The following is a 121,896-nucleotide window of genomic DNA, read 5'->3' on the forward strand; positions in this document are numbered from 1 at the left end:
GATTAGTTTAGAGCAAACCAAGCTAAGCTGGGCCGATTGGAGCCTTCTCAGAACACAAAGCACTCAGGGCGACTCTCGATGTCAGCTCAGGTCATGATCTCGCAGTTCATGAGTTCGAGTCCCCACCTCGGAATCTGCACCGACAGCGTGGAGCCCGCTTGCGATTCTCTCTCTCCTCTCTCTGGCCCTCGTCCACACACTCTCTCTCTCTTTCAAAATAAATAAGTAAACATTAAACAAGAAGAACACAAAGCACTAACACACACTCTTGCCTGTGCCTGGGGGCGGGGGGAGGGGACAGGAAGGGAACAGCCGGCTGAAGACTCTCAGGGCTGGGTGGCCACCTGCACAACCCGCTGGGATTCTGAGGAGACATAATGAGGGGCCTGTCGGCAGGACAGAGGAGCCTGCAGGAGCCATTCCCGCCCCTGGGCCTGCAGGGTGAGAAGTGGTCAGAGCAGGGGACCGGTGCATACCTCCACGAGGAGGTGAGGCCCTCCCACCCTGCCAGGGCTCCTACCATCTCCTCGACGTCAGGGCACACGGAGCCCCAGAGTCACAGCTCACGGGGATCAGCCCTCCGTGGAGCACAGAACAGGGTGGGAATGGATTACAGGGCTGGGGCCTGTGCAGAAAATCTGGAAACAGGCCTTCCCTGGGGCTCCCAGCTCTCCACCCAGGCCTTGATGAAAACAGAGACGATATTGAGGGGTGAGCTACAGGCAGACGAGCCACACAGCCTGCTCAGAGGTGGGCGTAAAGGTTGTTCTGGGCACGGAGAGGATGTTCTGCCAGGGTCCCACCTCAGCCCACCCCTCTGGCCAGCTCTCTGACCTAGCCTTGTAGAGTCAGAGCTAACCCTTTCGGTACCCTCAGCGGTTAATTCTACGTGTTAACCGGACTGAGCCACAGAGTGCCCAGACACCTGGCCAAATAGTATTCTGGATGCTTTTCAATGAGATTAACGTTTGAACTGGTGAGCCCAGTAGAGCTGATTGACCTCCCTAATGTGGGTGGGCCTCGTGCAATCAGGTGAAGGCCTGAACAGAGCCAAAAGGATAACTTTCCCCTAAGTAAGAGAGAATTCTTCCTGCCTGATGGCCTCCGGACTGGGGCATCAGTTTCCTGTCCCCGCCCACCCCCAACCCTGGCCTTCAGACTCAAACTGAAATATTGGCTCTTCCTGGAGGTCGAGCCTGCTAATCTTCAGACTGAAACTACACCGTGGGCTCTCCCGGGGCTCCAGCTTACAAATTCACCTTGCAGATCTTAAAACTTGTCAGCCTCCACGACAGCGTGAACCAATTCCTTATAATATACCTCTTTACATATTGCATGTGTATATTCTCTGTAAATCAGTCATACCCATGCATCCCACCCCTGTTTCCCCGGAGCGAACCCTCAGACAGTGCTCCTGGGTAATCAGGATGGGAACAGGGCTTGATAAGGTTGGTGCAAAGTTTCCCGCTCCAAACAACCAAAGGAAGGTGTCAGGGCCAACCATGAGGCCGTGTAAGAGGGCGAGTTTCCAATCCTGGAAGTCAGGGATCCAGCGGGAGGCAAGGATGAGGCGAGGTCTGGGGTCCATGTCTACGGGCCCCGCTTGCCCATGTCCATTCTTCTTCACTCTGGCTCCGTGTCATGTGGTTTGAGCTAGGCCGACCCAGCCTGCCCTCCTAGTGAGCACCCATACCTGCCCGGCCAGACAAAATGCCCATTCTGCCCGACCTGTGGCTGGTTCACAGCAATGAAAGTTGGGAATCAGTCCTGGGATAGTGGCTGGAACCACCTTGAAAATTTACTTACTTATTTATTTATTTATTTATTTATTTTAATTTTTTTTAATGTTTATTTATTTTTGAGACAGAGAGAGACAGAGCATGAACGGGGGAGGGGCAGAGAGAGAGGGAGACACAGAATCAGAAGCAGGCTGCAGGCTCCAGGCTCTGAGCTGTCGGCACAGAGCCCGACGCGGGGCTCGAACTCACGGACCATGAGATCGTGACCTGAGCCGAAGTCGGACGCCCAACCGACTGAGCCACCCAGGCGCCCCTGAAAATTTAAAACCCTTCTCAGCTCTGGGTTCCCGAACAGCGAAGGTGTGAGTCGAGGGCTGTAGTAGCCGCTTTGAGAATTAAGAACAGGAAAGACGCGCTGAGGGGTGAAGCAGAGCAGATCCCTGGTGTCGCTGGTCACATCCCTGGATCCGGCTCTTCCCGAAGGCAGATGCTGGATATCTCATTTATGCAAGTCACCAAAATCCTCACAAATAACGGAGTTCAGAGCTCGGGAAGCGAAGCGGGAACAGGAATGAAGCAAAGGGTAGAGGTGAGGGGCACAGAGGAGGCGGTCAGTCCTGAGAGACGATCTGAATGGGTAAGGACTTGGGGAGAAGGGTGGAACCCGGACGGTTCCCCCACCCCCACCCCCCGAGTCTCAGGATGCGCGGCATCCAACTTCCCAGAGACAGCGTGCAGGGCACACACCTCGCCACTCTTCCCAAAAGCCTCCTCTCCAAGCCTGCCCTTCTGGAAGCTCAGCTTGCGCCTATCAATAGCGCCTGGGAGCCAGCCTCCAACCCCAGACGCGGCACTAAAGCCACTACGCTCGTTAGTCAAATGCCAGCGGTGCTCGTTATCCTCAGTAAACTCTGCACAAGAGATGCGTCTCTTAATTCCTCCTGCGCTGTCCCCTCGCCCAGCCCCCACGTCACTTCCTCCAGCTTTGTCCCCTCAACTTCCCAGATGTCTCCCAGACTCCCGCGCTTCTCCGGGTCCCCGCCTGCCTCCCGGGAGCCCAAGCCTCTGCCATCTGCCCCGGGACCATGTCAAGGACCTAACCCGCCTCCAGCTTCCACTCCGGCCCCTGGTATCTTTCGGCGCCCCAGCTCCAGGGCGAGCTTTCTGAAACAAAAGTCGAAACACGGTATTTGCTTGTTACACCCCACCCCCACCCCCAGTGCTCCCCGGGGAACATTCGGCATCTTGAATTTGCCTTGACAGTCCCAGCATGACCTAGTCCCTGCTGATGCTCCAGAGCAACCTGGAGTAACTCACCTTCCCCTCCCCACCACGCCCCGGCACCCCGCACCCCGCTGTTTTATTTTCCGTAGTGTGGCTTTTTGTTCAGTGCACTTTTTATTCCAGCACAGCGTATGCATGGAAAAAGGCAAAAGCTCTGTGTGGAGTTTCACAAACTGACCCGTCCTTGAAACCAGCAGCCAGATTTAAGAGTGAGGGGGAGAGGGGGGCGGGGAGACAGAACAGTATCCGTACCCCAAACCCTTCACATCCTCTTCCAGCCCTACCCCTCCAGAGTGAACGCTCTCCCACCTTCTGGCCGCAGATTACGTCGCCTGCTTCTGGAAGCTGATATAAAGGGACTCGCGCGGTATAGGCCTATTTGGCTCAACATTATGCCCAGGAGACTCACCGTGTTGTGCGGGGCGGTACTTTATTTTTTTCACTGCCACAGAGCATTCCGGTGAGGCCCCAGTTTCTCCATTCTACGGCTGACAGACACGAGAGGATGTTTTCCAGTTTGGGTTATTGTGAACAAAGCCGCTGTGGACACCCACGCGTACGTGTCTGCTTTTGACAGACGTACGCGTTCATTTCTCCCGAGCCCTGGTCCTGGCACTGGGCTGGGGCTATTTGGCCTGGAAAGGAAGCCCTCCATTTGGACCTCTGAACTAGGGTTCCAGGCAGGGGATCCTGAAGCTTGAGGAGGGACAGGGATCCTCAGCTTCCCAGAGAGGAGGAGGGTTTAGCCAGCGCAGACAGAAGCCCCAGGAGCTTGACGGTGAGCTCAGGAGAGATCTTAAGCCAGAGGCGTCGGCTGAGCCCCTCCCTGATTTCTGACCCACGGGGACTCTGAAATAACTGTTGAGTTAAATTTCCTAATCAGAGGATAATTTTTTGCGCAGCAAGAGAGACCTGACTAGTAACCCTAGTACCCTGAGCTACCCCTTCCTACGTGCACATGTGTTGTGCACGCTTTCACTGTGTGTAGGCATCTCCGTGCCCAGGCAGGGCTTTTATGCAGCATCAGGTGTGTATTTTGCCACAACGAGGCTACATAACAAATCGTTCCAAGAGTCTCAAGTCCAGCCCAGTTCAAGGGGGTGAGGAAATACACCTCACCTTTTTTTTTTTAAGTTATTTATTTATTTTGAGAGAGAAAGAATAGGGGAGGGGCAGACAGCGAGAGGGAGGGAGAGAATCCCAAGCAGGTTCCACACCGTCAGCGCAGAGCCTGAAGCAGGGCTCGAACTCACAAACCGTGAGATCATGACCCCGGGCCGAAGTCAGACGCTTAACCGACTGAGCCACCCGGGCGCCCCTACATTTCGCCTTCTATTGCAAAGTCACGTCCTAAGGGCATGCGTTCAAGCAGAAGCGAAGGAGTCAGAACATTTTTGTAATCTATCCCAGCCGCCACTCTGTGACGTGTGCAAAGCTATTCAACCTCTAGGTCTGCATGCATCTCAGGGGTCTGTGACTCCAGGGGGGGCACCCTGACTTCAGGATCGGTTCTCTGGTTTTCGTAACGACGTCTGCAATGTGTTCACACACAGACAAGCGCCCAGCCCTCGTCTGCGAGGACACGCCCTGCTTGAAAACAGAAGGTAGTCGTGTACACACAGAGGCACACAGGTTTGATTACGATGTAGCCCACGTGTATGCACGTGGATGGACACACACAGGTGGGCTGCCCTTGCTTCGTCTACAGCGCGCAACCCCGCAGGCTACCCCGCGAATGCACGCGAGCAGCCACACCCAGTTTCGAAAGCACGGATGCGGTGTGCACACACATGTGGACGTACACAGGCTTCGTGGCTATCGGGGGTCTGCTGGCTCGGCACGCACCATGCACACCTTCCTGCACGGGTTCACGTGCACACACGTTCCGGGTGGGGGACTCCCCACCGGTGCGCGTGAACGCACAAACAGACCCACACGGGAACTGAACTGTTGAATTGGTCTCCACTGGGCTGTTTTCTGCTCCCAGAAAGATAAATATCCTCCTCTCAAAGATGAGCTGCCGACCCCACAAATCACTGCTCCTCGGCTCCTGTGCCCTCCCACCCCCCGACCCTCCCCCATTACTCATCCAAAGGCAAAATGCAGAGAGTAATAATAATTAGACAAGGACAAATCACTGGGCTGAGTTGGGGATGGCTCCACTCAATAAAGGACCGTTTCCCTGGCAACCAGGACAGGTGCTGGGAGGTGGGGAGTGGGGGGGGGCGGCCTAGGAGGCCCACAAGGGGTGGGTGTGGGGAGCTGCGGGCCAGAGCTCAGTCCCTGCACATATCCAGCAGAACTTTGGAGAACCCTGACTCTAGGGGACGAGGCGTGTCAAACCCCAATCCCAGGCACGCTCATAAATTTTTCTTTTGAAGCCACACATGCAGCGAAAAAGAGATTGATGAAGGTCTGTCACGTCTTATATTCCACATTAAATGGTGCAAATCTTATCATTTTTTCCAAAAGCTTATCTTTTGCTTCCAAGGAGTTAAAATTTTTAAGAAAAGTATTTTAACCGACGAGTACATGGGCTAGACGCTTGTTTTTAAAAACGGAAAGTATATGAAAGAATATGAAATATAACGCGTCTCTCCTGTAAGCCCAGCTCTACTCCCCTGGGGTAGCACGGGTACTCTAGAACTTTCTGTGGGCACATACAAATCTAGATACACCCTACAGCGTACTAACAGACCTCACACAGCACTTATGACGTGCCACACAGTGTTCTAAGCACTTTGTGTCCATGAACTCACTTAATACTCCCAATAACCCTATAAGGTAGATACTATTATATCCCCACTTTTCCCATAAGAAAGTTGAGGCACAGAGTCCAGTGAGTAGCACAACCAGGATCAGAACCCGGGAAGTCTGGCCCAGAATCCAAACTTTCATCTACGATACCCTACTGCCCCGTGTAATCCCTAAGACACCAACCTCCATCCTGTTTTCTGCATTTCTGTATGCAATCCTTGCAGTGATAGAACTGACCACACTCAGGGAGTACAAACCTGACATGTGACAATGGGCTGTGGCCCCCACAAAGAGCCACAGCACAAAAACAGACATATGGTACATCCATGGCATTGACGTGTCCCAGGGGCAAGGAGGGAGTAACGGGGTGGGGGTGGGGGGATGTCCCAAAAGTCTCCTTGCTGGGAGGGGGTGGACTTATTTCCCAGGGTTGCTATAACAACAGCATAAACAGGGTGGCTTGGAACAACCGAAGTGCCTTCTCTCTCAGTTCTGGAGGCCAGGAGTCTCGAATCGAGGTGTCGGCAGGGCCGTGCTCCCTCTGAGGGCTCTAGGGAAGGCTCCCTCCTTGCCTCTCCTGGCGCTCCTTGGCTGGTGGCCAGACCCCTCCGGCCCCTGGTCCATCATCACGAGGCCTCCTTGCCTTTGTCCCTGTAGCCTTATAAGGACACCAGTCGTCGTGCTGGTGGGAATTCAGCCACTCTGCAAAGCCGTGTGCAGGTTCCTCAAAAAATGAAAAACAGAATTACCCTACGACCCAGCAATTGCACTACTAGGTATTTATCCAAAGGATATAGGTATGCTGTTTTGAAGGGGCACATGCACCCCCATGTTTATAGCAGCACTATCAACAATAGCCAAAGTATGGAAAGAGCCCAAATGTCCATCGATGGATGAATGGATAAAGAAGATGTGGCATACATATACAATGGAGTGTTACTCAGCCATCAAAAAGAATGAAATGTTGCCCTTTGCAACAACACGGATGGAACTAGAGGGTATTATGCTAAGTGAAATGGGGCAGGCGGAGAAAGACAGATACCATATGGTTTCACTCATGTGGAATTGAAGAAACAAAACAGATGAACAGGGGGCAGGGAAGGAAAAATAAGACAAAAACTGAGAGGGGAAACAAACCATAAAAGAACAAACTGAGAGGGCTGCCGGAGGGGAGGTGGTGGGGGGATGGGCTAAGTGGGTGAGGGGGCATTAAGGAGGACACTGTTGGGATGAGCACTGGGTATTACGGGTGCGTAACGAACCACTAAATTCCGCTCCTGAAACCATTACACGTTAACTAACTTGGGTTTAAATACGATTCAGAATAATAAATAAATAAAGGAATCAACCTGCCAATCAATCAATCACTCAATAGGACACCAGTCACCCAGTCACTGGACAAGGACCGACTCGAATCCAACGTGCCTGGGCATGGACCGAATGTTTGCGCCACCCAACAATTCGCACACGGAAGCCCCACCTTCAACGTGATGGTGGCAGGCAGCGAGGCCTCTGGGGACTATTTGGGTCTGGATTAGGTCACCATGGGGTTAGTGTCCCGTACCAGACGAGGAAGCCTGAGCAATCTCTCCCTGTCTCTCCACAAGGAAAGGCCGTGTGCACACAGCAAGAAGCCTGCCGTCTACAACCCAGAAGTGGTTCCTCACCACGGACCACATCTGCCAGCGCCTTGAGCTTGGGCTCTTAACCTCCATTACTGTGAGAAATGGATGTTTAAGCCCCACGTCTGTGGTATTTTGTGACAGCGGCCCGAGCTGACTCAGACAGCTCCCATCTTAACTGGGTTGCATCTGCCAAAGACCCTATTTCCAAATAAGGTCACACTTATTTCCAATAAGGTGGGCTTGGACAGATCTGGGGGAGCAGAGGGACACAAATCAACCTACAACCGGGCAGTGAGGAAACTAGCTGAGAAGCGAGGCTCTGTGCCCACAGCTCCTGGGGCGGGGGTGGGGGGCCCGTTTCCTCTCCTGTCTCCCGGGGGGGGCATCAGCCCCAGGCGTGACAGCTCCCTGTTGTCTCTGGTGCCTGGCACCTCAACAGCCTTTATGGCCCCTTTAATCCGGCCCACGCACCTCTGGTCTCTTCATTAACTTCTCTGAAATCAAACCCTGCCGCTCTTCTAAGCTCTGGATGTACACTCGTTCCTGCCAGGGCCTTGACTCACTCAATTCAGTTTCAGAAACCAGCCGTGTGGCGCATAGGGAACCCTCAGAGACTGCAGGCGGGGCTGGAAGGTGTGCGACCACGTTGGAAAACGGTGTGGCTTTGCCTCGTCAAGTGGAAGGTACGTTCGACAGTGTGATCCGGGAGTCCTTTCCGCCCTGGAAATTTGCCCCAGAGAAGTGTGGTCTGGGTACCTCAGGAGGTACCTGTAATAACAAGGTTCCTCGTAGAATTGTTTGCGATAGCCCCGAACTGGAAATAACCCTATCAAGCAGGCCTATCAAATGTAAAATGGTTCAAATAGACCCATTGTATTGTTACGATCATAATACGGTATGGCCAGACAATGGAAGACTATTCAGCACAGAAAACGAACCTTGACTGTGCATCAAAACCATGGATGAGTCCCCCCAAAACATGGTGGGAATGCAAACCGGGGCAGCCACTGCGGCAAACAGTACGGAGATGCCTCAGAAAGTTAAAAATAGGACCGCGCTACGATCCAGCAATGGCACTACTAGGTATTTACCCAAAGAATACAAAAATACTAATTCAGAGGGGCACATGGGGGACGCCTGGGTGTCTCAGTCGGTTGAGCCTCTACCTTTGATCTCAGCTCAGGTCTTGATCTCAGGGTTGTGATTCATGCCCTGAGCTGGGCTCTGCACTGATCGTGAAGCCTACTTTAAAAATGGAGGTGGGGGGGCACATGCACCCCTATGTTTATTGCAGCATTATCTCCAATGGCCAAGATACGGAAGTAGCCCAAATATCCATCGATAATAAATGGATAAGGAAGATGTGGTACACACACACACGCGCGCACACACACACACACACACACACACACAGTGGAATAATACTCAGCCATAAAAGAAAATGAAATCTTGCCATTTGCAGCAGCGTGGATGGAGCTAGAGAGTATTATGCTAAAAAATGTCAGAGAAAGACAAATATCATATAATTTAACTCATATGTGGAATTTAAGAAACAAAAAACAAACAAGGAAAGGGGGGAAGAAAAAGAGAGAGAGAGAAAGGCAAACCAAGAAACAGACTCTTAACTATAGAGAACAACCTGGAAGGGGGGGTGGGTGGGGAAACACGTGATGGGGATTAAGGAGTGCCCCTGTCGTGACGAGAACCAGGTGACGTGCAGAAGTGCTGAATCGCTAGATTGTGCACCTGAAACTAATGTTACACAATATTTTAACCAACGGGAATTTAAATTAAACTTTGAAAATATATAATAATCAAAATAAAATCATTCCCCCAAAAAGATTTTTTTTTCAAAAAGCAATGATGAGGGGTGCCTGGGTGGCTCAGTGGGTTAAGCGTCTGACCTCAGCTCAGGTCATGAGCTCAAGGTTCATGGGTTCGAGCCCTGCATCGGGCTCTCTACTGTCGGCACAATATCTTTTCCTCTCTCTGCCCCTCCCCCACTGGCGCTCTCTCTCTCTCTCTCTCTCTCTCTCTCTCTCTCTCTCTCTCTCTAAAATAAATAAACATTTAGATAAAAAAGCAATGATGATTACTATAACATTAGGCATAACAGTTACCTCCTGGAGGAACTGACTCAAGAGAAGAACACGGGGGTGTTAGCAAGGCTCGATTTCTTAATTCTGGGTGTTGGGTCCCCGGCTGTTTGCTTTAAGCTGGACATTTACACTTTATGCACTTTTCTGTATATTAGCTATTTCTCGCAAGTTGTTAAATGTTAAAAAAAAAAAAAAAGACAAGAGATCACCATGCACAGCAGAGATGGAGAATAGAAGCCTCCCAGCTTAGTGAAAGAGGAAAACGCCTCTTTATTGCAGGCAAAATAAAACATTTATCTGGTAAAGAGAGAGGAAAGAGAGAGCGGCGGGGAGATAACAACCCCTTTACCTCAAACATCCAGCAAGTTCATCCCGTCCCATACACAGAGGTGTTTCTGCACGAGCCCGACTCTTCTGTCCCACTATGCCGCGGACATCTTCCACTCGGACACCTGCTCAGAGCCGGGCTCATTCCTCTCCGAGTGTGGCTCCACCATGATTCAGTCCCCACACCCCCCGATGGATACGCAAGCTGTCCCCCAGGGTCCCACTGTCACAGACCAGGCTGCAACCGCCTCCTCGCCCACAACCCTGTACACCTCAGCAAGGGGTTTCCACAGCCTCAGTTTCCCCAAGTGGAGCATCTCTCTGGGCAATGTCAGAAAGCTGTTGTCCAGCATTCATCAAGATGGGATTTTCCTGCCCTGTTTCTTTGTTTGTTTGTTTGTTTTACTTATTTTTACTGTGAAATATGTATCAGGTCACAGGAATCTACCCCCGAAACCAAGAGCACACTGTGTATACACCGTATGTTAGCTGATTTGACAATAAATTATATTTAAAAAAAGGAAAGAAATATGTATCAGGTAACATGTACCATGCGGACCGTTTCTAAGTTACAGGTCAGTCGTGTTAAGTACATTGGCATCGCCGTGTCACTATCACCAATATCCATCCCCAAAAGTGTTTTTTGTCCCCCAAACAGCATTCTGTACCCATTAAGCAGGAACTCCCCATTCCCCTCCCCCAGCCCCAACCCCTAGTCCACCTTCTGTCTCTGTGATTGTGCCTCTTCTGGATGTCGCCAAACAGTGGAATACACAGGACAAACGTCACGTCATCCCTGTTGCTTTTTGCCCCCGGAGGCTCTCCCCATTCAGGCACCAGCCTGCCATCAGGGGCGAGTGCAGCAGAAGAGAACAGAGCAGGAAATTCTGGCTTTGGGGTTTAGGACGTAATATTTGGAAGCATCCTGAAGGAGCTTTGCTTCCTGCAAAGAAAGAATTGAAACCAAGAAAACTTAGAGGAGTAGGGAAGGTGGGGAGTAAGAAGCTGATCCTGACGGCCTCCAGGGAAAGGTCTCACGGGGCACCTGCTCAGGGTTAGTGCTAAGTACAGGACGGGGAAGGAGCAGTAGTGCCTTGGATGAGACTGGCATCTGAAGGTGGCAGTGACCTGGACCCACTTCCTGTCTATAGTCCTCGTCATGTCAGCCGCGATGGCCGAGGGGGATACACAGCCTCAGTCTGCAACATTTCACTGTCTCTGTGCTTCTGAGAACATCAGAGAAGTGAACTGAGACCCTACAGGGAGTCTCAGCGTCCTGTGGCAGTGAGCAAATGTCACCAACCAATCCAGGGCTGGTCCGCAGACACCCCCATGGATGCCATCTTGGGGGTGAGGGCTCACCACCCAGCGAGGACCTACTACATAAGCACCCACCACCCCCAAAGACAGTGAGCCGTCAGGAAGAAGGGGGTAAGAGAAACCCCATAGGCAGTGAGTTTATCTCGAATTAACTAGATTTCATCATCTGCCAGATGGTGAAAGGGTACGTGCATTCGGAAGGGAGGGGGCGGTACTGAGACAGAAACCAAATTCAACCACGAAATAATCTAAACACTGGCTTTTCTTGGCCAGCTGAGTTTTGAAGGCTGAGAACCCCACACCACCGCTCACAGTTTGTATCTCAATGGCATTTTCAAACCATTCTCCGTAAGAGCTGCGCCGAACACATGAAAGTGTACTGTTTCCCTTCACCCGTGCCAACATCCACTGCCAATCCAAAAGGCACGCTTAAAAACAAAATTAAGTTCACTCCTTTCTGACGGAACAATCAGTCATTAACATGCGCCGGTCCGTGATGTTACCAAATCTGTCCACACCAGCTCCTGGCACACAACGGGAGGAGAATACCAAACCAGTGTTAATGAACTTGGAAACGATTTCTTGGCTGGGAAAATACTGGGGCTTGTTGAGAGATGGTGTTCCTCGAGGGCTTGTGAACATCGCGTCCAAGGCAGCATCCACATGGAGACAAGCTTATCAGAAGACAGCCGGGAGGGAGCATTGTGGGATGGTCTACGCGGCTCACCGAGGACAGAGCCCTGCAGACGCTCCAGGGCCCGGGAGATGCCCCTGCCCGCCCAGCAGCCAAGCTCAGCATTTTCCCCTGCCACAGACCCATTTCTCTCCCAGCCACCGTCACCATCTCCCAGGCCTCTGGGCACCAACCTGGGCATCCAGTCTCGGTCCTCTGTCATCCATCAGACTTTTACCTCTTTCTTTGCACTGGTGCATAGGTTCTTAAGGCTGGAGGAGGCCTCAAAGTTGTCAAGTTCAACTACATAACAGATGCCTTAACTCTCCCATGGCCCCATCAGTGATGGAGAGCTCCTTCCTTCCCAACAGCATCCATTCCATCCTGAATACCCTGCCTGTAGAAAGTCCTCGCCATTGGGAGCTGGGTACCTGTGATTTCCATGCTCCTGCAGGAACACACAGAGTGAACGCAACCCCCTTTCACACGCCAAGACTCATCTTCTCCAGAAGGGCATCTTACCAGCCCCCCCTCCCACCCCACTATGTCAGTTTCCTAGTGCTGGCATAACAAATTCCCCAAAACGTGATGGCTTAGAACTACAGAAAAGCATTCTCTCTCAGCTCTGGAGGCGAGTCCAAAATCAAGATGTCAGCAGGACTGGTTCCTTCTGGAGGGTCTGAGGGAGAATTGGTTCCATACCTCTGTCCAAGCTTCTAGCAGCTGCCGGGAATCTTCAGCATTCGTTGGCTTCTGGAGGCAGCACTACAATCTGTGGCACTGTTTTCACGTCCCCTTCTTCTCTGTGTTTCTTCTCCTCTGTTTTCCCCTTCTTCTAAAGACACTGGTCATGGGATTTCGGGCACATGCAGATAATCCAGAATGATCTTACTTTGAGATCCTACATCTCCAAAGACCCTTCTTCCGTTCAGGCTGCCATTAACACAATACTACAGACCGAGTAGCTTATACACAACAGAAATTTGTTTGCCACAGTTTGGGAGACTGAAAGTCCGAGATCGGGGTGCTAAGCAAAGCCATGTGAGGGCCCTCTCCTCGAGTTCATAGCCAGCATCTTTTTGCTGGGTCCTCACGCGGTAGGAGGGGCTGGGGAGGTCTGTGCAGGCTCTTTTATAAGGGCACTGACCTTGTTCTAGAGGGCTACACCTGAATCACCTCCCAAGGGCCCCACCTCCTCATGCGATCACCTTTGGGGGTTAGGACTTCAACATGAATAGGGGGGCAGATATAAACATTTAGACCAGAGCAGATCACATTCCCAGGTTCCAGGCACACATATCTTTGGGGGCTCCATTACTCAGGCCAATACACCCTCTTAGCTCTTCATTCTGCAGACAAAACAGCCTGTCTCCCTGACATTCTTCAGACGGCAGAAGGTCAAGCCTGTTCTATTCCCTTTGGAATAAGATGAGGTGAAACCTGTAGGTACATATGTGTATATGCATACATGTTTTTCACAAAATTGTCACTATCGCTTTCTCTCTGAATTCATAATCTGTATCTATAGTTATATTTGGAAATCATGATCCAGTCAAAACCTACAAAAACAAAAACAAACCAACAAACACAGACAAATGTCAGAAAACCAGACAAACAGGCAGAACACGGTTTTCTTTCTTTACCTCTCCATTTCTGTATACCCTGGCCTTAAGGAAGCCAAAACCTGAGACTCTGAACTAAGTCTGTTTTACCATTTTAGAATTCCGTGAGATTTGCCTTTGGAAAATGTGGTCACACGTAGTTCATTTGTAGCCCTTCCCATTCCCCAAACCTTGACAAGTGAGGACGGATGAAAAGATCATATATGTGATATATAGCACACGATATATAGGACACAATGCATGACACATACTGCTCTGTGTAATTCATATTATATATATATATATATATATACATTTTAGCAAATATATATAGCTATATATATAAATATGTATTTTTAGCTAATAAAATATATTTATATTTTTATATATATTTTTATTTTTATATTGTATTTTTATATATTTATATTATATATATTATATATTTTTATTTATATTTTATATATATTTTTAGCTAATAAATATATATACATATATATATATATATGTATATATATTTAGCTAGTGATCCATGCAGTGAAAATAAATAAGAAATCACAAAGCAGGGGAAGGGGGTTGAGAATGAACGGTGTTATTTTAGGTAAGGCGGGCAGGGGAGACGTCTCTGAGAAGATCACATCACACAGAGATCTGAAGGAGTCCGTGACCACGGGGGACCTGGGGCAGGGCATGCCACACTGAGGGAACAGCAAATACAAAGGGCCAAATGAGCATGTGCAGAGCAATTACTCAAGACGGTCTTTTTTTTTTTTTTTAATTTTTTTTCAACGTTTTTTATTTATTTTTGGGACAGAGAGAGACAGAGCATGAACGGGGGAGGGGCAGAGAGAGAGGGAGACACAGAATCGGAAACAGACTCCAGGCTCTGAGCCATCAGTCCAGAGCCTGACGCGGGGCTCGAACTCACGGACTGTGAGATCGTGACCTGGCTGAAGTCGGACGCTTAACCGACTGAGCCACCCAGGTGCCCCTCAAGACGGTCTTTTAAATGCAGATCCCTGGTCCCCGCCACAGAAATTCTGGCTTAGTAAGTCTGGGAGGGACCCAGTTACCCCCATTTTCATCAATACGGGTGGTCCAAGGACCATATTTTGAGAAACATGGTTTTACATTTCTCCCCTGGTTGAGATCCTCAATCATTCTCAGTGAATCTGTCCTATGCTTTTATAAAACCCCAACAGCTTCAGCGTTTCAGACCTACACACTCTAGTTAAAGTCAGCGACCAGAGCACAGAGGATCCGCCCAACACCTTCCTACGCACCCACGCGGCCTTCGTCAATACCGACAGAACGTGGGGCCCACCGGGGGCTCTTGGGTGAGGGGGCGGAGGATGGGAGAGGCTGTAATTGCTGGTGGGGGGAAGGATCTGAAAGGTGTGCAGGTCAGATGCTCAGCCCCTCACACCAGGGCACTGCTCCCCAAATTCAGGGCAAGGTACAATGATGGGAAATGTCCCCTCCTCCATCCAGATGTAGGCTCGGTCTACCTACCGGGTCCCCCAGCACCCACACTGCACCCCTCAAGGACTCTGAAATAATGACCAGGGCTGCAGGTCCCTTAATGGCCACATGACTTAAGCAAGCGATTACTCCTCTGAGCTCCAAAGAACCCATTCAAAATGGAAATAAAAGTAATACCCGCCCCCGAGGGCTGGTAGGAGATGAGACACGGAAAGCTCTTGGCACAATCTCCGGTCCACAAGAGCATGCCGTAAAACGTAACCCATAATGTGAATAACTCCATCATTTAACCCAAATAAATTCGGTGTGCCCATAAGCCCAGGCTCTGTATGGCGGCACATTTAACAAGTCACACAGTCGAACGCTCAGAAAGTTGCTAAGGACCCGTCTACTCTTTCTCTGCCCGGATCCCTCAGAGGGAGACGAGGATGCCAAAGTCATCACCCATCACACCACTTCTTAACATGTCGTTTGCACGTCCTTTTCTTCTTCTTCGACTTTCTCCCCCATCCCAGCGACCCTGGCACCTCTCCCCCCTCCCCAGGTTCTTCTCTCTCAACTCCTGGCCAAAACACTCCTTAACTCCCATGTCACATCCACAGTCTCTACGGTACATCTAAGCTGTTTCGATACTGCTTTCCCATCTCTACTTGTCCCTCCAGTCGCCCGGTAATGACCATGACTGTCATTACAAACGTGGGTGGCTCGGGTGTTACGCATCTGACTTCGGCTCAGGTCATGATCTCCCAGTTCGCTCTCTCTCTCTCTCTCCACCGCCCCCCCCCGCCCTTTCTCTCCCTCCCTTTCTCTGCCCCTCCTTCACTAGCACCCTCCCCCTCCCTCTCTCAAAACACAAACAAACCTGGCACCTTGGAGGAAGTGGTGATATTGGTGAAAGAAAGAAGAAAGAGTTTAAGCCACAAGCACACGTGCTCATCGGTCAAATGCAAACGGAGTGTGTGCTGTATGTAGCACGTGCACCTGCGTGTGCACTTGCAAGGCACCCTTGTGCGGACCGTGCGGGCATGTGTGAGCGTGTCGTGAGAGCACGGTAGGTGCTTACCACACGCTGGCTGCAGCACGTGCACCTGCGCGCACACACAAGCTGCGTGGAAACGGTGCGCGTTGCAGTGGCCGCACACGCCCGTGCACACAGGCCACGCGGGCTCCCGGGGTCTGCGGTCCGGGCCCTGCCTCAAGCCGCAAAACGCTGGCCCCACAGCAGCCCGGCCACGCCGCACCTCCCCCCCACCCTGCCCCCAGCCAGTCCTCCCTCCCACTGGCCTCAAGAAACAAAGACAGTTTAGCAAGAACTCCCCAGCTAAGCGGTTTTTTTAAGACCTTCAGCCAGCAGTCGCCTGGCTGAGCTGAACGTCTCACTTTATTAGTGAGTTTGGCCTTGGGTGTCTGGCTGTTTGATCAATCCTGCCGGGGGTCAGTGATATTTCCTCCAGGCCCCCCACCCCCGCCCCCGCCTCTCCACGCACCTGATGAACAGCGGTGCCCCTGGACCGCTGATCACCTATTGATTTTTCCAGCCCGAGGCTGCATCCGCGGCCAGCTGCCGTCTCCAGCCCTGTCACCGAGACCACTTGGTGACTAACTGATCCCTCCGGGCCCCTCCCACCCCCCCCCCCTCAACTACAGACCCAGCTCCCCTTGCTGCTGGCTCATCCTGCCTGTCTCCATTTGTCTGTGTCCAGCCCCTGCCCCGACTCTCGGGGCTGAGCGGTAGGGCCACAGACACCAAAGTCAAGGTCTTTCCCTTCTCCGGGCGGCCTGGCTTTGAACCCCAGCTGTGTGACCTTGCGTCAACCCCCTGTGCCTCAGTTCCATCATTTGTGTGACATATTAGAACCTACCCCCTGAGTACATAAGGCAGCAGTTTCCAAAGTATGATCTGGGGACCTCTGTGGTTCCCTGAGACCCTTCCAGCGTGTCCATTACCGTGAAACCTATGCTCATAATACGAAGATGCTATCTGTTTTTTTTCTGCTCCCAATTAAAGATTTCTTTTAACTCTCAGCGGAGGGTTCCAGAGACCACATGGCATGTGATGTCTCAGAAACCTGAATGCAGACACAGCTATGAAAGCCCAGCTGTTTTCTGTGAAGCTTGACCCGATAGAGATTTGCAAAACGGTAAAACACCACCACCACGCTGCCTTCTCCCTCAGTTTTTTGTGTTAGGAAATGTAGTTACTTCTCATAAAGTATTCACATTAACACGTAATGCGTTTATTATTGTTGTCTTAAACAAATAGGCAAATGTGGTTATAACTTCTCAGTGTTAACTCCGTAGTGACACATTCGACCCCTACTAGCCAGAGTTCTTAGAGCTCCCCGGTAATTTTTAAGAGTATGAGGAGCTCTTGAGACTAAAATGTTTGAGCGTTGCTGATAGAAGAGGCTAACCACACCGTGCCTGGTCACTGAAAGGACTCAGTAAATTCGTATTAGACGGAACCATCGGTGGGCGATTTCCCCACTTGGGCAGAGGGTTCTGGGGTGGGGGGAGTTGCCAGGGCCCCTGACTGGGGATTTAGACCCTGCAGCCAAACGGGGTGGGGGCCGTTCCCTCTACTGGCTTCTAGAGCCCTCCTCGCCCGGCACTCACTGGCAGCCTGGGCGTTCAGTGCCATTGCCAAGGGAAGCGAGCACCTGGCCGCCCTCCCCCCGCTCCCCCCCCCCCCACTGGCCACTCCTCGCGCCGCATTCACCCTCGGAGTCACCCAGAGGGACGCTCTTGCTACAAACAGCACATCTTACTTTATTATTATGCAATAATAAAAGGTACCTCTTGCTTAGCGGCTTAGGAAAGTCTTTTAATTCCTGCAACAGTCCTACGCCGTTGTTCTAAAACGTACCTGGGACTTTGTCGGCCTCAGGCGGGATAAGATGACGAAGACAAGGGCCTTGAAAGAAGAACCTGTGGCAGTCCCCGAGGGGGGGGGGCGGCAGAGGACACCCGGCAGGGCCCTGGGGGGGGGGGGGGAAGAGCAGATCCACAGGCGGCGGGCACCGGGGGAGAGCCCGGCCCAGAGGCGCGGTTGTAGTTTTCACAGGAGGCACGGGCAAGGCAAGGTAAGCAGGTCAGGATTGGTTAGTCTGAAGAATTTTGCAGGGGCCAGGCTAAAGCGTGATTGACACAGATACGGCGTCCTATGACTCTCATTTTCATTTTAAAGATTTGGAAATCGAGGCAGGAGTGTTAAGAAGCCTGCCCGAGGCCCACAGCTGGTAGGTTGGTGACACAGGACTTGAACCCAAGCCTCGCGGCTACAAAAACCAGGCACTTAACCCTGTTGCCACCCTACCTTCTGCTGGGGACTTTCCCCCCACATAGGGGGCTGCTCGCTGGCTGGTGTCCAATAGCCCAGGGCCTGGACTGGGGTGAGGCCAAGCCATGGCCGTGACCTCGACCACATGGCCTTGGCACAGAAGGACACAGCTCTGGGATCAGGCTTTAGCTCTGAGAACCATGACCTTGGCCTTTGCTTCCTAGTAGGTGCTAGCCCTCCTGTTCCTGCACAGGAAAGATGGTTGCAATGGACAGAAATCCAGATACAGGGGGGCCTTGGATGGTTCGGACATCCCCCCGGACCTTCAGATTTACTCTGGCACATCTGTTCCTCTTGCCAGGTCCTCAGGTCCGCAAGGACCCTGGCGGTAGAGCAGGGGTCTATGAGGATGGCCACTTCCTGGGGGCCGGCTTTACACCCCTCCCCTGCCTGCCCTGACTCCACTCTGAAGGTGCCTGGCCAGCCAAGTGAGTAATCAGAACTCCATAAAGCTTAGCTGGTATAATTTGATTTCTGTTGTTGATCATTGTTACCATAAACCAGACCCGTAAACTGGGAAGATGCATGCCTTCCTCCGGGAGGCTGTCGCGATTGAAGGATCTGGTGGGTCATGTCCAGCCCTAAGCAGGGTGGGCAGAGCAAGGGACTGTCCTGGGCGGTGTCCTCCATTCCCAGGCGCTCACACCGGGACCAGGGCAGCGGGGAGCGTGCCGGGTGGCCGGGTGGCGAGCGCGCGCCGGGTAGGGACACGGATCTGGGGGGCTCTGGGCACCAGCGCGCACGCAGGACCCAGGGCCAGGTCGGTTTGTCCTGGCGGCGCAAACGCAGGGCGCCAGCGCCCCCTGCCGGCTGCTGCGCGCAGCACCGCCTCTACCTGCATTGTGGGCGCGCGGGACGCTGCGCTCTGGCATCTTCCGCCAGGACTCGGCTCCCCTGGGAGCCAAGGCAAGCCCCTGGAGTGCGCCCCCGACGAGCTGCCTCCTCCTCAGTGTTCCTGACACCTCGTCCTCGTCGGGGTCCCTGCCTTTCCTCGGGTCCATTTCCAATCCCGCCATTACTCCGCTATGTGCCTGACACTGTATCATTCCCGGTCGCAGTGTGCCCATTCCTGTGCTTAAGACCCTGCAGGCCTTGTCGCACAAAGCATGGCTTCCCCATTAGAATAAACAGGGGTCCAGCAGGTCCCTGGAAGTATTTTCGGCACTTTGCAGTCTTTGAGACATTCGTACACCGTCTTCCTGGTGTCGGCCTCACCGAAATTCCTTTCTTGTTTCACCTCCACTCATTTCTCGGCCTTTGGACTTTGTCAGCGGCGAGGGGCTGAACCTAGTCTGTTTGGGACCCCCACCCCGCCCAGAGCCAGTGCCCTTGCACCCCTGCGCCCTGGCTACAGTACTCACAGGGGGATGTGGGTAATGCAGGAAATAACAAGGAGCTCAGGCCACAGGGGAAGAGGTCTTCACTGCCCCTGCCCCCTCCACAGTTGCTCTGCCGGGTGCCAGAAGCAAGGGACCAAAAGCACCATCCCCTGTCCCGCAGCCCATTGTCGGGAACGGCCCGCCCAGTCTTGAGTCACTACCACCATATGGCCAGCAGAGGGCGGTGCAGCCCCATTCTGCGGCTTCCAAAGCTGAGCAGAGGCGCAAGACGGTTTTTTCCAGATGGAACTCAAGGCCACACTGAGGACCTTCCATGCTCCTGGCTAAGGAAGTGCAGCCTAAACGTGGGATCCTAGTCTCTCAGTGTGAGCTTCAGGGAAGCACGGGCTTGGCCGTGTTCGGGGCTGCATCTCCCGGAGCCTGGGACGCAGATGATCAATCCGTATTTGAATGTAGGGGTGTGCCTGCGTGTGTGCAGTTCTCCCATTGCAAAGTTTGTCTGGGTGTGTCAGATGTGAGTGTGTCTTATCATGTAGGGTCTGGGGGGGGGGGGGAGGATTCCACTAGCCACCGCTCACCTGGAATGTCCTGAAGCCCCTCATGCCTTTGTTCACTCTCCCAGGGAAGGCCCGGTGTCCCCAAAGCCAGGGAGGCCCCAGTCCAGGCCTCTGTAGATGCCTCCAGACATATCCTTCTCCCCCACTCATGCCTGGCCACCCCTGCCCACCTGGGGGCCTCATCCCTTCATCCCAGTCTTCCTGAGGTGTCCCCTTACCTCTCGTTTATTTATTCTTAAATGTATTTATTTTGAGAGAGAGAGAGAGAAATAGCACACAAGCAGGGGAGGGGCAGAGAGAAGGAGAGAGAGAATCCTAAGCAGACTCCGTATTGTCAGCACAACGCCCGATGTGGGGTTCGAACTCATGAACTGTGACATCACGGCCCGAGCTGAGATCAAGAGTTGGATGCTCAACCAACTGCGCCACCCCATGTACCTCTTATATAAATAAAATGATCCTCTTTGGGGGGGGGGGGCAGGACCTGAGATCGTGGGAGGCTGTGATAGGTGTGGCAGGATGGGGCAGGGATCCAGTGAGACTGAAAGAGCAGAGGCCCCATCATCCAGTGGCCCCCAGCCCAGAACTACTTCGGCACCAGTGCGCATGTGAGCGAGTGAATGTTGTAAGTTACTGTTATCAATTTACAGGTAAGGAAACTGAGCTCAAGACAGAAACCCCATCCTGCCAAGGGCCCCGTAGTTATCTTTTTGTGGGACTGAGGCTTAAACCCGGGTCTTCTCCAGACACGAATGATTCCATTGATATGAAATTCTAGAAAAGGCAAAAGTAATTAATAGTGGGGCCCCCTGGGTGCCTCAGTCCGTTAAACGTCTGACTCTTGATTTCAGCTCAGGTCATGATCTCACAGTTGGTGGTATGGAGTCTGGAGGGTTCTGTGCTGACAGTGAGGAAACTGCTCGGGATTTCTCTCTTCCTCCCTCTCTCTCTGCCCCTCCCCTGTTCTCTCTCAAAATAAATTAAAAAAAAAAAAAAAAGTAATTCATAGTGATAGAATGCAGAATAGCAATGCCTTAAGCTGGGGGCTGGGGAAGGGAGCTGACGACAGAAGATTGTGGGTCACGAGGAGGGTTTTGGGATGGAAATGTTCTGCACTTGATGGAGGTGGTCATTTGTGGTGTGTATATTTGCCAAAACTCGTTGAACTATCCAATTAAAATGAGTGCGTTCATCAAACGTAAATTATACCTTAATAAGGATTTCTGGCCTTTGCTCTTTAAATCCGGGTCTCCTGACTCAGGTTTCAGTGCTCTCGCCCCCATCGCTCGGGAGGCGTCCAGTGGTGCTCACTGGTGTGTGTCCTTGTGGCCAGCATGAGTTATCCCCACCCCCCCCAACCTGCACAAGAGGCAGGAGAGCCCTCAGGAGAGGTCACCAGGAAGCAGAGCCTTTAACCCCAATTCTGGCTGCAGTGATGCGCTAATCAATTGGCAAAAACCAAATTTAAAATTTTATCCCATCTGAACCCACTCAGAACTGGGCCAGGCATCGTCACAGTCCAGGAGAGCTGACCTTGATTTATAAATCCCGGAACGGGAAACCTTTCCATTCCCCGTTCCCCTAGAAGCTGGGTTTCCATGACCCCACTCACCGCTGGGACAGGCAACTGTTCCAGAATCTGCCCTCCTTCTGAGTCTGCAGCCCAGGCCAGGATGATTTCTAACACCCTTTCGCCAAGCAATAAAAAGTTTAGAGTAAGACTTAAATTTAGTAAGTTCCCCGGTGGCCTCTTCCAGTTTGCATGTTGCCTCTCTAACCTGGCCCAGATTTCTCTTCCAAGGCAATTCTTGGAAAACCAGACGCCAGCGATAATTGAACTGGTCCTAAATGACGAGCAAGCCGATGGCAAGGGGAGAGGAGCCACACCTCCGGGCAGCAAACACGGCTGAAGTTTACACACGGCTTGGATGATAAAGGATCGTCAAGGGATCTTCAGAGCCATGGCATATCCTGTTCTTGTCAGCCTCATCATGATCGAGGCCAGCTCTAAGAGCAAGGAGGGACAAGAGCTGCAGTGGAGGGACAAGAGGCCCCGGGGGTTGAAGGCATAAATTCCATCTTAAGGATGCTGACCAGCAGGAAGGCCTCACAATGATGTCATGCATTCTACGGGTTCCTGTCTCAGACATACGGATGCCCTTTGCCCAGATAAATCACACAAGCTGCCATCCACGGCCACAGTCTGTCCGTGCATAAGTCTGGGCAGGGCTTTTCCAGAGAATTCATTCCCCGCTACTGAAAGGGACCACGGGGCCGCATGCTTCTCACCCCTCGGTGGCCATACAAGGCCTGTGGCTGTTGCTGGTTTTTGGATTGCCAGTGAGCTCCGCGTGCGGGGGGGGGGGGTGGGGGAGGGGGGGTAGGGTTAGTATTAGCTACACAGGCATCATGAGAGCAGATGTCTGAGCAGAAACACGCTGTGACGAGGAATGTAAGCATTAAGACCTTCCATGGTGTTCATCAGAACATCGCATCCGGGACAGAAGTGGCTCCTGAAGGGATGTGAGCCGGCAGGCCAGCCCCAGGCTCACCGAGATCAACCTCACGTAACCCCCGCCTGTCTGGGCCACAGGTAAACCTGTCTAAAACCCTGAATAGGGAAAGCATATATGCCCTAAGAGCCAAGTCTCTTGAACATCTGAGGCTCCTTCTTCCGTCCTGTCCTGTGTGTCAATTTCCTCTCACCCCCATCCTTCTCTCGCCTCCAACAGGCAACCCTTACAATGCACATCTGTATGTTCTGCAAATGCTGTATTGTATCTTTTGCACATTATTTTTAGCGTCTGTAAATGATACTGTCGTGTCTATTTCTTACTTTCTCGCTCAGCTATTCTTGAGGCACGTGTTGTATGCTGTCTGTGCCTTGAGACTGCTCTGTAGTACTCTGTAGTCGGTGTCATCCAGACTTTTCCCTGAACGTCCTCCTGCCGATGGACGTGACTCATCCCCTCCCAACTACTACGGTCCCTCCTACCACACTCCCATTGGGTTAAGCAGCCTCCCACGTGCCTCCTTATGCGCCCAGGTGATCATTTGGTTGGGAACGTTTACCCAGACGTGGAATTTCTGGACTGTGGGGCACGGTGCCCTCTAGCACGGCCACACCAACATCCCACTGGGGTCCCCACATCTCTGCCAACGCTTGGCATTACCCACCTTTGCACTTTTTACTAACCCAACAGGTGCAAAGAGCTAATAGTTGCTTTGGTTTAGATGACTGAAACATCTCTCCATAGGCGGGGTAGACTTTAGGGTCTGTTTTTCTCAACTGTTCATTCCCCTTGCCCATGCTATTTTTCTGTTTTTTCTATTGTCTTTTGATGGTTGATTTGTAGGAGTTCCTTGTCTATTCTTGGCAGTGAATCCTTTGCCCATTTCAACCACTGCAAACCTCTTCGCTCAGCTCCCACACCTACCAGTTAGGCCTGTCGCCAACCATGAAAACAAACGAAGCTGACTAAGGTATAGCAGAAGGCGGATAATGGAGGGGAAATGAAATGGAAAGTAAATTGTACAGGGGAGTTTAAAAAATAGTGATATTAAGGGGCGCTTGGGTGGCTCAGTTGGTTGAGCGTCCGACTCTTGGTTTCAGCTCAGGTCATGATCGTGAGTTTCCGCCCGTGAGTTTGAGCCCAGCGTGAGGCTCTGTGCTGAGCATGGCACCTGCTTGGAATTCTCCCTCTCTCTCTCTGCTGCTCCCCTGCTCGTGCTCCATCTCTCTCTCTCTCAAAACAAACATTAAAAATAACTAGTAACAGGGGCGCCTGGGTGGCTCCGTCGGTTAAGGGGTCTCAGGTCATGATCTCGCAGTCCGTGGGCTCCAGCCCCATTTAAATATTTAAATGAATGTTTAAAAAAAATAACTGGTAATATTAAAATGAAAATAATGTTAGGAAATATTTACAGAACAAAAACAAAAACCTAACTAAATGAGATTTCTTTTTGTACCTAAAAGTACAAAATAAAAGTTAGAAACAAATAAATAAAGTATAAAAACAAGATCAAGAAGTTAGGGACGCCTGCGTGGCTCAGTTGGTTGAGAATCTGACTTCAGCTCATGCTGTCTCTCAAAAATAAACATTAAAAACTTTTTTAAAAAGTTAGAATATAGGCTAAGGTAAAAATACTTTTTTTCTTTTTTTTTTTTTTTTAATTTTTTTTTTCAACGTTTTTTTTTTTATTTATTTTTGGGACAGAGAGAAACATAGCATGAACGGGGGAGGGGCAGAGAGAGAGAGAGACACAGCATCGGAAACAGGCTCCAGGCTCCGAGCCATCAGCCCAGAGCCTGACTCGGGGCTCAAACTCACGGACCGCGAGATCGTGACCTGGCTGAAGTTGGACGCTTAACCGACTGCGCCACCCAGGCGCCCCTCTTCTTCTTTTTTTTTAAATGTTTATTCATTTTTTGAGAGACACAGACAGAGTGCGAGCGGGGAAGGGGCAAAGAGGGAGACACAGAATCCAAAGGAGGCTCCAGGCTCTGAGCTGTCAGCACAGAGCCCGACATGGGGCTCGAGTTCACAAACCGCGAGATCATGACCTGAGCCGAAGTCGGACGCTTAACCGACTGAGCCACCCAGGCGCCCCAAGGTAAAAATACTTCTTAAAAAAAGTAGACAAATGAAGCAAATCCCACACATCCATATTCACTTTCAAGTTTCATGGTAAAAAGGGAAACAATGCAGAAGTCAGAGAGGTAAAGACTAAAGGGACAAAGCATCTGCCCCAGTGGAAGTCCAGCAACAGGTGCTAAGAGTAAACACGGTAACAACAGAACAGAACCGAAAGCAAGCAGGACGGAAAGAAAAGGCTAAAATAAACCAGTTGAGGGCAGACAGGTAAGCCCTTATCAGCCAATCCTGCCCTCAGGGCTCCTGGGGTCCAGGGGTGAGGGCAGGAGGCAGGGAGCCTGGGCTCCTTTTGGATCATGTAAGTGTTTGTCCCCTGAGTCCGGGGCCAGCGAAGAGCCCAGCCTGGACCTCCGGATTCAGGGCCACGGTTAACAGACAAGTCTTGGGCACCACCACACTGGCTCCCTAGCGAACCTCCCGGCCTCCTTGGCTGGCTCACTGCCTTCAGCAGAACCCAGGCAGAGGCTGAGGCCGCGTATGCCCCAGGGCCGGGGGCAGGTGCCACAGTGGGATCTCTGCTGTGAGCGGGGAGACGGCCTGTTGGAACAAGCTCAATACCACCCAAGAGCACAAGGTAGCACCTCCGTGATCCGCCAGAGACAGTGGAACGTCATCTTGGCTTGCCAGAGGGAGCAATGACCTTGAGGACCGTCTTTAGGAGCCCTGCCACGCAGGCTCCAGCTACTTATCCGAAGTGGCCAGCGGTGTGGAAAATGATTTGATTGGCTATTTCCAGTTTCGATGACAGAAGGATTAAACTGAAATGCAGAGTTCCACCATCCTGTTTCAGCACGAGTTAGAAGCCTGAGGAAGATTCCAGGTGAGTCATGAGAGTGGAAAATATCTGGTCTTATCTAAAGATGAGGTAAGGGATGTGGGGGCCGAGTCCCGCTAATTCGAATCCTTCCAATTACATCAAGACAAGGGAACCTCCCAGCGGCTCCCAAGGTTCACCGGGGAGTCAGCTGCTCGCCAGGAAGGTCGCTCTCCCAGGGCTGCGCTGCCCAGTGCTGATGTCACCAGCGGGCCCCAAATCTGCTTGGCCCACAGTCCAAGGGGTCCCTGCCTTGCGGATTTCATCAACCAGTTTTCGCGTTTGTTTCGAATTCGTTTTGAACGGGGAGACTGATGTAAGGCTGTTGGGATTTTACTTTTCCAAGGAACAGACTTTCAAACACCATGTAACTGTCGCCATCAGTTTCTAAAAGAAGGAACGTGTAGCACCAAAAATGAAAAACAAAAAAAAAGACTAAAAGGTCTCTTACAGACTCACTGCAGCTTTTCAGAATGCTCATTACTCCATGCCCCTCATTCTGGAAGGGCAGCTGGTAAAAGTGTGGGGCCGGCACCACGTGACCCCCCGAAGGACCAGCCAGCCCATCGGCACTGGGGCCCGCAAAGCGCAGCTGAGAACAGGGCAGAAGGCCCGAGGGGGCCCCGACTGAATGGCAGCACCCGGGCCACCGAGAGCAAGCAGCGCCGGTCACAGGCTGCCCCGACGTCGGACAGCAGTAGACGAGCGCGGAGCTGGGGCCCTGCATCCGCCAAGTTCACAGTCGAAGTGAAACGTTCAGCTGGGACAGCACAGACAGGGCGGGACATGAGCACGATCTACGTTCACAAGGAAAGGGTCTTGTCGTGGGGAAGCCTCTTCTGGGTGCTGCCCTGGCCTCTAAGTGCCACCTTGGCCTCTGCGGTCCCTCCCACGGGGTAGCTCTCGCTCGCCCATCAGCCCAGTCGCTTGTCAACAGCACACAGCCCGCGTGCCCAGGCTGTGCTGATGGACTGGGTGAGCAGCGCTGGGCCAGGGCCCCTGTGACGGCACCCTCAGGGAGACCGGCGACAGGAAAAGAGCCACCAGCAAAGAAAACTCCATCTCGGGGGTACAGGACACCACCGCCTCTATGATGCTTCCAGCACAAACTCCCCTCCACCCTCTCACCTGAGCACCTGCCTTCAAAGGAAGACACTCAGTGCCGTAGAAACGTCACTAAAAACACCTGAAAACCTCTGATGAGCCCCAGGGAACTGGCTGTCGTGAAACTACACGGGGACAGTCTTGGGGTGCCGGGCAATGCGGCCACGATGGCCACAGTCCCCACTTTCTCCTCCAGGCCAAGACGTGGCTGACAGGCTACATTCTTGTTCATACACAGGAAGGGGGCCTTCAGCCAGGTCGGGCCTTTGTGGCTGTGCCCCGGACAATGACGATCCCTCTCCGCCTGTAACAGCCGCCCTCCTGAGGGCTGCCCTGAGAGGCGGAGGTACAGGGGCAGATGTGTCCGGAGCCAGTGACACCCAGGGAGAGGTGGCCAGTGATGCCGTGCTCCAACCAGTCTGTGCACTGCCCCACCCCCAACACCTATTCACTCTCCCATTCTGGATCCCCAGCCTCACCCCAGAAGGTTCGGATCTGGTGCCTTTTCTTCCTCCCACCTCACACAGTGGTTTATTGCGACCAGCCCTGGTCCTAAATTCAGACCTTACTGACCTTTCTACAGAATGATCCCAATCAGAAACTGGCAAAAATTAGCACCTCTTTCGCACTTTATTTAAACAACACCTCATGGTTTGCTCTAATGAGCTCCTGAGGGCACATGGCTGCATCGACCTCGTTTTATGAGGCTTCCCGTGTCCATGGGGCCTCAAAGGCTACTGTGCACCAACCAGATCATCAGGTTTCTTAGCGAATGTCAGCCCCTCTCTCAGAATTCACTGGACCATGTTAAAATACAGACCACGAGTACCATGGGCGGGAGGGAACATGTTTACTTCAGGTAGAAAGGTTTACTGTTATTAACAAGTTATCACTATTATTTACATGTTTACAAAATGGAAATAAAAATGACATACATATTTGGTGCCAAAAGTGGCACATCCAAACTAAGATCGGTACAAAAATAAATTTTCAAGCTACATGTTTTTAAAATAAAGGTCATTGAAACAGTAAGGGGAAAAACACCTGCATCGGCATGTGCTGAAACGCAAACGTCATCACGGCAAAGAAGCCCCGGGGCAGCACCGAGACCAGGGCCTGCTGGAGGGACTGCCCCGGTGTTCTCACAGAACCCAAGCAAACAAAAACCAAATATACAAGTTGTATTCCTGAGCTACAGAAGCTTAGAGCCTCTAAACGGTTGTGAATTTCTGCGACAGAGGGTTCCCGACGGGGTTTGAGCTGACGAGCTCACCGGTGCTCAGCTGATGGCATCAGGACGTGGTGTCGTACGCAGACAGAAAGCTAAGCCCACTTGTGAGAGAGAGAAATCTTCTCTGCTAACAAAGGACAGTGTGCACGAGTCCCGCCTGCCGATCACCAAGCCTTGCGCATCTCCTGCCGCATAAAGACAGGGACACGGCACAGAGGGAGAACAGAAGCTGCTCACCTGGGGAGCCCCTGTGCCTTCCAGACACGCGCCTCAGTGACTCCAGCAGAAACTGCAGTGCGGTCTCCTCCCTTCATAGACGCATGCTTGTCACACCTGGCAGCGGACTTCGTTGGTCAGCACAGCCGTGGCCCCGCCAGGGAAAGCGAAGCCAGCCCAGCAACCCTCATCCACCCTGCACAGCACTTCTGCCTGTGGTGGCTAGCTTTCCTCCTGGTTCCCCAGGAAGCTGGGCCAGAACTCTGTGCCTGCTGGAAATGACATGCTGGGTCAGTGAGGGTGCTGAGTGAGCAGAGAGCACGGCCCTCCCACCCCCACTCGGCCTGGGTGTGGCACAGCGGGATGCCTGCTCATGCACAGACTCCCCCGGGATCCCAGCAAGGAACGCGAACGTGGAGGGCAGCGGGAAGGAAGGGGCTAACGGACGGGCTGCGGCCCACTGCAGGACAGCGGAAGATTCCATGTGAGCCGGGGCCTGCTCACTACCCAGGGCTGGGGGACCACAGTGTGGAGGAGAGGGCACCGAGGACCCTGCGGCTGAGCTCTGCTCACTGGTCCTGGACCTTGGCCCTTTTGGCTTTGAGGGACAGGTGCTGCAAGAGAAAAGAAACACCAGAGTTAGGGGTGCTCAGAGACCGGACTTCACAACGCCCACATACACAACCAAAGCCACCCTCTGGCTCACACCTTCTCAGCAGACGCCATGCCCCTCGGGCAACAATCTGGAGGGAAAAAGCCCAAGTGACAGACAAAGGCGATGGACCGGCTTTGGGAAGGCACAGCAGCCCGTGGACCAGCCCGCCACGGCCGAGACTGCTCACCGAGGGCTCTGCGGGAAGGTGTCGATGGAACACGCTCTCCCTCTGCCCCAGCCCCTGGGACAGCACTGCAGCCACACCTTCCGTGCTCAGGGGACTGGGCTCAGGCTGCAGGTCACTTCACGTTTCCAGGAATTTCTTGCAAATGGTCAAGGAAAGGTATCCTCCCCTCAGGAACAAGGAGATCCATCATTTCACCAAGCATCTCCGCGTGCAAGTGCATGTGCTCGGGGCACTGACCCCCGTGCACCCCCTTGCAAGTGTGCGTGCAGGGAAGGCACACAGGAAAAGGACACCTTTTTTTCCTTTCAGAAACGTTGCTCCCCCCACCAGTACAACGTACGATGTACGACATCATCATGGGCATCGGATGATAGATTTAGGGTTTCCATCAGACTTGATGTTCTAAGGTAAAGTCAGAAGTGCCGGAAACTGTGAAATATGTGTTTAAGGCAGAGTATGTAAACATACGCTTTTGATAAAGGACCTCTGTTTACCATCTGAGGTATCCCTGGTACCCCCTCGACAGTCACAAACAAGCAGCCAAGGGACCTTCACACAAGCAACTCCCAATCGGACTGCCAGTCCCCAGCACGCTCACGCCCAGCACCCGACGGCCGCACACCCACGTGGGCGGAGGCAGCCACGCCACTGCTGAAGGGGAGTTGCAGGCCCTGGAAGAGCGCGGGGTGCAAAAGACGCCACACACCACCGAGCACAATGCACCAGTTGACGGAGTGGGACACAAGTCTAAGGGAGTCACAAGAAGTCTCCTTCTAACCGCGTAAGCTGGAGAAAGGACCCATACGGGCTCTTGCAAAGGCCCTGGTTAGGGTTCTTCCTAGATCCCAAGGGCATCTCTGAGAATCAGGACATACAATTTAAGGACAAGAAGGCGAATCTCTGAACGGGTCACCCTGCTGCCTCCAGCTGGGAGTCATTTCTCTCCTCCCCACACTTCACCCGGTGTGACCCCTCCAACTAACGTGAGGCGCTCACAGCCCTTAGCTTGGGGGTGAGGATGACGTCATCACGCCTGTGGGACCGTTTTTGGTGCTCGTTTCCGACAAGAATGCAGAGTATGAACACAGCCGACTCTGGACCATTTCAGGCCCCTACACAGGGTGAAAGTGACACTCTGAAGACAACAGCGATGGAAAGTCACCACAGATGCCAGGAACAGAGCCGGGGATCACAGGTGGGGTGGGGGGGTGTGCGGGGCGCTGTGTTCCACAAAGGAGCATCCACCACACGTGGGCAGCCACTGGGACCTGCGGGGCTCCTGGAGAAGTCCGTTCATTCCGGGCAAGTTCATATAGAAGGACCTCTGAACCGTCTGGGTAGGAAGGGACCGAGGTTCTTGGGGGGCTTCAGGGCCTTCGCCTGTACAGTGAAGGTGTGGCACCGGATGACCTGTAGAGGCCCGGGCATCTCTAAAGATACTCTGATCGCAGGCAGTGATCTGAACGGACTGATGAGTGGACCACAGGCATCTGGAGAGAAGAGGCCAGTGCAGAAACCTGCGATTGTCATTTTCTTCAAACTCCTGGGGGCTCTCTGCCCTTTAACTTGCTGGGCTCCAACTGTGGTTCCGAGCTGAGAGGGGAAAAGGACCCAGCCTCTAGGTCAATCCTGCTCGCCAAAGAACGAGTCCAAGACGGCTCCGGGTTCTCCCCTCAAGCCCCCGCATGCTACGACCTGAACCAGCCCTTCCCTAGCGTGTCGCTCTCAGCTCCCAGCCGGCGGCTCTGCCCACGTCTCCTGGACCTCGGAACTCTGCTGTTTCCCACCCGAAAGGTTCTCAGGGGCAGACGCTCCCTCACTCCAGGTGCGTTCTTGCCAGCCGGACCCAGCACGGGCGACACACTCTGAATTCTGATCAGTGCCTGCGGCTGATCTCGTTCCCAGCTGAAGTATCCGTATGAGGACATGTGAAGAACTATACAGGCTTGAGATAGTTTTCCTTTGACTGGATAAGATTTAAATAGTGTAAGAAAGTTCTGGAAGAACAATGTCCCCTGACATTGCTGGAGGGGAAGGGATGAGAAGAGCTTTCCATTTATGGGGCCACAACTCAAATGCGTCCCAGAGTCGAGCAAGTGAATTAATACACAAGTGAAGCAGGACTGTGGCCCCGGGACAGTGACAGTCACAGCGCGCAGCCGCTCCTCACCCCTGCTGATTGCTGCCGACAGGTCATGCGGGCCCAGTGCCGGCAGACTTAACATTTCGAGAGAAACTTGAAATCCATATTCATCGTGAAATCTCCCCATTTTTAGATGCGCCCGTCAATCCAGTTTTGGGTTGAGGACACTGCAGTCTGGTTACAACCCTGATGACGTAACAGGTTTTGGACTTTCCTTTCTGGGGCACACAGTGGTAAAACTGAAAAAGTATCTGAGGCAACTGTCTTTGGGCACTGGGCAACAGATAGCAAGGCAGGAAAAAAGGGAAAAGGAAAAACAAAACCAAACTAATTCAGACGACAGAAAACCACCAGCAAGATGGCGGACTTCACTCTAACCATTCCGATAACGGCACGACGTGTGATTACGCTGAACCATCCAGTGAAATACAGGACGCAGACCAAACAGCATGAGTCAACGGAAGTTTGTGGACGCTGGTTCACCTGTTTTCATGCCAGCCTTCCAGATAGAACCACCACTCAATTAAAGATCTTATTAGAAGAATGTATGGCCTTCCCCCCTCGCCCGACAAACAGACCATTTTTTGGTGAAAATAAAGAAAACGGGACCATGAGTCTCCTCTGCAAGGCTCACCACCCTGCGGGCCCTGTGCGTGGGCCTGGCAGGGAAGAAGGACAGACGTTCACGGTAATGCCAGCGCTCAGCATCACCCACCACTGTGTGAACCACGCCGGGTTTAAGCTCGCACACCTGTTTGTGTTCTTTGTGAGGCAATCTTCACCAGAGAATATTTGTGCCACTCCTTGTGAACATGGTCCAAAGTGTGATATAATTTCTTTCGAAGAAAAAAAGCAGAGGGGGAGAGGAAGAGCTGAAGATACATTCTCTTTGTCGTCTTTTAGGTTGGAGGGATTATTTCTAAAGAAATACCTCTAAGTGCACTTCACGATGAGCAAATGGTACAGTGCTTTTACCCAGGATGGGGCAGAGATATGGTAGTGACCTTTTCACCCCATGCACTTTTGAGGGGGAACAAACTTAGGGCACTAAACGGGCGCGGAGCACCGATCTGTACTTCAACATATGCAGAGGTAGTTAACGGGTGGTTTTGAGGGACGGTCTCTATTCACCCCTACCGTTCCTTGTTGATAGAAGTGCGGAGCCAGCTCCAACAGCCAAGCAGACTCAATGGCGGTCACGTCCCTCATGTAGTACTTGGAGGTCTGTATGACTTCATTGTAGATGACCCTGCAACCAGCAGAAAACATGGATTTCCTGTGTCTTACAATGAAAATCAAGCACCACGGCAATCAGAGACGGCGGGTTCCCTCCCATTTACCAGGGACCCATCGCGTGCACCAGAGACCACACACAGACGCGTCCGCGCTGCTCGCTCGCACCTCATGACCTGAGGGGTGGGTAAGTGTGTCCACTTTACAGGCGAGACTCAGTCTGACATGACTGTTGTCCGACACGTCAAGTCTGCTCAGACTCATGTCTGAGCATCTGTTATCAGCACAGGACCTTTCCGGATTCCAGGTCTGCATTTACAGAACTCTCAACAGAACACCTGACTCTATTAGAAGATGTAGAAATAGAAGCAAAGACCTACCTGATTCTGAAGGGGATGGAAATTAACTGTAAAGAGACACAGGGAGGTTCTTAGAGATGAAAACATTCTCCATCCTATTTGGAGTGTGGCTTACATGGGTGTGCACAGGTGCCAATGAGCTCACTGTACATAAATTACACCTCTACTTAAGAGAAAAAAGGAGGTGGGGGGGGGGGGTTGGCCTGAGGCTGAGGTAAAAGACACCAAGAGCCAAGAAGATCACTTCAAATCCCCAGATTTTAGAATGCATTTTTAGATAAGATACCGTTTCTGAGCGCCCGAACTACTGATTCAGGGCTCCCCTAACAACTATAATCACCCAGCCACACTGCCACCGTGCGCCCTTTGAAGCCGGCAAATAATCGGCTGTTGAAGGGCAGATCCAGTGAAGGGGGGCCGTCTGCAGAAGCAGGAAGGGAAGGGTGCTTCCTCCGCCACCCTGAGGTTACGGGGCTGCCTCAGGACGGGCCCTATTCAGCCACGCTCCCTTTGTCCTTCAGGGCTCCTTGGGAACGAAGCAGGAAAAAGAAGTCTCCCAAATTAAGCAACTCCCAAATTAGTCATCCCAAAGTCAGCAGACCCTTGGGGAAGGATCTAGAACGGAGATTCGCTTCCCTCTTCAACTCATCTTACACGCTAATGGACAGAGTATTTTAATCCATTAAAAAAAAATTTTTTTTTTAATGTTTGTTTCTTTTTGAGAGAGCGAGCGAGCAAGAGAGAGACAAAGAGAAGATCTGAAGTAGGCCCTATGCTGACAGCAGACAACTCGATGTGGGGCTTGAACCCACGAACTGCAAGATCATGACCTGAGACCAAGTCAGATGCCCAATCATCTGAGCCACCCTGGCGCCTCGACATCGGGTAACATCTCTAAACCCCGAACTGACTGACCAAGCCCTGCGCTGGCTCAGCAGCTTTTGGACCTGCACTGGTTACAGGACAGAGTCTGATTCCTTGGTCTTGGGGACAGGATCTCAAACTTGACCCCTCATCAGATCACCTGGAGGGCTTGTTGAAACTGGCTGCTGGACCACCCCCGCCCCAGCTTCTGATTCAGAAAGGCTGGGCAAGGCCTGAAAATCTTCCTTTCTAACAGGCCTCCAGGTGAATCGGATGCTTACCTGGAGATGACACTTTGGAAACCACTACTCTGGGGTGCCAAGTACCTTACAACGGGCCTTCTTGCCCTCTACTTTCTCCTGCCGTGATCCCCTCTCCCCTCTCCACACATGGCACGCTCTTGCCTAGGCTTCTCCACCTAGCTGTGGTGAAGAACCAGCTGTTATTGTAAAATTTTCCCATCCGTTGGGAAAGAAATATTTTTGTAAAACACAATACAAATGAATTACTAGAAAAATGAGATTTGAAAGACATACAAAAGGTAGGCTCCAGTTCTCTATTATTAAATTGGGCAGACAAAAACTTAACCTAAACGTGAAGCGCCTGGATGGCTCAGTCGGTTAAGCGTCCCACTTCGGCTCAGGTCACGATCTCACGGTTCGTGGGTTTGAGCCCTGCGTCGGGCTCTGCGCTGCCAGCTGGGAGCCTGGAGCCTGCTTCGGATCCTGTGTCTCCCTCTCTCTCTGCCCCTCCTCTGCTCACACGCTGCCTCTCTCTCAAAACTAAATACACGTTAAAAAAAAAAAAGTCTAACTGCCTCCTTTTAACTCGAGCGTGTGTCTCTTCCTCCAGACACGTCGCAGACTCGCACCACCTCCCAGACCACTTTGGGGCAGGCCCCGATGACTCCCCACTTCTCAGAAAGGGGGTTCTTTCACGTTCCCATGACTTTGCTTCCTCAGTCTGTATTCCCTTCTCATCCTTTTCTGCCCAACAACTCCTATCTGCAGGCCCCAGAGCAAATGTCGATTCCTCCACGAAACTGGCCGTCACTCTCCCTGGCACATGAGGTGCCAACCTCCGTGCTTTCTACCCCTCCCCCGGGCCCTTGTCCTGAGGTGCTGGATGCTCAGGCCTGTGGCCCAGAACCCAAATTCGCCTCCACACTGCTGTGCCCAGTGCAGGGTTTGGCATCTAGTCTGTGGGTGAAAATGAACATTGGCTGAGTCCACGAATGAGCAGAGGAACATCACCATTTGCATAAGGAAATCTGTGACAGGGCAGAATCCTGTGGACGACTCAGCGTAACGAAGTCAACAAATGTGTACTCCTGGCACAGTGCCAGGCCCGGGGGCCCAGGGGTGAACGGGAACCAGGCCTGGCCTTCTGAGCCGTTACTAGGCTAAGGAGTAGGGGGGTGCTCACCAGCGAGGCGGCTTCTCTGCGTAGAGGACCGAGGCAGGGTGGATATGTAATTCATGGTCGTCACGGATAGTCCTTGCGAACAGAAGAATGTAATCGGAAGTCAGTTTGAAATACTTACAGCAGACTCTCCCACAGATGGTTCATATTATCAACAAATGTATGCAGATCATACTTGACTCGGCCGATTGTTCTCTGTATCTTCTCCAGAGCCCTGACTGACCCCTTGCCCACTGCCCCCCGGAAGTCAGGAAGAAATCACGCAAAAAAGGGAAGAGGAGAAAAAAACAGCATGTGGCCATTCGGGGAAAAACATGAGAATCATACTGCTCTGCCCACGTTTATGTTTATCTTACACACGTTCTTTTTCACAACCATCTCCTCAGGGAGAGAAATAACATACATGGTTACCTCTATAAACTTTTCTATTCCACAAAGTAGTTAAGATAAAGACCATGGGGGACATAAAAATAGGGGAAGAAGAAGGTTAAGTATGGGACCATCCATTTCTCTGAGACAGTATTTCAAATTCCAACTCGGATTTGATTCAATTTAACTAAAAAAATAACGACAGAAACACAACAGTAAGATCCGATCACAAGAGAGCATGAACGCGTTAGAATGCTGCCACCCAAACCCTAATTATGGAGTGTTTCTGTGGGTGCCAGGCAAGCAGTTCGAGCACCATGGGTGAGCTCCTCTCCAGATCTGTAATAAACCAACATGCTGGGGTCCTGGCTGTGCCACCAGGTGGCCTGAGCTCACTGACACTGAACTTTTGTCTCAGAGGAACTGACTGACCACTAAACCCTGTTATGAAGCCCTTAGTTGAGGACTCCAGTGAAAGAATTTTTTCAATACTGGTAGAAATTGCTTATTAATACCCTTGAGGCAGGCGGGACAATCAAAATGACAACAAAATGACGGGCCTCACTGGAGAAGCTCACAGGCCTCCCCAGAGTTGCCTCCAACATGGACAACTCAGTGCCGGGAGGGGGAGCTCATCACGACGGGCAACAGAATCAGGACACTCATCACGGGCTAGAAAACTTGGCCATACTAGTATGGAACTGGTATAGAACATACCAGAGGTAAAAGTCAAGGGCAGGGGCTCAGTCAGCTACTAGGATAGCAGATGTAAGAGACCTGGCTGCCAGAGCTCAGTGCAACTCTGGGCTCGCTCACAAAGCTCGGTGTCTGGGAGGGAACATCGTGGCTGACCTCCCCCCAGGGAATGGGAACAGAGTATTTTCTGAGGGAAGAAGGATAATGACAAAATAGTATGAGGAGGAAATGCAAAGAAAAGTCGGGGAGAAAGCCTTTGGATTGCTCCCGTTTCAAAGAACAGATGCACTTTGAACAGGCTCCGGTGAAGTTCTGGAGCAGAACGGCCAAGGTTCTGAGGTTATTAGGAGGGTGTCGGTGACCAGTGATTTTCTGCCCAGAGAGTGGAACTGCAAGAAACGGGATGTGGTCTGGGGCAACAGGCAGATGCAGCGCCAGAAGAAACACCTGCCAACACCCACAGACCAAAGTTACGGCGCATCAGGGCAGGCCGGGGTCTCGGTCCCCCAGATCGCTAGAGACCAAGTGCCAACGGCCAAGGGAGCTTCTCCCGGAAAGACAGTCTCTAATAGTGCCTTCTGGTTGTATTATTCTGTTATTAGAATGGAAACATTTCCAGCCTCCAGGCTTGTAATTATCATCCTTCTACAACATATGGATGGGCTAAATATTTGGGAATCATTTCCGTGAAGTTAAGATATTATGCTTAAAGCTATGTAGTTAATCTCAACTGACCTCTGGAAGCAGGCAGATAAAGACAACTTATTTAACTTAATTTCTGTACTTTCCCGGCACATCAGCTTTCTAAGGGGGCTGGGTCATTTTTAAGATTTCTCCTTTAACAAATGACTTTGCAAGGTACCAGTTACCTATAAGCTCCGGTGGAATGAAACCTTGCTGCATTGGCAAAGAATCCCGAAACAAGGCACCTCAGGACGGGATCCGGATCACCTGTACAAGGTGGCAAACAGAGTGATGCGTGAGCCCCCGGCCTGCCCTATACTCTGCGCGCTCAGGCCTGTGCTGTGAGGCCCCGCCCAAGGCTGTTTCGAGCCTCCTTGAAACCCCGTCCTGAACCAGCCCCAGCCCCGTGCCTCCCGGTGCTGGATGCCTGCCCTGGCAGTATCCATGGAGGCCCCACCCGCCCACAACTGGCTGTTGAGGGAAGCACGCTGAACTGTCCCTTTAAAACTTGGGATGCCCCAACCTTCCTAGGCCACAGGATGACCCAACCAAGGCTGGGCACCAGAACCCAAGAGAGCACACCACAGGCTGGCCAGTGACCAAAAACTCCTTTTTAGGAGACAATCTTGTGCGAATAACGTTTCTTCCGTAAGACACAACGTTATTTCTGTGGTTATGAGCTACTGCACGTAATTCTTTGCAAGTTTTCAAATGTTCCATTTTGATTGGTATCTGTATTGCTACAGTGATCATCTTCCAAGGATACAGCCTGACCATTTATGAGATGATGTCCACAGGACACATTCCAAATTATTATGCAAAGCATAAGGTCACCGAGGTGGCTTATGACATATGGTATTTCATTCATTCTAAGGTTCACTCTTTTTTTCCCCTTTAACTCACTGAAATCAGGACAGCATTTAGTGATTATAAGTGACAGTACTTTTTTCTTTCTTAGTGGTACATAAAATAACAGCATGCCTTACAAATGACGGCATCTTAGAGCCAATGAAATACAGTATGTCCGTAAATAAGTTCCCAAAAGGTGGTATAATTTACAGAGCCATCAACAGTGCAGAACAATGTCAGTTTCGCTGCATTCTTACCGGCAATGTTTTGGCAAAAAGGCACCCCTTCTTTTATTGTATGTTTATCAATTACTATCCGTAGTTCTTCTTTTGTGAGTTTTCTGTTCTTGTGCCCATTTATCAACTTGGAAACTAGTGTTTTTTTGGAGCATGTTAAAGGAACTCATTCTATGATAAGCTTTTTAATTTTTTTATCTCTTAGATCTGCTGAAAATATTTTCATTATTTGCATTTTCTTTAACATCTAGAAGTTTCAAATGTGTAATTTACTGTGTTTCCATGATTTTCTCTATTGTTCCTCAGCACAGAACTGATAAATCTCAAATCTACATTTCTAACCACAATCTGATCCAAGATTCAGTCTCTTGTCTCCAACTGCTGCCCAAAAGAAATTTCTATGGAGACCATACATTCTTATCATTATTAGGTTTACATCACTTCCAAAGGGATGAAAATGGGCTCTTGGGGGCAGGGAAGGGGGAAAATCTTAGATATTACAATGGCTATGGCCCACCAAGGCTCAACCCTACCTTACAGAATCTTATTCTCCTTCGTGTTTAACTTCTCTCGTTAGGAAGAATTTTATTTTATTTTTTTTAATTTTTTTTTTTAAGTTTGTTTATTTTTGACAGAGACAGAGTGTGAGCAGGAGCTGGGGAGGGGCAGAGAGAGAGGGAGACACAGAATCCGAAGCAGGCTCCAGGCTCCAAGCTGTCAGCACAGAGCCCGATGTGGGGCTCGAACTCACCAACTGTGAGATCATGACCTGGGCCGAAGTCGGACACCCAACCGACTGAGCCACCCAGGCGCCACCAGGAAGAATTTTAATTTAATGTAACTTTTCTCCTGACCGAGGGGTTGATCATGAAAACCAGGTTAGGAAACACAGATGTAGAAGTAAGGCTGTTATCTGTCTGCTAAGTGACAGGCGCTAGATCAACTAACTTCAGGCGGCTCTTGGTTTCAGCTCAGGTAATGATTTCACGGTTTGTGGGTTCAAGCCCTGTGTGTGACAAGTGCGGAGCCTGCTTGGGATTCTCTCTCTTTCCCTCTCTCTCTGCCCCTCCCCCGTTCATGTTCTCTCCCTCTCTCTCTCTCTCTCTCTCTCTCTCTCTCTCTCTCAAAACAAATAAATAAACTTAAAAAAAAAAAAAAAAGAATAACCCTCAGAAATAAAAATGGACCTTCTTAGAAAAAACAGGCTACTTTTACACGCTCAGCTTTTCACCGACACATGCCTGTGAGCCCGGTGCCGCACATCAGCACCACACCGGCATGTCCAGGGGTGTGAGTGAGCAGCAGAGAAGGGGGCGTCCCCGGGCGAGGTGGCCTGCTCTTACCTTCGCTAGATTTCTTGGGCACTTGAAACTTGACAAGAAGCTTCTTCAACTGCTCGCGCACTGTCGCAGCTCTGACAAGACCCTTGTAATTCAGGAAATGCTCCTGGCACCACTGAGAGTTTTTATTGTGCTGCAGGGCGACCGAGACAGAGGGTGAGTGAGAGACACACAGACAAGTTCTCGACCACGGCTAAGCTGCGAGGCGCACCGCTTCCTCATGGGGACAAGAGCTTCCGGTGCCGATGGGCCCCTTTCGACCCCACCTCCCTAAACGGGCGCTGACCACCGTGCACCGTGTGACTGCTCTTCCAGCTCAGTCCCTGTGCTTAAGGGCAAAGGAGAACGTGCTGACAAGCAGTTGTTTCCTATCTGAAATACCCACCCGGGTGGCGAATTATCAGAAAGAACCACTTCCCTGTGGGTCTTTGTCAATTAACTTTGTAAGTCAACTTTCTCCGAGTTTATCAATCTGCGAGACTACAGGTGAGCAGCACTTGCCAATCTAGAAATAATGTGCAAGTTATTATTATTTATCCCCAAAGTATGATTTTTCTATCAACGGTGCTTAATTTTATTCTACATTCCTAAGCGTGATCATTATGTCTTACACTGAGTTACTGCCGTGGGAACGTTATGTCTGAAATGATGCCGTAAGCCAGAAAGGACGATGTTTCACGTAAGAAAATGTAATTCACAGACTTTCGGAGGCAACTCCGCACGACGGTGGTGTAGACCTGTGCCCGCCCTCCCCTGGTTGAGGGAGCCTCAGACTGCAGACGGCACGCTGTGCCGGTACGAACGAATTCTAACTGAAGCAACTCATAATTCGTGATCTCAGTTAAGAGATGGGGCTTTTCTGAAGACTGTTCGTTAACCGAATAATCTCCCTTAGATCTCTGGCAAAACAAAAATTCAGTACTTCTCCTCTTCTAAGAAAGTATTCAAGAAAATGATCCGAGATACTGAAAACCTGAAGCATCTAATTTCCCCCTCCCACCCATTCCTATATATAAGAGGTTTCTTATGGTTTTCACCAGCTTTAGAGCTGTCAGGACAGCTTTTCAGCGGTTTTTAGTGACAATTTCAAGCCGCATTATTTGCTGAGTTTTACAAAATGTTAAGAATATTCCAGAAAAACACAATAAAAATGAACAGTACCTACGGCTAAATATGGGTACGGCGTGTGAACAGACACGGGTCCTCACCACACGGCCCTCCCACGGCCTGTCACGCCATCTCACACGCCCAGAGACAGCTCTGGAGATGCCACTCAGGGCCTCGCTTATTTGGCAGAAAATAGAACAGGGCTTGGTATTCAGACGCCGGCTAGTGCGAACCAGCATCACTGGCGGGTGCGAGCCAGTAGGGAGAGCGCGGGCCCTGGAGGAGCACGGCCAGCCGGCTACGTCTCCAGGCAGGGGAGAGCCAGGGCGACTCGTGCGTTCTTCCAGGCAAAAGCGCACCACGGACTCTGGCAGGGGCCCCGCCCGTGGATCAGAAGTCCTGGCAATAATCTAATAGGAAGATAGGAGGTCTCCCGGTCATTCCTTTATAAACTGAACCTCTGGACTCCCCACTCCTAGCTCACCTCGAGTGGGGTGGAGGGGCCTTTCGGGTGGGAGCTGTGCTTACTTTGATAAACGCTTCATACACGTTGAGCATAGTGAGATGATCACCCTCCTCCACAGCAAATTTTCGGTGCACTCGCATCTGGAAAGAACAAAGTTGACTCCTGTGAGCCTCCTGTACCGGGAGCTAACATCACGCGGTGAGCAGCTCATGGCCTGCGTAGTCAGAAGGACCTGGTCTGCACCGACGCTAGCTCTGCCTTCCCTGAAAACCTGACTAGTGACGTAACCTTTCTCTTCCTCAACTTCCTCATCTGTCAAGTCAGGGCATCAAACCCATCGAGACTGTTGTAGGATTAAGGTGATTCACTGTAACACCGGCCACAGACGTCAGACAGATGTCAGCGTTCTCGTCTCTCTCCTCCTCTGTGCAGTCAACACCACCTCTTCCAGAAGAACCCCTCCAGCCCCCAGTAGAATATAAATTCTAGGGGGCTGGGTGGGGGCAGCTGTCTGGCGCGTGGTAGACACTGTATTCGTGGGCTATCACCAGCTGCACGATCCTTTCAGACCCCATCTCTCAATTTCCCTTTCTGTTACCTCCTGGGCAACACCACCCTGCTCCCGGGAGTTCAAGAAGCAGCACGTACGATACAGGTTTGAGCTCACAAATACACTTATCTGCACAATTTTCTCCTTGCCTCAAATGCCACATAATTAACCGACCTACCTACCCGCCTCCCTGCCTTCCATCCATTCCTTCATTAACTGGTACTTCCTGAGCACGACCAGAGGCCAGGCGCTGTTCTAAGCACTTGGAATGTAACAGTGAACAAAACAGGGGTGGGAGCAAAAACCCAACAGGTTAACGAGCCAAACATATAGTAGAGCAGGTGGTAAGAAGCGTTGGAGGAGAGCAGGGCCGCGGAGGGGGTGCACGGCCACGGGGACGTGCTGCCATTTCAGACATATGGCGGTCAGGACCTCAGGTTCCTCACCTTGGAAATGAGTCTGCCTGTTCTGAAGGAGGAGCGTTAGATTAACAGAAAAGCAAACAGGGGAGCCTGGGTGGCTCAGTCGGTTAAGCGTCCGACTTCAGCTCAGGTCATGATCTCGTGGTCTGTGGGTTTGAGCCCCACATCGGGCTCTATCCTGACAGCTCAGAGCCTGGAGCCTGCTTCAGATTCTGTGTCTCCCTCTCTCTGCCCCTCCCCTGCTCACGCTCTGTCTCTCTGTCCTCTGAAATAAACATTAAAAAAAATAAATAAAAAGAAAAAAAGGAAAAAAAAGATAATAGAAAAGCAAACAAACAAACAAAAAAACAATGGAGGAAATGGACATAACCACCAGGCACAGGGACAGGCAAACTTTGCAACATATGACACGACTGTCAGGGAAGGGGACACCAGCCCGTAAGAAAGTCTCTCCTCCCCGGCACACACCCAAGCTGAGTTCCTGTGTGTGCAGGGCGGCCGCTTCTCGGCCTCCCCCCTCAGGAACCATCCCAACCTCACCTGGCCCGCCTCACCCCCAGGGGCTGACTTCTCCAGTCTCCCCAGCACCCACTCTTGCAATGCTGTCTGGTGCCGGGGCCTCAGGCGGGGGGTCCTGCCGCCTCCTGGGCTCGGAGCGCCCCTCCACCAAAAGCAGCCTGCTATGCCTAGGCACGACTCATTACGTCACTAGTGTGTGCCACCCGGCTTGTCCCGGAGCAGCCTGAAGGCCCGTCTCCCTTATGGGGAAGTCAGCGGGACACAGGTAAGACCGGGGTCTCTGTACTGTGAAAGGCAACGGCCCCATGGCTGTGCAATCACAGACGAGTTACCTAACCTTTCTGGGCCTCCACCTCTAAAAATGGTGAGGACGGTGTCTACCTTCCAGGTTTACGAAGATACGACGGAATGAGGCACAATGTCAGGCAAACACTGAGGATACACACAGACTCCATCTGCACAGCCCTGTCATCGGTGGCTCCCGGGTCCTTTCAACAAGGAAAGCCCAGAATAAAGACTTAGGTAGGAATGGCTTGGGGAAAAGGCTGAACTTACTGCCTGAGACTTCTGGTTTGAGGGGACCACAAAGATATTCTGGATTTGCATCATGGCTGCAATGCTTAGAATTTCCTGAGAACAGCCAAAATTTCCTATAAAACAAAAAAAGCACGTTTGATTTCAAACACATATTGTGTCGCTGAGAAGTGAAAGACATCTTGTTATTTTCCTTACACCACAGTGTCACCAAAGTCATACATTTATAAATCGTCTGATTACCACATGAACACTTTCCCCTGCTGAACGTAACGTCCCATATGTGGCCCCGGTGAACGCAGGCCTGGGAGGATTCTGAGAAAGCACAGCCTCCGGGCTCGGCAGCTGACGGGGGCGGGAGGGCAGGGGGCCGTGTCACTCGGGGCAGGTCCGCTCCACACCGGTTCCCTACTCCCATGTGGACAGTGGATCCTGGCCAAAACCCAAGAGGGAACAGAGGGGCAGCAGGGAGTGTGTGGGCTGTGTCCCCTCTGTGATTTCTCTCCTCCCGTACCCTCCTCTGGGGTGGCCTCCCTCTCGCTAGGGCCCACCCCACCTGGCAAGCTCAAGGCACACGTAGACCAGGGTAGCACCCTGCCCTGGAAACTGGGTCTGTGGCAATCAATGCCTCAGGGCACTGGATAGTGAGAGCAAACTGCACTGCCGGCCCCCTTCCCACAGCTCCCTGCCTCACGAATGATATGCACCCCCCCCCCCCAAACTTAAGAGTCCCGCTTCTCAGTGTAAGCCTGAGGTCATCCGGGCACTCCTAAACACAAGTATAGCTAACTCCCACCATGCTTAGTCTGGCTTAGTCTGAAATACAGCTTTGCAAATTCCTAGAGAGTGCACAAGCTAGCCAAAGGCAAGAAAAAATTCTTACTTCCTTTCCCACCGGGGGTGGTGGCTGGGGGGAGAAACACATAAACTATAGTCTCCAGATGATTCTGACGTACAATGAGAAGATCTCTGACTTATGAACTCAACTCATAATCTCACAAAAATCTGAAGGCGTCAGAGAAGTTGGGACCCTCGTGTGCTGGGAGAGGGAATACAAAACGGTGGAGCCTCTGGGGGGAAAACGGTATGGTGCCTCCTCAAAAAAATTATAGAGTTACTGGATGGCCCAGCAATTCCACTGTAAAGTATATACCCCAAAAAAGTGAAAGCAGGGACTCAAACAGATGCTCGCGTGCCCGTGTTCAGAGCAGCACTATTCACAACAGCCAAAAGGTGGAAGCCATCTAAGTGTCCCTCTGCAGATGAATGGTACATACACACAATGGAATATTATTCAGCCTTGAAGAAGGGACATTCTGACAGATGCTACAACATGAATGAACCTTGGAAGACAGTACATCAAGTGAACTAAATCAGTCACAGAAGGACAGACGCGGTAGGGTTCCACGGAAGTGAGGTTCCCAGAACAGTCAAATTCATAGAGACAGAGAGGAGAAAGGTGGTTGCAGGGGCTGGAGGGGAGGGAATAGGAGTTGGTATTTAAGGGGTACAGAGTTTCAGTCTGAAAAGATGAAAAAGTTCTGGCAGGTCTGGAAGCGGATAGTGACAGGGGCTGAGCAACAATGTGAATGTACTCAATGCCTCAAAAGTGCACACTTAAAAATGGTTAAAATGGTAAATTTTATGTGTTTTTTACCATAATGAAGAAAAAAAGAAAAAAACTTCCCTGTTTTTGTTTGGTTGGTTTTTTGTTTTTTTTTTTTAAAACAGGTCAGGCGTTAGGTCTAGGCCCCCGGAAAAGAAACAAAAGTTTTTGCCGAATTAATGATGACGGACACTGAATCCCAAGTTCACAACATGCCCCACATCAGACAGCATTATGGGAAAGCTCCTTCGCTCCTCAGAAGATTCCGTGCCCTCTTCCCCAGGGTGCACAAAAGTCGAAGGAGTTGGTGACAAAATCAATGAGAACTGTCCGTCTCCACCTACCTGATTCCAGCAGCATTTTTGCAAACATGGGATTCAAAGGAAACTCTGCGATTCTCATGCCGAGCGGTTCAGTGAGGCGACAGTCTTTGTCCAGACCTGCCAGACGAACAACAAGGAAAATCAGAAGGCACGTACGTACCACTGTGTTGGAAGATGTAGTTATCGGGAGAATAAAAGGCGATATATGCCAAAAAAGATACCCAAAGGATGAATCATGCTACCGAACTCCATCTGACACCGGAGGGCTGCTACAGTAAAAGAAGAAAAGATCCCCTCTGGGCTCCTGAATACCCAATTTTGAAAAACGGAGACTTCTAACAGCTTCTATTCAAGGACTGAATTACAAGGAAAAGGCCCTGCAGCCTCCCCTCCTTCCCGCTCCCCTCACCCACCCCAGAGCCTGCTCTTTTCAAGTGCAGATGTCCCAGAATGGCACCCTCTGTTCCTCCCGCGGTAAGAGAGCCAGTACAAGGCCAGCGACTCTGAAGCCGAACACTTGCCCACATCTCTCTTGGATGCCAGCGCCGGAAGTGTTTATCCAACTGCCTCCTGGGCAGTCTACTGAATTGGGCGGATCCCAGTTCCCCACATCCCTCCTTGCCTCTTCACCACTAGCCAATATACAGGGGCTGGATTCCTGAGACGGTGACTTTTATTTTACTACCGTTCAGACTGTTCCCGAGGTGTGCCGGCCCAGAGAGAGTGTGAGCTGCAGAGCTCACAGTAAGACAGAAAAGGCAATTTCTCTTCTGTTCCCATGTAATCATCTCTTGAAAGGTGGTAATTCGGCTGGTAACTGTTAATTAAGTCAGGTGGTTCCCCCTGCCTTCTCCAGCTTATTCAGGGAGGTGAAGAGAAAATAATTTTAACTTCCATTCTGTTGGACTGGAGGAAAATCAAGCCAAATGAAAAACTATGTAGTCAGTGTTCCCTCATACGCGCTACAGACCATCCCAGGAAAGCCGACTCTCGGGTTCCTACTACACGCCTGAGAACAAGGGATGGAAACCCGCTCCAGCTCACACCCTCCCTGGGCTGACGCGAGGAAGACCAACCCAAAGGCCTTTTAAATCACCGACGATCTTTTAAATCAGTCATTGGCTATTCCTTCCCAGAGAAGTATCATAAAGGTAATGGATACAGATGGACCCCATGCAAAAAAATTAACCCATAAACGGATCACAGGGTCACCGCAGTGGCTCAGTCGGTTGAGCGTCCAACTTCTGCTCAGGTCACGATCTCGCAGTTGGTGAATTCGAGCCCCGCATCGGGCTCTCTGCTGTCAGCACGGAGCCGACTTCAGATCCTCTGTCCTCCCCTCTCTCTGCCCCTCCCCAGCTTGCGCTATCTCTCTCAAAAAAATAAACAAACATTAAAAAAAAAGGGGGGGGTCACAGATGTACTAAATGTAAGAGCTAGAAACTATAAAAACCTTTCAAAGAAAACCCAAGAGATACCCATGCCCATGGGTTGGGCAATGGTTTCTTAGGTTAACACACCAAAAGCACAAGCAACAGAATTAGAAATACGTATACTGAACTGCGTGAAAACTTAAAGCTTTTGTATTACCAACGATACCATCAAGAAAAGTGAAAAGCCAACCCACTGAGTGGGAGAAGTATTTACAAATCACAGATCTGATAAGAAACGTATACCCAGAATACATAAAGAACTCCTCCAACTCAATAATAAAAAGACAACAACCCAAGGGAAAATGGGCAAAGGATTTGAATGGACATTTCTCCAAAGTTCTACGAATGGCCAATAAGCACAGGAAAAAGTGCTTAACATCATTAGTCATTAGGGAAATGCAAATCAAAACCACAAGATACCACTTCATATCCACAAGGATGACTATAACACAAAACACAGGTAACAGGTGTTGGCAACTTGCTCGAATGTTATTACGTGAAGCAAGTGGAATCTTCATACACGGCTAGTAGGAATGTCCACCAAAAACTAGCACACAAATGTTTACAGCAGCATTATTTGTATTAGCCAAAAAGGGGAAACAACCCAAATCAACTGCTCAGTGGATAAGGATACTATCTGGTATATCCAACCCACACGATGCTATGTTATTCAGCCATAAAAGGGAATGAATTATCAACACACACTACAACATACATGAACCGTGAAAACATCGTGCTGAATGAAAGAAGCCAATCGCAAAAGACCACATGTATGTGACTCCACTTCTGTGAAATGTCCAGAACAAGCAAATCTACAGAGACAGAGATTCGGTAAGCAGTTGCCTAGGACAGTTGTGAGGAGGAGGGGACAGGGAGTGGGAGTGAGCACGAGCGGGTACAGGGTTTCTTTCTTAGGTGATAAAACTGTTCCAAATGTTCTAAACGTGGGGTGATGGCTGCACAACCCTGTGAATATACTAAAACCACAGAACTGTACATTTTAAATGGGTAAATTCCACAGTATGTGAATTATGCTTCAATAAAGATGTTAAAAACAAAACAATCTCAAAGGACAAAACCTCTACTGAAACTCACTACCATACCAGACATTATGCTCACTTGGGGCAACATTCATAGAAAAGATAGGTACTTCCTGAACAGATGAATTCAGGCTACAGTTTTCTCTATCTTAAGATAAACACTACATTTTTATTTATTTATTTTTCATTAATTTTTTTAAAGCAGGCTTCCCATCCAGCACAGAGCCCAACATGGGGCTTGAACTCACGACCCGGAGATCAAGACCTGAGCCGAGATGAAGAGCTTAACCAACTGAGCCATTCGGGCTCCACCACTACATTTTTGAACAAAGAGAATAGAGGTTTCTCGATAACCTGGTGTTTCCTTGCCCCCAAAGAATTCCACAGGCTGGTCATCAGCCCAATTCTCCACAGGGAACTCCAAGAATGGAATGATGGGGAAGAGGGAGACAATAGTGAGCCTGAGATTTCAGGATGCAGCGGAGGGACTGAGAAAAAGGTCTGGAGAGGTCACACCTGAAATACTGGTAGGCAATCTTCTAGATGTCTTTCAGGAGTGTGGCTCCAATGATGGTTATTAATAGCTTCTGATGTACTGACATGCTTTAGGTATTTCATTGTCATAAGTGGACTTCATCTATTAATTATGATCCCACCTTTTTTATTTCAATAAAGCTTAAGGGTTATTAAAAGGATTGTATATGTGTGGAGAACCAATCCCACTCCTAAAGACACCAAGAGCCCTAGTGTGAATACAACCTACCTAATACCATCTATTAGTAAACAGATTAGAGAACACGGATGAGACAGGCATACCTCCCAGAGCATAGAGTAACTCCAATGCTTGAACCATCGACTGTGCTGGAGGGGGCTGTAAAAACATAAAAATCCTCCTAAGTTAATTTTTTCGGGTACCAGACACAACATGTGACTATTTCCTGCTCAAAGCCGCTCTTCCCTCTTATGTGCCCCATACTTCCCGGCCTCCGGGCCTCTATTCATGTCAGCGCCCCCTGAGGTGTCCTTTCTCTCCTCAGCATCCTTAGTGCTAATAGGTCTTCAACCTCAGCTTGATTAAACATTGCCCCTTGAAGCGCTCCCCACGCTCCCCTCCATCAGGAGTGAAGGCTCCCTATCTTGAACAACCTCCCTGTTTTTCTCCACTCTCATCGGACATTTCTGATGTTTCTACTTCATAGTCTCCACCTTCCATTCCAGCAGCCCCGGTGGCCAACCCTGGACCACCCAGAGCCCGGCTCCAGGCCTTGCCTACAGAGGGCAAATGACAGAGGCGGGATCTGAATTGCTGAAAACAACAGAGACTGCGAGGCACTCTGAAGTTAAGCAAAGCTGCTATTGTGACCTTCGGTCTGATTCTCTGAATCCAAATCACATCCCTAGTATTTTCACCTAACCACACACACCTAGTATTTCTCTCTGGCCTCATCTGAGTTGGGACCGTATGTGAACACTATGTTTTAAGATAGCTGGAAGGACTGCTTATGTATAATTTTAGTTTGTTTTTCTCACTGTATGATTTTGTGTTTTTTCACCCATAGAAACTTCACCGTGATTATCTGGATGGCTGCATAATATTCCAACCAGGTCATACTCTGTAAAGTAAGCAATTGTCTTAGTCCTGCGCAACTGACTTGTTTCCAGTTCTTTGCTACATAATTAACACTGCTAAATATACAAAGTTACATGTACCCTGTGATTTCAATTGTTAAAAAAAAAAAAAAAAAAAAGAACAACACAGTTGCAGGAGAAAACAACCAGAGGGAAATCAACAAAGATGAATTTATACGTATTTTCCTCATTCTTCAACTGTCCACCAGTTTATGATTTTCATTATTCTACTTAAAAATTTGATACACAATGATACTATAAACATGATCATACACCGAAGCGTTTTTTCTTCTTCTGAATTATTTTTTTCAGGAGAAATTTCCCTGAGAAGAAATACCAGGCATTTCTACGGCTCCTTAGATAATGTCGGAGAGCCCTCAGGGGCTCAAACGGGAGAATATAACTGCCGTCCCAAACCGCGCCAGCTTTGGATTTTACCATTTTGCTTCATGGGATCATTTAACGTAAAGCGGTGCCTTATAGCTCTTTCAGTCCGCACATATCTGTCTCCCACAGAAGCATGGGTAAGCTTCCACTGTCCACGCTCTCTGCTGCCTCCTTTCCTTCGGCTCCTTCCCCAGCAGGTAGCTCACAAGTTCCCAGGGACGCCTGAAAACTCTTTGCACTTTCTCAAGTGCTGATAGGTCATTTCTGCCATAATACATATTTCCTTTCATCCTAGATGTGAGCTTCTTCTTAAGCTTCTAATTTGCATGTACTGTTATCTTTTCTTTATAACTTCTTGCACACACCAGTAATCAAAGCGTGCGTTTTTTCCATATTTATGGTGAGCACACAATTGTTTTCTTTGGGACACAGGCTGACGTTTTCTATTCCTTCATTCACCTAGTTCATCATGACATGCATATGCCATCAGGGACTTTATCATCCGGGAACCCAGGCTTGTCACACAACAATGCAGTCGGGGCAGAACAGAGTTAAAATTCAAGTCTTCAAATCATAAAAATTCAGGAAGAAAACATGACTGAATGTTTATTAACTGACCTAGATACGGGGAAGTGTGTCATAAGCAAGGGAACGACAAAACAAATCATAGAGACAAAGACAGAACGACTTGACTGTGGAAATATTTATAATGTCTGCACATTTAAGAAACAAATTAAAAAAAGAGTAAAATACAAATAAACTGGAAAAACCATTTCCAAGAAATACACCGGACAAAGGTTAATGTCTTTATTAAAGGACTCCTAAAAATCACCACAGACACTAATTCTAACAGAGAAACGGCTTAACGATTCGGAAGAAATATAAAGCGGACAATAAATTTTTTTTAACTGTCTTTTAAGAAATCAAATATTAAGGTACAGCTATTTTTCCTTCCTCCCTCCCTGCCACCAATGCAATCAGCAAAGCTCTACCAGAAAACAAAACGGCATGATGAAGGCACCACGAGTGGGCATCGTGCAATACTGGACTTCAGGCATAAAAGCAATCTGGCCACACATCAAGGATGTACAAAATGGCTATGGCCGTTGGACCCAATAATTGCACTCCTGGAAACCTGTCTCAGGAAATAATCCGGAATGAGAGCGGCCACAAGGACGTCCCTGCAGCTCTCCCCCAGCTGTCAAGCTCCCTCACGTGGGCCCACACACGCTGGCTGTCCTGGCTCTCCCGCCCCTCCCACGTGCTGAGATCCTTCTTGCCTTTCAGGTCTCACTTCACACACGACTAACCAGGGCGGGGGCCTTCCTTGGTCTCTCAGAGCACCGGGCCCACGCACTGCAATCAGTTACTTGTCTCCCCCCGGCAGACAAGTACAGGACGTTGCGTCTGCCGTCTGCCTCCACTCCCCCATACCCTGCGAGGGCCTGGTGCAAAGTGGCACACGACGCATGAGCTAAGTGGAAATAAAAAAGAAGAGTGACGTGCTCTGCTCTATCTGATGTCCTGACATTCACCAGTGGGCATGCAGACAGAGAGCAGGACTTACCGACATGAAGTGGAACCTGAGGACGTTGTCGATCCCTAGTGCTTTCAGCTGGAGGATGACAGGTGCCAAGTTGCTACACTGCATCTCAGGGACAGTGCATTGAGGCAGCTTGTCAAAGGCTTCCTCTGAGGATAGGAAATCAGAACCGTTTGGGGTCAAATGCCACAGTCAAATGCAATCGTTGTGCCCAAGGCACAGGTTTTCGTCTCTGACAAGAGGCTTTAAGATTCTAGGATCAGAGGCCTAGGATGTCACACAACAAAGTTGTTTCGTATTTAGAAAAGACCACTCTATATAAAAATACCTTAGCTGTTTATACCTTTATAAACAATATACCTTTTATTGAAAGAGAGAGAAAGGGGGAGAGGGAGAAAGAGAGAGAGAGAGAGAGAGAGAGAGAGAGAGAGAGAGAGAGAATGTGTGAACACGAGTTGGGGAGGGGCAGAGGGAGAGAGAGGGACCGAGGATCCGAAGCAGGCTCTGTGCTGACAGCAGAGTCCGATGCGGGGCTCAAACTCACAAACCGTGAGATCATGACCTGAGCCAAAGTTGGACGTTTAACCGACTGAGCCACTCAGGAGACCCCCTCTCTCTTTTTTATTTTTGAGAGAGAGAGAGTATCTTTATAAAAGTCTGTCCTTTTACTTTAAGAGCCTTTTTTAATGTGCTTTTTGCCAGTAAAACATTAATCAGAGCAACAAGTACTTGCTGAATCCCTACTGGTGCCCAGGCACCATTACCCTCTGCCTGGGCTGCATCAAGTCTAGAAAGCAAGAACTGTACATATCAGCCAAGAACAATCTCAACGCAAATCACCAAAACGGTAACCACAATAGAGCAAATGACCAAATCTTACAAAGGGCAAAAATCGTCCAAATCTATCTTTTAAAACCAACGGGCCAGGCATGCGTCACACTCAGAATCTGATGCTGCCCCAAACAGATCAAGGGATGCTGACACGCCCCATCAGGGACAAAAGGTGACCGACAGGAAAAAGCACCACAAGGTGATGTCAAGATGGGAGGCCACAGGAGAGGGGTAGGGAGGAAGAGGCTTTGGGAGGCCTTTTAATAAAAGCCTGACAAACAGGGTGGAGGAAAAAGGGGGAGGAAGGGATTAAATCACTTCTGTATATATTCAGTAAGCTTCTGGATTATACACAGCATGCTCCACCCACAAATCCCTCTAATCAGTCAACATTTTAACTACGCACACCCTCTTTAACACAAGGCTCACCCAACCTCCATGCAGATCATAAGGTTTTGGTTAACTAAGGAAAGAAAACAACAAAAGGTATCATGAAGAAACAGCACTATCCCGGAAGAACTTCAAAAATGTTTTCAGAAACAACCAATATTCTGAGGACTGATGGATGCGGATTGCCAAATGCACAGGTCTAGCTGGAAGGTTCAGAATAACAGGCGACAACAGGAAGTTCCAAATGGGATCCTCCCTCTGGGTTTCAAGAGTATTTGGGGACAGCTTTTGGTAGGATAACCACATTTTCCAAGCACACTGCTGGCCAAGGGAGAGCAAAGTTATCAGATACGAGACAACCCTGCTGAGATACCGCTCTCAGGAAGCAGTGCTTCCCAAGAGTTCAAGGACACTCAATCAAATTCCACTGAGGACTCGACTACACAAGGCCCTGGGCCAGGAGCTGCGGGAGCAGCTGTGAGACGCTTCAGTGATATGAAAGGGCTGGCACCGAGACCGGAAACAGTAAACTCCAAGGCTGGGTCCCAGTGAATGGTCCTCCTGAAGGAAAATGGAGGCTCAGGGAAGGAGGAAGCACAGTCATTAGAGGAAGCATCTGAGGTCACTTCATGAGGAAGCTGCCATTTGAGAAAGGATCTGAAGGATAAGGGGGATCTGCCGGGCAGAGGAAACAACCCAAGGAAAGGTATCAAAAGGATGAGAAATGGGTGTGGACAGACAGAAGGTATGTTCGGGAAGAGCACGGTTCAGCTCGGATGCAGAGCAGAGCAGGGTACGTGGGTCGTGGCAGAACATAAGTGAGGGCAAGTTCTGGAGGGCTCTGGGAAACAGTGAAGGGTCTGAGCAGAGAGCACTCTGCTCAGGGCTACATTCTGTGAAAGCTCGCATCTGGAAGCCGGTTAGCCAAAAAAGCCTAGAGGCTGGATGCTAAACACCCCATTTCTGTCAGGTGAACCCTACCCAACCCCACTCCACTGAAACTGTTCCTGCTAAGGAAGTCAGTGACCTTTCAACCAAATCTACCTGCCTATCTTCAGTCCGCATTCTACGATTTCACTTCTTTGGAGCACGAGATAATGCGGGCCATTTCTTCTTTAAAAATAACAAGAGTTCCTCAAAAAGTTCAACATAGAATTATCATATGACCCCACAATTCCACTCCCAGGTTTATGTCCAAAAGAATTAAAAACAGGTACTCAAAACACACATTTTCATAGCAGCAACTATTCACAAAAGCCAAAAGGCAGAAATAATCAACTGACGAATGGATAAACAAACTGTGGTATATCGATCCAATGGAATATTATTCAGCCATCAAAAAAGAAGAAAGTGCTGGGGCGCCTGGGTGGCTCAGTCAGTTAAGGGTCCAACTTCAGCTCAGGTCATGATCTCACGGTTTGTAAGTTCAAGCCCCACACTGAGCTGTCAGCTCAGAGCCTGGAGCCTGCTTCGGATTCTTTGTCTCCCTCTCTCTCTGCCCCTCTCCCACTTAGGCGCGTGCGCTCTCTCTCCCTCTCTCTCTCTCTCTCTCTCTCTCTCAAAAATAAATAAAAATTAAAAAAAAAAAAAAGAAGAAGAATGAAGTATGAATACAACAGAGATGAACCCAGAAAACATTTAGCATTCATTATGCTAAACTGAAAGAAGCCAGACACAAAAGGTCAATATCGTATGATCCCTTTTATATGAAATAGCCCGCACAGAAAAATCCACTGAGACAGAACAGACTGGTGGTTGCCAGCGGGCAGGGAGGAATGAGAAGAAAGTGCTTGATGGGTATGGAGCGATGGACATATTCGGACATCGGACAGAGTCAGTGGGGCACACTATAAATGTAACAAATCCCACTGAACCGTTCGATTTAAAATGCTTAATTTTATGTAATACGAATTCCACCTCAACACATTTATTTTCAAGTATCTTGGAACTTTCTCTTCTCCTAACTTTCCTTTGTGCCTTCAGTGGTGGAAGACCCCTCCACTCTGGCCTCAGGCTCCGCCTCCCCACGTCCCATGAACACTCCTTACTCGCTTCCTCCACACCAAAGACCTGCACCTTCCATTCCCTCTGCCTGGTGCTTATCCCTTCACCTGGATAACCACTGGGCAGCCAGTGAGATCAGGTGCAAATACTCAGTCGTGAAGCCCTCCCCAGCGGGATAACTCCCTGCTCTCTGCTTCCCAGGCTCATCCCGTTACGGCAGCCCTACCACACCGCGACGTGCCAATCTGTGTCGGGGGCTGCCTCTACCCCCTGGCTGTCCGCCACGTGCCCGCAGCCCACGCCTCGCCTAGGCCTGGATCTCCAAACCCTGGCACGATGGCTGGCATACAGCAGGTCCCCCGTAAACATTCGCTACAAGAAAGCATAACATCAAGGACTGAACAAGGGGGATGGTCACCAGAAGGAAAGAAGAGACAAATGACAAAAGCCCTGATCTGGGAAATGAGTGCAGATGGATACTGGACACAGGAGAGAATCAAAAACGGTGTGAAAATTAGGTCTGGACAACTGGGAGAAACCTTGGTGCCATCGCCCACAAAAAGGCAGCACAGTGAGAGAAAGCAGCCCTGTAGAGATATCACCGCCGAAGGCAAGGCTGTCTTCGAGCTGGAGAGCAAGTTCCGTGAGGGCTGCGACAGTCTTTATCCTAATTTTATTTTGCTCCCTCAGGGTCTAGCCTGGTGACTGGAGTGGAACAACTACCCGTTTCCATCAGTGGTCTCAGGACAGAGCTTGCCATTTTTGCTCTGCAAAGACGCTCTGAACCAGAGGTAAAGATGGAACCCGGTGTGAGGCCTCACAGGAATCAGGGATGCCGGAACAAGAAAGCAGCACATTAAGCTGAGGGAAAAGGTAAGAAAGACAGGACCCGAGACATGAGGCCCAGGCTGCAAGGTCCCACGGCCGCAGGCAGGCCTACACCCAGACGTGAGGGTGGAACGGGGACGGCAAATAACTGCTGACTCATGGGCTCGCTCTGGCCGAGGGGAGCAGTAGCAAAAATGTGCTAAGTTTAGAGTCAAGAAAGCAGCAGGGGCCGAGGGCAGAGGGCCTTGTGAGGGGGGTCTGGATTTTACGCGAAGTTCTGCCCATTAGGGAAAACGCGTGATCTTCTCCAGTGCTCAGGCTTTACTATGAGAAAGTCAAAAACCCTTAAGGAAAACCACACTAACCTGTATAAAGGCGGTAACATTTTCCCGAACGGCTGCGGCCGCCACGTCCTGCACGCTGGTTGGCTGATGCCTGGGACACTGGGACCACCACCAAGCACTCGATGGCTGTCCTGGGATTGTAGGCTCGGAGTTTCACGAAGCCACAGTCGATCACATACACAATCCCGCTGATTGTAATGGAGGTTTCAGCCACATTGGTGGCTACGATCACCTGGGTCCCCACAGGAAGAAGAGTCAAAAAGAGCTGCTTAGATCTTTTCACTGTTAAGAAACTACTCAAAATCCTACAAGATTTACTGAAGATATTTCCAACGGTGTAGAATCTGTACGAGGCAGTTTAATAGACTGGAAAGGACATGAGTTTTAGGGTCACTGTGCCCTGGGCTTGAAATCTGCCTAAGGTGTGACTTTGGACAAGTTACTTAACCTCCTGCACAGTCCCTCACCTATGTAATATCCACCCCTCCTGGGCTGTGGAGGGGATCAAGTGTGAACTATATACATAAAGTACTTAGAGCCTGGCGCTCGGCCCATAATAAATACTCAACGAATGTTAGTTTTTGCCTTTTGCACAACTGAAGGAAATGACCACCTTGTATATCCCTATTCATTTATTTGCTCACATTCGAACCATTTCTGAGAATCTGTCTGTGCTTTGCAGGTACTGCTCAAGGTGCCAGGGATGTACGGGGAACAAGAAAGTCAGGGCCCCTGTTCTCCCAGAGTCTGCATCCTCGTGTGAGAGTCTGGGTGAAGAAGCAGTGAGCATGAACAAGCAGACAACCTCACAGAGTGACAAATACTATGAAGAAAATGCAACAGAGTGATAACACAACATTACTGGGTGCAGTGCTCATTATGTGTTAAATAAGAATAATGTGGTACGCTACTGTGGATGGCCAAGGAAAGTCTCTCTAGAAGATTTTGGGCTGAGGCCTGAGTAACGAGAAACAGTCAACCCACTAGAGATGCAGGCAGAAGAAACAGTTCGAAGCGGAAACAGCCAGGGAGGCCAGAATCCAGGGGAAGTACAAGAGGAGCCAGGACCAGATCGCGTACGGTCTCTGGGCCACCAGGAGGGCTGGCATTTTATTCTAAGTGCACCAGGCACTGCCCCTGGAAGATGTGAAGCAGCAAGGAGCATGCAAAACAGCACTCAGAACCTTTCAAAGGCACTTCTCCATCTATCATTTTGTAAAAATACACATTTAGTAGTTTATACTAGAGACCCACCTATCCAAACTTGTTGTTATTTATGCTTCGCAGCTGAGAAAACTGGGCCTTGAGGTTGAGAAACCCACCCAGGCTCCGAGTAGCTCAGGCACAGAGTCCAGGTCTCCTGACTGGTTGGCCACAGTCCACGGACTCGCAGGCTTGAGGTGCTCCACCCCAACGACCAGGAGGCCGGGCAACTTCTCCCAAGTGATCAGAATTGGGAGTGGATCCTCAGACCGGCCCTCACCCACCGTGTTCTCTACCATCCGCTTGCTGATAAACAGCTACAACAAGCCAGCTTCAGGCCAGGTCTGGGCCTTCCTCGTCCTCTGGGAAGGAAAGCTGAGCCAGGCCCAGGGGACAACGGGCGGGACACAGGCTGGCCGCCTGCTCATTCCTTCCAACTCATGTTTCTCACCACACCCTTCCCCACCCCAATTTCCAGGCTAAATATTTTTAAAACCACACTTTGAATTAACTGATCTAAACTTGGCTCCATAGGCTAACTGCTGATGCCTAAAACGAACGGTTTAGAAACCATTTGTAGTAACTCGTCTACACAATTCACTAAGACACTCACGTCAGGCAAGCCAGTATCGTGCCATAGGGAACAATATTAAGCAGACAGAAAAGAGGCAGAGAGGAGTCACTTGTTCTGATCACTGCTGTCACAGTGATCCTTCTGTGGGGCAGCTTTAGAGATTTCTGAACACCGTATTCATTGTGATTTATTGTGTGCGTTTAGATCTACTGCACAGAAACCTGGACCTAAAAGTCTTACCAAGTTTCACTTCCATTAAAAAACAAGCAAACAAACCAACAAAAAACCTTCCCAGCCATCACAGATGGCTGCCAAGGCCCTGGTCAGCAGGTTAGTCTCACCTTTCTGACGCTGCGTGACACCCTTTCAAACACTTTCATTTGCTCAAAGGAAGGCAGTCCTGCGTACATTGGCAGGACCCGGAGGTGTCTCTTCATCCCAGTTCGCCCTAGCGCCCGAGCCTGCTCGATTAGCATAGACACGACCGTTTCCACCTCTTCCTAAAAACATCGAACCAGGAACCAAAGAACCCGAGATCAGTTTGAAGCATGTCATTTTTGAAAGAAAATGTTAATTTAGGACCAGAATTTTAACTGTGGTAGGATTCACGATTCCCAGGGCGAGCACACTCTGGTCTGGGGCGGTTTTTAATCAAATGCTACTGAACAGTGGTGTCTATGGGGTGAAAATTTGCAACTGTCAGGTTCATTACTGACATCTATACTATCTGCAGTGAATACAAGAGCTCCCAATCAACAAAAACAATGACTATTTTACTCGGCTTTCACGTACTGTGGTAAACAAAGCACGTCCTACATGTGGACAAGCTGTGACACATAAAATCACTACAGGCTTTCCCCAGAAAGGACTACCGTACTGTGGAAAGTGTTCGACAGTGGAAAAGACGACGGCTGGAGGGTGGTTCTGAACAGTGCTCCAACCCTGAGTGAGCAGTGGGGCTTGTTCAGGTGATTTTCCAGGGATGTGCCCGCTCACCATCCCAGGAGGGGTGGTGTCGCCGGGAAAGAGGCATACAGCAGCCAACGCACATGCACAAAGGGTCCCTAACACAGCATTTCACCACGGTTAGCTCAACAGCCCGCTGACTGCCTCGTTTACTTTGGAACCAACTAATAAATTTAAAATACACTGAACCCTCTGCAGATAGAACAGGCGGGAGCTAATGATTCCCTGACAATCCAGTCGGTAGATGAATGACATCAATCCAAACAATTTTATGTGCAATTAATTAATCACAAGATACAATAAAATCTGAAATGAATAGTTAAGTAAAGGAACACGCCCCTGTGTTAATTTTGGTGTTGCCTTAACATGTCTGTTTATCAGAGAAAATTCCAGTGGAATTACCTGGCCAGTAAGAAATGCTAGTATGTCTCCGTCTCCCTCTGTCTGGTGAATTTTCATCACAGTCTCTACAGTTGATTTGATATAATCTGGAACAGGACTGAAAAGACGTAGGAGATAAATTCATCACTAGGACACGCTCATCAATTATAGATTAATTAGCCTAATAATCCAGCAGCAAGGCCTCATGAAAGTTAGTTTGGGCCTGCCTGGCAGGTGAGCAGTATGTGAATAAATAAAATAGTCATTCACTTTTTTCCTTTTTTTTTTTTTTTAAAGGCAGCATTCAAAAGTAATCCATAGGGGCGCCTGGGTGGCTCGTCAGGTAAAGCGTCCAACTCATTATTTCAGCTCAGGTCATGATCTCACGGTTCCTAAAATCCAGCCCCGTGTCGGCTCTGTGCTGACAGTGTGGTGCCTGCTTGGGATTCTCCCTCCCTCCCTCCCTCTCTCTCTCTCTCTCTCTCTCTCTCTCCCCCCCCCCCCCCCCACTCATACACACGCATGCTCTCACTCTGTCAAAATAAACACTAAAAAAAAGTAACCCATAATTACATGTATACCATGATTCTTAGCTTTACCTGCAAAGATATAAAAACTCATGCAAATAAATGTGCTATCTTTAGCATGCAAAGATGGCTGGTCAGTGAAAACTGAGGGCTCTGGTTCCAGTGCTAAATTCCACACTCTTTCTATTTTCCCTCCTGATCACTGGCAGCAAGTCTGAGTGGGGTACTCGAAGCTAATGGATGTGCTGTCCGGCGAGAACAACTCAGAAGTCGGACTCCCAGCTCTGGCCTTATCAACCACTGCGCCAGGCTCCTGGTGTTCGTCTGTGCAGTGACTAGGTGTAGGAATTAGGATGGACCCTTCCTATCCAAGGGGGCTCCTCCCAACCATGTCAACCAGGCCTTCTTGCAAAGATGAAGAGAGCGAAGAAGCAAATGATTCAAATCATTACTGCTGCTCTCGCAGACAGGCAGCCTGGGAAACCCCCGTTCTGAAGACCACCAGGCCTCCTCCCTGTAATCTCGTTACCCCTTGGCTCTTTCCCACTGAGACCGTGACCACAGACGCCCAGAAATCTGCCCACCGGTGTCAAGAGTTCAAACGCATCGAGCAGCGACACCGAGCAGGGCTCCAGAACATCCTGCCAGTGACAGGAGACACGAAACATGCCCCTCTCCCCGGCCTGGCATACTGCCCTTGGGGCTGGGAGCGGATGCAATTGCTTCTCGTTCCACAACACAGGCCAGGTCTGCTGACGACCATCATTAAAGAGGCAAGGGTCATCAAACCTTTGTAGATAAAAGATGTCCACTGGAAATGTTCGCCCTTCTACTGTAAGGATCACGCACGTATCCCTCGTTGGGTCACTGGTCTCATTTTGATTAAAGAAATCCCGGAATTTCTATTAAAACAACAAAACAAAACAAACAAAACTTAATTTCTCTAAAAAAAAAAAATGATTCACAGTAACTCACAGAAAGAAAGAAAATAATATAAAACTGGAAGAGCAGGGGCTGGGTAGAAGAGACTGGATATATATTACATGGCCTATGGGTTGTAAAATAACTACTAAAAATTGTGTTTTTATTACTGCAATTTTGAGGAGTGACATTTCGATGATGGACTGACTCTACTAAGGTTTGATAAAAAATAATGAAGATTTCAAAACTATTCACTAATGGATCTGGGTCAACATGTAGCTGTGATATTACTTATTTTTACCCTGTGTATTTTATTTAACAGGAAACTGGGTCAAAAGGTGTGATGCAAATTAAACACAGATTAAGTCGGGCCGATCTGGAAAGCACATATGTGATCACACAGGTTATCAATTAATAGAGGAAACTGACACTTCCATGAACACCAGGTACGGTCCTGGCACCATGGTTACAGATACCTATTTACGATAACCTTCTCAGACTTCAAGCAGGGACGGTGTCTCCTCCGTCTTTCCATGCCCTGTGGGAGCGGGCACAACACTGCGTATGGGGGAGGTCACGCGCTACACACCTGAGCCCTCCCACAGCACCCAGCGGACAGAAGTAGCTCCTGGCAGTTTCTCCGGGAAAGGCGGCTATGTCCTCCTTGGGGGCACTTGACCACCAGACTGGCAGTCTATAGGGAGGCCTGGCCCGAGAGCTCTGGCCAAAGATGCAGCAGGGAGGCACCACTGAAGATCCCCCCTCGGAGAACATGACCCAAGATACACAGAGAAGCTGGCAGGGGAGCGAGTGCCAGACAGGAAGTGGCTGTGCCAACGGCAGAGGAACACGGAAACCCTGCTGGGTGGAGTGTGTCATCTGATTCCCGCCGGTGATATCCCAGTCCCCCCGAGGCCTGGCTGGGCATCCCTTTCTATTATCCTGGGAGGTCTGCCTACGTGATCACAAGTCCTGCCTCCTTGACGTCCCCGCCTATCTTTGCCAACCATGCCGCGGCCCGCTCCTGGTGCCCGGGAGCCGGGGGCGCACGGAGGACGGCATCGAGTACTGAGTGAATGGACGTGGAGGAATACTTCTTCTACAGTCGACCGGATTGAACTACAGAAAATGGGATGCTATACGCTGACCTCAAAGTTGTGTCTGAGAAGAGTCGGCACAGACGTACAAGTGCCGCATGCCAGCAAAGGACCATGTTTTGCTATGAAGAACCACAGGGCACCATTCTTCGCTTCCTTTTTGGATAAATTCCCTTCAAGGGACTTCAGCCCTTCTGTGTCCGATGATGTGCATGTAGCACAGGCAGGCTGCAAGCGACGCCCAAACAACCGAGCAGGGACGGCTCCTCCACACTAGAAAGACTGAATACTCCAGGGGACGGGCACGCAGAGAACCAGTCACAACACAAAGCGAGGCAGAGTGACTACGTGACCAGAACAAAGCTGCCAGTGACTGGGAGAGAACGAAAGGTCAACGCTGAGTGGCTTTCAGGGAAGGCTTCAGAGAGGCAGCAGCACCGCTGGCTGAGCCTGAACGGATGAGGAAGATGATCACTGGCTGCGAAGGAGATCAGACACCCCCCCCCCGCCGCCCCCAAGATGAGAGCAGACTGCAGACTAAGACATAAAGGGGCCCCCGACAGAGGAGAGGGCCCAAGGTCTAGGGCAGGCCAGCCCTGTTCGGAACTAGTCCTCTTGTCTACAAAAGAGACAAACTGCTATCTCCCCTGCAAGGCCGCCACACAGGCCACATAAAGCATACATGACTGTAGTCGTGACTGTACGTGTACGTGACTATAGTCCACAGATCTGGCCTAAAGTATGTATCATCAGTAAGCGATCGTATTACCGCTCTGAAAGGGCCAAACGTCAGGCCGCACAGGCACTTCACCTGACGCACAAGGCGAGAGCGGTGAAGACAGGCGTGACGTCGTCAGACCTGCCTTCTGGATGCCTGGCTCCGGTGGCCATTGTGAAGGCGGGCAGGGGCAAGAAGAGGTTGGAGGCCAGCCGACTAATTCAGGAAGCTATCGGAAGAGCTCAGAGGAGAGAATGAGGCGTACGCTGGGCAGGGGCCGGGTGAAAGCGAAGCATATGCCAGAGGTAAGACTGACGGGGCCCGGCAGCCGGGGAGTGGAGAGGACGGAATTACTTCTTGGTCAGGGATAACACTCCCTGAAGGAATGCAAGTCTTGAGCCTGAACAACTACGATGAGAGAGTACCACAGAGAAGCCAACAGTCACGGGGCTGTGAGTTCAGGTGGCCGGTGACCAGCCAGCTGTGAACAACTCAGCGGGAGCACAGGAACGCGGTTGAGACGGCCACAAGCACAAAGTGTCGGCTGAACCAGAGGCCGCGGAGGCGGGCAGCCCTGAGGAGGAACAGCAGCTGGCAAAGGAGTCTGAGGGGAAGCCACAGGGAGGCAGGAGAGAGGGGAGACGGTGGGGATCCGGAAGTAGCAGACTGAGAAGGAAGATTTTAAGAAGGGCTTGGTGGGGGCGCCTGGGTGGCTCAGTGGGTCAAGCAGCTGACTCCTGACTTCGGCTCGGGTCAAGGCCTCACGGTTTGGGAGTTCAAGCCCCACGTCGGGCTCTGAGCTGATGGCTCTGCGCAGACAGTGAGGTGCCTGTTTGGGATTCTCTCTCTCCCACTCTCTCGGCCCCTCCCCTGCTCGTGCTCTCTCTCAAAATAAATCAATAAACATTAGAAAAAAAAAAGGCGGGGGGGGGGGGCCTGGTGAAGAGAACCGAATGTTACCGAAAAGGCAAGCAGAACAAGGAGGATGGCTACACCTCATTCCGAACATGTGGTGCCGAAGAGAACGGACAGGGACTTGCTCTTTCAGGAAATGAAACTCAGCGTTACTGAGGAGGCACAAGATTTTCAGCCTCAGGATAATTACCTTTCATCTTCATCTGGAAACGTAAGACACACACTACATAGAGCTACAGGCTAGAGAGCAAATAAATACAGCGTGAGGCCGAATGAAGGAGCGGCGAGAGCGGGAGGTGAGGAAGGAGCTCCAGGAAAAGGAGCGTGTGAGTCAGGTCTCAAAGAGGTGGGCTCGGACCAACGCAGACACACGGCCCGGAACATCAAATGACAAAAAGAGGGCGGTCTCTGGAACAGAGTGTAAATGACGAGGACATCTGCTGGGCTGTCTTCCCAGCTCACCACGTGCCCCTCCCCGACAGCTGCCCAGACCTGACCCACAGAAGTGGGCTCCCAGCGGCCATGTCTACACCACGCGCCCACGGCCCTTGGTCAACGCAGATTGGTCCCGAGGGGGTACCTGACCCCAGCTGACCCTCGGTTCCTTCTCTAGGAATCTGGAAAGCCAAATCAGTCTTCTGCAAGCAGCTGGGCCAGTGACAAAAAACCTCGGCATTGTCAGCAGCCAGATTTCCTGCCGTGTGGATGGAAGCACACAAAAGAAAAACAATAGCCTGTGATACAATGGTCAATTAATACTTCCTAATTATACCTGGTCATGTTCTAGAATTGCTCGCACAATTAAGCTTCCATTAACAAAGCAGCTAACCCAATCAAGGCCACGATCCGACGGGCCCTGCCTCTGCCCCCCCAGGCCACGATCACCGGTGCCTTCGCTGCCAGGCTAGGTGTCCCCAGGCCCTGAAACCAGAGCAGATGGCATCTACCCCTCCAGAGAGTGGGGCCTGGAATTAGTCTGTCGCCCACAGAGCCAGGAGCTGAGAAGCCAGGGGAGAGGGTCTGGCACGCCTGGGCCTCCAGGTCAAACGCTGCTGTAGCCACATCCTGCCACCTCGACCCTCACTCTCCCCGCTCCCTCACTCCAGTACACTGATTTCTCTCACCCTCTTCCTCTCACGTAGGGACTCCCACCCCACGCCCCACACGCACCCACTCCCACCCTCCGACGCCCTCAGTCACATAGGACTGACTCCTGCCCACGGGATCCCCGCTCACACACACACAGGCTCCTCCCCCTGGCAGGGGAGAAGCTGAGCAAGGGTGGGTGAAGGAGCGAAGGCCCAGCATGCCTTGCATCATAAAGCACCCCCAGGCCACGCCAAGCTTCCTACACTCCACTCTCCCACTTAAAAAACCTACTTCCAGAAAGTCCACCTATATCAACTACCACAGGCAGAATGGAAAGAAGGCGTTTTTTTTAAGTCTCTGGGCCACACCAAGAGACAAGGAACGGATACTGGAAGCAATAGATTTCCACAACCATTCTAAGAAAACACTGGGACGTCATCATTTTCAAACACAATAAAAACTGTTGGCAATCATTTTTAAAAGAGAAGGGGAGACGAAGGTAAGCGGTCAAACAGAAGCAGATGCTCTGTGCAACGTGGGCACGGAGGCAATGACGGGAGGTGAGGTGGGGCAGAGCCCTCTAACCCGTGTGCCGGCAGGAGCCACAGGCCATGGGGTGAGAAGTAATTCAAGAGGGCAACAAAGAGCTTTGACCCAAAGGTTATCGAGAGCCGACTAAAGACAAGCGACGGCCTTGAGAAGGTCCGAGAAATCAGCCAGGCTACACACGCAGACACCCCTCTGAGACACACTGAGCTTTTTCTCTCTCCAAGTTTCTCTGAATCCCTGAAGCCACAGGGAGGCCAGGAGCCAGGGGCCAGGCCCTTTTCACATCTCAGCTGGATGAAAGAACTGGCCTGCTGACTGGTATCTCTCTCCACATCTACTCCTGCCTCTTCTACAGGGCACCCAGAGTGATCTTTCTAGAACTTAAATGTGATCAAGGCACTGCCCCTCCTCACACTATCCCAGGGCTCCCAACCAGGTATGGGGTGGATCCTTCCTCCTCTGCTTGGCCTATAAGACCTTCCATCATCTGACCCCTCCCAACCTCTCCATTTTAATTCCCAGGGCTTCCCATTCTGTCAAAATTCCCTAAACCTAAAAGCATCTACTCTGTGCCAGACACTGTTTCAGGTGAAAGGGATAAAATACTAAGACATGCCAAGTCCCAATCTTCGCGGAACTTTTATTTCACTGACGGGAGACACGCAATAAACGAACACTTGGCTATGCATACAATGCTGGGTACTAACAAATGCTAAACAGAAGAACTGAGCAGAGTACGATAATGGAGAGCAGCAAGGCGCGGTTTCAGTCAGGGTAGTGAGAAAAGGCCTCTCAGAGAGACTAATACACGGTCAAACCCGGGATGAAGTGAGGGAGCCACGAGAACGTGGGGGAGCACCGTCTAGAGAGAGGGTCCCACCAGAGTAAAAGCATACTTGGGTTTTTCTGATCTGGGCAAGATGAGGCCGGGTGTGAGGTGCATAGGAGAGACTGTGGACGGAGAGGAAGTCAAAGAGGTGACAAGAGAGGGGACTGGGGGCAGATCGTACCCCATAGGCCCTGGAGGCAAGGGAAGACTCCCACCTCCACTTGCCTCACAGCCCCCTGGACACATGGCATCATGCGCCCATGGTTCTATGCCTGCTTAGAATGTCCTTCCCCACCCCTGCCCATCTGGCAGACTTCGGCGCATCTTTTGAACCCAAATGGGATGTCTGACTTCTGTGAAAGCTTCTGGACGTCCTCCAGCCAGCTAGACTTAAGCAGCCCTCGCTTTAGCCGTCTCAGCACCTTGACATACTGATCTGTAAACATCTATTTATGTGTCAGCTTCCCAAGAAGTTCAGGGAGGGTATCAATCACCCGTAGTCAGCACTGTGCTTAGCATAGTATATTAGTATATACTTATACTTACTTTATTAGTATATATTTATACTTATATTTATTTACATATTTACATACAGGAAGTGATCAAAATTATCTAAGTTGAACTGCTGTTAGAACTAAAATATTACTTGGTAAGAAAGAAAAATAACGTAAGCTGAGCTGTCAAAGCAATAACATGGAAATTATTATACATACAGGGAAAACTTCAACTGCACATGCAAAAAAAATCTAAACATAAGTGCCACAGTCATAAATAAATCCAAGAAATATAACCTCATACCGAGAAAAGTAACAAAGAAACTGCCTGCGTGGGGAGAAACACAGTATGTAGAGAAACAAGACAAGTAGGTAATTATGAACTCACTTGATTACAGGCTAATTTCCACCCACAAGCTAAAAAGGAGTATCCTCTGATCAAACGGAATCTAGGACATCGGATGGCCCCACAGGGAAGGTAGGCCATTCCACCAGAGATCAGCTCTCGTTACGTAAAGGTAACTTCCCATGGACACGTCCAACAATCCCAGGGCTTACAGGGGACAGCGGGGGGTGGGGGAAATGCTTGTACCTCTGCATCCAGAGTGGCTGAAGCCACAATCAATCGAAGATCCCCTCGCTTTCTCTGAATCTAAAAAAGAAGGCATTAAGAAACAATGATACAGTGCAATACTCTGGTCCCTGAAATTTACTTCAGAATAATTCAGTGCGTCTACTTTTGGGGGGCCTGGGGGGAGCCTACAGTTATAAGTTGGTGTTAGAGGGATAGGTAAAAAGGTGGCTCGATATACTATGCTAACTGTGTAAGTAGTAAAATTTTCCAAAATAAAAAGCTAAAAAAAATGTCTATAGAAAGCATAAAGGAGCTTTAAGAACTGAATTTGAATTTACCAAAAGTAAAACCATTTTTTCCTGATACTTGGGTCTCTGGATAGCCAGACAGTATACACAGTTAAAGCATAAAAAAATTCATTAAAAGCAAACAAACAATAAACATTAATACCAAGACAGAAATATGGACAAAAGATCTTAAGGTATTCAGAGAAAGAAACGGTCAACAGGCAGAGAAGCAACGATCATATAAAATGTCGCAAAAATATACAGTAACAATGACATTTCTTTCATCTACCACACTGGCAAAAATCTATTTAAGGCTAATTACTCAGGATTGGCAAAGATGCAGTGACATAAGCCTCTTATTATACTGTTCCCAAGAGGATACAAGCAGGTGGGATAATCCCTCATAAGTATCAGAAGTATAAATCTCTGGCCAAAGAATAAAAATAACAAAAATAACAGGAACAATGGCAACTAACAGAACTAACGTAAACTAAGTCACGCGCTATTCCAGGGTCCCTGCGTACAGCCGTGTGGCCTATGTGCTGCACGAAGATGCCTGGCTGAGGCGGCTAGGGGCATCTGAAGTCCAGACCACCCTCCCCGCACCTAACTGTGGACAGACTCTTAGTGTGGGCATCTTTTTCTAATTTGCACAAACGTGGGACCTCACAGTCTATTTGTGACTCCGTGCCGGGTACCGTCCTACGAATTGTACACGATCTTACTTGAGCCTCACAATAAATTATGATACAGAGCAGCTCTGTCCCAGAGAGCTCTCTCCAGTGACAGAGAGGTTCCGTCCAGTGCAGTAGCCCCTGGCCACGCATGCTTATAGAGCTCTTGAAATTTAGTCAATGTGACAGAGGAACTGCGTTTAAATTTTTAATTCTACTTTCACTAATTGAAATCCGACTAGCCACGGGTGGCTAGTGGCCATATGGGAAAGTGTACTAGCACAGATGGAGACTTCTACTATCCCCATTTGAGAGATACGTAAACCCAGCAGAGTCAGAATTTGAACCCAGGCGGTCTGACCCGGAGTCCATGCTTTTAATCACCCTGTTCTACCACCTACCTCTCTCTAGACTCCTGCGATTAGGACTGCGTCCAAAGAAAACAATCGGAAAGTACGGGGAAGGGAGGCGAGGTAAAACTGAAACAAGACTGGCAATGGGTTGTAATAGGTGAATCCGGATGATGGGCACAGAGGGGTCATTAAGCCCCTCTCTTTACTCCGTGGTATACCTGAAACCTGCTACAGTAAAAAGTTAAAAAAAGAAAAGAAACAAATGCAACAGATTTCATTACAAAGGTGCTCACTGCAGTACTATTGAAAATACTTCAAATCTGGAAGCCATTCAAATGCCTAACAGTAAGGCAAGAGAGAGACATGTGATTATATAGCCATTATTAAAAATAATGTCTTCGGGGACTACTTAATGACACAGAGAAACGATCTCGATGTAATATTAAGAGAGATGTGCGAGATACAAGTTAGCACATACAATCCAATGCCTCTGATGCCAACACAGATTCAGGTACACACACAGATACACACAAGGATAGAAAGAACCGTATCAACATTCTACCAGTAATTTTCTCTGAGCGAGCAGAAGTATGGATCATTTGAATGTCTTTCCTTCATATTTTACTGGATTTCCCAAATTGCTACAATTACTTTCCTAACCAAGCAATAAAACAAAACAGAAACAGAAAAACAAAAGTCTGGCGGCGAAATCACACCTTTTTCAGCAAGCCAATGGCAATGTCTGTGTACAAGGTCCTCTCGTGGGCTTCATCCAGCATGATGGCACTAAGGATCAAAGGGAAGACCTCAGTGAGCATCAAACAAACCACCTGCATAATCCCACCCAGACCATCAAAGGGACTTCTGGGTATCTAGTCCCCATGCAATCACCTTGTATCGAAAGGAGAGCTAAGTAACTCGTCTTTGTCAAGGAGACGACTATTCAGCTAACAAGAATGGTGACACTGACATATCTTGGTGAAGAACGGTGCATATTTTTTTGCTATCTTTAAAGAGTTTTATAACCCACACTGGATTCTCATAGGACCTAATACCTGACTTTTAAATCACAATATAACACATAACCCCACAAAGCACATAGAATTAAGAGCAAGGCCCCCCTACCCGAAGACTGTTAGGCTGCAGATAACAGCACAGAGACATGTGAGCACAGATGGGTCACATGTATACATGGGTGTCAAATGCGACATCCTTCCCCAACATACCCCAGAGCCTGTGCAGGACAACGTTGGTACGTTAATGAGTAATGGACAAAGACACACAGAGTGTAAGTAATTACTTGGACTCTGCATATAATATCCAACCAACATCGCCCATTTCTGTGCTGGCATCCACAGTCACCATCAAGCCGGGGATGTAACAGTGGCCAAGATAAGTATGACGAGTCAACAGATTATTCAAATAATGACAGGGCTTTTAAGGTGCCCATTTTTTACTGTCAGTAAACTCTAAGAAAGCGTCAAAGGTCAAAACAGCCCAGGTAAGGAGGGAAAGCTTTGGGCCAACTGAAGGCAGTTGCAAATCCCAGCTACTGACACAACTGCTTCTCAATCTACTTGTGTGCCTTTCAAACTCCAGGGAAGTTATCATAGGAAAAACACATTTACCTATATTTTGTTAACAACGGATCAACCATCATTTCCCTGACCAACATTCCATCAGTCAGAAACTAAAAAACAGAGACACAAAGTTTTAGAAATAATTCATTTACGCTGTACGTTCATGATTTTTTTTCAAAGCTCAAGTGTAACCAAATGCACACAGCCTCTTTGCCAGTATGCGTACAAGGTAATTCCCACAGAGGACTGAGGAAATGCCCCGACATTTTTGTTATCAAGCCATGGAACTGTTCACAAACAAGACTTCAATCACAGGGTCCGTGGCTGGGGCCTGCAAATCTTCCAGCAGAATCCCACCCGCATTTACTATCTGACATCGGCTCAACCCCGCTTCCTCCGGGCCTGAACTCCCAGTACTGTGGATGAATGGCCATGAAGACAAACCCTGTCTGCGCAAAGAAAGGCCATGAATCTGAGGCCGTTGTTCTTAAGATGTTCCAGGGGCCCCTGGGTGGCTCAGTCGGTGAGCGTCCGACTTCGGCTCAGGTCATGATCTCATGGTTCCCGAGTTTGAGCCCCGCGTCGGGCTCTGTGCGGACAGCTCGGAGCCCGGAGCCTGCTTCGGATTCTGTGTCTCCCTCTCTCTCTCTGTCCCTCCCCAGCTTGCACTCTGTCTCTCCCTCTCTCAAAAATAAATAAACATTAAAAGAATTTTTTAAAAAATGTTCCAACTCAGGGGCGCCTGGGTGGCGCAGTCGGTTAAGCGTCCGACTTCAGCCAGGTCACGATCTCGCGGTCCGGGAGTTCGAGCCCCACGTCAGGCTCTGGGCTGATGGCTCAGAGCCTGGAGCCTGTTTCTGATTCTGTGTCTCCCTCGCTCTCTGCCCCTCCCCCGTTCATGCTCTGTCTCTCTGTGTCCAAAAAATAAATAAACGTTGGAAAAAAAAAAAATTAAAAAAAAAAAAAAATGTTCCAACTCAGACTTGCAGCTCTGAGGTTGCTAACTTGGGCTTCGCCTGCTATTATCTTAAGGAGGCTGGATAGGGCAGTGGTTAAGAAAGGCTGTGGTGTCCGTGGGCTGGAAGCCCGGATCCTCTTTCCGCCTCTCACGAGCTGTGTGAACCTTGGGCAAGTTACCTACCCTCTCTGAGCCTGATTCCTCATTTGTAAAACGGAGATAATAAAGGGATGTACCTCGGAGGGTTACTGTGGTATAACTAAGAGAGACAGTACACGTAAAGTGTTCAGCATGGGACCTGGCACACAGTGTTCAAGAATATCAGCTATTATTATTTCGGATTAACGAATGTTTATAAAATGCTTCAAAAACATGCAGTAGTAACTACATTATTAATGTCGTCTAAAACAGCTCAGTACTTTAACCAGGCTAACCATCTCCCTCGCATGCTATAGCTTAGTGTTTCTACTTTTTGTTTCGTGTTTAAGAACAGGATGCGCTTCCATCCTGAGCCTGGTACCAGCTGCCACAAATACGCAGAGCAGTGAGAAGGAGGACCCACCACCGACGACAGGCAGCAGGTAGGAGCAGAGCACCTTAAAAATGATGGCCAAATGGAATACAGAAGCTTCTCGTCAAAGACTCAGAAACGACCGTTTCAATTGAACAATTTGCTAAATTACCTACTTTAAATATATTTGATGGTACAGAAGAATGTCCCCTTGACCTGGCAAAATCTCAAAGGTAACAAAATACAGGAATCTAGAAAAGAAGATCCCTATTTTTATAAATCACCACCTTGTTTGGTTCATCTGATTATTTTCAACTTTCCTCTGCTGCAAATTGAGAGGTAATGGAGATTCTTATAACCAATTTCCATTTCATCAGGGCATTTTCATTGTTCTGCAGTACTGTCTGATGAGAACGACTCCAGCACTGCCCTGAGGAGCAGACGCCCCGGTGACTGTATACTGATTACCACGGATGCTGATTGTTTCAACAGTAGCAACTAGTCAAAGAACACACAAGTAAAATCTGTCCTCCTGTAAAAATGGCCAAGTTCTAACTTTGGGAATTCCGTGCTTATCAACTGATACTGCCTTGTCCCTGTTGTTAAGTCTTTCGCAGGCAAGTTTCTTTGTTTTGACAGCTGTGTGAATTGGTGGAAAAACAATAAAACACACGGAAGAAAGGACAGCCTCGAGTCCTGGTTCCATCACCAACGGGCACAGACCTCAGACAAGCCATTCAACCTCCCGGACCCTCAACCTCTTCATCTGTTGAACCAAGGGCTTAACCTTCCTTCCAAGGTCCCTTCTGGGCTATGATTCAAGGACTCTCTGGGAGAGCGCCGCACCTCCCACGGACTCATCTCCCTGAGGGCAGGGTGATTTCATACACTTTCTGCCATGGCATCAAGGTCCCCGTCAGCAGCGAGGCTGCACGTTCGTAATTTCCCCCCAATAATCTTCTTGGTTCACAGCACAAAAAGCAGTGTGAGCACTTCACCTTAATTCTCGTGGCCAGTGGGTCGGTGCAGTCATCAAAGCGGATGCAGTAGCCCACCTCGTGGCCCAGCAGCGCACCCCTTTCCTCAGCTACTCTCCCTGCAACCTTTGGGAAGAAAGATCATGCTGAAAACAGAGATGCAGAAATTACTGCACAGAGCACATCCTGTGGAAAAGCTAAAGGTCCCTTATTTTTTGAATAGTATGTGAACACCATGGAGAATGAGAAGAAAAGGGGCAGGTCATCAGAGAGCAAGCATGTGATTTATTCTACACCCAACTTGAGGCAGCTTATAATTAACTACCGTGTAACAATAAGCCGCACAATGGAATCACATAAAGATGTTACAGACCAAAGAAATGGCAGATAAAATTCAAAAGAGCAAAGCCAATGAGAGAATTTTAAAACATGGATATGCCAACATGATTTCAGTTGAGCCACAAATTCGGCTCGGCATTTCCTGGCGGCCGAAGCAAAAAGTTGAAGAAGTGACAAGATTACACCCTAGTAAAGCTTTCTTTAGCACACGGACTAAGGACAAATTTTCACGTCTTCACGCCTCGAAATAAAGTACCTTCCACTGGACCATGAAGGCAGGAGAACGGGAATGATCCCATTCAACACTGGGCCAAGTTCATTTTCCCTTTGGAGGCAGAGCAATGACGTTTCCAGGGGCAGATAACCTAAAACAATTTGCAACAGTGCCCCAGCTACCAAAAAAGCAGTAAAAGGGGAAACAAAAAAGAAGAACGTAGGTTAAAAGATGAAAAAAAGTAACAGGGTGGATAGGCAGGTGAGAAGGTTAATGAAGGACCCAAGTTACCTTAATAAAGTAAGAGTAGAAAACAAGACACATAACAATATATTAGAAAGACCACAATCTATAGCTTTCTTCTTCACTTACCAACATATGACAAATGAGAGGTGAACACAGGAAAGAGAAGACAAAACCCAACGGCAAGAACCCCCACCACCCCTCGAAGGCAAAGGCTGTCAACCCATTAACGGAGAATATTTGAAATAACAGATAAATATCAAAGTGGGAGAGCAATAAAAAGAAAATAAAGAGTTTAATGTTCACCGTATAAACTACCTAACTGAAAAGAACCACAGGCAAACGGTAGTAGAGAGGCTTCCCGGGGACCTGGCACACCGTCCCCCACGCGAGGCAGGCAGCCGGGCGCCCGCTCCCACAGGTGAGATGACCTCTCCACGGAGTCTCCGAGTCCTGGGTCGGGGACGTGGGCCGGCACAGGAGGTGTCTGCAGGCAGGGCTTCCTGCCAGTGCCGCTGGGCTGCGGCGGCCCCAGGGGCAGGAGCCCGGAGCCTCCCTGCACTCAGCCCTCGGGCCAAGCCTTATTACTTCATGATTCGGACACATCTGCTATCCAAGATATTTTATTTTCAAACTTTTTATTTTAGTCTTTCATGTATGATCACATCACTGGACACTGAAAAGGCTTTCTGACAGATTTTTACCTCTACTATTTAAGTTTCACTCCCAATGACTGCATCAACCGGACTGGGTAAATACTATGTTTTTGACACAGGCAAACAAACACAGGGAAAAGGAAACAAAAAGGAGAACCCAGTCACCGAGCACTAACCACCGGCCCGTGCTGTGCTCCAAGTTTCCAAAAACTGTATCTCGCTAAATACGCGCACGGCCCACGAGGTGGGCGAGGTACCCTTGTTTTCCCAGAGGAAGAAACCGAAGTAAGACAGGGTTAGGGCTTGTCCTGAATCACAGGTCAAGGCAGGGCCTGGTCTTGAAGGCGAACCCAGACCCTAGCAGTCCAACAGATATCCTCATTAGGCGGACCGCCTCTCACGGAGATCGAGCAAAGGCTTGCGCGATCTGTTCTCAGCCTCTGAGATGGTTTTCAGAGTTTAGTCTGCACACAAAGTACTTCTTGAGATGTAGCATTCCCAACTTCACAGCTCTATTAACACTACCCCGTTGATTTATACACTCTTTGCCCTTTCAAGAGAAGGCATGGGGCTTCGTGGAAATTATCCATAGCTACAAATTTGGAGCAAAACGCAGAGTGATTAAGAGCTGGGAGTCCGAACTACATACAGGAAAAATTGCTCTAATTCCTAAGTAACTGAGTCATCTTTCAGTGACATAGAAGGTTACTAAGTCTAGTGGTTTCCCAACTGTTATCTCTTGTTTTTACTTACACAGGCTCAGAAAAAATGTTTATCAATAATTTCTGCCTTGAAGACAATCAGAAAATGGACTTTGGGGAAAAAAAAGATGACACAATAATTAAAACTCAGTACAGAGCACAAGTAACTCAAGGCAACAGGATTAGTTTCTCGTCCAGGTAAAGATGGCAAAATAGAGGCATTCCTCTGAAGAGCTAATTTAAAACAATAAAAGAAATAAAACATATTATCAGCCACAACCTGTATCTCCGATGAAAGGAGGAAAGAGCCACAAGGCCAGACAACAAACTGGGAAGCACAGCTGCCAGATGCCCTGAGGCCTGACTCTAGAGAGGCTCCAAGGTCAACCATAGCCGACTACGGCTTAATGTGGCGCCACGGCCCCAACAGTCAGGACGGACAATCCTTATTTTAGGACGACAAGAAACAGCAGCGTGTTCGGGTCCAGAAGACCTAGGACATGTCTCAGTGGAAATCCATTTTGATAGCAGACAATCACAAGGGGGAGAGGACTGAAGGAGAGGCATGCAGTCAGGCAGCAAGTATCGAATCCTAAGTCAGAGAGCCCAAAGAATTTTGTCATGAGCCTTGACAGACCTCTGCAATCACTACGGCGTGCGCCTCGAGCTCCGCAGCCCCACCTTGGCCCAGCAAAGGAGGAGAAGAGATGCGGGGGGAGGCCGTGCGTTATCCAGCCCAGCGGAGCCTCAACATTCTGCGGCCGTCGGTGGCCCACTGCAAGGATGAGCAATTATTATCAAAGTACTAACGTCAGCCCGCCACAGCGAAGCCGACCAGGAAGGAAAGAAAGGCAGGAACACAAGCAAAAAAGCAATTAAAAAGAAATTCTAAAAGTCTTTTCCACGGTTCAATCCTAGCTTCTGGCACACACGAAAAAGGGATCTTCCCAAGAAACAAGCAGGATTAAGGTTTTAAATGGGCAGGTCACAAGTCAGTCTGTGGAGGTCCCCAAATCTCACAGCTTCCATAGGACAGACACTTGAGAGGCTTTTCTCAAATTTGAGAACAATTCCCCAAATGTATACAATGCTACAAACAACCACTTACAAAATTAAAGAAACTTTTCCTCAGTGGCAATAATAAAAAGCAAATGTGAATCGACTGTTCCAGGGAAACACGAAAATGTTGCTCTACTCCCTCTGTAAAAAAAAGCATAGGAAATCACTGTGGTGTGAAGAGGCGATCCATGGCAAGGCAGTCAACAACTGCCGGCCAAAAGGATTTACAGAAATGTGTCAGGCAGTTAATAATAACACTGTGTTATTTTTCTGGGTTTTTAAAAAAAATTTGTAATATTATCACCTTTAAAATTTGTAATGTATTGTAATATCTCCTCCCATTTTAGACATTTATTTTGAGGGAGAGAGAGAGAGAGAGAGAGAGAGAGAGAGAGAGAGAGAGAAAGAGAGAGAGAGAGAGAGAGAGAGAGAGAGACAGTGTGCGTGCACATGCAGGGGAGGGGAGAGAGAGAATCCCAATGCAGGGCTCAAACTCGTGAACCATGAGATCACCACCTGAGCTGAAACCAAGAGTCAGACAACTGGGCTACCCAGGCGCCCCTCACTTCTCTTTTAAAGCAAAACAAATAACAAAACAAAACAAAATGAAAAAAACCTTCAAAGAAGTGATTATGAGACCCAAGTAGAGATATAAAGGAACCCAAACAGAATACATTTGACTAAAAACAATCACAAACATTGCGGACAGGCTTGGAGAAATCTTACAAAAGAAACCGCAAAAGAGCAGATGATTCCAGAGATGGTGATAAACACTAAAAGCAAACAAAGGATATCTAATATCACTGAATTGATGCCCTTACACAAAAGAAAACATATATGGAACGGAAGTTTGCCAACATCTAACAGAAGAAAACCTGAGATTTGAACCTGAAGGCGGAAAGTTCTTCCACATTTAAGAAAAAATGAGACAGAACAATCAGCATCGAGACGTATCCCGGCACAAAAACAGGCTTACAAGCAGGGAAAGTGAGCCAGGAGGGCAGCGGAGAGAACCCGCTGGAACTCAGGCATCTACACAGTGATCCTCCAGGCCAAGGGCAGTGCAGTGTCTGTACAGTTCCTAGGGAAAGAGAGTGTGAACCAAGAATTTCGTAACAAAGACCACAATCAAACGTTCTCAGGCACAGAAAATTCAGCCAATGAAGAAATAAGGCAAAATGAACCATTCGAGATTAGCAAAACCACGGAAGAGAACTGGCGATGAACACTGGCTCTATTTAAACTAGAATTAAAGTTCATCAGCTGTGGGAGTGATTGGTGATTACAGGAAAAGAACATGTATTTATAACCCTTGAAATTAAAAATCCTAGCACTGCATCTATAACAAACAGAGGGAGAAAATATACAGAGAGTAAGTGTGCGTTTGTTCGTCTGTCACAGGAAACTACGAACGTGGTTTCAAAAACAAGTAACATCGTCAAGCTCTTTGGAATCTTTTTTCTTAGTTTTTAAGCTCTCATACGTTTTCCTGTGGCGAACACCCACCTCTCCCGCGTTCAGCACCGACTCCTGCTTCACTCCAGTTTCCCCTTTTGTTAAATCCAACAAAGGCAAATGCACAGCCGGGACCCCATGTTTGCAGAACTACTCCCGTCCATCCAACCGATTCATCTTTACGTGAACATAAAAGCAGAGCTTGGAACGATGTTCACAAATGTTCAAAAGGTTTTCACTGGGCGAAGAGATTTTCGTTTTCTCATTATTTTTTGTTTGTTGTGATTTCCTCTGTACTTTATTACTACTTAAAAAATTCGTCAAGCTCATACAAGCACCAACTTTGCAAAAGTAAGCAGGTCACAGCTCTTTTTAAACTGAAGAATTAAAATACTTAAGGAGCCACCTCGTATTCACTTGGAGCTCTCAGGAAACAAGAAAACAAAATAAGCCACTGAAAACAGAAGACGCAGATGGAGTTTTTGCAACACGGAAAAGAGACTCACTGTGACAGCTGCCACTCTTCGGGGCTGGGTCACTCCCACGACTCTTCCTTCGGCCGTCCAGCCAGCTTCTGCAAGGTACTGCAGAAAAAAGCACACCTAAGTTTGCACGCGACACCACTTCTCCAGAACCCACTTCCCCCAAGGTAACCTCGTCTTGGGTCAAAATCGCCGACAAAGTTAGTAACAGAGGGTTCTGATCCCAGCAGACATTTTGGAAATTATTTTGCAAAGGAGGGATCTGAGGCTTGGAAATGTTAGGTAATTTGCCTGCGTTCACATCAGAGCTAATAATCAGAAGAACCAAGGCACATGGTCAACATTCTGACGCTCCGGTCTTACTAATTTCCAGGTGCCAGTGCTGCCTGGAGGAATAAACAGCTATCCGTGGGTCACACAGAACGCTGCCGAATCCACAGAACAAAGAATTTTAAAGTACACGCCGAGCCAACTCAATGTAAATATCAACCATACAAAACATCTTAGTCAGATTAAATAAAAATAACTGGGTTTTGTCCATGTACATACGCCATTACATCAGTACACAAAAAATTTGATTATGTGTATTTATCTGATTTATTTACACATTTATTTGCTTTATGTATTCATTTGTTATATATTTATTTTATCGTTTACATTTTTAAAGCCTAAGGTGGGTAACAGTGGTTACCAGTTATATATTTTTATAACATCGACATTGTTTCACCAGGAGTACATATTCTACAGTAAGAAAAAAAAGAACAAAAATGCCATTACATAAAAACGTACCTGCTCACTTGTTCAAAAGAAATGAGGGAAGGAACTAGAGAGAATGCCGGTCTACGAAGGATTGGCAGGAAAAAGGGAGAAATAGAAACAGGGCAGCAGGGGACGAAGAGGGAGTGACAATGTTCTGAGTAGATGATTTTGTGGAGCTCTGACTCTTAGAGCCAGTCATGTTTCACGTGCTCTTCAAGTACCCAAAAAATAAACAAGCTGACCGAGATGTAAGTGAGGAGAAATCAGAAGGAAATACAAACGCTAACACATGGCCCTTTCTGTAGTACAAATGAATAACGTGATCACAACGAAGCCAGTGGAAAAGACCTAACCTAAGTAACTGGAGAACAATGTTCGGACTGGATGCTGTAAAGCCAAAGACAAAGAGAACTGTGATCCAGTTAGTAAATGTTAGTAAATAAGCAAATGGGCATATGGGTTAGCAATTCTAAAAGTGCTTTATGTTTATACTAGAATCTAACACATAAGTTAACACACTGTAAACAATGAGGTCTGAGTTTCTCCCTGTTGGAGAAAAGTTACAAATCAAGAAAGGCTAAAATGAGCCCTGTGGTGTGGGACTGGAATCAGAAGTATCGGCATAAGTTCAAGGTTTTTAATACATATACAGATTGACATAGATATACAGATGCTCTTGTATGTGGGGATTGGAAGTCACATAAAGATTTCCTAAATCGACCCACTGAAGACTCACAGCAATGTCACCTCAGTAGCAATGGGCACCCGAGCACCCAAATCTTGATTTCTAAACACCATTCTCCAATAAAGGAACCAGGGCTCCTTGCAGAGTGTTGGATTCCAGGTCTAGTGCAGGGAAAACATTAGACAAGCCTGGAACATCCTACGGTACCAGAAGGTAAGGAAAGGTTCAAAAAAAAAGGATGGAGGCTTTTAGAAAGAACACAGGGCCTAAGTAAAGGAGCTCCTGATGATCAAACTAACAAACTAAAAAGGATAGCACTGGATTTTAACCCACAGAACAAAATATAGAGCCATGAATCCACATTGATGTACATAAATAATTGAATAAATAAATAAATGAGCGAGAAAAAACAGTTCTTCCTTACAGAAGATTCCATTTAATGAAGGAAAAAAAAGAGAAAAGAGAAAAGTATTAAGCAAACACCTGAGTAACTGCTGCAGACAAGATCCACTGAGAGAGGGGCATCTGGGTGGCCCAGTCAGTTAAATGTTTGATTTCAGTTCAGGTCACATATGGTCCTGCAGTTCGTGAGTTCGAGCCCTGCATCGGGCTCCTCGCACTAACAGTGTGGAGCTGGCTTGGGATTCTCTCTCTCTCTCCCTCTCTCTCTGCCCCTCTCCTGCTTGTGCGCGCGCTCTCTCTCTCTCTCTCTCTCTCTCAAAATAAATTAATTAATTAAAAGAAAAAAACAAAAGATCCACTGAGGGATGCTAACGTTAGGAGGCAAATCCTGAAGGGAAGGGGAGTATCTGCAGTCTAAAAATATCTCCCCCCAAGGATATTTACCAACTACAAAGGGAAAGACAGTAACTTTACACGCAAACCCTGGCACCTTAACCAAGATGAACCTCGCCAGTGATCAGACATTAGCATCTCAAACCCCGTGATATGACGCACTGAGAAGGATACAGCAATTCTGTGGTATTCTTTCCCAAAATGCATCAATGCATCAGCCCATTCTAATCATGGGAAAACATCATGCAAATCCAAACTGAGAGGGATTCCAGAAAATAAATGCTCAGTACTCTTCAAAAATGTCAAGGTCACGAAAGATGAGAAAGACAGACTCCAGGCTAGGACACTGTGCCAGCCTAGAGAAGACTAGGCAGAAATAACAACTAACTGCAACATGGGGTCCCGGATCTTGGAACTGGAAAAGGACACTGGTGAGAAAACTGAAGAGACTGGGTACGATCTCCAGCCCAGCTGTTGCACCATACCAGCAGTGATGTCCCGCTTTTGATTACTGTACTAGGGGAGGTGGGGTGAGAGGTTTAAGGGAATTCTGCATTGTTTTTGCAACTGTTCCATTCGTCCAGAATTAGCTGGAAATAACAGTTTAAAAAAAAATGACTAAGGAACAACATGTTTTAGATAATGTAGGTTTTTTGCTATAAAAACTGTCAAGTTTCTCTCTCTTCTATTAAACGTTAAACACATACACAAGACACTACCAACCACACCAAACAACACAAACGCAAAACCAGAGCCACAAGAAACAATAGTTACAGGGCGCCTGGGTGGCTCGGTCCATGGAGCATCTGACTCTTGATTTTGGCTCAGGTCATGATCCCAGAGTCATGGGATCAAGTCCTGCGTCGGGCTTCTCACTGGGTGTGAAGCCTGCTTGAGATTTTCCCTCCCTCCCTGCCCCCCCATCTCTCTCTCCCTCTCCCCCTCTGCCACTCTCCCCTGCATGCTCTCTCTAAAATAAAGAAAAAAAAAAAAACTTAAGAAAAAAAATGAAATAATAGCCAAGATTCAAGGACTACATTATTAAGTGCCAGAACTGTGCTGAGCACCTTGCACACACAAGCCCATTTAATCCTCGCAACAAATCCTATAAGGAAGGTTAACAGCGTCATCAACAATGTAGAGATAAGCAAACAAAGAGATCACATAACTTGTCCCGGGACAGATTAAAAATCTAAGCCCTGGAATTTAAGCTCTGCAAACCGCAGCCCTGTCACAAAACTGGGACACAATTCTCCCATCCAAAATAAAACATACATAACTGTAGTCAATCGCTTAATAACAGTGGTAAGCGAAAGAAAAAGAATTTCCATAATAACAAACAACCTGTCCACGAAGCCAGTCTCCTCAATACACCTGTGATTCAGACTTCTGCATGCTAATGACCACTGACAGATGGAAATGAAAAGCTGCTGCGGAAGCGGGTATAGTGTTGCTATCAAAAGGCAGTGCTTGGGGCGCCTGGGTGGCGCAGTCGGTTAAGCGTCCGACTTCAGCCAGGTCACGATCTCGCGGTCCGTGAGTTCGAGCCCCGCATCAGGCTCTGGGCTGATGGCTCGGAGCCTGGAGCCTGTTTCCGATTCTGTGTCTCCCTCTCTCTCTGCCCCTCCCCCGTTCATGCTCTGTCTCTCTCTGTCCCAAAAATAAATAAAACGTTGAAAAAAAAATTAAAAGAAAAAAAAAAAAAAAAAAAGGCAGTGCTATGTCACGCTGAATTCCATCTCCGCTCTTTTTAAGGGTCACCAAATCCGGTCCTCTTGTTAAGGAGTGGGATTAGGCAGCACTCCATCAAAAACAGCACTAATAAAAATTGTAGTAAGGAAGCTTGTTTGCATAATCCATTGTTTGGACAGAGCTCTGGGAAAAAATATCATCTGGGTTCTACATATAGTTTGTGAAATTGCAAAACTGGTGTTTGGTGCTTCAGCATGCAGTACTTTTCCAAGGAAAGACATTATATAAATCCAGCAAGACGGTTTGTTAAGAAAACCTGCTCCATATTCTTGCCATGACCTTCAGCTCCTCACTCAGCCTGTCCAATTTTCCTAGGCCATAATAAGAAGTTGTGGTAATCTCGGAGAAGAGAAACTCCGTGGTGAGGAAGGGGAGATGATCCGTCCACACGAGGGGTAGCAGGTATTCGGACCAACAATATAATCATCTATCACAATGACCTAGCCAATTTCACCAGCAAAGCTTAGGAGACTCACGCTTTACCGTTTATTCTTTTGTGCTTTTTTCAACTGTGTACCAGAAGAATGCATTAAAAAAACACAGTGCCTGTAAGAAAAGACAGTTCCTTAAAAGTAATTAAATTCACATGTACGTGCCCTTGGATCCATTACCTCCATAACTCCTCTATTTATTCTGGAAGTATACCCATATGCGTACAAAATGATACATATGAAAATTGACTCACTTCATCACTGCGATAATACAAAACTGGAAACAACCTAAACGCCTCTCAACTGGGAACTGGTAAAATAAATTATGGAGAATCTATGCAACTGAAAAATGACACATTAAGTGGAAAAAAGGACCAGGTACATTAAAGCATGGATACGTGCCACCATTTGTGCTTTAAAAAGAGGTACACGCACACTTTTCTGTAAACGCAATAAGAAAATCTCTATCTGCGAAACTACTAACATCCGTTGTATCTGTATAAAGGAAATGAGTATCAGAAGATAGGGCAAAAGAGAAATCCTTTCTTTTGATGTTCTTCCATGCCTTTGAATTTTAAACGACGTGAACCTATTAAATATTCCTCCAAAATTAAAAAGATGAAAATAAAGTAAACGTTAAAATAAACCTTAAAATTTAAAACGAATTACCTTCGTTCGCTGCCACACTGCCCAGGCTGGATCCTCAGACCCCGCTCTCTGGCCTCCAGGCCACTCTTTCCCTGGACTCGCCGCTCAGCAGGCCCTCTCTCTGTTACCTGGCAGCCAAGCCTTGCTGGGGGAAATGACCGGATCGTTGTGCTGTACTGTACTATGGATCCAAATATCTGCCACCCACCTGATAGGAGGATTACATATACCGCCACCCTACTGCTATCCGGCCTGGCCGTGAAACTTGCTTTCTCCAAGGCAACGTGAGGAGTGCCACAACCAGTCACGAGTCCTGACACCTGAGCCATCTCACAATTCCGCCATCTACCGTGAAGACTCCCAAGGCCCAGACAAGAACTGGGCCAGCATCCTAGGTCCCAATGACCATGTGAAGCAGCCATCTTGGGTCATCGACCCAAGACCACACGGCGTAAAGAAGAAATACACCTTTGTGTTCTTAAGCCACCGAGATTTTCAGGTTCTTTGTTAACATAACACAGTTAGGTTGAGATGACTAAATAAGCATACAGACTGACTCCAAAACAAACTGAGACCACCTCAACTCACGTGGCCCATCTTTCACCCTTGCTCCCTCCTCCACATCACTGCTAATGTCCTCATCTGTAACATGAAGGTAATAATAACAGTACCCGCCTGGCAGGGTCACTGGGAATTAAACAGAGTAACGTGTGCAAAGTGACCACTTTATGTAGCACTTGTTCACTACTCATGACTTGTTTCATGATGATGATGGCTGGGATTATCACGACTCTCTGGTAGTCTCTTGGTAACTTGGCGTGGCCCTTCTCCCGTGGCTCTCTGCAGGAAGCAAGTAATTTGCTAGGGGCTTGATACCACGTGCACCTGTCTTCCTTGCAGCTCGCCATGTGCCCTGCCGTCCTTCCTCTACTGCTGTCCGTTCCCTTCCGCCTGTCTTTCCCGGGCTACACATTAATCACCGGGGGACCTTTTAAGAAATACCTATGTCTGGGTCACATCCTAATCCCATTATTGGGTCGGGTAAAAGAAGTTATATTATCTCTTTATACAAGTTCAAAAATAGGCAGAACAGGGGCGCCTGGGTGGCTCAGTCGGTTAAGCGGCCGACTTTGGCTCAGGGCATGATCTCGCAGTTTGTGAGTTCGTGCCCCACGTCGGGCTCTGTCCTGACAGCTCGGAGCCTGGAGGCCGCTTCAGATTCTGTGTCTCCTCCCCTCCCCCACTTGTGCTCTGCCTCTCTCTATCAAAAATACATAATTTTTTTTAATTTAAAAAAAAAAAAGGCAGAACAAATCTGTGGTATGAGAAGCCAGAATAAGAAATACCCTTGTGTTGCAGGAACAGGAGGAGAGGCCAGGAGACCAGAAGGGGACACAAGGGGACTTCTGGGGCTCTGGTAATAGTGTTCTGCTTCTTGATCTGGGTGCTGGTAACACAGGTGTATTCACTTGTGAAAATTTATCAAGCTGTACAATTATGACATGAGAACTTCTCAACATGCGTTTTATACTTCAATAAAAATCTACATTAAAAAGGAAAGAAAGACCTGCAACGACCCCCATCCCTGACCACTTACTTGCACATCACTCTTCACCCTCATAAGACATACTTTGATCTCACCCTAACTGTGAACTCTTGCTGAGTCCCAAACACTTCTCACACCCCAGCAGCGCTGAGCACAATATTCCCTGGAGGAGAACGTCTTCCCACCAGCTGCCATGGGTGTTCAATGTCTACTCTAAATGTCATTTCTCTTACAAGGCCTTTCCCGATCCTTCTGTCAACTTGTGTCCACGCTAGATAGGGCTTTGCCCTGCACGGGGGGTTCCTTCCACTCCCACGGGGGGTATTTCTTCAGTCGTCCATTTTTATTTACAACTATAGCAGTATTCCTTTTACTTTCCTCTTCACCTGTAACTATTCGAAGGCCAAAACTACACATTACACCTCTTTGAAGGAGCCCCCACCGTTCCTTTCAGAGTATGGCTATTCAATCGTTACCGTGGAATTATATTAAATCCAAGACGAGTGTTACTTTGACACTAATCAAAGAAACCACAAGAGCCAGAAGTTGAATACAAAACATCCAGTTGGGTTGATATTTTCTCTCTGATGGCAGATCTTAAAAACGCAAATTATAGTAAAGAGAGTTCTCAAGTTGCAAAACCCTTCCAGTCAAATATAAGTGCAAAGACACATCGAAGCGTATACTCACTTGTGGGATCTGTGTGCTCTTTCCACATCCCGTCTCTCCGACAATCACCACTGTCTGATAGTTTTCGACCAAGTATAATATATGATTCCGAAGCTGAAAAATACAACCCTACGTTGTAAGAAGCCATACGTTTCCTCAAAAGAACGAAACACTTTTAAACATTATGAAATGAGCTGTCGGCCAAAGGCAAGTCAATTTTAAAAAGAACTATCAAAATGTATTTCCAACTCGCAGACATACTGTTGGTGTCTATATAAGCTGAACCAAGTGCAATTGAGAGCAATAACTCACCAAAATATACAATGTACTTAACCTTTAATTCAACATGGTCACTTCCAAAGAGTTTAATTGCAGACGTACTAATACATGTGAACAAAGAAGTGCACATACAGCACACTCACTGAAGGGTTGTTTATAACAGCCAAAACTTCAACCGGTCTAAATGTTCACTAACAGGGTTGAGTCAGTTATGATACACTCCAATAACGGAATACACATGGTTGTTAAAAAGAACGAATGTCTATTTGCACTGATAACCAATGGTCAACAAGGTATGTTAAGAGAGGAAAGCAAGACACAGAACCATGTAAATAATACACTACCATTTATGCCTTTAAAGAAAGGATAAATACATATATGCTTACGTACAAGCTCTCTTTGGGAAAAACAAAACAAAACAAAACAAAACAAAACAAGAAACTGGTCATTGTAACGTCTCCAGGAGTGGAAGAGGGTGGCCAGGGAGGGGCAAGGATGTGAAGGAGACCTTTACACTTTGTACAATTATGTATTATCTAATTACAAATTCTTCCATTTATTAACTGGGGGGAAAAAGAAAGAAAGAAAGAAAGAAAGAAAGAAAGAAAGAAAGAAAGAAAGAAAGAAAGAAAGAAAGAAAGAAAGAAAGAAAGAAAGAAAGAAAGAAAAAAAAGAATATGCTTTCACCTCTACCTCTATATCTGAGTTCACACTACAGCACCTGTAGGTTGCATCTAGATTTCAAGTGAGCCTTCCTTTACCCATTTAGTGTGAGCAGAAATACTGGTTTGGCCCCTGAAAACTCAGATCATTTCCACATCCTGTCTACTTAGCTTCAGGATATATTTTTGTACCCGCATTTGTTTACAGATGCACCTGATATTCCAGAGAGTCATGAAAGTATTCCCTAACTACCTGGTTTGGAATGAAGTAAGCCCTGCCAAGTTCCCGCACTCTGACCACCACTCAACCCATCTGATTCTGCACCAATAATGTGGTGAGGATTGGGAGAGCAGAAAGGCCGCCTAACTGACCCAGTAAGGTACTGGCTGTTTGGAGTTTTTGAATTTGGCATATGGGGTCTAAGCATGTAGTTCTCACATCTTAGTGTGAAAAACCTCTTAGGATATTTGTTAAAAAATGAAGATTCCTAAGGCACCTGGGTGGCTCAGTCGGTTAAGCATCCGACTCTTGATTTCAGCCCAGGTCACCATCTCACGGTTCATGAGTTCGAGCCCTGTGTCGGGCTCTGCGGTGTTGGCATAGAGCTTGCCTGAGATTCTCTCTCTCCCTCTCTCTCTGCCCCTCCCCTGCGCGCTCCCTCTCTCTCTCTCTCTCTCTCTCAAAATAAGTAACACTTAAACAAAGTAAAAATGAAGATTCCCAGCCCTACCCTCAGGGTTTGATTCAGCAGGTTTAGGACAGAGCCCAGGAATCGGCATATCTCAAGCCCCCAAAGGAGAGCCTGCTGCAGGTGACCTATACTGACTAGCCTACACGCTGGACTTTGTGCTTTCTTTTGTTTTGGGTAAGGGAAGGTGAGAGGTTTGGGATCTTTGCAGGTATTTTGTAAATGGAAAATCCATCCAGTCGATGGGTGAATGGATAAATGGACGGATGGTCAAGGAAAACTTGAAAGACAATCTGAATACAGACAGAAACAGACAAGACATTCCAGGAAAGGGAAATAACATAAGCAAAAGAAAGAAAACGGAAACAAGCAAATAGTACCAACTCTATTCAAGGGGCACCAACAAAAGCCCACGAAAAGCTCCGGGAATGGTTTGGAAATGATTACGAGAAGGGTGGTCCCGGCTTCCCTGTGAAAGGCCGTGCATGCAGAGCGAGAGTCTGGACTTTCCCGGGGGGCGTTGGATGGGCTGTCAGTGCTGTGAGAAAACCGGGCAGCACCACACGAGACTGGGCACGAAAAAACAGAAGGCAATTAATTCATACGTCACATCCTAAATACGAAGGACTGCGAATGGAGAAGTCCAGTGGGTGACAACAGAGAGAGAAATGACAAAATTTCCAATTTGGAGACAGAGAATGACACTACCACCCAGAGGCCCAAGCAGGGAAATCCAAGAGCTGGTGAGGAGGGGGGGACTGAGCTTCAAGAGGCGGCTGTTGAGGGAGTAAGAGGAAACCTCTCATAGCGGCGTCAGGGCCCTAATGGGAACATCAGCCGACAGGAGGCAGTCGAGGAGCAGGCAGCCTTGTAAGTCATCAGGGGAAAGGGAGTGACTTTAAATTTATTGCCCCTTTCGTTTCAGTTTGTTTTTAAATCTACTTTTGGTTAATGGTGCAGGGGTTGGTGAATGAGTTAACTTTTACCCTTTTTGTCTACATTTATCTTTAACATCTCAAGAGATCCAAAATGTGCTTACATTTAAATTGTTTTGCTTAGGGGCGCCTGGGTGGCGCAGTCGGTTAAGCGTCCGACTTCAGCCAGGTCACGATCTCGCGGTCCGTGAGTTCGAGCCCCGCGTCGGGCTCTGGGCTGATGGCTCAGAGCCTGGAGCCTGTTTCCGATTCTGTGTCTCCCTCTCTGTCTGCCCCTCCCCCGTTCATGCTTTGTGTCTCTCTGTCCCAAAAAATAAATAAACGTTGAAAAAAAAATTTTTAAAAAAAATAATAAATTGTTTTGCTTATCAATAACTTATATCCCTCTTCTTACCATTTTAATTTCCGTCAACGTATGTTAAATCTTGATGGCTTTTTCCCACTGTTTCATTTATCATATATTATAAGTTCAGTTGGAGAATGAAGAACAGTCCAGAAAAGGCCAAAACTCAATACTTGGTAAACAGTAATTATCTGTGTACTCGAACGTTTACTGTATGTCAGGTACCCAGCTAAAGGCTCGATGTGGATTAGCTCGTCTGGGCCCCTTATGGATCCTCTGAGGTAGGTGCCATCAGTCCCATGTCACAGATAACAAAACAGAAGCTCAGATGGTCAAGCAAGATCGCACAGCACACAAGCGATGAAGCTTGGGTCTGAACTCTAAAGTCGAGCTCCAGAGTCTCGATACTTCACCGCAGTTCAGGCTGTCCCTTACCACTGAGGCAGCAACAGTGAACCTATAAGCTTATCTCCTGAGGGGCAAACCTGTTTACACTCACACGTACTGGATGAGGCTAATCACCTGAGGGAGAAATCCAGAAACATCAGTACACGAGGGACTAAAATGTTTGGGGCCACATAAAGCTCTAACCAAGGTGACTTGGCTAACGTAAGAAGGATTCTGCTTCAAATCCACTTGGAGAAAGCACGAATTAATAGAAGAGAAATCATTAGCACAGTCTATACAGAGGGACTCCCTTAGCAGAAGAACTTGGCAGCCTTCCCCCAGCACTGTCCAAGCGAAAGAGAGACAATCACGGGTGCTGGTGGCCACACCTACTCAGGTCATTCCAGAGGCACCTCGTGAGGCAGGGAGAGCTCGTCACCTTTGATGGGGGGGCTATATGAAAGAAATATTCTTCAGCTATATCTAAATGGCCTTTGGCCCTGCACTCACTTCCCAATTATAATTTGGCTTCCCATGTGGTCTTGGCAACAGGGAGAAAGTGTGTCCATGGACCGTGTCTGTCCGTACTGAAGAACTATGGCTATAAATGAACATATTCTGAATTCTAGTTTATGCTCTGGCCTCTTGAGATAAATACGTCCACTTCATGAGACCAATAAAGTGTCTAGATGTGCACACAGCCCATAACAACCACCCACATCCCGTCACTGGGTCAGTTGGAGTTGACCTCTTCCACCAAAACAACCTCACATTCCCAACTAGTCTTGTTTAAAATTTGCCTTTAAAAATAAAGCTAAGGGGCGCCCGGGTGGCTCAGTTGGTTGAGCATCCGACTGGCTGAGGTTATGATCTCGCGGTTCGTGAGTTTGAGCCCCACGTCGAGCTCTGTGCTGACAGCTCGGAGCCTGGAGTCTCCTTCGGATTCTGTATCTCCCTCCCTCTCTACCCCTAACCCACTTGCATTCTGTCTATGTCTCTCTCAACAATAAATAAACATTAAAAAAAAATGTTTTAATGAAGCTAAAACTGGCCATACGTTGGTTAATTTGTTGAAGCTGGAGGCATAGAAGTTCGTTGTGCTATTTTCTCTACTCTTCTTTATATTTTAATTTGTCCACAACTGAAAGCAAAGTTTTTCAATACATAAGATTTAACTAAAAAAAAACCTTAAGGACTTTCAAGATTGATATGGTTAACTAACACACACATATTTTGAAAAGCTAATCCCCTTACATAAGGGTAGCTCTGAGCTCACTGTGTTCTGAAGAATCTTTTTTTTTTTTAATTTATTTTTTTAATGTTTACTCATTTTTGAGAGACAGAGCGCATGAGTGGGGAAGGGGCAGAGGGAGAAGGAGACACAGAATCCGAAGCAGGCTCCAGGCTCCAAGCTGTCAGCACAGAGCCCGACGCGGGGCTCGAACTCACGAACCGTGAGATCATGACCTGAGCCGAAGTCGGACGCTCAACTGACTGAGCCACCCAGGCGCCCCTCTAAAGAATCATTAAGAGTCCACTTCAGTACCAAGTACGGAGCCACTGCACGCTGCTTTGGACCAACAGACTGCGCATTCTTATTCAGTGTACCTTGAACACCGGCAGCTTCTGCCTCTGCTGCTCTATGGAAAGGGCAGCGTAAGGATTGTAAACAACGGTTGTTGCAGAATTTTCGGCTAGACTCTGTCTCTCTTCAGAGATGCTGACGCCGGGTCCCTCTGTACCTGCAACAGAAATGCTTTTTTCAGATGCTCTGATGCAACCAACGAACAGAAAAATGTGCAGACGTTGCAAATTCAAAGACGAAGGTAAACAACACCAGCAATGCGCTTTATCTCAAACTACTAAAAGAGAATCAACTTTAACTTGAGGAAAGCATCTAGGAAAGGACCTAGGAAAATACAAAAATCTTCCCTAAAAGCGTCAAGAACAGAGATGAGAGTCCCACTGGGCTCCAAACTGGCCACACGTAACTGTATGTCACAGAGGACAATATGCTTTCAGGCCCGGCCTCCACATATTACTACTAATTACTGAAAGTGACAGAAACCCAATGGAAATTGGCAGAGGCGAAGGAGGGGCGGCACTACCGCAGGACTGCAGCAGCAAGGCCTGGGGACGCCAGGGACCGGGTACTCCAAAGCTGCGCTGGCTTTCTTTCTCTCATCTCAGAGCCTCTCAATCAGCTCCCTTCTGTCGCTAAGTTTGGCTTCTTGTAGCAGCTGGAATCAAGGCTGCTGACAGGGCCAGAGCTCAGGCTCACCCTCCCTCACCGATCACCCATTCGCTCACCCGACAAGGACAGGAGGGCAAGAGATACCGCAGCGAACACTACAGAGGCAGGCCCTCCCCTCTGCAGCTTGCTTGCTTCTTTTATTCTGCCTCCCAAGAGAATGTAACTTAGTGCGTGAAGTGGTTCTAAGTGCTAAGGAGAAAATAAAAGACTAGGTAAGGGGGATCGGGAGTCCCAGGTGTGTGTGGTCTGGAGGGTGGGGAGCCTCTCCTCCCAGGTCAGGTCCAAAGCCCAGCCTGATCCGATCAACCAAGGCCAGTGGAGCGGGATGCGCTAGACGGCAGCCCCCGTTGTGAATCACAGAACCGGGGTGGCTGGGTGCAAAGCGCTGTTCCAAGAAACCACTGTGCTCAGCAGATTAAACAACAGCTTCCCACGACAGCTGCTTGGTTACAACAATGACAAACTGGTGCTCAGGATGGTGAAGAGTAGGGAAGCCATATCCCACCATGAAACACTGTTCAAGGTACCGTGGATTGTAGCCTGAGAAGGAAAATGCCTTACAAGGAACATGGGTCCAATTTTTATGATCAGCTTCCGTAACTTTTCACGGGGATTCATTTGTGTAGCCCTCGAACAGAAACTGGAAGTGGTAAGTGACACATAACGCGACATAAGGAAGCAATTTTCAAAAGCTAGAGCTGGTCAGCACTGGGGTGCAATGTCTTTGGGAGTCATAAAAACCCTCCCTGGAAGTTCAACGACGTGCCCCACCGCCTTCTGTTGGGGGGGCGCTACAGAGATGCTTATCCAAAACTATCATCCCCCAGGCCTTCTGAACTCATGGAGATGATAGTGCTATGTGGAAACACAGGGGCTTTGTGACAGGCACATTTAGCCACCGATTTATTTTTACATTTTTTGGAGGTCCCATATCCCTTCGACAATCTAGAAAAGGCTATGGACTCTCTCTCCTGAAAAATACACCAGAATGTAATTGGTCAGGAGACAAAATGCTCGTGGTCCATAAACCCCCTAGAGCTAAGTTTAGAATCATTGCCACAGATCTTTAATCCCTTTTCCATTTATTTCGAGGAACACAGTTGTGTTCCAGAGGTCCAAGATTGCCAAAAATCGGGTAAGTGGGGCACTGCTGTATTGTTTTTTGCCAAAACGCTGACCTTCCTTTCAACAAGATAAAAGATAGAAAAGGACCTGGAACAAAGCCTGGGCTCAAAGAAGCAGGTTTCCTTTCCTTTTGTCTCTTATTACCGCTACATCTTAATAACTTCTTGCAGACTTTACCCACGAAAAATCTGCAAAGAATACCTTAGCCTCACCAGCTCTGTTTTTGTCGCAAACTCCCTCCTTGTCAGAACACATTTAAAACTTTTACAGCATGTCTAGAACATGCTAGCATTGCTCCCGCAAGGTCTCTTCCTTCCCCCCCCCGCCCCCCCGCCAGGGTTCAATCCACCCAGGTATCTTCACTACCCCACCCCTCCCTGTCTCTAACGTACATCCAAGTATATTGTTATGAGATGTTTTACAAGAGCTACTGCCAATCAATAAGGAACGTGTCTCCTCCTGACAAAAGACTTCATTCAGGGGAGTCTGGGTGGCTCAGCTGGTTAAACACCTGGCTCTTGATTTTTGGCTCAGGTCATGATCTCAGAGTTTCGGGAGCCTGAGCTCTGCGTTGGGTTCTGCATACTGACCTCGTGGAGCCTGCCTGGGATTCTCCCTCTCTCTCTGCCCCTCCCTGGCTGGAGTTCTCTCTGTCTCTCTCAAAATAAATAAACTTAAAAAAAAAAAAAGAAGAAGAAAGAAAGACGTCATTTGACCAAATCAGAACTGCTTCCTTCTATGTATATTCCACCTCCCATTCTGACTGCCTATGGCTGCCTTTCCCTTGGGAGCATTCTCTTTACTTACAAGAGTACACGTCTGTAATCCTACAAACCACAAATGCGTTCATTTCTCCATCTACAAAAACAAGGATGACAACAGCACCCACACCCTCCCATCTGGCATTCCCTCTAAACCAGTTTTTTAAGTTGAGTGGTGCCCAATTAGTGGATTATGGAAAGCATGTAGTGGGTCACGACCAGCATTTTTTTTCTTAATTCTTTTTTTTTTAATGTTTATTTATTTTTGAGAGAGACAGAGACAGTATGCGAGTGGGTTAGGGGCAGAGAGGGAGGGAGACACAGAATCCAAAACAGGCTCCAGGCTCCGAGCTGTCAGTACAGAGCCCGACACGGGGCTCGAACTCAAGAGCTGTGAGATCATGACCTGAGCCAAAGTCAGTCACTCAACCGACCGAGCCACCCAGGCGTCCCAGCATTTTTTTCCAATAACGAACTAGAAATAGAATACCATCATCTCCTGCCTCGACCCAAAATATAACCTATCCTATCACAACATCATCTTGCTACTCAATTATCTTGGTTTTTAGGACATGCTTGAGGCACACATCCCATTTTGCCTTGTTCATGCTGCGCCCTTTGCCCAGCTCTGTACTCCTACCTCTCCATGAAATAAACCTTATTCGTGCTTCAATGTTCACCTCAAAAATGTCACTATCTTTATGAAGTACTTCCTATCCACCCAATCTTTCCCTCTCTTCTATACTTTTATGTAATGATAATACTTAATGTGTATCTAGTGCTAAAAGCTTTACATGTATTCTCATTTAATCCTCAAAAGAATCCTTTGGTAGGTGTTATGCCCAATTTACAGATGAGGATCACTGAGACTCAGAGCACTTAAGTGACTTTGCCAAATCACCAGTTTAGTATATGGCAGTCAAGGATAGCTCTACAGACTGACTTGTGGACACTATCTTCCTTACCATCACCTTTTTCTGCCTCATTTTAATATCTCTCCTAGAGGCGCCTGGGTGGCTCAGCTGAATGAGCATCCGACTCTGGATTTCAGCTCAGGTCATAATCTCACAGTTAGTGAGTTCAAGCCCTGCATCGGGCTCTGCGCTGACAGCGTGGAGACTACTTGGGATTCTCTCTCTCCCTCTCTCTCTCTCTGCCCCTCCCCCCCCTCAAAATATAAACAAACTAATAAAAAAAAAATTAAAGGATACCCAACTTCATATTCTAACTGAGAGAAAAAGAATAAATCTTGAGAGCAGAGCAGCAGCCTGGTCACCTGTCTCCTGACCACAAGGTTAGGTGTTCAGTAAGTATACCCTCAACAAATGAGCTAAATAACAGTATAGAATGCTTGGAATAACCACATGTTCTTTAGCCAAAATAGTATCCTGTTCTGATTTTCAACCTTTCATTCAGGCCTTTATCATACTTAACACTTTGACCTGTTAATAAAGGCTTGAATAAATAAAACGCAGGCTATCTCATTACCTAATGAGATCTAATTTCTGGCTACAAATAAAATTCATGATGGATAACTGGCTGACGATTTTAAATACTGAATAAAACTGTCGCTAAGTGACAAACTACATATTTTTTAAAAAAGAATTAACACATCCCTTGCTTGGGCTTCTCTCCTACATCACTTATATGCAAGGTTAGAATTCCATCTAACTCTGTCTCATTTCATTTTTTGCTGCAATCTACTTTGCACATCCGGACATGCAGAGGTGCAAGTGGTGGAAAAAAACAAACTGGTAATTGTTAAGAAACTTTTGCTTTTTACAAGAAATTGATGGAAGGGGAGGAACTAATGTATCTAGCAGGATCTGGCAAGTACACATTCTATAAAATCCTGATTAATGAAGAAATTAAACCAAATCAGGCCAAGCATTTTGTGACTAAGATTCGTGTTTGCCTGCAAGAGAGAAAGCGGTGGTAGCCAATACGAAGGAGGATGGTCACTTTCTGGTAGCCACTCGGGATGGGCAAGAATTACCCTAAAACAAAACAAGGCTTCGTTCCCTTTTTATGAGGACTTACTCTACGTCAGGCAAGGCGCTGTGCTCATTATTCAATCCCACAGGATAGTTATTATTCTACCCATTTTACAGGTGAAGAGGTCAAGGCGACTCAAAAAATTAGGTGACTTGCCCCAAGGAACTCTGCTACCCCAGGGCAGAGCCGAGAAGTCTGACCCCGGCAGCGCGACTCCAAAGCTTGAGCTCCTAAGCCCTGAGCAGCACCGCCCGTCCCGCCCCAGCGTAGCCCCAGGACGGTAACAGGACACGCGTGGGCGCTTCAGCGCTTTTCCAGCGTTGGGCAAGACACGCATCAGGAGCGAGGGAAACGAGGCCCGGGGAAGCTGAGACTCGAACAAGGTGACACAGAGACTTTCTGCCCAGCCTGGGGGCGGACCCCCGAATCCGTCCGGACCGCGGTGAGCGCCAGAGCCACAGAACCCACCAGCTCCGCGGCGGCGGTGGCCAGCCCACCGAGGTCAAGCCCGCGAGCAGGTCCGCAGGCCCCAGGACGCCGGCTGCGGGGCCAAGACCAAAGTCAGGCCGCCGCATCGGCCCAGCGTTCCTCCAAGGGCCTTACCGGGTCGCCAGAACTTCACCGGTCCCACGGGCGCAGCCATGCTGGGGTGAAAGGTCACGAGGGAGACTCCACCCCTCCGTTGCGCGTGAGCCCCCGGAGGGGCCGGGGGGCGTGGCCCGCGGGGAGCCTCGGCCCAGGAGGGGCCGGCGGAGTTACGGCCACGCCCCCGTGGTCACCACCACCCCCGAGCCACGTGACCTACAGCGGTTCTCCAAGACCGCCCCGGCCCGCCCCCTGGCCCACGTGACCGGGCCCGCCATATTGAGGGAAAGGACGCCGTTCTCCGTGCTCTTTAGTGTGATATGTGAAGATTCTGGATGCCCTGCCCAGGAGCTTGGCGGGGACTGCGTGGCCGCCGTACACCTCCGGAAGGACGAGCTTTGGGAGAAAACCGCCGGCACGAGAGTCTTGCGGCTACCGGCGGCACGCGGTGGGCACGGAGATAATCCATCCCGATTTAGGTGTTACGTGCTGATTATGTTACAAGCCGTCCCAGACCTACTGGGTTTTTTTAAGTTTCCTCCGTATTTTCAAATGAAGGTTCATAGTAACTACCTCGTGAGTTTGCCGGTCTAGTAAATAATTCTTGGGAGCCCACTGTACGCCCAGGTACTGCGGTTTCCGCCCCTTATTTGCAGTTTCTGTCCAAGGCGGTGGGGAGGGTGAATAGTGAATGAAAAAAATGCTCGATAAACCGTAGTACTTATTATCAGTGAATAAAGCCATCGGAAATGGTATGGAAATTTTCCGGAGCCTTAAGAGTAATGCTGTTAAGTAATGCTCGAAAAACAGTGGGGGTGGGGGGGGGAATGGGTTGAAATAAGAGCCTTAGAAATGGGCAGATAAGTTAGGCTAGGGTACTAACCCAGTACTTCCTCCAATTTGACTGCTCATAGGATTCCAGCGCTGGTTAAAAATACAGATTGTAGGCGTGCCTGGGTGGCTCAGTCGGTTGAGCGTCCGACTTCGGCTCAGGTCATGATCTCCCGGTGTGTGAGTTCGAGCCCCCGCGTCGGGCTCTGTGCTGACAGCTCGGAGCCTGGAGCCTGCTTTGGATTCTGTGTCTCCCTCTCTCTCTCTCTCTGCCCCTCCCCTGCTCACACTGTCTCTCTCTATCTCAAAAATAAATAAAACATTAAAAAAAATTTTTTTTAAATAAAAATACAGATTGTAGGCCCTGATCCAATCCTGAGTCAGAATCTCAGGGGTATGCCCTGGGAACCTGAATTTTAGGAAACCCCACAGATGATTCTTTCAGTCAACAAGCTTGAAAAGGATTCCGCTAGCCCAAAGAAGAGAAGAAATATTTTATGGGTTGGCAACTAATAGGAAGGGATAGGCCTCAGAATTTATGCATTTTTAGAGCTGTGAAGAAAATTCTGCATTTATGAGAAATGGCAGAGTCATGGAAAGACCAAGAGCTTTGGAGATAGTAGATATGATTTGGAATCCTAATTTTGCCATTTGCTCCAGCCTAGCTGTAATATAATCTAATCATGTAAAATGAGTTATTTAAAGGTTCTGCTAAATGACATAACATGTAAAATACCTAACAGTGTAAGACATAAGCATTCAATGTTGGTTCTCATTAACTCAAATAGAGCAAATCCACCAGGGGGAAAAAAATAGATCAGAATTTACATACCTATATTCATTTTCCAAATATCCCCTTTGATTTATTTCCACAGTGATAAAAATAGGGTTCAATACATGGTAATCTCTCTGCCAAGAACTCTTTATTCATCTTTAAAATATACGGGCACCTGGGTGGTTCAGTCGATTGAGCATCAGTCTCTTGGTTTGGATCTCATTGTTTCTGAGTTTGAGCCCTGCATCAGGCTCTGTGCTGACAGTGCAGAGTCCGCCTGGGGTTCTCTCTCTCTCTCCCTGCCCCTTCCGTCTCTCTCTCTCTCTCTCTAAATAAACAAACTTTTAAAAAATAAAAATATACAGGCCAGCTCTAAGAATAAATTCACTGGCTTAAGCCTTCCTCCTCTGGACTCAGAACCAGTGTGTTCGCTATTGTGTTAACACTTATTTAGTTGAACTATAATTTGCCTCCACTGTTAACATGGAGAGCTTCATAAAGATCCTGTCACATTCAGACTCATAGCCCAGTAACAAAGCACCTGTTGAATCATGTACAGGTGAACGCCGTGCTTTATACTTAGTTTTAATTCTTCATGTCATTGATCCTTCCTTCTTTTATTTTCACTAAGGGCCAAAGTATAGAAGGAGGGGTTTATACATGAATACAAGGGAAAATGAAATAAAAGCCACTTTTTATTATTTCTATATTTTAGAAATCACTCTGACTTACATGAAGAAGTCTTCCTATTTACAAAGAGGCAGTAGATTGGCCATTCCCAAATTACTGGATCATAATCTTAAAGCTAGAGGAGACATCTAGCCTAAATTCTTTGTTTTATTGAAGAAAAAAAAACCTTGGCTCTTGGAGATTAAAAGGACTTGGTCAGACCCAATGAGCTAATTTTAGCATCAGAACTGAAACTAGAATTCAGGCTTTCTAATTCCCAAGCCAGTGGTTTTTCACCCACATGGGCCATTTAAAACCATTAGAGCTTAGCTCTCCTAGATGAGAATTAGTTCATCGGCCTCAGAAAGTTCTCAAAGCCCGACTGTCCCTAATGGGTTGTTTTGCTTTCACAAACTTCTTTTAGAGGAAACACCTAAGTAATAACCTAGATGCTGATGGTGTGGTTTTATTGTCACAAACTAGGAGTGTTTTAATAGACTATCTTATTCTTAACTATTTTCAGAAAGATTGGCCTTAAAATAACTACTCTAAAATTAAAACTTGCTTCTTGAGATGGCATCCAGAATTTAGTTCATTGCCAGCAATTCCATGAAAGTTGATCATTTTGTTACATAGTATATTGTGTAACTTGTGAATAATTGCTTTTCCAGAAAGATAATATTCTTCAAAACCACATGTCATGGATATGTTAAGAAGTTTCTCTGTGCCAGGGCGCCTGGATGGCTCAACCCGTTAAGTATCCGACTGTTGATTTTGGCTCAGGTCATGATTCCAGGTCCTAGAATCAATCCCCCAGTTGGGCTCCATGCTTAGCATAGAGCCAGCTAACGATTCTGTTCCTCCCTTCCTCTGTCCCCTTTCCCCCTTCCTGCTTGCGCTCTCTGCCTCTCTCTCCCCCGCTCTCTCAAATAAAAAAATAGTATCTGACTGTGTTTCCATCCCTGAACCAATCACCAGGACCACAGAATATGATGTTCTGAGTGGCTTGAACCTCGGTCATTAGCTCCACCCCAAGTCAGCTGTGGCTGTGGTCAGCTTCACCAGAACCACATGGACTGAGAGTTGGAAGCAGAATGGTTCCTCAGAGGGAAATCTCAGGATGAAATTATCAGAGGTGGATTGAAGGAAGCAAAAATAACAGATGTCCATTACACCATCCATGCATTCGTGTGTTAGAACTCTTGGCTTCTGAGAAAAAGTCCTAACTGCCCTGGGTCTCCTCCCCAAAGCCAGATCAGAAAGAGCTTTGCTCCAGCCCGAAAAGAGGTCGTTCTTTGCAGAATTGCATGATACTGGGATTTCCCCCTGGGTCTCAGTGCAGCCCTCTGCAATTTGTAAATCTGTCTGGTTTGTTGGCTTGCACACAAATGAACGAGTTCACGCACGTATTAGCATAAGCAAAAGTGTTACTTAGCTCCGAGGATTTGGGTCCAGAGGTATGGAGATCCACTAGGAAAGAGATTCAGCTATCAGGGGAGTGACTGTCACATTGGCCTGAGGGACGATGCACATCTATGCAGTTGGATGCGCTGGGGAAGGCCTCCTTAGACCTAGCAGGTGCTTTCAAGATAGGAAGACCGTATGCTTTATTGTACAAGCTGGGACACTTCTGGGACTGAAAGGGGGTGGGGATGTACAGACATAAACTGGAACTCTGCCAAGCAAACTGGGGCGTATTCTCATAGAGTGTCTGAATACATGCAATTCACCACTAAAGCTTTCGGCAACTGCCCTGGTGCGTTCAGTGTCTGGGCACACCTCAAAGTATCTGTCGTGGGGTTTATCATCAGGACATTATTATCCAAATTCTTCACAGTATCATTTAGAAAAAATTTTTTTAATGTTTTTATTTTATTTTTGAGAAAGAGAGACAGAGTGTGAGTGGGGGAGGGGCAGAGAGAGAGGGAGACACAATCCGAAGCAGGCTCCAGGCTGTGAGCTGTCAGCACAGAGCCCGACGCGGGGCTCGAACTCACGGACCGTGAGATCATGACCCGAGCCGAAGTCAGACGCTTAACTGACTGAGCCATCCAGGTGTCCCCACGGTATCATTTTTCTTAAGTTTACTTATTTATTTAAGTAATCTCTATATCCAACGTGGGGCCTGCACTCACGACCCCAAGATCGTGAGCCACACGTTCTTCTGACGGGACCAGCCAGGTGCCTCCCCCAGTATCATCTTTATAGGAGGGTCCTTGTGAAAAATTCTTACCTTATCTCAGTCGCAAGAATTATTCCTGAACTCGAATTTAATCTTAGGGATGCCGTGAATGGTGGATCTGACCAGGTTTCTCTCTCTGCCTCAGCTATCGAGAAGCTGAAAGGTAAACATGTGGCCTGCCAAAGGGAGTGTGCTGGTTGTTATGGTACGCACATGTAACCTCATTCCCATCCACCCTTGGGCTTCTTCATGTAATTTTTCCTTTACGTGATCTGTACCCTAGGTTTTCTTCTGAGTAACCTCAAGTTCCCTTAGTAAAAGATAAATACTCCCCAGCCCAACTGCCTACAGGGGTGGGGTGGCCAGCTCTCCAGTTGACTCCTTAAGTTTTTCAAAAGAATGTCGACCCTGCAACCCAATTGGGTTGACCTTGAAATTGTATGGATCTCTAATTTCAAACAAATCAGCACGGAGAGAATAAGACAACTGAATTTCAACACCGTTTGATGGTACCGGGAAATTTTTAAAGTTGTTCAGGTACGATCTTGGTGGTCTTGTGGTTTTTGAAAGGGAGCCGGTTTTTGTTTTGATCTTTTAGACAGATATTCTGAAATATTTACAGCCAAATTTGCAATGGCTAAGTCTGCCATTAGATGAGGAAATAATAATTCTCTCGCAGAAGGGGCAACAAATATTTTGTACCAAAAGTCTGCCCTAGTCACCCTCCCCTCCCCTGGGAGCAGGGCCAGTAATGGACATTGGAAACAAGGACCCAGCTCACTCCGATGCAGGTGGTCCCCAGACCTCACCCTGACACGCTCTGCCCTGGAATGATCTTTCCACGCTCAAGTGCCAGAAAAGATTTACTCCAAGAAACCTGGCCATTTTCTTGGGATCCCATATTTCTCTTGTTCTAATTTCTAATCATTGGCAACACCTTCAGAGAATAATGGTTTGGGGTCCGACTCCACAGAAAGAGGACTCTGTGGGCAGATGAGTTTGTCATGGGCCACATACCTGCCCTCCTCTGAGAAAATCACTGGGATCATCACCTCTCTCAAAACTCTCGAGTCATCCCATGTAAATTTATTTGATCCATCAATTCCCAAACTCAGTTATCATCAATTATCCCGATGCACAGCCTTTTTTATGAACGCCTATCAGCAGTTCCTTAGAACACAGTTGAAATTTCAAATGTGCCTACATTTGTTACTCAGGTTAAATTTTAACTCTGAACTCATCAGGGTATTAACTGCATTTCCCAAGGTACACCCTGTAATGCCTCTACGCTCCCTGCAGACAGACAGTGGTACAACCGAGTCCCAGACTCAGAATCTGAAAACCTGTGTTCATTGCCTTTATCAGCCTTGTGACCTAGAATACGCCACTTTACCTGAGCTTCAGTTTCTTTGCCTGTTTATTGGGAATAACAGCTGTCCAGCCACGACTTGGTTGCGAGGGTCAAAGACAGCATATAGAAATTCTCTCAATCTGCAAATGGTTTCAACCAGCACTATGTCTGTGCGAGGCTCGGGCCTGAGCTGTTTACAGTCAGACGGGAACCGGTTGTCTGGCTGGCTTCACGGCCCAGATTAAGGCACGAATCCAGCAAATAACCTGGTGAGCGTAAGGGAGGCCTGGTGCATGCATGAAAACCTGCCGGCGCGCTCATGACCGGCTGCATCGGCAACGCGCCGACGTGGCAGACAACGCCCTCCCTTATTACAGATCTCTGCTGCTTTGACCAAATCAGAAGGAGGAAGCCACCTCTGAATTCTCTTCCTCTGGTCTGTCCGCACAAATGAGACTGGACAAAAACAGGATTCCACAGCCATACCAATCCTGATTAGCAGGGTGTAGAAACCAGTTGCATCGCCTGCCACCGAACTAGGAATCTGGGATAATTGTCAGTGTCCTCTTCTGCCCCTACTGCAGGATATTAGATTGCTAAATCAATGTCAGTACACCCATCTGATGAAATGGGGCCCATGGGGCCACTAGAGTTATTATCAGGGATGAATCCGGGAATGCACACTAAGGCCGCCTTTGGCAGAGAAGCAAAGAACCAAGGTCCTTGTCTAAAGGGCTCAAGCTTTTTCTTTCAAGAAAAGACAAGCAGAGCACATGAAAAGACCTGCAGGTCCTGGCAAGTTCCCTCATTCAAACTATACGGCTAGTAACGCCAACATTCCTATCCCTAAGGAAGGCATGACCCTGAAACTTATTTTAGGCCTTCTAACTTTTAAGTGGGTATTTTCTCTTAACAATCTGGGTCATCTACTTCTTCCCCACCCCAACACTATTAAAAAATTCTGCAGAAATTACTGTTATGTGCATTTACTTGTGACACACTCCTAGGGTTAAAAAGTGTCAGCGGGGAAAAATAACACTCAAGCCATCACCAAACAAAAGTTGGTTGTATTTATTTAATCCTAAGAACACAGATACCCTGAAGAAGAGACAGACAATAAGAAAGTTTTTTCTAAACAGGATTTTGGTAAGACCTAGTGTTCAAATCTCTAAAACAGAAGAGCACACAAATCTAAAAAAACACAGCACCCATTTTATCTCTTACCTGAATGAACCTGAGAACCCCTAAACACTCTCTTTAAGAGATATCAACGTTAAAGTCGTGCAAAGAAATTGTACCCATAGTGTTTCGACCATAAAACCAACACCTGGTTTATACATGACAAGAACAGGATAAAAGCACATAAAACAATGTGCAGTTTATAGAATTCAGAGAAGAACGGGGGACCAAAGATCAGGTGAACAAACTGTAAAGCAGGGTGCTCGGTGGATCAGCACCACGCGCCTGATGGAACCAGGAGGCGCTGAACGCCGAGCAGTCACTGGTAGGAGGGATACAGCGCGGTGTCTCTCACAGCCAGGAGATTCACTGATGCTCTGGCAACGTTTCCGGAATGAAAACCGAGGTAGTTCTCAGCAAGGAATGTTCTCCTGGAGAGCATGGCCAGCATGTGGTTGAGCCGGGACCTGATACCAGCAAAGTGAAACTGGCGCTCTTGATTCAAGTTCCTAAAGGAGTCTCGCAAGCACAGATCCAAGTGGGGGGCGCCCCAGTACTTGGCGTGTCCAGCGGGGACAAAGTCAGGGGCTCTGCTGGACGTCTGGGAGCCCAGGGAGCTCGCCACAGAGCCCTGGGAAGACAGAGAGGAGGAAGACCTCAAACTGGGAGATCTGGACACAGACATCCTGGACACTGGTGACCCTTCTTTAGACTGGGTGCCCTGAGAAAAGAGAACATTCTCGTCCACGTCAGTCTGGGTGGTGGCCGACGTGGACCGAACCACAGCTTGGGAGCTTGCGACCCTGGTGGTGACCGCGGTCTGGGTCCCGGCACATGCCGTGGTGACGCTGGCTTGTGTCCCCGCGTCGCTCGTGCTCACTGCTGGAACCTCCTCTCCTGGCTCCGTCTGGGTGGCCGCATCGGTCGTCCTCCTCCCGCCCTGTGGTCTGTCCTGGCAGCTGATGACATCGTCCTCATCGCCGACGGTGGAGGACTCGCAGTTCTGGTGCCTGGCCTCTGCCCTGCCTTCAGCGGGGGCCTCACACCCCAGCTCAGCCTTCTTGGGGGTGCTCGAGAGCCGGGACAGCCGCAGGCGCAGCAGGCCGCCCAACGTGAGCTCCTTAGACAGGGGTTTACTGTCCACTAGATGGTCAAACTTGCCGCTGATCTGGAAGTCAGACAGCAGCTTGGAGCTGATGGGCTTCGACTGTGCATACAGGATTCGGAACTCCAGATCAAAGTGTTCAACCACTTGGCCAGACAGAATGACCAAGTTACTGCTATTTAATTTGCCATCTGTCCACGTAAAACTTAAGGATTAAAAACAAACAAACAAACAAACAGAAGCTGGTAAGCATGAGCACTCTTAGTTTACTCACTGTCAAAATGAACAATAAAGCCTAGATATCCTGCTCCAGGAGTCACAACTCTGGTGACAGCATACCCACCATTCAGTGTAAATTCAACACCCCAACCCCATACATAACGTATGTATGCGGTAACAGAAAGAAAAAGGCCAACTATTTAACCAACACACTGAGACTTAGACATCCACAGCCTCAGCGTTTCTACAAACTAGAAAGGGCTTCAAAAAGATTTAGGCAAGCACCCTGATTTTAGAAGTGATGAAACTAGCTAGTGATGTCCCAGCGGGAAGCTGGTCTAGACTGCAGACTAGACCCCAGGACGTAAGGACTGTTAGTGCGGTGCCCCTTACTACCTGCTCCCATGCTGCCATTTTCTTCCTTTCTTTTTTAAGATTTTCATTTATTTATTTTGAGAGAGAAAGTGCAAGCAGGGGAAGGGCAGAGACAGAATGCGAAGCAGGGTCTGCACTGCCAGCACGGAGCCCAATGTGGGGCTTGAACTCAGGAACCGTGAGATCGTGACCTGAGCTGAAGTTGAAAGCTCAACCAAATGAGCCACCCAGGTGCCCCTTCTTTTTCTTTTTCTTTTTTTTTTTTAATGTTTATTTATTTATTTTTGAGAGAGAAAGAGCAAACGGGGGAGGGGCAGAGAGAGAGGGAGGCAGAGGATTCGAAGTGGGTTCTGTGCTGACAGCAGCGAGCCTGACGCGAGGCTCCAACTCACAAACAGTGAGATCGTGGCTGAGCCAAAGTCAGACACTTAACCGAGCCACCCAGGTGCTGCCAGTGCTGCCATTTTCAATGGGGGACAGTAGCACATTCAGGGCTGATTAGTGGCCATGTGCCCTGCCTGTCAGGCATCCTTCTTCCTCTAGTAATAGAACCTCATCCACCCCAGCCTTCTTCTTAGGCACTTCCTGCAATCACAATGGGGTGGACATATGACCCAGGCTGACCACAGTATGCCACCCACTTGGGTCAGGGACCTACCCAGGATGGGCACGTGACCTGGCTAGGACCAAGTAATTCTTCAAGGACTGATGCCAGTGCAGGCAGAAAGAAAGTCTCTCTCTTTGGGAGAGATACTAAAGGCTATGTAAGTAAGCCTGGACCTTGCCTTCAAAGGGAGAGCGTGACTGAGAATAAAGATCAACTAGAAAAAAAGCAGGACCAGGAGACAATATTCTGATCAATGTATGCCCTCCAGGTCAAGATGAACTGAAAACCAACTGCACCTTTCTACACTCCCAAGTTATGGAACTCAATAAATTCTATTTTGCATAAAGTAGTTTGAGCTAGCTTTCTGCACTCCCAATTACCCCAGTGATAAAGAAGTTTGTATCAGGAATAGGATGTTTTATGGGCACCTGAGTGGCTTAGTCGGTTAAGCATCTGACTTTAGCCCGACTTCAGCTCAGGTCGTGATCTCCCCATCTGTGGGTTCGAGCCCCGAGTCAGGCTCTGTGCTGACAGCTCAGAGCCTGGAGCCTGCTTCGCATTCTGTAACTCCCTCTCTCTACCCCTCCCCCGCTTGCACTCCGTCTCCCTCTCTCTCAAAAATAAATAATAAACATTAAAAAAAATTTTTTAAAGGAATAGGGTGTTTTAAATGAGAGATCATGAAACAGAGTGTCAGATCTGTCTCTACCTTGAGAACTGCCTTCAAAGCCCCAGAAGAAAGATTCTGAAAACCTTCAATGAGATCATGCAAACAAGACACCTATCCAACACCAGGAGTATAAAATACCGTCAACAAATAGAAGCTATAATCCTCGGGGCATCTGGGTGACTCAGTTGGTTAACCAGCTCTTGGGTTCATCTCAAGTCACGATCTCATGGTTTGTGAGTTCGAGCCCTGCATCAAGCTCCATGCGGACAATGCGGAGCCTGCTTGGGATTCTGTCTCCCTCTCTCTCTGCCCCTCCCCCCACTCAATCTCTCTCTCTCTCTCTCTCTCTCTCTCTCTCTCTCTCTCTCTCTCTCTGTCTCTCTCTAACTCACTCAAAATAAATAAATAGACTTAAAAAAAAAAAAACCTGTCATCATCATCCTCAATGGTAGCATATCTCATTTGCAGAGGGTAATTTTTATATTTGATATTTCAGGATGGCCAAAAACCATTTGGGACTAAGTTTGTATATGCAGATAAAGCTTGCTTCGGGTGAAAATCTAGTCTCCTCCTGTTATTTATAAACGTCTTATGAAAGGAAGTCTCGAGGAAGTGTGAATTTTGTTCTGAGCAATGATGGTACTGTCTGAAAAGAAAGGCACCAAGAGTTTCTTGATCTGACCCCCTCAGCTTCCACAACCTTTTGCACATCTGCCAGGGCTGACACAATCATCACTCGGGAATGCGCGTTTCTCCAAAAATGAGTTTTTCTTTTTTAAACTCAAGACATGCCTCACGCACACCGTCAGACGATTGAATGCACAGACACACTGCCATTGGAGCCCCCTAAGTAAACACAGTGCATCTTAACTTCTGGAGATTCGTGAAAATCAATGATCCAATCATCTGCACCCTCTATTCAATGACACTCTATTGTAAGATACCACTGCCAAGTTAAGACTTCAAAATTGGGGCTAGAAACCTGGATCAGACTTTCTAGACTAAAGCACTAAGTTACAAGGCTTGACAGAAGGTGAAGGATTTAAGCATAAGGTAACAGCTTCGGCTCTGCCCTCCACACTGACGCTGAGACCTGTGATGACCCTTACCTGCAAGTGAACAGGGACAAGGGGCGGGGGGGACCAAGGAATAGGAATTGAGACTGCTCCTGTCACCGGTAACCCCAATTTGGCCACCGCAGGCCTTGGCAGGGGCTCCAGGCAAGTTTCAACATCCACGCCTTAGTTTCGTGGCCCCCCAGGGCAGGGGAGGTGACCCGCACCCCAACCACCTCCTGCAAAAGGCCGCTCAGACTGACGTCCTCACACACACAGATGCACACCTACCAGAACGCCTGGCCACGGAGGCTCACGTTGAGAGGAAGAGCAGCTTTTCCTTTATCCAGCATGCACCCACTGCAAAGTTCAGGGTCACAAGCACGGGCAGGCTAGAGACTTACCTATAGGAGCCTGTAGCCACGCGAATGCCATCAATCAGTGTGAACTTCTCGTGAACCTGCCCAACTATCTTAGTCCCCGACCTCGCATAGTAAGTGTTTCCGGTAATAGTCCGGATGGTCATCAGCTGTCGGCGGGGAACGGGGGAAAAAGAAACACACAGGCCAGTGAGCAAACGACAGAGGGCTTGGTCTACAGTTCCCGAAAAGACGCACTAGGTGGCAAAGGAGCGGTCCCCTGTCCCCTTCGGTAACGGCACACACGCACACTAGCCAGCGGTTCTCGGGACTCGACGAATGTCACTTCACTTGGTCCGTCTTCTCGTGTGCCCTGTTCTCAGACGGACTTGTGAGACTCTTGGTTCACGGGTACATGTGCTCTCAAAGAAGAGCCACTCGTTCTTTGACACGCCAGAATCCAAGAAATGACATTGAAACAGAATGTGGGGGATAAAATCAGCAAAGAAAACACACTAATAATAAATAGAATTTTAACAAAGGCTTAAGGAAGCTAAGCTGATATTTCTCCTACTCTCTTATTTGACTGCATCAGTAATGACTAACAGCCCACCCTCACTTACCCCCATGCCATCCTCAGTATGGGGAACAGGACGAGCCTTCTCTAACACGGGACTTCTGAGGCGGACACACTCATATCCCATGTGGCTTCACCAACAATGTCACATCTCCTACGGATTTATCAAAAAGGTACTCCGGTAATACGCTGGGGCCCCACAGTGCGTAATCATCCTTGTAAAATGACCCGCATAAATGTATATCCGATGGTATGTAAAACACTAAGACGATCTGCATTATTTGGAACAAATCAGGACAGCGTCAGCTTTATGCCCTGAGAAACCTTACACAATTCAAATTAAATGCTTAAGATTTTTGTTTGATTCTCTCATTCATTCCATAAGCAAAGAAAGTCCCTACCGTGTGCTGAGCCTTGAGACAATAGGGGGATCAGGCATGTTCCTTACCTTTACGGACTAAGGGAGAGAAAAGTAATGCGTGATTCAAAAAACAAGGTATGACATCATCCAGAGAAGTGAAAACCTACATCCACACAAAAACCTGTGCACAAATACAGCAACTTTATTCATCATAGTAAGAAACTGGAAACTATCCTAAAGTCCTTCAGCGGGTGAACAGTTAAACTGTGGCACAACCACACCACATGACACTCCTTAGCAGCAGAAAAGAACTAACAATTGATACAATAATTTGGATGGATCTCAAGCGCGTTATGCAGAATGAAAAAAAGCCAATCTCAATAGGTCATATACTATATGATTCCATTTATAGAACGTTCTCTAGATGACAAAATTATAGAGATGGGGAATAAATTACTGGTTTCCAGGGGTTAAAAACGAGGAGGAGGGCACAGAGAGGAGCGCAGATGGGACCATAATGGGAGCAAGGAGATGGTTGTGGTGATAGAATAGTCCTGTATCCCGACAGTGGTGGGACAGTTCTGGATCCTGATGGCAGGGGGGGTTCCATAGGTGTACACATGTGATAAAATGGCATAGAACTGTCAACACATGTTGTGCCAACCCCAGATTCCAGGCTGTGATTTTGTACTAGAAGTCACATAGGATGTAACCATTGGGGAAACCGGGTGAGGGACACATGGAAACCTCTATGTATGACCTTTGCATCTTCTGTGAATCTGTTGTTCCCTTTTTATTTAAAAAAAAAAAAAAAAGAATTGAGAGAGAGAGATGGAGCATGAGCGGGGAGGGTAGAGAGAGAAGGAGACACAGAATCCAAAGCAGGATCCAGGCTCTGAGCTGTCAGCAGAGCCCGACGCGAGGCTCGAACTCACAAACCGCGAGATCATGACCTGAGCCGAAGTCGGACACTCAACCGACTGAGCCACCCAGGCACCCTGAACCTACTGTTCCTTTAAAATAAAAACATAAGACAAAACAAAAACACCATGGCATGACATAACATCACTTCCGTGGTCTTACCAAAACATGATCTGAATTTAGCCATGAGGAAGCATCAGACCAACCCAAATCCTACAGAAAACTGGCTAATGTTCTTCCAAAGCACCAACACCCTAAAAGACAAAGACAGAGGAGCAGCTCCAAATGAGAAGACGCTAAGGAGACAGGACAACTCAATGCAAGATTCGGTCCTGGGTTGGATCCTGAATAAGAAAAAGGGCATTCGTGGAATGATCAGTGAGACTTAGAAGGTCTGTAGATTATGGTATTATATCAAATTTATTTCTCAATTTTGAAATTTGCACAGAGGTTTATAAGACGTTAACGTTTAGATAATTTGGGCAAAGAGTATTCAGGAACTCCTTATATTATATCGCTAATTCCTTTGAAAATCCCACTATTTCAAAATAAAATTAAACAAACAAACAAAGAAACTAGGACCTTCCATAGAGGTGCACCTGGAGCAGGTGGGGCAGGGGGTTCCTGGAGGAGATACCGATTCCTGACCCAGGTTTCAAAAGATCCACATATAATAGCAAGCATTCAAAAATGTCACTGTGGGCACATTTAGGTGTAGTTTTCTGCATCTTTTCCATCAGTGCTTACCCAAATGTCATACAGGCCTCTGTGACTGCAGTCAAAGCGCTTTTGAGGGCCTACGCGCAAACACGTGACCAAGTGCCTACAGACAGGACACCCAGCGTCCAGAACCAGCCACAGAGCGAGGGCATGGCAGATGTCAGCCCCCACTGGGGGAGGGTACAGACTCACCAACAGACACGTCCTGGTGAGAGAAGCCGCCAGGGAAGACGGTGCTGCTCTAGGAAGAAGTCAAGGCACTACAAAAATTGGGGCGCCTGGCTGGCTCCGTCAGTACAGTACATGCGACTCTTCGTCTCAGGGTTATGAGTTCGAGCCCCGTGTTGGGTACAGAGATTACTTAAAAAAAACTAAAATCTTAAAAAAAAAAAAAAAAGACACTAGAAGAACTGCTGAGGCCAAAGGTACAGACTTCCTTTCAACTCCTCCTCGAGGCAACAATCAACACTATGCAAGCGAGTCGGTAAATAATGCTGGATTCGATAACTGGATCGTCTCTAAGCCAACCTCACGATCAGAGCTGTGGCCAGAGCCACTCTGTGATTCTCCTGCTGCTGGCACACAGCCCTCGTTGCAGAGAGAGCCTCAGAGTCAAACAGCACATCTTCCATCGCTTCCCCTGGCTCTGTGTTAAAAGCAGTCACAGGCTGAATGTCCGCTCAGGTGACAACGTGCTTTTCCACGCCTAACATGCATTTGCCTTGGGGCCCCCTGACCTCGTACTTTAACCGAGTGCGGGTCACACGGCTGGCTCATTTCATCCTGGCGCCAAGCTCCGATTCTACCTCCGCCAGGAATTGGCTTTGTAGCGGCCGTGATAAGTTAGCAACAACCTGATCCTCGGTTTCCCCATTCGGGAAAACGACCACCAAGAACTCTGTGGGGAAAGTCGAATAGCCAAATTTTGTAAACCAAATTACTTGACAATGGGGGGGGGAGGGGGAATGCGCTGATGTCCACTCTGCAAGCAGCCTATAGTACCGAAGCCCAATGCATTGTTCGGTTTGCTGACTGCTTTATTTCCAGCGCCTGGAACAGTTAAGTGGCTCAGAGAAGGTGCTCACATAGGTGATGAGCCAAGTGGATGAATTAAGTTCCAAAGCTCACAGCTCACATTAAGCTGCTTAATTGAAAAAGATGAATAACAAACACGACGATGCTGCTTGCCTCTTTCTGCTACAGAGAACAAGCTGGCTGAGTTATGTAACCGTACATTTAAAGACTTCAGTTTGCATTACTGTCATGCTCAGAGCAAAGGACACGAAAAGCCTAATTTTACAGCAGCGAGAACGGAGAGGCAGCATGTGACGGTGATCAGGAACACGGGGCTGGAGGCAGGCCCACTGCGAGGGAGGCACACCCCCGCTCCTTTCCAGCGGCAGACCCCGGCCTCTCTGTGCCACCACGTCTGCGCTGAAACAGGTACTTACCCGGCAGGGCTGCGGTGAGGACGGAGTTGCCTAACACTTGTCAGGATCCCAGGACAGTGCCAAGGACGGAGCAGGGGCTCCGTCAACGGTGGCCGGGCCGGCGCTACTGTCAAAAGCAGCGCCTCCAAGGCAGCCCCGTGCGGCCAACAGCCGAGCTCCCGGCTGTTCAGGGGAGGCCAAGGTTTGAAACCTGGCTCTGTGGTTTCTTTTCTGTGAGATTTCAGACAAATGGCTTTGGCCACAGCCTCCGCTGCCTCTCGTGTCATGGGGATCCAACTCCCGCCCCACCCCGCACCATCATGTAGATCATGTAGGTTACAGATGCTCAGTCTTACTGCTGATTAAGGAGAAACTGGAAACATGTAACACAAACCTTCTCCTTTTCAGGATGCACTTTCAGGTCCATGCACATATCCAAAAACTGCGAGAGCAGAGCCTGGTCCAGGAGGATGTAGACGGCGACTCCCTGTTTCCGACATATTTCCTGTAGGTCCCTGAAGATGTCGATGTCCGTGAAAACATCCATCACCACCGCGATCACCTATGGCGTGAGGCAGAGGGAAGAGCAAGCTGTTGGCTCACGGGAACACCAGTTTACGGTGCACCGTCCAGACTCTGGAGCCCATCTCCGAGCCGGGAAAGGATCCCCACCCTACGGGATCCTTCCTCCCTTCTCCTTCTGCACTATCGGTTTGCCCCCAGCCGCAGACACCTCCTTCTCCAAAGACACTCAGGCCACATCTGGATTTGGCCCAGCTGACCCTCCCGATCGCCTCCTAGCCACTGTCCTCCACGCTTCCTCGGACCAGTCCTTTTTCCTCCCCGGCAGCACTCCATTCATGCCTGCTGCTCAATCTTCCACTCTCGGCATCAGACTACAGTTCCGAGATGCCTCAGCCATGCGGCCCTAAGCAAATTACAGTCATTCCCAAGGTCTGGTCCTGCGTCTGCAAAATAGGCATGTGGTCAGAACTGAATGACTACGTTACATGAAGCACTAGGTACAAAAATCCCTCAGGTATCTGTTCGCGGGTTCCCTTCACCAGTCCAGACAGCTCACCACAGGGAGGCATCGCTCCAGCCGCCAAGCCTCTCATGACACCCTTTGCAAGTTTAAGAGTGGGGCCCTCAGTGAAATCCCTCCAAGGCTGTGGGGTGTCAGAATGTGCAGGCTCAGTACAAGTCTCTGCACACCAAGCCAGAGCTGGGGCCCCGAGCTAAGGCCACGGCTCCCTGGGCCACGGTTTCCAGCAGCCTGGGCCGGAAGGGGGTCTCCCTCCTCCTCACTTCAAAAGTGAAAACTAGTGTCTCTTAGGACCACATTAACTCCTTTTCGGACGTTAAGGTAATTTATTTATGGGTCTCACTTCCTCTATGGGGACGGAGGCCCTGGAATGGGATAGACTCATCTCTGTGACCCTAGAGGACTCAAGACAGTACCTGACAGTTATGACCCCTCAAGGACGTGGGTGTTCAAGAAGCAAACGGAGACAAACAGGAGATCCCGTGCTGTCTCCAACACCCCAAATCTCGCCTACCAGGACGAGGGACCTTGAAAGGCCAGCTCCCGGGAAGTCACGGCTATGAGAAGTCTGGGAAGATCCATTTCTCTCTGGCTACTTATCCCCGCCCCTCCCCAGTGTTGACGAAGCCCCAGCTGTCGAGCTATTCCCTGGGAAAGGGTTTGCCTCAACCCCCCAGACACGTGATTTTTCTGAACTGGTGGCACCTCGAGAAGTTCACGGCCTCCCACATGCTTTTATGCATCTTATTTGGAGTTGTATCCACCCCCAGGTCACACAGCATCGTGGGCAAAAGGCAGAGAGGCCTGGGCACAGATGTCAGCTCTGCAGCTCACCACCGTGTGACCCGAGGCATGCTGCGGAGCCTCAGTTTCCTTCTCTGGAAGAGATGGACAGTAACAGCATCTATGTAAGGGGCTGCTGTCAGGATCGCAGGGGACAAAGACAGAAAGGGCTTAGCTCGGGCATGAAATGGGCGTTCCATTTTGCGGCCGGCGCCTCTTCAGAGTCTATGGCGGGCCAAAGCCTGGGCCAGGCAGAAAAGACGGCTCTACAGAATGTGACACACACCGGACTTGTCCGCAAAAGGAAGACACGCACGCAGGGGGGCCGAATGATACACACCGGACGAGGCGATCACATCACCGGAACTTGGAGGTAGGGAGGAGACGGTCAAGCTGCGGCAGACACGCTCCAGGCACTCAAATGTTTACAAGAGCAGAGAAGGATTCCTGGCGGGGAGGGCCTTTGAGCTGAGTCACGAAGAAGGGCGCAGTCTTGACAGGGGAGAAGTGAAGGGGAGGGTCTTGAAGCCACGTGGCGGCAGAAGAGGCAGGGAATGATGGGGCAGGGGCCAGTGTGGCCGGAACGGAGAGTGTGCATGATGGGGAGCAGCAGGACAGGACTGAGAGACAGACGGGTGAGCCAGGTGGTAAAACCAGGCGGTGACGCCTCCACAGAGGTTTTGAACACACTCGTGTAGGAATGAGCGCAGCGCTCACGCGAGAAAGCTGGAGGAAGACACATCCAGGGTCCGTCCCTGTCCTCAAGAAACCCAGGCCAATGGGGGACAGAGGCGGCGCATGGACGTGCACCCAGACTCCCCGTGGGAGGGACAGAAAACCCTGCCCAGCTGGCTGGCTTAGAGAGGGCTGGAGGGTTGCTGGAGGCAGGGACCCAGGAGCAGGGCCTGCCAAACTGGGCTTCGATTCACCACTGAAACAATACAAACGCCACCTTTGTTAGGTGGTGAGTAAGTCTCTAATTTGTTATTGGTTTCACTATTTGGTGTTAAAGCCCCAGCCTTTCCTGTGGGTGCTGAAAATAACTGGATCTGAACGCGAGGTGTTAAGAAGGTGGGTGCAAGTGCTTCCCTCCCTAACTTCCCCCTGTACCCAACATCCCCTCCCTCTCTTGCTAGAGCGGGACTCTTGAAAGGTTTGCGACGGAGGCACAGCCCTGCGCAGGAAAGCAATGAGCACGAAGACCTTCCCTCCTTCAAGACCCCACCCCGCTTTCCTGTACTCTCCCCACTCCAGCCCCGTGCAACCAAGTCCTGCAGACTCAACGAGACCTGGGGCTTCTCAAATCTCTCAAGGGACAGTCTCCTCACTGAGCTCAGCAATGGCCTGGACTCATTCGCTGGCCAGCCAAGTGTCTGCTTTCCAAGGCCGGACCCGTCTCCCAGGTGCTGGGGCTCCTGCTACAGGTCTCCGGGCCCTGCAAGGATGCCCAGACTTGGAACCGGTCCCTGCTGTCACTCCCTGAGATGTCATGCGGGATGGACAAAGGAGAGACGCATCTGGAAAGCGGGCATCCTGTGCCCATCAAGCCCCCACACGGCCACTGTGGGCGCTGCCTACCCCAGCCTGTGCTGCAAAGAGCCTGCCCGATCTCTAAGGGCTAGAAAGCTCTGCAAGAGGTGACTTTTGAGAGTCTATTCCAGGTCAACCCCCATCTGCAACTCTGTGCAAATCAGTCATTACAGGAGGAAACATCTAGCCGCCAGAAGCCCGGCTGGCTGGTCTGCCGCCCGGTACCCCATAGTTCCTGCACACCTCCAGCCACATCTAGAGCAGCCGTGACTGTGTCAAGCCCCACACCATCCTCACAGGTGCCCCCCACCACCGCCACAGTCACTGCAACTACTCCTTGATGATTTAAACCAAGGGACCGAGTGACACACACAGTTACACAGTAGCAACCACTGCACTATTGTGTATTGGGGACAAGCAGAGACTCTACTCACGTTCATTTTTTACGTGACCTGGGAGCTTTTCCATTTGCTTTCTTGCACAAAAGCTCTAAAGAGATCTAGAGATTTCAAAACACCAGTAATTGTTATCTCCGATTTACGGATGAGGAAAATAAAGCTTGGAGGGGCTAGGTGACTCGTCCGTAGGGATATTCTTAAACGAATACAGGAGCTGGTGTCTCAACCCCGGCCTGAGCGACTCTAGAGCCACCTATTAGAAGAGGGTTAAATATTATTCCAAACAAGCCTGAGGTTCAGTGTTCAAGCGACAGAGCTTGGAATACATCCTGAAGGGACCAGTGGAATATTTCGCAAAGGACATGGGATGGAGCCCATCGGAGGATGATTACTAATAACACGAAACAGCTCACAGAACGAACGTTCAGGAAGTGTGGAGTGCCGTAGCACGTGGGCACCTTCTCTCTGCAGGCGGTCCCGCCGACTAACCCAGAACGGACTAAATCAGGAAACCTTGGGAGCAAAGGCCGTAGAGGCGGACCTGACGCGGAAGCCAGCTCCTCTGCTTTTGAGCACCCCGTGCCCGCTGGCGCGGTACCTAAGTGTCGCTGCCTCCTGTCGCCTGCAAATACTACTGCCAATCCGGTAGCGGCTGCAGTGGGTTCAGTCCAGAGAGGGCACCTGACGGCTCCTGGCACACAGGAAGCCCTCACACGGCAGCCTGTGTCTTAGCCCCAAGTCCGCCACGGTCTCCCTCCCTTCCCACCCACAGCCACAAAGCAAGGACACGTGTGCAACACGCCTGGAATTCTGCCAGAGGTCTGCGCACATTCAATGACCCGTCAACCTGCCCGGGGCCGGGGGGGGGGGGGGGGGGGGGGCGGGGGGCGGCCAACGCCAGCCTGACAACTGGATTCTTCGCGCGGACCACATGGCTCTCAAACCCATTTCCTCCAGGTCCCCCGTGCTCTCCCACCTACTCTTCTGGAGATGGTCTCACTCAAAAACAAGAGACCTCTTTTCTCCCCATTCATTACAGGTTTTAAATAGAACAGAAACGATCTCCTCAAAATGTCTTAAAAATTTTTCAAGTTAACTTGGCATTATCTTCCGGATTTAGAAACAAAGCAAATGTCCACGGTCGACCCTAACCTTGCCTGTGCGAGTTGGTCTCTCTCGGTTTCATGGGCTGTCAGTGTACGATTAACCATTCAAGTGCCGGACTAAGGTGCTGGAGTGGCCTCCGTCTGCAGCCTGGCACAGCGGCTCTCCCGGAGGCGGGAAGGCGTGCCAACTGCTCGCGGGCCACAGTGGCAGCCACGTGGCTGCTGTTGTGTCCCAGTGTGAAGTACGCATGCCCGCTGGGCTTTCAGAAAGAAAAAGCATCCAGAGGGACTTGGGGGAATTAGGGGGCTATCATTCTGAGTTATTGATAATTACGTAAAACATTTACCTGGCTCCGACGTCCGATTTACAAAACAGGGTGCTTTCAGAGACACCTAGCTTCCGTCCTTGTCCCTTCCCTTTTTCTCCTTTCCTTTCCTCCTTCTGCATTACAATCATTTCAATCCATTTTTGGTTCCTCTTCCATTTTCTTGAATATAAAGAAGTCTGCCTTAGGCCCATGTATGTACATACTTGTTTGCTATAAATAAGAATGTGTATTGGGGTGCCTGGGTGGCGCAGTCGGTTAAGCGTCCGACTTCAGCCAGGTCACGATCTCGCAGTCTGTGAGTTCAAGCCCCGCGTCAGGCTCTGGGCTGATGGCTCAGAGCCTGGAGCCTGTTTCCGATTCTGTGTCTCCCTCTCTCTCTGCCCCTCCCCTGTTCATGCTCTGTCTCTCTCTGTCCCAAAAATAAATAAACGTTGAAAAAAAAATTTTTTTTTTAAATGTGTATTATGTATGTGTGTGTGTGTGTGTGTGTGTGTGTGTTCACATCCCCCTGTAGATTACAAGGCAGGATGTGATGCACGCTGTTCTAGAGCAGCGCTCATCAATGCAAGCTTCTGAGAGGAAGGAAACGTGCTAGGTCTGTGCCATCCACACAGCAGCCGCTAGCCACCAGTGGAGACTGAACACCTGAAATATAGCTCGTGAGGCAGAGGAACTGAGTTTTTCACATTTCATTTGAATGCATATAAATTGAAATTGCCACTGGTGGCTAACGGTGACTTCACTGGTCGGTGCGGCCCTGGACACTTAGTCACTGCTTTCTCAGAGCCGCAGGGGACTCCACTCTGGGGACACATCCGTTCTACTGAAGGACATCTCAGCTCCCCCAGCCTCTCACTATGGTAAGTAGTGCCGCAAACAGCCTGCTACACGCGTCTATGCGTGTTTTTGCCAGTGTTATCGTTGGGACACACGCACACACGTGGGGTTGCTAGGCTGATGCGTAAATACAACTGAAGTGTTGCCGCATATGGTCAAATTCCCCTCCAGAGGCTATATCGTTTGCATCAGTGTCTTTAGAAAGCCCGCATACCCAGTACTTTTTTGGCGAGCGAACGGATCCTGTATCTGCAAAGGAATCCGGACGATCCTGTGGCTTCCCTGCTGCCTGATGGACGCCAGCTGGAAACAGTGAAGGAAGGAACAGGCCGACAGAGAAGGTGGCTACAGGACCGAGAGCAGGAGGGAGTGGGAGTGGCTGTTCCCCGGGGGCAGAGCTTCAGTCAGGGAACACAAAACCATTCTGTGGACAGATGGTGGAGACGGATACACGATGTGAATGTGCTCAAGGCCAGTTAATGGTTAAAATGGCAAATCGACTTGCGTGTATTTTACTGTAATTTAAAAAAAAAAAAAAAAGAGGGGCACCTGGGCGACTCAGTCAGTTAAGTGTCTGACTCTTGATCTCAACTCAGGTCTTGATCTCAGGGTCACGAGTTCAAGCCCCACACTGGGCTCCACACTGGGCGTGGAGCCTACTTGAAAAAAATATAAAATAAAAAATAGGGGCACCCGGGCGGCCTAATGGGTTAAGCTGACTTTTGGTTTCCACTCAGGTCGGATCTCACAGTTCGTGAGTTTGAGCCCCACATTGGGCTGTGCACTGACAGTGCAGAGCCTGCTTGGGAATCTCTCTCTCCCTCTCTCTCTCTTCCTCCTCCTCCTCCTCCCCTGCTCATGCTCTCTCTCTCTCTCTCTCTCAAAATAAGCAAACTTTAAAAAAATAAAAAATAAATAAAAAGAAAGAAATGAAGTGGCTAACAATTCCAAACTCCTTCACCTGACTCATAAAACCAAAAGGAAGAGATAAAAAGCAGCCACCCTGTCTAGTGAGGCACAGCCTAAAAGTTGTGCATCAGACAGGCTTTCTAGGCCAGCGCTTCTCAATTTTCTTCCCCAAGGGACATCTGGCAATTTCTTTAAATTGTGGTAAAATAGATAATAAACCTGCCATCTTCATCATTTTCAAGTGTATTTTCAGCGGCATGAATTACGTTCACCGCGTTGTGCGATCATCACCACTATGTTTCCAAGAGGTTTTCATCACCCCAAACAGAAACTCTATAACCTTTAAGCGATAGCTCCCTATCCTCCCCAACCCCCCTCGGGAGACTTTTTTGAACATCATGACTCTTGGCCGGGGATGGTGCTTCTGGTGTCTGGTGGGCGGGGCCCGGGGAGGCTGCTGGGCACCCAAGGCACAGGACAGCCCTCGATCTGGTCCAAAACATCCACGGCAGAGTGATGCTGAGAAAGCCCGCCCCGGGCTGACTGGGGCATCCGGAGCAGGAACTTGATCACACTGCAGAGATTCTACTGAAACCCAGAGGAGCGTGAAACAAGATCAGGAGCACCTTAGTTCTCTTGATACATCCACACACACATCAGGGGCCTCGGCCAGATTTCTCAGCAGCCACTCCTGGCAGGACTCTTCGTCAACACAGTCACGCTTCTCCCAATGCTCAGGTTATCAAATGGATGCCCCAGGGCGCGTCATAGCGCAGGTGTCTCTCTGGAACACGGGCAGCTGGTAAGAAGGATGCCTGAGGAGTGTGGAACCTCCAGAATGGGCTCTGCCCATGAACTCCCGTTCAAAACCCAGAGATACCCCAAGGGCCAGCACAGAAACCCATCACCAGTGAGGGCACGCAGCACGTCCAGGGAAGGTCTCCACTCCCACCGGACCCCTGGGGAGGCGGGGCCCAGCCACACGCTGATTCACAGGGCAGCAGGGGCAAAGAGAAAAACGACTCCTCGACAAATTCAGTAATGTAGGGAAAGACTCCAGAGTAGGTGTGTCAGGGAAAGATCCTGTTCGGTTCAAAATTATTCCAGAATTCCCTCGGGAAGCCAACATCTTGGCTCTCGGGTCCAAAGCAGTATTTCCTCCGGCTTTGGTGGAGCTCGACCAGGTCAGCAGTCAGCCTGCATTCAGAAGCCAGGCCGCACATACATCATGTGTGTTTTCAACACCGTCCCTCACTCACGAGGCAGGATGCCCACGCTTTGAAAGGCGCTCAGAAACTGAGCCAGCGGAGGGCCTGGCAGACTCACAGCCCCCGTCACACCTACTCTGGGACAAGAACTCGCTGGAAAGGCAGGCGGAATCGCTCAGACCATTTTGTCACTCCTGCCCCGCCTCTCCTCTCCCGGCCAACCGCACCAGACACCCTGCATGCGGCCCAGGTCCCAGGTGAGGATGAAACCTGTCCGAAAACCCTCCGTCCAGGCTGCAAAGCTAGGATTAGACACCTCCGTTTCCCAGGTGACCCCGGTTTCTTGGGCCTGTATCCTGACCACTCCAGTCTTCTTCCCGAAACGGACAGGAAGTATTCGTCCTGTCCTAGTCGTTTTCCTGTTTATAGGATATGCAAGGAGGAAATAAAAAGTCCCAATCTTGAGAAACTGTTAAAAACCTTCAGCCTGTCGCTGAAAACTGCCAAGGTGCCAATCCCCTCTCATGCCAGGGAATCCACGGGGAGCAGAGATTGCGAGCATGGGCTTGGGAGCTAGGCAGACGGGCTACCTCTGTGATCTTGGGCAAGTTACTTAACCTCTCTGGGCCTGGTCTTTTCTTACCTGTGGCCTCCTCCTAACAGTGGGAGGGTTCAATGGGAGACTCCAGGTAAAGGGTGCAGCACAGAAATTGACCCACTGCAGGGGCTCAAGCATACCATCAGGACGCAGATGCGTAACAGCTTTTCATCTCATCCTGAGACAGCCCGGGACCGGCATCGTCAGCGTCCTTGCTGTCACAGGGACTGAACTTCAAAGGACGCAGCCAGAGGGACGCAGCCACTCCTGTGCACACAAGGCGCAACTCTACCCCGAGCCGCAGCTCTGGTGGGGCCACCCGGTGAGCTCCCTATGATATCACCCCCATCAGGCCCTGTCCACCTGAGGACGGAGACAGCGCCTTATCCTTGCATGGCACCAGGCCGAGCGCTGGGGCTGTCGGGGGCTGAGGGTCGCCGTACTTCAGTTGGGAGTCCTGGCTCTGTCTTTCCCCAGCTATGTGGCCTCGGGGCAACTTAACTTCTCTGTGCCTCAGCTCCATCACCTGCGGAGTGGGGATAACCGCACCTACCTTGGGACTACCTGCTTCGCAGAGCATTATCGTATTCTTTAAAGTAAAGGGGATGAGGCCTCAAGGTTAGTATGTCTCAAATCCAACCCGTCTCCGGGTCCCCACTCTCGGCCTTGTTCTTCCTCCTAATTTGGTAGCTTCACTGCCCACCAAGCTAAAAAAAAAACCTCTGTCCTCCCCAACCCTGCCTCTCCCGTGTTCTCCTTGGCCTTGCTCACTCTCCTGTTCCCTCCCAGGCCAACGAATGACCGAGTCCTATCATTAAAACTTCCCCTGCCCAACTCCCCAGCACTGCCTTAGCACACACCCTCTTCTGGTCGCTAGATCCCTATGGCATCCTCCTTACAAGCACCCCACACACCAGCCTCAGCCCTCTCTAACCCGGGCTCCCTTGTGCTCCCACCAGAATGACTGCTCAGGAATGCCAATTTGATCATGCTCCTCCTTCAAAACCTTCAATGGCTCCCCAGTGCTCTTTAGCGGGCAAAGCACGGCTCCAGCCTCCCCTTCAGCCTCCTCTTCTACCACTAACCCTGCCTACTCGTTGTTCAAGCTGTGAGGAACTTGGCTGCCTCCAAACATGCCAGGTCCTTTCACACTTCTGGGCCAGTCTCTACCCTCTGGCCTGGCAAGTCCCACGCATCCTCCTGGACCCAGATCCAAGGTCACCACCTCTCCTGAGGCTTGCTTTCTTTCTTCCTCCAATGTCTCTATCTGTAGCAACCTCCCCACCCATTCCACCAGCAGACTGTCAACGCTCAAGTGTCCGGCAAGCATCATGCCCTTCACCTGTGGCCCCTAGCCCCTGGCACAGCATCCAATACGTGGTAGGTGCCAAATGAGCGAGCAATCTGGCATCCGGCAGAGACACTGAAAATATTAATCTGATCTAAAGGTAATGTACCACCTTTCACCATTAAAATCGCCCAGGTTCCAAATACACCATCTCAAAGATGTGAGTGTGTGGCTGGCCTGGGGCACAGAACAGGGCAGGACATTCTACCCTGGAATGCCAGTATTACAGAATGCCCCCAGGACAAAAGGGTGGCTGAGGGCCAGCCTCGAGCCCCTTCTAAGGCCAGCACATGAGTCGACAGGCAGCTTTCCCTCTGGCCTTAGCTCCAGAATCCCTTCACTACCACTAAGAAGTGGAGCTGGGCAAGAGGTGAGGGCAATTCTCCTCTCTTTCACGGAGACCTATTCGTTGCTTTTCTCAAGTTGCAAGTGCCCAAATTCCCTCCTGGAGGCAAGCCTGGAAATGCACCCCACCATCAGGCCTTTTTCCATCCTCTTACTCTTCTCGAGTGTCTGCTCCATCAAAAGGACCGTCAGCACACCCAGAGCACTGCACGGCTGATACCAGCATAGCTGGAGCCTGCACCTACTCCCCCAAAAGCAAAGCCCTAGCCCACACTACCCTCTACCCACTGCAACCCCACCAGCAGGAAAGGAACAGGCAGCATCAAGAACACTAGCGAGAATCTGGGCTTGTTCCTGGGCTTGACTGTCTCCGCCAGAATAATGCAGACATCATAAGCCACAGACACACTCAGGTACCAGCCCTCCTGAGTCTAACCATGGCCTGGGGTTTCACCTGCCATGTTCCCGGCACAGGTGGCCGCTAGGAAGATGGGCACTATGCCAGTCAGCAAGCAAGGTGGCAGCTAACTACGGCTCTAGACTAAGGCAGCTAACTACGGCTCCGACCCCACTCACCTGGTGCTACGTTCTCGCAGACCCCTAGGTACCCAGCACCCTGCTGCAGTCGAGATTTCCCACCCCACCCATTCTAAGAGTCAAGACAACAGCACCAAAACCCACTGGGAAGAGAGATGACCCAAAGCAGGGGTATCTGCCCGCCTCATTCACAGAAAGAGCAATTTCCTGGGGCGCCCTGGGTGGCTCAGGAGGTTGGGTGTCTGACTTCCGCTCAGGTCCATGATCTCCCGGTTGGAGGGTTCCAGCCCCATCAGGCTCTGTGCGGGCAGCTCAGAGCCCACACAGCCTGCTTGGATTCTGTTGTCTCCCTCTCTCTCTGCCCCTCCCCCAACTCGCTGTCGCTGTGTCTCTCTCTCTCTCTCACACACACAAATAAATAAGCATTAAAAAGAGAGAGAGAGAGCGCAATTTCTCTGGTCAACGGCAGGGCGGAAAGAGGCAGGATTCTCAGTTTACCACTGGAATGTATTGGCTTTCTACAAGATAAAAGACACGCGGCGGTGACTAGCAATTAACAGACTCCTAAGCCCCAAAGTTGTCGCTGGGTACAATCTTTCTGGAATTTTCCCCTAGGTAACGCACTTACTTCTTAGGAGATGGGATCCAGTGTTGGCTGGCAGCCAGGAAAATTAGCACTCTCGTTTGCTTTTAACTAAAATGTGGAACTAGAAGTATTTCTGGTCCCCTCCCCCAGGGGATGTGAATGTCAGGAGTTGGACCTCGGCCACAATGCTCCTCCTTGAGGACTGCGGCTTCCCCCCACGTCCCTGACACAACGAGCGGCCGAGTGATCTGTGATCCGAGCGAAGCCACGCAGAAGGGGCGAGTCGGGGGCCCCCGGGACCACCCGGCCCCGCGCTCCATTCTTCCGAGGGCCTCCCGTCCGCCCCGGGCCCCGAGCCGGGGCGCTCACCTCCCGCGCGGAGCGGAGCTGCTGGCGCAGCGCGTCCTTGCAGCCGTAGGGGCCGCCGGCGCCCGCGCCGCGGGGCTGGAAGTGCGCCTCGACGCGCGTGGCGCCGCGGTAGGCGCCCTGGTAGAAGGCGGGCCAGCCGAGCTCCAGCAGCGGCGGCTCCAGGTCCGACTGCTCGGGGAAGTAGGTGCCGGACGAGCAGTCGTGCGACGAGCCGAAGGAGTCCTCGGCCCCCGCCGCTGCGCCCTCCTGACCGGGCCTCTGGGCCGCCCGCAGGATGGCGCGCACCTCGTCCGGGTTCAGGAAGCGGCCCAGGCGCTCTCTTCGCAGGAAGGCCTCGAAGGCACAGGGGCCGCCCGCCACCAGCTCCTCGAGCGCCAGGCGCCGCGCCTCGCTGTACAGCTCGGCCGGGTTGGGCGGCCCGCACGGCGACAGGCAGGCGGCGGGCAGCTCGTCCGGACCCTCGAGGCGCAGAGCCATTGCGAAGTCCGGACAGAACAGGACCGCTGCAGAGTCGGCGGAGCGCGGGCGTGCCGGCAGCTTTATACGCACCTTTGAATCTAACCGGCCCGCGTCCCGGCCCTCTCATTGGCTGCCACCTCTAACGGCGGAATCCAGGCGCTGCGAACGCCACCACGGCCCCTCCCCCTGATGTGCTATTGGCTGCTCCGCGGCCCGGCCCCGCCCCGCGCCTCCGCATTGGCTGCGGAGTCCAAACTCTGGGGTCGCTCCGTGGAGTTTCAACGTGGCGGCTCCACGGCTGCGCTGATGAGTTGCTCCTGCTCCGGGCCTGCGGGTAGCCGAG

General features: G+C 49.2%; 2 protein-coding genes across 9 annotated transcripts; both read right to left on the reverse strand.

The window, feature by feature from the left end:
- Window positions 1-27,547: 27,547 nt before the first annotated feature.
- DHX35 (DEAH-box helicase 35) lies at window positions 27,548-93,950 on the reverse strand. Of its 8 annotated transcripts, XM_045053624.1 has the most exons (23): window positions 93,799-93,950; window positions 88,669-88,802; window positions 83,787-83,879; window positions 76,505-76,582; window positions 71,353-71,457; window positions 68,934-68,995; window positions 68,022-68,091; window positions 66,010-66,069; window positions 59,595-59,707; window positions 58,300-58,396; window positions 57,273-57,431; window positions 55,176-55,386; window positions 50,782-50,906; window positions 48,015-48,069; window positions 44,747-44,842; window positions 42,818-42,912; window positions 40,834-40,911; window positions 39,202-39,331; window positions 36,959-37,040; window positions 35,028-35,099; window positions 32,284-32,395; window positions 31,898-31,982; window positions 27,548-28,775 (listed from the first exon to the last, which is right to left on the reverse strand). In XM_045053624.1, exons 1-23 carry the CDS (start codon window positions 93,836-93,838, stop codon window positions 28,600-28,602), a joined length of 2,328 nt encoding a protein of 775 aa, XP_044909559.1. In that variant the 5' UTR covers window positions 93,839-93,950; the 3' UTR covers window positions 27,548-28,599. The 8 variants fall into 8 exon arrangements, with proteins under 8 accessions (XP_044909559.1, XP_044909560.1, XP_003983515.4 ...); XM_045053625.1 differs by lacking the exon at window positions 57,273-57,431; XM_003983466.6 differs by lacking the exon at window positions 31,898-31,982.
- A 6,685-nt stretch (window positions 93,951-100,635) lies between these two features.
- Window positions 100,636-121,638, reverse strand: FAM83D (family with sequence similarity 83 member D). Its single transcript, XM_023251255.2, has 4 exons — window positions 121,095-121,638; window positions 109,561-109,728; window positions 105,203-105,327; window positions 100,636-102,077 (listed from the first exon to the last, which is right to left on the reverse strand). The coding sequence occupies exons 1-4, from the start codon at window positions 121,569-121,571 to the stop codon at window positions 101,087-101,089; spliced, it is 1,761 nt and encodes a 586-aa protein (XP_023107023.2). The 5' UTR covers window positions 121,572-121,638; the 3' UTR covers window positions 100,636-101,086.
- Window positions 121,639-121,896: the final 258 nt, after the last annotated feature.

The sequence above is a fragment of the Felis catus genome, chromosome A3 (assembly GCF_018350175.1).
Source record: "Felis catus isolate Fca126 chromosome A3, F.catus_Fca126_mat1.0, whole genome shotgun sequence".
NCBI classification, from domain to species: Eukaryota; Metazoa; Chordata; class Mammalia; order Carnivora; family Felidae; genus Felis; species Felis catus.

Bases quoted from the DNA above. Each gene is read 5' to 3' on its own strand.
- DHX35 (XM_045053624.1), bottom strand. From the start codon at position 93,838: ATGGCTGCGCCCGTGGGACCGGTGAAGTTCTGGCGACCCG. The intron at 48,070-50,781 runs GTAAGTCCTGCT...ATGTTTTTACAG, and splicing joins TCAGGTTCCACTTCATGTCG to CCCCCTCCAGCACAGTCGAT. The intron at 40,912-42,817 runs GTAAGTTCAGCC...TGTTCTTTCCAG, and splicing joins CAAACCAGAAGTCTCAGGCA to ATGCGAGTGCACCGAAAATT.
- FAM83D (XM_023251255.2), bottom strand. From the start codon at position 121,571: ATGGCTCTGCGCCTCGAGGGTCCGGACGAGCTGCCCGCCGCCTGCCTG. The intron at 109,729-121,094 runs GTGAGCGCCCCG...CTCACGCCATAG, and splicing joins AGCTCCGCTCCGCGCGGGAG to GTGATCGCGGTGGTGATGGA. The intron at 105,328-109,560 runs GTTTGTGTTACA...CCCCGCCGACAG, and splicing joins TGCATCCTGAAAAGGAGAAG to CTGATGACCATCCGGACTAT.